The 143,722-nt window shown below is 40.0% G+C and overlaps 1 protein-coding gene and 1 long non-coding RNA gene across 2 annotated transcripts; one reads left to right on the forward strand and one right to left on the reverse strand.

Annotated features, from left to right (window-relative positions):
• Positions 1–14,263: 14,263 nt before the first annotated feature.
• Positions 14,264–106,273, reverse strand: LIN28B (lin-28 homolog B). The gene is made up of 4 exons (XM_032683622.1): positions 102,370–106,273; positions 95,599–95,783; positions 55,269–55,453; positions 14,264–19,331 (listed from the first exon to the last, which is right to left on the reverse strand). The coding sequence occupies exons 1-4, from the start codon at positions 102,401–102,403 to the stop codon at positions 18,962–18,964; spliced, it is 774 nt and encodes a 257-aa protein (XP_032539513.1). The 5' UTR covers positions 102,404–106,273; the 3' UTR covers positions 14,264–18,961.
• LOC116784735 lies at positions 100,875–104,172 on the forward strand. Its single transcript, XR_004356222.1, has 3 exons — positions 100,875–101,521; positions 102,015–102,020; positions 102,184–104,172. It is a non-coding gene; the product is annotated as an uncharacterized LOC116784735 (long non-coding RNA).
• Positions 106,274–143,722: the final 37,449 nt, after the last annotated feature.

Here is a 143,722-nt window from a genome sequence, read left to right on the forward strand (position 1 = left end):
CCTGACAGAACATCTTTGAAACAGCCTGCATCCAAGATATATAACCCACTTATTCCCTCCTTAAAAGCTCATGCAATATCAAAATGCACATTAAGCAATTGGAAGTTTGAACTATGTTGTCACCATTCCTGCTTCTGTGAATTTAAATCTAGTATTTAATATTACATCATTATGTTTTGTGGTTCTGTCAGTTTTGCGTTATTAAACGTAGCACACAGAGCTGAGACATACTTACTAATCTGTGAAAATATATGTAAAATATCTGTAGACTACACCTATGCAAAAGACAGCACATTGACTTCTGTTGGAGGTGCTGTAGTAAAGAGCATTGTTAGTTCAGTATCTCAGGGACAGTGGCCATATCTCTGAGGTTGCCTTTTGGCTACTGGGAGAGTAAGAGAGGAAATGGGAATTATTTTACTTATGAGGAGATAGAGGGAACCATGTCCTTGTCCTGATGTAATTTTCCCAAACTTCTGCTAGTTGTGACACTCCTTTAAAGAGGAAAACCAGGCTGGTAGAATAGAGCTCATGCAGTTTAGCAATAACCAGAAAACACAGACTGGCTGAAGTAAAAATAGCAGTTCCTACTTCTTCCTTCTCCACCAGAACCATTTCTCATGTATTTTTGTCAATTCAGTCAATATACAGTGCCTGGAGAGACTGCATCTCCTGAACAGAATTTGTCTTAATAATAAGGGAGGCCCTGCAGGAGCTGGGCTCTGTGTACCCATTGTGTCTCCCCAGCTCAGGACCAGGAACCTTTGTCTGCTGCCTGGGAACAAGAACAAAGTTATCTTTATGCCCTCAAAGCATCACACGTGCTAAGGATTGCTACAACAGTAACATGGCAAATTATGAGAGCTGCATTAGCTTACCAGAAGTGATACATTTTATTACCTGAAAATACATAAATGGAAATTTAAAAATTCCTGATAAACTGGTAAAATTAATAGGAAGTAATTTCACTTGATAAACACGACGTGCAGAGTCTGTTTACTTCTATCCCTGCTGTTTCAAATAGAGTTTTTCTCAGACAACAGAAGTTAAAATGGACTATAGACTGATTTTCTGTATTGAATGAGGTACCTCTTTCCATTGCTTTTGCAGAAGTTAAGGAAAACCACCCTGTAATTATTCAGATTTAAAAGATGAGTGTTTGTGTGCAGGGGTAGAGGATGGGCTGTCAACCAGCTGTTAGCTCATTTCAAGGTCTGATTAGTAAATCAGACATAAAACAACATATGTTTTTAAATCAGAACTTCATGTTCTGTTGGTCATAATTGTAACTATGCAGCAGATGTGAATTATACTAGCAAATAGTTGTTTTTGCTAACCAGAATGCCTGTGGGAAAAAAGTGGAAGGTACTTCACTAAAATGTTCTGTTTTGTTCCTAAAGAATTCTGTGATTTCAATGAATGTATATATATAAAAAAATGCATCTTGAGTACCACATTTGTCAGAGAGACTGAATTAAATGATATCAATTAGCTCTATTAAGAATTGTCTTAGAGATACACTTAAGGATCTGTCCCACTCTCACAGCAAAGCACTGTTTGCCTCACTCTTAAATTGTGTGGAATGAACCTCATGTGGAGCTGTCTGAGCTGTAACTCACACCCACAAGAGCTTGTGTGCTCCTACCCCAGGAGGTAAATCCGCTTCGAAGAAATTGGCCAAAGCTTCAAAAGATTAATCTGGGCATTTAGAGAGGATTCAGAAAATCAGCTGTGGCCCAGGGCTCAGGAAGTCATGTATGTAAAAACTGCTTCAGTGATGTAGCTGGTGAACTACTAGACCTCAATTAATGTGAAGAAACACACTAGTCATGACCCATATGATGTTTCTACAGGCCGAAAACCAGTTGTCAGGTTCTCGTCCATGAGGGATATTTGCAGTAAACAGCAAGTGTAGAACAGGTTAATTCAACAATCAAAACTGTTTCAATAATATGAATGTAGTTTAGATAACCCTGGTTTTGAAATGGTCATTTAAAAAAAAAAAGCCAAAATTACAAATTTAAAAAAAAAAAATAAAAATGTGTTGAACTGGTATGCAAATATTAAATGCCTCTTTGTTTCGGTTTGGGTTTGTTTTTTTTTTTCCCCTATGCTATTTCCCTTCAAGAAATAAGAGTAACTGAATTATAATCTCCCTATGGAAAATAGGATACTTTACTTGATATTTGCTTTAGTAAGCAAAACAAAGATCTAACAAAAGAAATGTTTCAGTAAACAAAAAAAATAAAAGAGCAGCAATACTGATACAATTATACAGTTAGAAGCCAACGACTTGGTTCTTCAGAAAATTTTTGGCATCTAGGTAGAGCCTATTGCAAATTATAGGCTTGGAAAGTATCTTCACATGTGGAAGGCAGCAATTTCTAGAGGAACATTGGGCATGACAGGCTACCACAGGTACATTCACAAATCATTTGAATGGGGTTTTGGGAAGCGAAATTGTAGCGACATATTTTAACCTTATTACTGGAATTACAGAAACAGTTACTTTAATTATTCTCTCGGAAATGCGGTAGCAAGTACTTCCCAGTAAAATGTTGGGTTTGCATCTCTGATGCCATGTTGGTCACAGCTGCTTCTGCTTAAAGGGGAATGGGTTTTCAGTACTTAGGGGATTAGTAAGAGAAGACAAACCATCGTAGCTAATTAGCCCTGGCATGTAAACTTCCGGAGACCATGCTGATGATAATATGAAAGTCATTAGTGAGTGCAGAGATGCAGTACAAAGGCAAAAGTTCTGGAATCACTTGATATTGATTGCAATATGGTCTCTGTACTCTTTTTTTTTTCAATAAGGAGAGCACTATGGAGTGGCTCAACAACACTGCAAAAGTTGATAGGCTCTTGCTGGGCCTTTTAACAGAACAAACTGCTTTTCAGTTGATGACGTTATGGCTACTGGTAAAATAAAGCATTTTCAGTGAACTTAAATATTAGTTGCATTTTAGTTCACAAGAATTTCTATTTAACACTTAATGCGCATAAAATAAGTTACAAATCTAAGATACAGCTGTGCCATACTATGCCTATGTGTTTGCTAAGTACCTCTAGAAACCTTGAGAGCTTTCTTTTCCAGGAACCTCTTTAAGACCCCTAAGTCAGAGGTAAAGTAGAAATTAGGGCTTTGCACAGGGATGAGTGTAAGCAGTATTACAATCTCCAGACACCTACTGTAGCTGAATACTGTTCAGTCACTGCAATTTACCATGCTTGAATTCCTCCTTAGCTTTCTCCTGGGAGATTAATATCTGTTACAGCCACATCCTATTTCCTGTGCAAAGTGCTTTTGGGATAACAACTCCCTGTCATCCTTCGTAGCAAAGAACAGATCAAAGGCAATGCCTCTTCATATGCATCCAGTTGTATGCTATTCCATCAATACTGTTGTGTTTGCTGTCACTCAATGTTCTATCCTTTTCCAGTAAACTAAGGCATTTGTTAATAGTATAGATGTTGTCTACCAAAATACTGTAAAAAAAATGTTAATCTTCTAAGCTTTTAAATGCTGAAGAAAGCGTGTTCTCCTGCAGTTTTTTAAAAATTACTTCCCTGATCACACAAAAACCCTCTGGAATTTGTACTTTTTTTACTTTCAGTGTACTTGGACTTCTCTCCAAATCTTTATGAAAAACTTTTTCTATAAAAACTTTTTATGGCTAAAAATTTCCAGGGTTTCATCAGTTATGTCTGCAAGTACTTAGTTAGGCTTTCAAGGAACACTTTATGAGGACTATGGTTTACTTAGAGAACCAAACAATGATCTATGTTTTTCTCTCCATTTCCGCACTGTTTAATTTTTCAAAAGCTGTCATAGGTCCACAAAGAGATAAGGGAGGAGGGAATCCCTTTCAAAAGGCTGCAAATTTGATTTTCCAGTCAAGTTCACAACCTGGTCTCTTAGGCTGCTTCTCCATGCAGGCATACTCAGGAGAGCTGGCAAGTGACGCTAGTCTTTGGCTCAGTTTCTGGCTTAAGCCTTAGAAAGGGCGCGTAGCACACCTGCTCCTGGCTAAATTGGATCTGAAGGTGGTATTATCCTGACCCCTAAGGGCCTTGGGATGAGTGTGGAGGCATGAGGCATGCAGTCACTTTCAGGGGAGGAAGATAGAAATCCTTTGTACTGCTGAGAGGCAGAACTTCAGAGACATCTTTTTAGGCATTAGTAAATGTTAAGATCACAGCATTATTGTTTTGTGGACATTTTCCCATTTTTCTGTCAGTTGGAGCTAATTACAGTTTATCCACAAGTTTTTTACATCACACACACTCAAACCAGTTTATTTTTACGTTGACTATTTTAATGGGTGGAAACTGCTTTTAAATGTTATTTCCACTCATCATAAACCTCTCAGAAAACTGATTGCTTTCTGAATGTTGCCCTAAAAATGGAAGCAACAAAGAGAACTGAATTGGAAACTTTTCTCTGCTACAGGTACCTTGTGAGAGTCAGGGAAGGTAAACCTGGGAGGTTGCACTAAGGCCAAGTCTGTCCCTAAACTGCTTCCAGAGTGCACTCAGCCAGCACAAGTGTTTCTTCCAGTGCAGCTCGATGGTATGAATATAGATGAGCTCTGATTGACTGTCAGTGAACGTAACAGAGACAAGTTATGTGAGAGAGCACCCTGGAATTTGTGCAGTTTTGCTCATCAGAGGAAAACAATCTTAAAAATTGCTCATATTAAAGAATGCAGACAAACAGCAGCCTCTGCTGGGGAGAAACCTCCCATGCTTTTTGCAAATGCTGTTGATATCAGTGGGGAAGCAAAAAAGAAAAAAAATTACAGTTGGAAAGACGTTGATATGGCAAAGACTGTGGAAGCCCATGCAAGCTTCAGGCTTGGTGATGAGCCAGATGAGCTTAGGATGTCTCCTGGTGCCCAAAGTAAGCAATTGAGACAACATTGCTCTAGGGGTGCCTAAGTATAGTTTTGATCACAGACTTTGGTGGAAAACTACTAAAGTGAACAGAACTGTGCTGTTACGTGGTAGATCTGTATGCTGCCCCTGCACAACTTCCCCAGACAGATCTTCCCATTAGAGAAGCCTATAGCTACAACAGTGTACCACAGGCAACAGCACAACTAAATCTCCCATCTCTCTTCTTGACTCTTGTCTTCTGCTTGGAGATGCTTTCTCTGCCTCTCTGAGATAGGCGCCTCCTGAGGAAAGACAAGGCAAAAAATCAATTGTGCAGTCACTTAATCATGTCATGGAAAGAATGATCACTCAGCTATTTGTGTCTTGAAGCAGCTAATCTGAGTTCTGCTCTTGTCCAGCATTGTATTTATCATGCTATACAGTGCATTTAGAAGTACTAAAAAGTGCTGACTGCTGAAATTAATGGAAATTCCCAACAGAGTCAATCTGAAAAAAAAAAGGAGACGATGTATACAAACAGTATAGGAAATGTTTTAATAGCTCTTGCAGTGAGGAAAAAAACAATTCTTCTTTTCCAAAGGGAGAAATGTTTCTGGAGAATTTACATTGTCATCTGGCACTTTCCAGCACTAAACTAAACTAAACTTCAGTTTGAAAAATCAAACCCTCTTATGCACATACCTTCTTATGTGTTTTCTCACAGTCTCTTTGTTTTTCTTACCAGCTCTGTTGACTGAATTCTATGTATATTAGCTGTAATGCACTAGTATCAAAGCCCAGCTCTGGCTTGTACTATGAAGAGGAAAAGATAGTATCTACTGAGCTGTTATTAAAGACATTTTCAGGGTCTGCAGCAGAGCTCTTGCATAGTGTTGCTCTCATGGCCAGGTAAATGGTATATTTCTCATCAAAACCTGTCTTGTTAGGATTTTGGTACACTGTGCAGCATAGCAGCGAGGCAGCAGATTCCTTTTTGGGCAGGTAATGCTGTGGCAGTCCTAAGGCATTCAAGATTCCATCTAGCTCTTCTCTTCTCCAGTGGCCCCTATCCCTTCAGAATGGGGCAGGGAAAGATGAATCCCCTTCTCCTGGGCTTCTCTGGCCCAACCTAGGAATCCCCTCTCATAAGGTCAGAGAGGTGGGTGTTCAGTGCTCACCTGCTGCTGACCTGTTTAAAAGTGCTGCTAAGGAAACTGGGGTTTGTGTTTGGTTTTTTTTTCACTCTTCTTTGGACTAGCAGAACAACTGTTGTTAGTCCCTTTGAGCCAGCCTTCCCTGCAAAAGGAAGCTGTTAAAAGAAAGACAACAACATCTGCTTTTTCAGCCTACACCCACAGCTGCATTATTTTGCATTTATTTGTTTTATCTGAGGCTGTCACCTTATGGTGTGGTACCTTCAACTAGAAAAGCTGCTCCAGCTGGGTTCTTGGCACTGATGTCAGTGCCAAGATGTCCTCTATGATGTTTTGATGTGTATCTTCTCAAACAAACTTCTTTCAGCAACAATTACGTGTTGTAGGTACACATACAGTAGCTGACCCATCGCAATTTTTCTATTTTTTTATCCCAGTGCTGCCAAATTATCTGCAGGTACACTGTGTCCTCTGGAAAGGTACTGAACCCTGCTTGCCACTATTGAAATCCACCCTGCTAAATGCCTATGTTCTTACTCTAATCCTATCTTCTAAAGTGCCTGCAGCCATCCCTTTTAGCTTCATGCCATCTGAGGGCACTTCCCATCCTCCCATCTGTACTGAGAGTGGGGAGCAGGGCTGGACCCATGACCGAGGCTTTAGACTCCCTTTCAGAGGAGGAAGGTCACTGATGTAAGTACCACAGGTGAGATTTAGCCTCATTAGGGCATTTTCATTCTGAGCTTCAACTGAAATGGAGAATATCTATCTGGATGTGGTTCAGGAGAGGAGCTGTCTGGAAGAGTGATACAAAAATACATGAGTCTTGTAATAATAACACCAGTTATCCTGTTTTATCTATTGCCAATTTCCATCAGAGATAAAGCTGACAGCATGGTAGAAAGAAGAGAAAAATAGCTTGTGTTGGAATATAAGTGAAGTGTGGAAGTAAAAAGTAAGAGCTCATCCTACAGGGACATTGGCCGTGACCCTGTGGTGCCTCAGCAAACACAGGCCTGGAGAGCAGAGTCCGATGTGTCCAAACTTGTGGGCTATTCGCAATAGTTTGTTATGAATACTTTCTATGGCTAATCTGGTTTTCCTAGTTCTTCATAGCAGGTATCGGAATACAGAGGTGGTGACTCAATGCAGGAATAATAAATCACGATTCTTTTGGCTGGCTGAGTGTAATCTGGGGATTTGGCTTCTGGTGCAGCTATTGCTATATGGGAACTCAAGATGAAGTGTTTTTATAATTGTTAAAGTTAATTGTTTCAGGAAATCCTTTCTGTGTAAAAGACTCAAAATAGAAGAACTTGTGTCATAAGAAGAGTGTCATAAGAAGAGTGGCTGTTAGACATCTGTGTACGTGTCAAGTACTAGATCTAATATTAAATGTACAGGTAAGATCTTCTCCCAGGCCTTAGAGAAAAAGGAAAAATTGCCCTTTGGCCATTAATAACAACAACAGCAAAATTAGGCATTGAATTAAAAATAAAGATACAAACGAGGCAGATGAGTACATCTGAAAATTCACATTATATATAGCCTTGCTATATAATCTGGAGAAATAAAGCAATGCGCTATGAAGAGACCTGGGGTATATTAACTGAGTCTCTGAGCAAACCAAGTGACGACCAGAGAATGAAGTGCAGGAGCAGTGATTTCCAGACCTGTGGTCTCCTCACCATGTCACTGCTGGCGTGGTTCACCAAGCCTGCTCTTTCAGAAGGAATTGGCACATTCTGGAAGCTGCTGAAGCTGTGCTTAAGACATTTCAATCCTTTTCAGGGAAGCAGGGACTTGTCCTCCACGCTGACCTGTGACCTGGCTGCCGGGGCCTTGCTGAGAGCTAGTGAATAGCAGACAGGGATGAGATGGAGTAATTACGGTGAGTGAATGGGGAAAATAAAGATGGACCTCTTTCTTTCTTTTATCTCAAATAGAAGAGCTAATTTAGGGAACCTTTCCAACAAAAGCTCACAGTGACCCAAATCCTTCCCCCTTTGACTCAGTGTGGACAAAGCCAGGCTCATAAGCAGTAGGTTAGATGGACACTTAAGAGACGCCGGGTGATGAGTGCGGGTGGATTCTGGCGGTGCTGGCACGGGCCTTGGAAGCTCTGCTGGGGGCTCCGGGTGACCCCAGGAGCCCTATGGCTCTTGGGACCTGCCAAAATCTCTCTGTAGCCAGAGGAAACCAATTGAAAGAGACTCTTGACCTTCTTTATTCTTCCATCAGCCCTTTCTTCTTGTACCCTGTCACTTCACTTATGCTTTGTGCTGGTAGTGTTCCGGGAAATGGATGATTTTGTTTTGATTTTGAGTGAGTGTAGCATGTCCCTGTGTGACTCATGAAGGTGACAAGGTTTTTCTAGCAACTGCTCATAGGTCTTAGCTGCAAGCTAATAAATGCCTCGTGCTGCTTAAGGGCTCAAGATCTGTGCCGATTGGTGTGTTTTCTTTCATTACCTTCCCTGTTCCTGTTGTGTCTATGCTTTGCTGTAGTGCTTCAAATCCATGTAACCATGAAAAAAGAGGCAGATAGGCTTTTTTCTCTGAAAAATTTTGCCTGGAAATCAGTTCTAATTCCTGCTGTGGAAAGCCCTATCAGTGATGTTGAATTGAAAAACTTCTTGTGTTTGCAGAGAAAAATACCTGTTTAAGTCTCAGAGATAGGTCAGCATATTGTCATTCCCAGCCCCAAAAACTTACCAGTTGCCAGAATGCTCAGAAAATGTGATCTTGCAGCTAAATTGCAAAGATCCCTAGGCCTACCTTTGCTACTTTGTCAACTTGCACAGCAGGAAATTGTGAGCATACAAGTAAGAGAGGTTTTACATCACTACCTGTAAGATGCTGCTATCTGGTCTAGCAGCTGGATTTTCAACCCCTCCCTTGCTGTTTTCTGGAATCTGGGTGAGGTTTTAGGAACAAGTTTTTACCTTTCTCTTTGCAGTGTATGACCTTCATCCAGCTGGGCTATGGTGAGCTCTTACGTAGAGTGCAGCACCCAGAGGAGGGGTGTTCTGTAGAGGTGGCTGTTTCTCAGTAGTACTGGCTCAAGGTGAAATGTTCTTAGCCTCTCTTGACTTTGGGCAATGTCGTGGGCTGACCCTAGCTAGATGCCCACCAAAGCTGCTCTCCCACTCCCCTCAGCTGGACAGGGGAGGGAGAATGTAATGAAAGGCTTGTGGTTCAAGGTAAGGACAGGGAGAGATCACTCACCAGTCACTGTCACAGGCAAAACAGACTAAGCTTGGGGAAAACAGTGTAATTTATTGCCAATCAAATCAGAGTAGGTTCATGAGAAATAAAACTAAATCCTAAAAACACCTTCCCCCCACTCCTTTTTCTGGGCTTAATTTTTTTCCCAAAATCTCTACCTCTTCCCCACCAGTGGTGCAGGGGGATGGGGAATGGGGATTGTGGTCAGTTCATCACAGGTTGTTTCTGCTGCTCCTTCCTCCTCAGGGGGAGGAATCCTCACACTCTTCCCCTGCTCCAGCATGGGTCTCTCCCACAGAAGAGAGTCCTTCATAAACTTCTCCAGTGAAATGAGTCATCCCCACAGGCTGCAGTTTTTCATGAACTGCTCCAGTGTGCATCCCTTCCATGGCATGCAAACTTCAGGAACAGACTGCTCCAGCCTGGGTCCCCCACGAGGTCACAATTCCTGCCAGCAAATCTGCTCCAGAGTTGGGTCCTCTCTCCACAGGGTCACAGGTCCTGCCAGAAGCCTGCTCCAGTGTGGGCTTCTCATGGGTCACAGCCTCCCTTGGGAATCCACCTGCTTTGGCATGGGGTCCTCCATGGGCTGCAGGTAGATCTCTGCACCATGGACCTCCTGCCTCACTGTGGTCTTCACCATGGGCTGCAGGTGAATCTCTGGTGCCTGGACCACCTCCTCCCCTCCTTTTCACTGAACTTGGTGTCTGCAGGGCTGCTTCTCTCTCATATTCTCCTTCTTCTCTCCAACTGTAATTGTGAAGGTATTTTTTCCCTTCTTAAATTGGTTATCCCAGAGGTACAGCCATCATTGTTGATGGTCTCAGCCTTAGCCAGTGGCAGGTCTGTCTTGGAGCTGGCTGGCATTGGCTCTGTCAGTCATGGGGGAAGCTTCTAGCAGTTCCTCACAGAAGCCACCTCTGTATACTGCTCCCTTACCACCCCCAACCTAAACCTTGCCATGCAAACCCAGCACTGGCAGGGGAAAAAGGCTGTAGCTTTTAGTATTCAGGTCAACTCAGGGCTATCACTTCTTCATGAGCCATTCGGAGAAGCAAACTGCAGTCCCTGGTCTGAAAATGGAGCATTACTGAAACAGATGGAAGGGGACTTGAGCCTATTGCTGCTCCTTGAAGCCTCCTGATAGGCTGTCCTCAAACTCCAGGAGCTGCCAGTAATCCTGTATTTTCCATATTCTTGGGTCAGAGGGGCTAGAAAACCTTGCCCTCTTTTTTCTTTCTTTACTTTTCTTTTTTCTTTTTTCTTTTTTTTTTTTAATCACCTGGTGCTGAAACCATATGTCTGTTCCTGCAGTTCTTTTTACTTTAATTCCCCTTAGCTTTCACTGACAGAGGCACAGATAGTAGGGCTCAGGGACTGCTGGAGTGGTGCTTGTGCCTGTCCCCTTCACCCTCCCACGCTGTGGCTGCCGAGCAGAGAGTCTCTGTGGGGGCAGCCTCTGCTCCTCTCTGTGCAGCTTTGTGCAAGACAGCTGCTTTTCAGAAACTCTCAGGCTTGAAACTCCAAAGAAGTTACGGTTCAGCAGGCTTGACTGTGACTTTTTGTCACAGCTGTCAGTGTAGGTCAAGGAGAGATGAAAGAAATGGGGAGTGAATGGAAAGGAACTTGCTGTGCTTCAAGCTCCCACCCTTGCTGTGCTGCCTTGGGGGAGAAACGGCATTTCGGCTTTCTTTCGTAGGTAGCTCCCAAAATACTTCCAAATTTTACTTATACATTATTCTGATATTCTATACATTTTTCTAGTTGCTGCAAATATTTTTGATGCTCGAAGTGTTTTGGTTTTCCTTTTAATTTTTTTTTTTGGTTTGGTTTGGTGGGGTGTTTTTGGCTAATTGCTTTAAAGAAGCTATGCATGATAATCCAGCACATTTCTGAAAGAGAAAGAAGACAAAAGAACTAGTTTTCTAGGATATAGGATACTGAAGACCAAGACTGTGGCAGTGCAACAAGGATTATTTTAAAGCCAGTGCTGATGTGCTATTCCAGCATAAAGAAGAATTGTAAAAGAGGCAAGTAGAGAGTTTCTCAAAATTATGATGAGGAGGTAGCTCCACATTTAGAAACAAAAACCCAAAACCTCCAGTCCCCCCTCCCCCGCTCCAAAAAAATATGTCTTGTCTATAATTCTAAAAAGTAAAAAAAAAGAGGGTTGAATTTTCTTACTGGTGCACATAGGACTTTTTACTACAGTGGACAAAGAGCTGGAAGTTGAGGCCAGTGGAACTGGAAATGAGGCACTACTTGTTAGCAGCAGGTGATTAAACCAAGCTGTCATGGAGCAGAGCATCTCTTATTTTCTCAAAAGCAGTCAGGCCTGATCTGAAGCCCAAGTGGAAAATATGCTCTAAAGCACCCAAGCAAACATGACTCCAGTTAAAGCTGAGTGCTAAAATTCAATGCCATAGTAACTGCACTGAATTTAATAGCCTGTGCCATGCAGCAGGTCAAATTAGATAAACAACTGGTACTTCCTCACTTTGAATTCTGGATTATTTGGAAATAAATGAGTTGTAAGCATCTAAACCTGGGTGGATACCTAAGCTCAGTACTTGTTATTCTTTCTGCCTAGTCCACCTTCTCCTGGCTGGTACAGCAGGAGTAACACCACCAGTCCATCTTTGTTGTTTTTTGAACTGTCTGGCTGCTCCAGCTCTGAGTATTTAGGCTAAGTGTTGTGCAGCAAGTAACGCCAGGGCCAAATATTGAACAGGCAGCAAACAAAAATCGACCAGCTGCATGTTAACTGAGCATCAGCAGCCTGAAAAAGTGCCTGGGGCTTGATGGCAACTCTTCTGCAATCATACAGTGGGCAATGCTTGTAAAAAAAATAATAACCGGTGCAGAGTAACCTGCTCTTGAGGAGACTGGTTGTCCTGGAGGTCAACAGCATTGCAGGCAGCAGATGACACTGGGAACAGCAGAGCGCTTTGATGAAAAGGTGTTTACTTTAATTAATGAGGGCATCATCTAGATTATACTAGTAAACAAGAGGAGGACATCCACAGAATGAACATCCTCTCCACCACAGAGTGTCTTCCTATGCAACTATTCAGGAAATGAGAGTGCTAATTATGTAAACAACTTGAAAGTAGCAAAATTATTTGCATCTGGGATATTTTTATTATCAGGGAAAAGTGGACTGGTGTGGAGCGAAAGAGATAGGTACGGACTCTTTCACAAATTATGAGTAATTTTGAAATGACTGGTTTGTGTAAACGGCTCCTGGTCCCAACAGATTGCAAAAACCAAACAAAAACCAATTCTTCCAAAAATGGCTGCATTTGTTTTGGCACTTAGGGTTACAGAAAGGCTGGAAACAGCTTGGAAGCATGCATCCCAAGACCCTGAAAATGAACACACTGCTTTTATTATTATTTCAAAAGGCTGCTGTGATTTTGATGTTACTCTGTTGACTCATTTGGAAGTTTCAACCCAAGGATTTTTTCTTGTTGGCGTGAATCAATGTTGTTGTTAATGCCACATGGCAGTGACAACTTCTCTGCAAGGTTAAGAGGCCTTGGCTTGTAGCAGTGGATTTAGGTACTGCTGCTGATCTGCCTTTGCCTAATGCACAGGACAATACTTCCTGGCTATAACATGAAGACAGTACTCTGAACTGTCCTGGGGGAGCTGCTGAAAGGACAAAGACTGCTGACTTCTAGCGGCTCTGGGAGGGAGGCCTGCACATGTGGGAGACGAGGTGGGAAGAACTAGGTGTTGCTGCTCTTCCAGGTGCTTTGGTTTCAGTCAGCATTAGATATTGCTGGAGAGGAAGTTTCTCCATTTCACTTGTACCAAGGGCTTCTTACATCTGAGCACGGCCAGAGCTGCTCACTGCTCCCTGAGGTGGCTTGCTCCTGCCTGTGTCATCTTGTAGGGTGCTCTAGCAGTGGGATGGTGGCATGCATAAGGAGTCCCTTCCCATTCCCTGAAGCACTGGGGTCAGGCCAGCCAGGAGCACATGTAACAACAACATGGTGTGAACTGCGTTCTTCAGAGAACACACTCATCAGATGTTTTAAAGAGAGCCTTGCTGCTCGTGACTGACCCAAGAAGTGGGACCGTGGGGATCTTAGCCAAGGGATTGAATTACCTCTTCCCACATTCAGGAAAGTGACGAAACCATTTGGCTACAGCTGGGGGGGGGAAGGTGCAGACATGACTGGATGTGATTGGACCATCCTTCACAGCTCACTCTTTTTTTTGGGGCCAGAATTACAGGGGTGAGGTGAGGGGACGTAAATGGAAGTGTTTCATGACTAGAAGAGTAGTAGATGGTAACCCTTTCATGCAGGTGTTTGCACTAATAGGAAAAAAAATATTTTCTGCCCTGTATTTAGCAGAGACTGTTAAATTTTGCTATTAATCACCTACATGTGTAGAAACAAGCACTGGAGCTGGCATACACAAGCCCTTAAATATTTTAATACAGAATGATGAGCTATTGCTATCCAACTCACTAATACACTTTATGTAATTTAGAGAAGGAATTTCCAGATAATGAAAAAATGACAGCACTTTCCTATCTAAAAAAGAAACACCAATTCATTTTAAATTAGCATGAAATAGGTATGTACAAGCTTACAGATTATGGAAGAAGTAATTAAAATGGGATGAGGCTTAAACCACCAAAAGCTTTTCATCCCAGAGAATAAGCCAAATGCCTGATAACTTTAATGACCAGTGTATTCTCACAGTACCAAAAGCTATAATTTTGCAGTTTAATTTCGATAGCTGAATGGAGTCTGGGGTGCAATTGCTGCAGCACTGTTAGTATGATCCACGTATGCATTAATCATTTATTCATCCCTCCTCCCAACAATAGCTTATATAACTAAAATTATATTTTCTGAAGGCAATATCCCAAAACTAAGTGAGCACAGGTGCAAATGAAAATTGCCCAGTGGCTGTGCAGTGCGTTTTTACCATGCAAATAAAGCAAATCTCAAAGGCTCATTGTAAATGCCAACGTTATATGTTTTATTTTTAATCAAGTAAATCTTTTAAACCTCACAATATCCATGACTGACAGGAAAAAAAAGACATTAGGCATGAAATGAGAATATAAAATACATGATATGTAGAAAGGCAATCAGTGCTTTAGTCCCTCAAGACAGTAAACAGGTGAAATGATCTTCAAAACTTCAACTCGCGGTCTTTTTCTTAAAACACAAAATTCAAGTGATTCTTCTTTTATTTCACCTTGTAAACAACATCAAGTCAAAATGGACAATGAGGTAATCTATACTACAGAAGAAATTTAAAAACACTAGATAAGACACAGTATTAAAGACATATACAAATCCGTGTTCACTTTGGTCTCTAGTATGGTTATTTTTATTATTACCACAAGCAACACATATAGTTTAAGCCAGTCTGGTGAGGTTGTCAGACAGTTGTTGCTTAACTAGTAATTCAGAGGTAGTCAAAACCATTATCCTTTGTAAAGATGGTTGCTCATGAATTTCGTTCAATGACAATTGTAGCAAATACCTTGCTACTCTTCAACATTCTCAGAAAAACACTGCCACAGCTGCTAATATACAGCTCCGGTTTATACAGGAAAAAAAGAAGCATGTGTTTCATAGATCAACCTCTACAGTTGTAACAGGGTAACACAACCACCGGATCTTAAAGAAGAGGCTGTTGACTTACTAAGCAAAATAAGACCGATGCATTAACAAGGCTCTTCTTGTTCCTAAAGCAATACTCAAATCTCATTAAGACTTCTAGAAATTAAATCAGTGCATCTGCACATGTACATATCTTCCCAATTACTTTATATCTAACACCGGGGAATACATATATATTTTTTATGATAAACATTCTTACAGATAAATTAATTAAATTAAATTTAAGACTCGATGAGATTTCCCATGTTCTTTTATAATTCTTCTTACAAAGAATGTTACAAGATCTATAAGCATTTTTTTTTTTATGGGGCTCTATTAACAAAACTAAGTATGACCAATAGGAACTCCAGGATAACACTGGTACAGAAATAAAATGGCTCGAAAAAGGTGGCCTGCAAAGGGAAGCTGTAGGATCCAAATGTGGTGTTTGGCACTCCCTGAAAGCTGGCTAAAAGCAAAATATTGCAAATGGTATTACAATGCCAGATTTACCATTATTGCAGCAAAAAGTATTTGGCTCTTTCTCCAAATATAAGTCTTCCTCATGGCCTAACTTTTGTAGCATGTAATTAAATATCATGACCTTTCCTTGGGGAAGAGTAAAAAATACCTCACAGTGTCTCTCACAATTAAATTGAGTACTCTGGGGTGGGGAAATGGGAGGGAGAGAGATTCTTGCTCCGGGTTTAACCTTATCTCCACTATTGTAGGAGAAAAACACATCTCTCTAAGCAGATATTTGAACTATTTCTACTCTAACGAGTTTTATGTGAAGCATTCTGGCAAGGACAAGCTTGGTGAATAGGGGGAAATCTAGCCTGAGCAAACGCTGCAGAACATTAATTTTGTCCTTAGACATGAAGGAAGAATCCTAAACTTAGTCTGTTCCTCCTCCTTTAAAAGGTTTTTTGCTTATTTGGATCAGCCTATTGAAGGAGTAAACTAGATTTTTTCCTACTGCAGCCAGTGCTAAGTAGTTCCCTGCTGCAGCTTACGCTGCTATATATGTTTTAATTAACGCACGTACATTTGTTGTCTCTTCTGGAGCTATATTTATTTTTGTGAACAGTGCCCATAATCCTCTAGATAGAAAAATAAAAACCGTTCAAAGAAATGTTTGGAAACGTCTCATAATTCAAATGGATGCTTCATCTTAAACAAGTATTTGCCATAATGTCTGCAGTGGTGACTAACAGTTACATATCTAGTACAGATAAAAAGTATGTACCATAGATCAACAGCACCTTTAAGGCTAGAGCAGCACAAAGGTGTGTTTATGCAGTAAATATGAGGTAGCCTTTTGCTGTAAACAGAAAAATAATTTTATTGTCCACCTATGTAAATAAGTAGGTTTGATGTTTCAGTGTTTTTATTCTTCCCCCTCCACCCCCTCCGTCCTACATCCCTCCCCTCCTAGAAAAGCTAAGCACCAGCACTCCGACTGAAAGTCAGTGGGAGCTGTGGTTGCCCAGCATATCTGAAACTCAGACCCTGTGAATGTAAAGACACAGATGCTCACATAAACAACCAGTACAGAATACCACTTTATCATTTCACAGGAACTTACAATACAAAACGCTGAGATCTGATTATCAGAAACGTAGGTCTATGTCAACTCAGAGGTAGTTACTAATATCAGTACATAATACTTATATAGAGATAAAAAAAGTACAAGACTATTTGGTTTGTTCTGAGTAAGCAGGTCTGTAGACTATTCTGTAAAGAAAAACCAATATTACATGGTATATTCCCTGAGCAAAGTTCTTTGTCCTGAGTATGTTATGTAACAGTGATAACATTCTAATATATAAAAATAAAACCTCAAGCTTTTAATAATAAGATAGGGTTGGTATGGCTCTTAGCAGTTCAGTCTGACTTGTGGTTGCACAGTGATTTTAAACAGCACCAATAACAATCTGCATGTTGAAAATATTTCCTTATCACAGCTCTGAACTTCTTACATATAAACAGGGAATGACCAGTTTTCAAATCCACAACTGCCTATTTCTATAAGGAACTTTGGTTTAGAATTTCAAAGTGACCTAAGTTTTGCATCTTTGCTGTTTAACCTGGTTTTTACACCAACTAGATAGGTTAATGGCAATGGCCACTTTGATTTGTCTACATAATTTAAATAAGTTACTATCCTTACGTAAGGCAAGGAAGTTCTCTATAGATATATCCCATTCAATATCGTCAAAGTAAGCTTTGCATTAGCATACTGAGAACTCAGTATAAACCTCAAGATTCTCACAAACACTGGCAAGGAATTCACACAAAATAATTCTCTTGAAATTGTGCCCTTCACTGAGGCGTTTGATTACTACCTCTTTACTGAAGCAGCAGCAGCACCAGTAAAAGTCTCATCTGGCAGGACAAGTGGGAAGGGGAAGGCCACGTAACGAGCCAGCTGCATACCTGTTGTAACTATCGGCTGCAAAAGAGTTACCACGGGTGGGACTTTGGCTCACTGTAGCCTTTCATGCAGGCTGTTTCTTTAGTTTGATTATCCGAGCTTAAACCTACCCGACACTTTCAAGCTTTAACAGCCTGTGTTTATTGCCAATGTTAAGGATTATACAGGTTTCTCTAATTAACTTACATCCACAATGGGATTTGTCAGAGTACGTTATCTTACGTATGACTTGGTAATTCAGAAGTTACAAATGGAAAGCGACTTGAAGTTTTGATAGGTTCCAATTCTATTAACCCCGAGCAAGGCCTGCAGCCCAGGGAGTCTCACTCTAAGGCCACCAATCTTTCTCCTCTTTAACACAGAAGTGTGTGGTCCTAGTGCACTGTGGACAAAGGCTGGTCAACAACAGCCTCCAGTTCACAAGAAGCAGATGATGCCCAGGGCTTCTGAAAAATGGGCAGGTCCCTTCACTCAGGCTGGTCTGCACACATGCTGTATCATCAGCAAGGAAGGCTGACCGAGCAATCCCAAACATCCTGATCTAAGTACCCATCAACCTTTCTTCTTAAGAAACTATTTAGCCCAGGATCTCATTAACTTTGTATTTTGTTTTGTTTAAAACTCAAACAGACAACAACAACAAAAATCCCTAGGGAGTTCTCTCCATGGCATTTCAGCAAAAAACAAGGGAGAAGACCCTTCAAGCTGAGGGGTACTAATTGGGATCAAGAGAAATTGCTGCTGCTGCTGCTACTACTGCCACCAAGGTCCCCTAAGTGTTCACAGAATACAAAGGGCTAAACAGGATAGTATCCTGATACCACTCAAAAGGGTCTGTTTGGTAACAACTTATACATTCTCCCCTACACAACAGACATCTAAATTACAGTTACAACCATATTAATTTAACAAAATGTGTTGAGAAACCAGCACAGAAACTACACATTCATTGTCTCTTCTGGAGCTTTAAACCCCTCACCAACAACGGTGGTGGCAATGAGAGCCATGTTGAGTCATGACACTGCCCTGCACCGGCATGGGGAGGGGTTTTGATGCTTTGTGGAGATAAAAAGAAAATAACTCAAATTGATGGCATGGGGGATGTCTTAGTATCTTTAGTACCATATGGCAGCTTTAAAAATATGAAAGTATCCTTTCATTTACAAGAGAAGTAACAGTCTCAGTCTCAGTTCTGGGTGTGGTTTGTCAGGTTTAGTTTATTCGTGAGTGAGATTTTTTGGGTTTTCTTGTTTGTTTTTTGAACATGTTTGGAAACAGGTTCTAGGAATGAGTTCAGGAACGTTTGTGGATACTGTGCCTACTGCTTCACAGTAATGTCTTGTGGGAGTTGGAGAATGGTCTGATGGAAAAATATATATTTATAGGTATGTACACATACATACACGCACATGCACACTCATACACACATACAGACGGTAAAACATAATGCACCCTGCTCAAATGTATTTTGCTTGGAGTGATTTGTCTATTAAAGAAAAAAAAAATATTCACAGTTACTCAACAGTAGTTAAAATTCCAGGTCAGCTACCGATAATGTAATTATTTCCCCTGTACTTGCATGAGGTAGACATCCCAAGAGGGTAAAGAAAATGGAACATTATGACAAATGCATTAAGTTTTTTTCCTTTTCTGAACAGAAGGCCCCTTTCTGTTTGGTTCTTCAGGCGATGCAGACAACTTACTTGACGAAGCTTCCTGTGGTGACCTGCCTGAGCGCTCCAAGACCTCCAACCTGCCTTCCTGAGAGTATGATGGAGACGAGTAGCCGTGCATTCCTCCCCCTTCTCTCAGGAAGGCAGAAGTGGAAGGCTGCGGTTCAGCTTCGTGTCTTCCCTGAGAACTAGTGGGCTGCTGTGAGACAGTTTTATGGGGGCAGTTAGCCACCATGTGCATGATGCTCTGACAGTAATGGCACTTCTTTGGCTGCGGAGGTAGACTACATTCTTTAGCGTGGTGGTCGAGGCCACCGCAGTTGTAGCATCTAAAATGAAAGAGAGAGAGAGAGAGAGAGAGTTATGCAATGCAGCGTCAAGCGGGAAGGTTTTCTACGGGAGTAGACTCCGGCCCCACTAGAGGGCACCAGATCTCCAGCCATCGCCGGCCCACTGTCTCTGCTCGCCGCGGTACTCGCAGCACCGAGGGGTGGCGAGTTGGGTGTTCCAGCGCTGCCGGAGCGAACCCCGCGGGGCGCGGAGCGGCGGCACCAGCGCCAGCGCCGCTCCCGGGCCGCCACAGCGAAACGCGCCGCGCGGAGATGCTCGGGCTCCCGATGGACACGGTGCTTTCGGCCAGGGAATCCCAAACTTAGAGGAGGGCCGCGGTGCCCTGCCACGAGCCCGGCTCTGGCTCTGTCCGAGGGCCCGGCACCTCACCTCCTCTGGCTCAGCCAAGGCACGGCCAGGCGAGGCTCTGGGCCAAAACTTTAGAGTCGGGGGCAGGGGGTCTGTAATGGCATTTACGGTTTCAATTCAAAACAAAATCAGTAAAGCCCTGGCAAGAGTCATAAAACAGCGTTTGTTTGTTTTCTCTCAAAACTCCCAAGCCACACGATTGTGACTCGGGGTGCCAACTTTCCAGGGGATGCACTGCCCAGGAGCCGAGGGGTGCAGAGCCTCCTTCAGCCGCACTTCTCAAACATGGCTGAAACCCACAAAGACTCTTCTATTAACCTTGTAAGCCAGGGGAGTCCTGAAGAAATCTCCAGCTATTCCTTATTGAATCCTTTGTAACACGCACCAGGAACGCCAGTTATTGGATTACATTATTCTAACACAAGATACAAAGAAATAATTACACGCCTTTGGCATGGTGACCTTATGTGCACCAGTGAGCTTTCTATTTTGGCTATTTTTGTATGGTTTCTGTTTCTTTGTTTTATAAAACTTGCACTGAATGCATAGACATTTGATTTATAATAATCTAACATGCTACTGGAAAGAACTAAACAAATAAATAATTTTTTTTGCTTTCCCTAATCAACTAATTTAAAAAAACCCGACTGCACATAGATTTAGGCTGTGGAGTCAATTTAAGGATTAAAAAAAAGTCTGTAACTATAACTAACTATATGTACAAAATAATGCAACATGTTCTGGCTCCAGCCCACATAAAAATATTTCAAATTTTCAGATTCCTGGGAAGTTACAATGCACTGTTTCACTATTTCACCTAGTATGAAGTGGTCACTACTAGTTTATCCAAAATCAAGAAGTTTAGTCCATGCAAAGCTGTATGTACAGCCAGGGTCTTACTTACTGAACTTTACCTTGCGAAGAAATGCTATTGATAAAACCTGCACGATTTTAAAAAAGACTGCAAAATGGTTGTTAACATTTGCAAATTCACTCCAAGAAACAATCCCTGGCACCTACCTCTTCTTATCTCTTCATGACTAGTAGCAAGATACTAACTGTATCTTTATTTCCACAGACAAATGAAAATACAGCACAAGTTACTCATGGCATGCTGTATGTATGCTGTCATGCCCTACAAGACTGATCTATAATTTAAACAGGTTAAATGATGAATAGAACTCCATTATCCTTTCAGAAATTATTGTAATTACATTGCTCTATCTTCCCTAAAAATGAATAAGAAACGAGAAACCAAATCCAGTACAAAGAACTCTGCACTTCTACAACATTATTTTAGGTGAACTGCTTCCATGTCACCATTGCACTGAAGTTTGATGTGATTTTTCAATGGAATTTGTCTGTCTGCATATACTACAGACTAACCCAGGAAGAGACACACAATATAAAGCTCCCCTTGAATCACAAAGAAAATAGCATGTACAAGCCCCATTATCACTTAGTATTGATTTCCCTAGCATAGGAAGGGAAATGACATGCTAAATATGTTGTAAAATACAAGCATACTGATCTAAGACCAAAACACCAAGCTTTTCTCTTTTATAGTTAAAAAAGTAATTTGCAAGTTATTAAACAATATTTATATGACTACTTTTCCCCAAATCATTGCAGATATTTTCAGTTAGGTACCCCACATTTAACAGTAGCATTCGGTCTTCTTAACTGGCATTCTGCTATGTTTTCACTACAAGCATTCTAAACACCTTCTGGATAAAATAATAAGGAAGTAAGTAAAACTTTGCAGTTAAGAGAAACAAAAGAAGACCGTCAACAAAAAAACCCTAAGTGTTTTACTTTCTCCCATTTCAATAAATACATCTAAGAACTCACAAATGTAGCATTGATTGCAATTTAGGTGATATTACAGAATGATGTTTATTATTATCTTTATCATTGGTTTCTAGCAGTGTACTTGTCCCTGGGATAAGTATAGTATAATATGGTATAACATGGGAGTGTGCAGACATTCTGGAAATCGTGTATTTTACCTTAATTCAGAATACAGAATTTTATAGCTGTGAATGCATTTTCACTTTCTTTCCCCCCTTAATATCACATGTATTTAGAATGGTTTAAAAAAGAAAAAGTTTGAAAATAGGTTAAAGGGCCTCTGTAGCAGGGTAGGCAGTAGCCATGGACAAATCAATTTAATCAGTCACTGTGTATGCACTGTGTTATCCAATTCAGTGAACCATTTCGCCTCACCAATTGACCAAGAACCCGCTGTCAAAGCCCCTGCTTTCACTCAAGAGGCCTCCATCACCTTGCATATATATCTCAACATATCCTATTTGCAAAATACTGTAATTCCCTGTATTTATTCAAATCACCACTAAAATGCTACTATAAAAGAAAACTCTTATCAGAAGAAGTTGAGACTGAACTATGATATGGCTTTTTGGGAATGTTTTTTGCTACCAAACAACTAAAGCACCTGGCTAAAGTGTCGCATTAGAATATATATGTGCCAGCCAGGGTGTGCCTGGACTTAAACAGGAGGGTGGTATTTATTCAGTTCTTTTAACTGTTTATTCATTCCTTGTCAATCACTCCTACCAGGAGAACAGATCACACCTCGTTCTGAAATGCTTTCCCTTTCAAGGGATGTACACCAAAATGGAAGTGGTCAGACACCTCAGAGCTCACAAATGCCATCATCCACATGCATTAAGGTATGGTATTAACCCTTCTGTCCCAAACACTTCAGCTCTTTGCTCCTCTCTGCTGCGTGTACTTATGTTACAACATACTGAAACCTGATACCGTATGATATGCTCATAGGAGCTTATACATTCACATCTCTACATACATAAATATATAGAACAATATACAAACTGACTCCTGCGAAGAAAACTAGTGAATTTTCATTTGACTGTGTTCTTAGAAATTCTAGACTAGTACAACCATAGCAAGTATTTCTTCACTTTAGAAGCACCATAGAAAAAAATGTATGTTAGCTTAAATACAACACAAAAGTTTATATGTAAATTACATCATGAGGTGAATAAAACACAAGAAGCTCTCAAAAGTGCAATTATAATAGAAGCAAGTCTTACAAAGAAGCAAAATCAAGAAGGATTTGTTAAAATAGGACTGTCTTTCTCACAGTAGGCTTCCATGATTTACTAGGTAGCTTCAGGCTCAAAAAAATAATGAGATGGCAATTATCCTAACGGGGAATCCTTTCTTGTCTACAGCACTGACAGGACGGTGAATCAAAATGATTTTTTTATATAAAAAAGATGAACATTTTAATAAAGGAACACATTGAGGAACCTGTCTAGCATTGTATTTCAATACTCTCAAAAAAACTACTAACAAAGAAACAAGAGAGCATGTAGCAAGATTAAAGAAACACTCCTAAATTCTCTTTCATTATGGATTTGTGATTGCTAAGAACTATACATATTAAAGGAAACATGATTGAGCAAAAAGTTTATAGATTTCAACATAAGCTATATTGTATTAATTGCAATAAGCTGATGATGGAAATTCATTAGAAGCACTCAATTTCACAACCAAATGCAAATGCAAAATAAAATACTCTCTAGTTTTCAGCTTTTTCCCTGTCCCAGCACTCAACTCCTACCTAGGAAATAAACCCCAGCCCCAGACTTTTTTAAACAACAATGCCTCCACCTTGCAGATATGTTCACCACATTAACTTATCAGCTCAACTGAGCTAAGCAGTAGGTAGGGCAAACACAACTGCTTGCTTCGTCCTGTTTTATAATGTAATTTAGATGATAATCCAATACATATGACAAGTAGAGAATAATATGTGGGGCTCCACACTATTATCTGTTGAGACAAAAAGCTTTAAAATTACCTGGATGACTCATTTTAGGGGTGGGGGAGCAGGGAATGAAGGGTTAACATCTAACAGGGATAAGAAAGGGAGTAAAGGGGGTATAGTCAGAGGAAGACTAAAATAATTCATCAGGATATACCCCACACCAATTCCTCTTCTGTTTTTCCTTTCTGAACGTTATCAGACAACAAAAAAAGTGCTTCTTGGCTAACAATACTCCATCTAGCAACATTAATGCCTCGAAAAATGGCACATGTGCATATGAGATGCTGTTACAAGACACTGAATGCCAACTATGAAGTTAAAGCATAAAGGAAATGTTTAAACTTGTACTTATATGTGCTGTCTTTTTTAGCCATTACTTTCACAACATACTTAAAGAAAGGCAGATGGAAAATGCAGCAGATCACTTCAACTCCTCTAAAGAGCTGTAGAGGGAGGTTAAAATATCCATGATCTAACAGAAATATGACTCTTAGACATAACTATTTCACTCTTCGAGAGCTTCAGTGACTTGTCTCGAAAATCAGGTCCCGAGGCAGTGTAAGGGGACGTTTCTTGCTACTGGATGTGAACACTTAGAAAAGCTTAGGGTGGAATGTGCTTGCTCGGTCACCACCTGGGATGAGTGAGAAAGACTTTCAACACCTCAGCAGGACTCAAGGGGTCTTTGAGACTCTGAGGATCTGCTAACTTCAAGTTGGCTTTGAGACAACTTGAAAGGCCAGGTCAGATGAGACCTCTGGGCAACCTGGTCTAGTGGAAGGTGTCCCTGCCCATGGCAGGGGGGTTGGAACTAGAGGGTCCTTCCAACCCAAACTATTCTATGATTCTATGACAAATACATTTTAATGGATTACTTAAATATTCCAGTAACCATATCTTGGATATCAAATCTGTCACAGCAGCACCCAAAGACTGACAGGATCACAGGTGATTGCTGCTGAACAGGCACCTCTCGTATATTACTGTATTATAAAAAGACTAAGCACTTTTACTTAATACAGGTATAATATGAAAATCCTCCTTGCTGAGAAGCCTACACTTAAAAGTGAAAAAAGCCAAACAGTTTGAATATTTTTTAGAAAAGGCCATTACCCTTAGGCCTTAAAACAGTGCACACAGACATCATCCTTTTAGAGCAAGAAATGCTGAAACTAAACATGTGGCTGCAGTCACTGCAACTTAAAATCAAGCAACAACTTCTCCTGGAAAATAAAAAAGGTTTGGTCAGTTGCTAGGGCAGTTAGCTGCAGGAGCCCCTAGCAGGGGAACAATAGGGGAGATGTTGTGACCCCTGCACTGGGCATTGCTGACACTTCACTCCTTCATCCACCACTTTTACTGGGGGATTCCCTTGCAGGTATTGTTTTGAGAGATTCACACCCTGCTTACATGCACATAGCCGGGGTTTACAGCATTCTGTTTATCAACCTTTAATTCTTAAGCTGTAGCTGAATGCAGGAGAGAATACAAGTAACTTTGAAAACACTTCAATAAGGTATTGGTATTCAAAACAGTGAATACTGAAATACTACTGAAAAAATCATTTAAGATCAAGTGAAACTATCTTGTTAAATAAATTAGAGAATGGAACATTTACTATCTTCATCAGAGCATTTATGGTGTGTCCACCAAGCAGGCTCACATCAAGGCAGAAGACTTCACTAACACCCTCACATTTACCGTTCCATGGGGGGAAAAAAAAGATCAGTTTAATTTTAAAACTGCAATTATTTTTATCCAAGAATGTTGTAAAACGGAGTATTACCAATTCAGAAAATGGCACTTCGGTGCCACATTTAGATTTGTGCTGGTCCTGTGAGTAGTTGCTACTCTTTACCCCTCCGTCATGCAAAACACTGTGCAGAGGCGACATGCTGGGAAAGTTAATTGCAGACTGGTGTTCTTCAGTAAAATTCAGTTAGAAAATTTCCTGTGCTTTACTAGCTTTTGGAGATATATAACAGAAATATAATTAAAAAAAAGTTGATCTCCTAAAGAAATAAAGATGAACTAAAATAAAAATGCTCACCTATTTATCCTGCAAATCTTACAACTCGTGATAATGTACCAGAGGTCCAAGACTCTTAATTTTGTGAGAAAAACAAGGTCCCTCCATTTTTTAAGCTTGCCTTCTTTCATCTTACAGATAGCCCCAGCACGCTGACACAAACTCACGGTCTGCAAGGCTTCCAATGACACGCGGTGGAATATTGATGATGTTTACTCTTGTTACAAATAAATAAATAAAAATGGTCAGTTGTAAACTCATCAGATCGACTAGTTTTCTGTGGATAGTTCTAAATCAATCTATTTTCCCCAGTGTATCGCAGAAGTAATATCAATAGGTTACGGTCTTTTGTTGCTTGCATTTCCCCTCCCCCTCCCCCCCAACAAAGAAGCTGACAAACAACATGGGGCATTTGCCTGATAAATCAGGCCTGTCAGGATGCAATTTAGCTTCAGTTTGTGAGGAAATAAAATTGTTTAAAATCTGCTAATACAATTTTACTGGAAGGTGGGAGGTTTTTCTTGGCTTTTTGTTTTTCTTTTTTAGAACCAAGAACAACAATGAAACAGAGAGGTGGTTCAAAATGCACAAAATGCAGTCTTTTTCTCCACAAAAATGGAAAGGAACACAACAGACAGCACCGCTTAAAAAATAACTTCAACAATGTCGTTTCCATTCTTTCTTCCTTTCCACAAAACTTACCTCTACTATCCACTCAGCCTTCTTTACAGGCAATGGAGGAAAATTATTTTTCACAAATTAGCAAATGCATCCTCACAGAGGAATGCTGTGGATGGACTTTCATTTATTACAACAAAAGGGTTTTCTTTGTATTAAGAGCTAAAAACTCCTGAATTAACAATTTACAAAGTGAAGTCTTTTTTCGTAAATAACATGAAAGATGGTTTTGCTCTAATAAAGTATAGAAAGAATGTATGTATTTTAATGGCTTTAACCCATCCAGATAAAGATCAGCAACGAGTTAAGGAAGTTATGTTTTAAACTGTCATATATCATGCATTTCCAACATGAAAGGTTATACCATGATTTCAAGTGAGTCTACTACTGTAATCTTTTTGCACAATAAAACCACACACACAAATATTCTTAACTACAAATTTCCCTTGTAAGCCTCAATTTCTGTGGGAATAATAATAGAAAATGGTTTTTAAATTAAAACAACTCTTTATGCAATAGTTTTTTTAAAAAGTAAGTATTTTCCATATTTCATGTTGGTGGAAAGGCTGCCCCAGGTCTGCTCTGGGTATCGCTCCAGTGCGTACCCACATCTGCAGCCTACTGCCAGAGTCAGCTGGGGTGCAGCGCTGGGCAGGTGTGGGAGTGGCCAGAACTAAGCAGACCTTGGCTGCCTGGGTCTGAAAGCACTGCTCGGTGCCCCTGTTTACAGAAGCATAGTTCAGTAACACTAGAAGCCTTCACAGAGGTGGCTTGAGCCTCCTGGCCATGTGGATAAGGATGCACGCTGCATAAAACCGGCTCAACTCTTTCTGGGTCAGTGAGGTGCTGTTCATGAGCTAAGAGGCATGCCTGACCTTATCTGCCTCTCAGCAGAGCTGGTTCCAGGGTTTCTACATCCACTGATCAGTTAATCCACAGATGAGATAAAAGGGCAGTAGGTAACTGGGAATCAGTTGTTAAAAACTGCCATTTCCCTTTTGGTCCTTATTTTATCACTAACATTAGCAGCAAATACAAGGAATGCCAACTCGTCTCAACAGCTGGAAACAGCAAATGGGATCCTGGCAGTAGGCTGGAGCACTGAAGCAAGCAGTGGTAAAGAAAGAAGAGGAGGAGGAAGGCTACTCTGGAAGTTCAAAACATATTCCTCTTCCCCAAATACCAGCTGAGAGTCATATGACTTTAGGTATCACATATAAATCAGTATCATTCACGAGGTCTCAGAAATATCTGGCGACAGGAGCATGGAGTGACTTAGATCATAGCCTTGAAATGGATTCTCCCATTACATTCACTGAATTAGATGACTTGCGTGAATGTAGGCTTCACAAGTGTTAAGGATTGCAGGATTTGACCAGAAGCTCACATTTTCATTTAAGTCTTCGGAAATAAAGGGATGGTTACTGTCTGACACACTCTCTATGAGGAGGCCATGCCAGCTATCTCTATAGGGGTTCCTTCCAAAGCTCATGACATTGATAAAGTCATGTCACATGAATTACACGGAGGGCTTCCTTTCCCAACTGTGTAACAAAAGGACATCAAATGTGGTGGTTGGTTTCCCGTGAAATAGCACCTATAAGTTCACACATTCAGTACCCGCAAGAACAATTAAATCATTCAGATGCTCTATAGCCACATTTTACTGGTAAGGAAAATCTGCATCACTCCGATGCACTGGCTGAGAAAGAAAGCAGTCACTTCCTAATTCAGTTTTCTGAATTGGCATCTTAAGATGCCTAAAACGGACTAGCTTCATATATTGACATTATTACTAAATGGCTGTGCTAAGCATTTTCTGTAACACATTTTTAAGAGGCTTTTGACATCTTAAAAGAAAATTATTTTGAAACTTTTCACATCAACATGCAGAAGCAACAGTAAAGCATGAAAAGAGGATTTCGGCTGCAACAGGATTAAGCCTTATATGTTAAAGCTTTTAATTCCACCTGAGGCAGGTATTTCTGTTGTCCCACACTGCCTGATCCCTGTGAATTGTAAGAGAATTAATGCCATTTTCTAGTATTCTGCCCTGTCTCACCACCAGATTTATCCACATTATTAATTCTTGCTATAATTGTGTACATAAAAATTAAAAGCACATCTGTGCATATAAAAACACTGTTAACTCAAAATTTGGCATTTTCTTTTTCTTAGTTTGGCCTCAGGATGGCAAATCTTATGCACAGGTTTAATACTTATTTCTCCGAATTCTGTTAATTCTGTGTAGAATTAAAAATAACAGAACATAACTGAAAAGGTTTCCCTATGTGTGGTTAACAAGATCACTTTAACCCTCTTGGCTGGAATTATGTAGATTAAAAGATATTACTCCAGTAAAATTATAACAATGAGGTCAATAGGAGTTTTTTAAAATATTGCATGTTCCCAGAAACAGAGCATCTGAATGGTCTTAGTTCTGATCTCATCACATGGGTATACATCCAGAGCAATTTTGATGACTTCACTGAGCTTATTTTCTGTTAACTTTAATGGCGTAACAGAGAAAAGAATTTCCCACTGTGTACGAATACAGAAAAGTCACACTGCAGTAGCCAAGGCTGGTTGCAGAGGTCAGGCTGATAACAAGCTGTGAGGCAACACAGCAATGTGGGCTGAAGCTCCTCAGTTCCACCTGTAAATCTGTGTTTGCTGGTTGATGTAACATTTGAAAGCAGAACACAGCATAAATCACAAAGTTTAAAAAAGAAAACTGAAGAATTATGCCCAGAGTAGAGGAGTGGTGAACACAGGAGCCAACCTGGTAATTCTTGAGGAGCTCAGCTGTAAGTTAGAGCACTGAGTTGCTGGCTGTCCAGTAGAAATTCCCAGCTGACACAAAACACAGACAGCAAGTAAAATTTGGGGGTTGAGGTTGTTGGCAGAACGTAAACATCAAATCTATGAACCAAATGCCTTCTGTGAGGTTGTAAATAGTCATACCTGAACAGTTTTAGCCGTAGCAGACAAGGGACTAGACTTTTAGAAGTCTATCACTTCCTAAACTATTCCTGTATACTTCCAGAAAAAAACAATTGTTTGTTTATTAAATGAACCTCTTGAAAACCTGAAAGGACAGAAAGCTTTGCTCCTAAAATCAAGATCCCTTTGGCTCTCCTCCTTACGAACCTCCTATTATAAATATCCAAAATACCTAGAAATACACGATTCCACAGAACCACAGAGTAGAGGGAGACTGTGTCCCCCACCTAGGAGACACAAATTTCCCTCACAAAAAGTTTCATCCTACCCAGGCTCAGAAGATGGTGATGCAGAGTGCGGCATTACTTTCTTTCTCTGTCACAGGCAGCCTGTGTAACTCTGTTAGGTATAATCAAAGGTTTACAGGTATTTAAATACCTAACTCCCACTGACTTCAGAGGCAAGCAAGGTCCTCATAACTTTGAGAATCCGAGTCTGTGCCCCTCGGGATTATATCTGGTAAACCAAGGAAACAAAAAACAATTTACAACAGAGTATAACCGTATGGTGATCAGGCCACAAATTGCCATTCACTGAAGCAGTGCAGGAATCAAGCACATCCTGGACAATGCATAAAATACCTGATCTTGAAACTGATTTCTTTGTTATAGCTCTTTCACTGCTATTCAACTATTGGCACGAATAGTCACAGAGAAGTTGTGAAAAGTAATTTCAATTACATCCACAATCCAAGCATTACAGAGAAAATGAGGGCTATCCTGACCTTAATTGGACTTCACATAAATGCCGAAAAGCCCTCCCCGTGTACTTTTCATTTCCTGTTGGCAGGAAGCACAAATTTGAGAATGAGATGAAGAAAACATACACCTTCTATGTGATGCAAAAATCTGAATTAGAATGTACTCAATAAACTACCGTGCTTAGCTTTCATTCCAGTTTCCTGCAGAACTTTGCACAGTGAGCATCACAGCTGCTTGCTGTCTCGGCAGCAGAGACAGCTTCTGGGGTGCCCTTCTGTTTTCATACTCCATACTGTGAAACAAAGCAACAGTATGCTGTGCCAGGTAGAATGCAGTGAACTGTCAGGGATCCTGCTCCAATGCTGCAACCCATCCAGAACCCTAAGCAGTGACCAGGACTCCAGCTCAACTATTTTACATTTCATTCATAGCTTTTCCTTGGGTAATATAAAAACAAATGGAAGATAATTATGAAGTAAACAGCCCCCTTTCCAAGGACAATACTTCAAAAGGCATATGATCTGCCTTCAGAAACTCCTAAGGATGATTCATGTGATGATCCATGCAGTAACTAAAATGCTAGCTAATTCTCAAAGGAAAATATTTCAGTTAATTAATTTACTTTTTTTTCCAATTTGTAGCATTTGTTTAGCTTGATTCATATCACGTCTCCAGTTTTGAGGCAAAATCATAAACCATTGCATTGGCACAACTGTGGGTGTGATAAACACTATCAGGAAGTGGGAGGGAGTAGATTAAGCAGTGAAATTCCCATTGTCCTCAAATGCTCTTACCAGAGGAACTACAGTGTGGAGTGGCATACTGTGTCTGGGACTTACCCCTGGTCACAGCATATACGTGGCTTTCACACAAATCTATACCAGATTTCTACCTGGTTTCATGAATTTGTCAATCATAATATTCCATTTGCCTGATCTGCACCAGTAGGTGTGTATATGTGAAGAGTGGATGAAGTCCAGGCATTCCAAGTCCAGGCACAAGATGCAGACGTTGAACTTAGTTTTGTGTAGCTTTGGCTGAATTCCCCTTCAATTAGAGACAATGAGCTGGAAAAGAACTTAACTGACAAAAAGTAGCTGAGTTGTGTGCTTTGAGTTAAATACACACTAAATATAGCACATGAGATGCATAATGTCCCTACTCTAAAGAAATATGTTTTTACACCATTCTTTTACATATTCCCCATAAATCAACCATCCCTATTTCAGGGTAACTAATGCTTTTTTTGTGAACTTTCCCTCCCTATGCTATGAACACACAGCATAGCTGGGGCATTTCTCAGTTTATGCTCATGCAAGTTGCAGTTGGACATATGTTCATACATGCAGCTGGACAATTTCCCTTCCCCCTCCTTCACGGGTTCTGCCTTGTTGCATTATTCTTCATCTTCCTGCCACTGCAATGCTTGTTGTGGAAGCATTACACCTGTCAGGGCTCAGCAAGAATAGTTCTCTGACTTATCTGAGGCTATTGTTAAGGTAGGGCTTGAGTCAAAAGCTGCTGCTCATCGAAGGAGAGCAGACTTGTAGCTAAAAATGAAGAGGAGAAGGGACTGTCAATGGTTTGTCACTAATTAGTCATGAGATGACTTCTCAGCTCCATTTATTTTGCCTGTAGTTACCTCAAATGCAGTGGGCAGGAAGTCTTTGAGAAGAACTCAGGAAATTTGACATGCCTGTCAAATGGCATCTTACAATAATCATGGTTATGATTACAAGACTGCTGCATACAGTCAGAAACTAAGGTGTCATGTTTAAGGATATTTCTGTTTTTGTCAGAGAGATGAAAAGGTAGCACCGAGGGGCCATGAGGATGTGTTAGAGAGCTGGACAACAGAGTAAGAAGAGGCATAAACAAGCACAGAGCCATCCACACCAACTCCCATATTAATGGCACATGATAGAGACCATCATCAGAGACACTGGCTCACTTGCCAGAAAATCCTGGGAGGCACAAAGCAACTGCAGGGCTGTTCAACACTGGTAAGACTGATGCTAACCTTCTGAGAGCATGCTGAAGAGGAAGTGTGTCCCATCACAGCAGTACTGCAACGCTCACCAAGGAGGAAGCTCAGCATGGCATTATGCTTGCTAAAGGCCTTCCTACACAAGACTACTGACGTTGCTAGGATAACTGTAAGTCAACAATGTCTGCCGGTTTTATGGTATGCAAGTTTAATTCTTTAACTTTAGGAGGAGTATGAAGTTCTGCTCTGCTATTGAACTTACAATTTATGGTTGAAGACAACCAGGATGGCTAGGTTTCTTGTAGGATTCATCATCCAGGGCAGCACTTGTCCTGCTCCGAGGAATGCCTTGATTACCTCTGCAGCAACAACAGGTATATCCTCTCTCTGTAAATCACTTTAGATTTTTATCACAGATTTAACTGCTCAAATGTGTGTCTTATAGATCATAAAGCAGTGTCACAATTGAATTATCAACTTTGATACTCATTCAGTAACAATTTAATTTTTCTTCTAGAATGGGACACCCTATAGGACTCTTGGGTTCCCTTGAAACATCTCAAAGCCAAGACAAAGAACGTGATTTCTGCAAAATGCTGTGATAATCCAATGCCTTGTATGAATCAATGGCACAGAAATTAACAGACCAACATACCTGTTCATATACCACTGTCTCTCTACAGCAGTGTTTTAAACATGGTTAACTATCTAAGTATCTAAGTTAGCTATCTAAGTATTTTGGTGGCTCTGAAAGCAGAATGCTTTACAACAGAATACATCTCTAGCTTAAAAGCGTATTGGAGTTTTGAGGTTACCATACCAGAAATGCTGGTGGTAACATTTCTCAGGCCTCTAATAACTTCTGCTGTTAATTGCTTCTAGCTGCTAATATTATTGTGTCCTTAGATTATTTTGAGCAAACAATACTTGACTGCAATTCTAATTTGTCATTAGGATTTTTTTTTCTAAATTATTTAGCCAAAAATATCTAAATGCTACTCCTCTGTATCTTTCAAAGAACATCAATACCAAATGTGCTTACCACAGATCTTAGGCAACCCTTGACGCATGCGTTTAGAGTGGTGCTCCCTTCAGTCTGGCTCCAAAGTTAAAGCATCTGAAGTGTAAATTGTGTGTGACACAGCCAAGGAAACCCACTTTACTTTAACCTTGTTAATGGCGAGCCAGATGGAACTGCTGAGGCCACCCATTGTTCGGGTTTGCATTTTTGTGTAATGCCATGGTGTAGGTCTGTAGGGCCTCATGAATTCCTCTCCTCTGAATATATACTGTGCCGTTGAAGGCATTGAAAGGATCAAGCTCTGCTCTGAGAGCAGCTGGCTTTGTATTTTTTAATGGTTGTTAGCAGCAGCAGCAGGTCCATTCTACTCCCCTATTCTCCCCGTGCCCTTCTTAAAATCCTGATCTGTCGGTTCTTGAGGGAAACCAAACCCTAACTCTGACCTATGTAGCAGATCATACATTACCTCAGGTTCACTGCCCCAAATATTCACCAAAAGTCTGATTCTCCCTCCCTTACAGCCTCAGACCCTGCCCCAGCAGTTCTTAGTCACACATATAATCATCACTGACTTTATCAACACTCAGGTTATAATTTCTTTCCTACCAAAGCCAGGTAATACATGACTGCATAATTTTTGTTCATGATCATCGCCTTCTGAAAATTTGATCAAATTTCCCTGTCTTGACCTCTTTAGTGCCCTTAGGATGAAAATAGAAGCAAGAGGAGTTTCAGTAAAGGCAGCCCACAGGAGAGGACTCAGACTGAGAAATAATGGGATGCTTGCAAGTTGTTACACACCAAGACCCATTTGTACTGTGCTTGTGATGTAGCAGATGATGCCTCACAATGCCTGTGCCATGATGCAGCATCGTTCCAGTTGTGGTGCAAGATATTGTAATTTTGGGAGAGGAAAGTACTGTTCTCCTGGTCTACTCCAGCTGTGGTACATGCTGCTCTGAACAGGATGAGAAAAGCACAAAGCTATCCCTCCAGCCCTTCCTCTCCAGTGGGCCTGCCATCAGGAAACCAAACCGCACCTCAAAAAAAGGAGGCTGCAGCCAGAAATTACTGAATTGTACCATCAAGCACCAAAGAGTGTGTCTCTCTCTTTGCCAGAGGACTTTGACATACTGGCTCCTGAAAACAGTGCAGTTGCATAACTTGTAATGGTATTAGAGGGGTGCTGCAAACAGTCACTTGTTGTTACTGAAACTACACAGAGGCTTTTGCAATACTGAGGCTGATCAGGCTATTAAAAGAGCTTAGAAGCCATAATCAATACTTTAGAGCAAATTCCCTGACCTGTTCAAAGTGACTTGCTTTTGCACTACACTGGCTGAGTGAGGAAGGGAAGGAAATCCCACTACCAGATCCGACATGCTACTTATTGAAATATATTATATCCCTGCCATTCCCAGCTGGTTTGTGCTCCTTTAGGAAGAGAAGTCATCAAGCATTTGAAGCTTAGCAGCACTGAGCCTGCTCTAGCACAAACTGGAGTAAGGCGTCAAGGACCTGACAGTTTCTGTTATCTTCTTTCCCCAAACTGCTCTAGATCTGTCAGGAAGAGCAGCTGCCACCATCCTACATGATCCCCAACTCAGAAAAGTGCCAGTCAAACTCCTTCCTGGGGTTCCTACAGCCTGACAGAAAAGCTTTGGGGCAACCATGGCTGGCTGCAAAAGGGGAAGACCAATCAACCCAAATGTTCCCCAATGACCAAGGGGAACCACAGCAGACATACCAGCAGGAAAGGCAGGACATGATAATCTCCGCTTTCCCCGACAAATGTCAAGTTTAAATTCTGTCCATCACCCCTTTATCTTTTACATAAATAGTAGGGTGCGACTTAGAAAAGTTATTTTTAACTTGAATATTTCTTTAATTTGGTTGTCCTTACAGACTGCCTAGATGGTATGAGGTGGTTCAGTGGGACACACTGCACAAGGCACAGCACTTTTATACTCTCTATGTTGTTTAAAACATTTCTGATTCCAAATAATAAATTATAGGCAAGCATGGGGAGGTTAAAACCAAGTGAAGCTCTTGGGCTGAGTAAACTATTTTTTACCAATTTCAGAGTTCATGTGGTAGACCTTCTTTTAACTGCTAAATTTTCCTTGCACATTATAACAGATCCTTTTTGAAGATAAGACTACTTTTAGTACATTTCCATCATCTAAGAAAATAATCTAATTAATAAAATATCAGACAAGGTACAATAATAAAAATAAAGCACAATTTGCAACTGATAAACTAACATTGCACTTCATCCACTTCTTATAATTTTCCCATGTCTTCCCAGGATACAAGGTTGTCATACATATTTTGAGATTGGACTGGATTGATTGCCATTGCCTGCAGTTCTTATGTCCTTTTTTCACGAGCATTCTTTAGTCCTAAGTCCATATCCCGAAGTAAAAGCTGTTAATAACCCTGGACTGATGTGACGCTCAGTACTTTAGCACCCTAGGATGGAGATTATACGCCCCCCTTGATTTCAGCATGTTAAGCTTCCTTGAAGCTTTGTTCTTTCAGAGACAGCTGTCGGCATTTCCATACCTTACCCTGCCTCTTGCCACCACTTTAAATCACATACATATCAGTTAGAAAAAATAGCTGCAAAATTATTTTTCCTATGAAGCCTTGTAGGATTAATGAGTTCAGCTAGTAACTTTCCTCCAATGATGATGATAAGAAGAAAACCATGAGCCATCTTATATAAAGAGAAGTCATCAATAAATCAGGACTTTAGTTGCCAGTACCACACTGTGTACAAAAGGAACGGTGAATAACATTAATATCACTGTAGAGCTTTACCATAAATTAATAACTTAAAAATGAACTGATTGTTTGTTTGTTTTTTTATGACACCTGTTTAACTTTCTTGGTAACTGAGAGTGATTGAAAGATCTGCAGTAAAACTAATTTGCTATCTCGACGTTGCAAAATAATTTTATAACTTACTTTTATACTTGATCAGCATTTATGAATGCTTTAAAAACTCACTGATTCCTAGAAAAGACTAGGAAAATATGCATATCTGGAAATATCAGGGAATATATATTTTCCTTTTTTCGGAAGCCTGGAAAACACAACACTGAGTGGTTTGTATACTGAATTTTACAAAGTTACTGACACTTAGGTCTACCTTTCAGCATTACAGTACTACTAACTTTAAGTGCCGATTTTATATAATCCATCCCATTTAGTGAGAAAATTTCCTGTGAAGAACTGTCATTAAGAAATGTGAAACAGTAACTTCTTGCGTATGACATAAAAACACTCTATAATTGATGCATGTGGTAAAATCAGATGGAAAGAATATGGTTTCTGCTACTGCATGTGAAGTTTATGTTAGTCTTTAGCTTGTCACAGAGAAAGCAGGCTATAATTTTAGTACATTTAAGTTCCAAAGTAAAACTCTGAGACTGCAACACGCTTAAGATAATATGATTGATGTGAAATAGCAAAACACTACAACAGGAAATGCTAGTTTTAGTACATATTGCCAATTGTCTTCACATCATTCACAGCACTTCAAACTAATGCAACAGAAGCAGGAAAAAAATTAAACAGATTGCTTAGCAGAAGCTGGCAGGGAAGGAAGAAAGCTGAGATGACACCACAAGCTGACTCCTCCAAGCCTATTGCTTGCATCTTGCAAGTTTTGAGGAGTAGCTGCGGAAAGGCAGGAAGGGAACTGAGAAATGACCACTGCATACGTGCTGCTCTGCCATACTAAAACTAGAAGTTAACACTGAATTGAGCCTAATCACTGCATCTTTGAAAGGCTGCTCTCCAACCCCACAGGGATGTCAGGCACAGAGCTGAGGAATGCTGCTTACCTTCCCAGTCAGTCACCAACTTTCTGATACTGTACAGTTTCATAGACAAGTTAATGGTGTTGTGGCACCAAAGCATCTAAAATAGGTATGATTGCTTTTCGCATCCTGTTTTCTTTCCCTGGCCAGGAAAACCACAAGCTGCAGCCCTGTGAAAACCACAGACTCTCGTTCTTCTGGGGAACTGTGTGCAGCGGGATCTGATACTTCAGATCTGCCTGGCAGTCCGACAGCAGAAGCTCAAATAGAAAAGACATTGCCTGGCACATTCCCCAAACTCTCTGCGAGGTCTCGCTGATGCCTAATTACACCTCTGGCCTTTTGGAGGCCAAACCCAACTCCCTGCTGGGTTTTGTGTTCCTGACACTTTCCTCCCGTGAACCCTGCTGGCTCTTAAATCACCACCTGCCACCAGTGAGGGCAGACTTTGTATCACGCTTACTACAAGGTCCAAAAAGCTGCCGCCACGTTGCAGGGAATGTCTCTGCCACATTGAGCAGAGAGCACAACATGTTTCATGCAGAGCTGCCAGTAGGGTTTCTTACTCTAGATTAACCCACCGAATGCAGAGCTGTTACCAAGAGTCATCCCCCACTCTGTCACCTCTCTATCCATTAGCTTCTCAGTACCTTTTTTTGCTGCAGGAGTAGTTTTTTCTCAGTTAAAACTCCCTGAACTGATTCTCTGTGGAATTAGATCAGCACCAGTGACCCTGTGGGGAGAGGACCACAATGCTGGTTGGGGGTGTAGGGGGGCCACAGCCTCCCATATTTTGAAGCTGTACCCTGACAGAGACCTGATTTCAGAGTCAGGTAGCAGCATCCATTTCTTTTAAAGTCACACTTTCCCTGCAGGAAAAAATAGTAAATAGGGACTCAGTCTGTTAATGCTGTCCAGAACCTAGAAGATTCCCATTTCTTCAGCTTGTATAGCACACTGCAGAAAAATCAACAACAGCTAAAAAAACCTCATATGCTTTATACTTCAACCTAGAGCAGCACTGCTTTCTGAAATTTAAATTCTTTTCAACGGTACCTCTCTAACACACTGAAAGGCATTATTTGTCAGTCATACACACAAAAAATATCTGTTAGATTGTGAAACACAGTTCTGGCTCCAGAATTTTGCTGCAACTGGTGGGGAGAGTTTTGTTAACCAGACATAGTTAAACACCAGCTGTGTGTCCCCAGGGAGTTTCAGCATGTAACAAGGAAAGCCCCAAAACCCATCTATGTATTTAGGGACACAGGCAGGAGATACAGAACCAGTTGCTGGAAGTTTATACTCTAGATATTCTGTATCTATGATTTACAAGCACATACAAAGGAAAAAGAAATCTCAGGATGTTCAATGCCTACAATAACCTAGATGTACTCATTTACTGCACATTTACAAACACTTATGGATGCAAAAAAATTTTAAGTTAACTCGCAAATATGAAGGAATCTGTCTTGAATCCCCCTTGAGAATGAGTATGGCCTGGGGTTGGGCCAAGACCATATCTGTAGCTTCTCCGTTTTTGACTTTCTTCCAGAGAGGCTTTTTTCCCTTGAAGAAAGAGACTGCAGTATATGCAGAATTAACTTACTGGCACATTCTGCCAAACAGGTCTCTAGGGCTGTCTATTCCAGCATCCTCAGGAGAATACTCCTGCCCATGTTGCTTGATCTCAGCAGTCTCAGCCTGTGGGTGTGTTTAGCAGTGTCATGAGTGCTGCTTGTCTGAAAACCAAGCGGGGAAATTTTACAAGTGTCTGTCTTTTTTCAGAGAGCACCGTGCAGCCCATCCACTCCCAGGAGGGGCCACCCTGGACTCCAGCCACAGCACACCCACAGGGAGCCTGGCTGTCAGTGCTAAGCCACTGCCCCACCAGATTCCAGTGCAGCTGGAATGAAGCTGTGGCGCATGCCTTCATTTGTGCTGGCTTTCACAGATAATACACATCCCAGGAACAGAGTGTCTGGGGCCCCTGGGCAGGTACAACGGGGTGAACACCCCACCTGCCCCGGCAAAGAGCTGTACCCCAGCCAAGCAGAGTCCTGCCGAGCCACGCACCCTGGACCACAAGTGCAAAGCACTCAGCTACAATCTATGCTGTTCTCTGTCTCTTGATCAGCTTGCAGTTGATCCATATTTGGTATTCCACTTCCTCTGAATCACGTGATATATGCACTTTAAAGCTTCTCTATTACTCATCTTTTCCTGGGCGGAAAATAGGCTCAAAAGGAAAGTGAGCACTACAGCCTGTCTGATTCGGGGCAAAAGTATGCTGAAAGATCTGTCTGCAGGCACTGGTAACTATCAGTCCACAGAAAGCATCAGGTCAGAAGCAGCCCTGCCTCCATCTGCCACGAAGAGGTGAATGCTGCTCACCTGCCTCTTCTGTCAGCCCCAGTTCCACAAACTACCTAGTTCATAACCAGCAATCCCTTTCACCAAATTTCCTTCCCATCTCACGTTTATCTCACCCCCACCTTCACTTAAGTCCCGATTCTGCTTCTATTTGCCACTTTTAGCTTTTACATACTGGTAGGAATGAACCATTTCAGAGGTCATAGCTGGCTACTTCAAAGAAATAAGGATTTTTAAACTGACAAACTATTGTTTAATAAACCAGTGCCTTTTTTAAAAAAAACTCCATCATATTTTTTTTAAATAATAGTAATAAAAAAGACACATAAGCCTGTCTCTGTGGAATGTTTGGTTTTTTTAACTGAGAATCCGCTTTAAGAAAACATTTCCAAGTTAAATGAAAATGGATTTATATGCCACGTACAAACTGCAGTGCTCTACAACGTAACAAAATATGCAAGCTTAAGCAAATTTAGCACCTGCTACCATAGAAGGGGAACATGGTGGTATCCCATTCACAACACAGTATCTCATTATAGCAGTCAGATGTTTCACTACAGTGATTAGTGTGCATATGCATATAGTGTCACAATTAATTTCCAGTACTAATACCACCTTCCCATACTTATTCACTTACGGTCTCAAAAAGAATCTGTAATGCAGGAATTTTTTGCAGGTTTATGAAAACTCTCAACTGACCTTCTTACATGGGCAAACTGTAGATGATAAAAGGGCACGTCATGACTTTGTTATTCTGTTGTTATTTGGCCTAATGAGAACAAGCTAACACAGCTACATTGGTACAGCTTCATTTTGTCTAATACCTCATACTGCAAAAGGGGAATAAAACAATGCACTCTAGGATGTGCCATCAAAGACAAGCAGGTGAAAGGAGCACATGTGGTGGCCACACTGACTACACAGACACAGATAGGGGACTGTTGGTTGGTTAGAGGAAGATATCCTACCAAAGTAGAGCATGAAGCATCTTTTAGGAGAAGCCAGTCAACACAGCATCTTAGCTACCAGCAACTGCAACAAACTAAACTGAGGTACAAAGCCAGGATTCTTCCCATTCCACAGTGTCACTTCATTACATAACTACTTGGCCATATTGATCAACATAACTGGTCTACTCTGGCCTCCATTCGGAAGGTCTGGAGACACACCATCTATAACACTGCTGCTTCCTTTGAGAATGCACACAGGATCACTCTTGAGGAGAAAAGACAACGCAGAAAGAATCGTGTCTTGCCGATACCACCTAAGGAGTCTTTCTGCTGTGCCTTTTGCAACTGGACTTGTCTATCTCGTTTTGGCCTTTTTAGTTACCAGCCTGCTTGTAGCAAATGTGGGTAGAGCCCTTCCCAAATCTTCGTTCCCAAAGCCTAGCTATAATGACTTGTACCAAGCTCACCTGGCTGAAGCTGGGCACAGAGAGAGAGGATCACTGTCACCATAAGAAAGAAGCACTAATAGTTCCTGTTAATTTTACCCCGCAATTCTAAATGATGTTTGGTGGGGGAGTTTTTGTAATTGAGGAGGTCACCAACATGTACTGAACCGATCTCTTATTAAGTCATCTTCCTTCTGGTACTCACTTTCTTCAAGGCAGCTGAGGCGACCTTTCATAAATCTACTGTATACACATTTATGCATATACTATATATGTATATAAAATACATGTATACAACAATTTAATATATTTTTTTCTCCTGACAATTAAGGTCAATCTTCTATAAAATCATCTTAGCATTATACTAGTGTAAAGACTTATTATTAGGACAAATTCAAAAGCTTTCAAATTTGACTCATTCATGTTTTATGCAAGAATTAGGCAAGAAATATGGGTCATTAAGAAAAATTACACAGAACAGCTTAGATATATCACTATATACTTCTAAAGATTTTATGGATAGCTATCACCTGAAGGATCTCATAGACATTCACATTCAGCTGGCAGTTGGAAACAACTACAGCCACTACTTACAGAGAAAATCAACATGCTTTTTTTGCTGGCTTCTCATTCAAATCGGCAGCTAGAAACACGTGAGGAACACATACCCCAATAGTCCCTTAAACAAAAAAGGCTACCAATAATCAAGATTTCTGAAACTCTCTGAACTCAACTGCATTACTACAAAAGGTATTTTCTGATGAGTTCTTATTTTGAAAAGGAGGGGGGCAGTGCAGGCTAAACCCTAGAAAGCAAAGCAGAAGTAATAATCTCTTTATGGCGGTTCACAGTAAGGAAGTGACTCAGCTGAGGCAAATTAGAGCACATTTGGAGACACTGATTCCAAGAGCATTGGGGGCTTGCAGTCAGGAATCTGGTGCAGCTGCACTGCCAGAAATTTTAACCTTCACAAACACATAAGCCTGAAAATATTATCTGCAGTAATTCTAATCAGTTTTGTCTAGCTCTGCAATGTTTTTTGTTGTGAAAAGAACATGTGAGGGAACTGAGGAAATACTCTCTAGCTATTTCTCACAAAGATCAAGCAAAAATAAAGCAGGTTTCATCATAAGAATTCAAATGTAATTTTTAAGTAACTCAAAAATTGCATTATAATTCTTTGAGTTTTGAATTACCCCTCCTGCAAACTCAGCAAGCAGTCTACTCTGCCCTGCAAGCTACTGCACATAAAACTTAGAGGCAGTTCTTAGTACATTTAGAACTGATGTAACAATAACTAAAGGATGAAAAACCTCCAGCACCCTGCTCTCCACTAGACCTACCTGTAGATCTCAGGTATCTCTAGACTACTTTGAAAGGGTAAGCAAAAGATATTAAGAAAAGCAGGCTTGTGGACAGGATGCTTGAATCATCAAACATCACAAAACAAGAGGATACACACATCCAACAAAAATCCTGGATTTAAAAATTTGTGTGTACCACTGCTCTCTAATAATTCAAATATCCAAGAATTACAATGACTATTGTAATTAAAAATGGCAGTGATTTTAAGTATTATATGCATTAAGAAGGACTGCACTGAAGAATTTACTATCTAAACACACAGAACAGAGGAAAGGTATAGAAATGGCTTAGGCAAACAAGAAAGTTGTCTTAAGTCATGTCAGGCACACAGTCTTGGTAGTTGCTTAACTTTTTTTCTGTATTAATTAACACATTCTCTGTTTCTTCAAAAGGATTCATGTGTTCTCAAAAGTGGGTAACCAAAAACATTCTGTAAAGCAGAACTAGCTCTCTGTCCATCAAATTATTTAACCACAGAGAGCGCTGACAAGCAAGAATCCCAGAATGGCTGATCAGAAGCTACCCCATTTTAACCCAAAAATTAAAACAGGGAACAGATTTCCAAGATACAATAGCTGTCAGGGTTGGTTCTACCCCTGTAAATGCTGTTTCCCTATGCCTGTGGTACTCCCAGGGACGCAGAGCTAGTTGTGCTAGCTAGTTGTGCCAGTACCACCGAGGATGCAGGACACATCCAGCAGCAGTAGTACCACCAGGATCATGAAGCACAGCCAGCCATGGCCACTCCTGCAGCTGGCAGAGCTTCTCCAGCCAACCCAGTGAAATGGCAGGAAGGAAACAAAGCAGTGGCTGCATCCGTGGGAACAGTCCATGGGCTGCTGCAGTTCACAACAGCTCCTCCTGCTTTCCCTTCTTTTCCTTCCATGAAAGAGAAAGAAATTATGATGATAATTTTGCTCAATTTTCCCTCTGGTGCAAATCAGGGCTAAAAGTTGCAAAAATAAGGTTTTAACCTTCAGAGGAATAGTTTGGAAATTTATAAGCTTGCAAAAGGGTTTAAATCTCATATCCTTCACTATCAAAAGAACAATAATAACGTGTGGAGGTTAGACTGAGGGTTACAGATGGCTGTCTGCTTGAGTTTAGCTGTGTTATAGTACTGTAATTTAATTAGTAGCCATACCTATAGAAGTACCATAATCCATACACTGTTAATGAGAACCTGAGCTGAGAGGTATCTGCAACTTTCCCTTTCTCTCCTGCTAGGTGGGTTTGCACGCTGAAACACTAGTTTGGCTTTTGCCAATGATAGCGATTTGCACTTTAAACGACCAAGACAAAGACGTGATTGTTTACACAGATCCTTGAACTTGCATAATTGTTCAGATGTGGGAAGGTGTCTTTTTCTAGATAATAACGTCTTTGAAATCAATATACAGATGAAAGATGAAGTTGTCACTCTTCTAAAAACACACGCTAATGAATTTTGAACTATGTCAGACAAGAACAAACAGACAATGCTGTCTTTTCTTCTAAGTCAATTTATAATCTATAAAAGAACATTTATTGGTCAAAAATTTGTATTGGAAAGGAATTTACATTTGAAAAGCTGAAACAAAAAGAGGTGCTTACACATGATTTTAAGCATTGGAATTGGAAAATTTTAATATGGGAATAAGTCTTCTGTTGTACTGAGAGCACCTGTATGACAGCAAGGGGTCTTCAGCGGACCACAACCAAGATTCAGGTTCCACAGCACTTACTATTGCTGCTTGTAAGAAATACAGCTAATTAAGTGCATACAGATTGTATGATCAGATTCTGAGTTATCTTTAAAATGTTGCCAAAAAGCATTTAGTAAACAAAATACATGGTGCATCTATACTGAAGAGTCATTATGTTTCTCCAATAAAAAAAATTCTTCAGTGTTAATGTTCTCAAATAATATAAATTGCTTGCGTCAACAAACACAGTACAATTAGCTTGTTACCCTTAAACTGAGTTTAAAATAAGCAAATTGTTTGATGACTTTGATGTTTTCCACCCAAAATGTGCTGGCTAATTTTTCCATTCCAGTTCCCATTCCAATCTTTTAACTGCCTTAATCTCCTGCCCTCAGATGTTGACCTCCTAAGAACAGAGGTCATAGGTTAGCACAGGCAGACCTCAAAAGATCTGGACTATCAATTCATGCCTGAAAGATTTCTCTTCCACAAAAGAACCACTAAAAAAGCAAATTCCAAAATCTAGCTCCACTGGCTGCATAAAATGTAAACTTGTTGATAAGTTACATTCATAAATGTTCTAAAAAGACTGGATCTAAACAGTCTGAATTAATTTCTACTGGATACAAAAATAAACCAATGGCATTGACATGGAATAATGACTGAACTTCAAAGATAAAAAAGGAAAGCTCTACACAGGGGAGAATTAAGAGTCGGCATCTTTAACCACAGATATGTATGTTTTAAATGTTTCTAATCTCTAAATTTGAAAGTACCATTTTTCCACACTAGGCATTTTTAAACACAATTTGTTTTCTTATGAGGGTGAAAGTATGAGATTAACTAACTCAGAAAATGAAACAGCACCAGTTTGTACAAATTTTACTGATTATTAGTGAGACTACTACCTCATTTTCTTGCAATAATCAGCTATACAACAGATTCCTTGCTGCTTGTTTGGTCAATGAGCATACAGCTCTCATTAAAAAAATGCCAGCTGTTTCTTTTCTATGTATAAAAGAAATATATAAAATTGTAAAGGAGAAAGATAACTTCAGGAGGCTCCAGGGAGTTAGAAATACCGGGATAACAAGAACAAAAACATTTGATAAAATTATTTCTGAGCTCCAAATAAAACTTGTATGTTACACAATGCACACAAGGGCAAAAATTCTAGAAGTGAAGTGATACTCCCACATTTCATAACATAAAATCACATTGAACTAGTTAATAACAAGTAAATTAAAACACTCTGAGAATTCTTTTTTGACTTAGAAAATAAAGTGCTTATACATTTTAAGTAATTATTAGAAGGAGATGTAGGCACATATTTCTAGCAGCTATTATTTGAGCAGCTAGCCGTGATTCTCCAAAAAATATACTGAAGCACGAAAATTTGAAAAAATTAGTCTGATCAACAGGAAATTAAAGATTTTTCATGTACTTCCTAGAATGAAGTGATTTATAAAAACTAACTCGAGAAAAGAGTGTAAATAAAATGAAACCTTTAAAAAGGTAAATTAATAGGCTTACATCTGAGCTACACACAACTTCTAATCCTATTGCAACTATTGATGATCCCTTCTCATTGATGGAAGAAGTAACACTGCATAATTCCCTAGTACAACTCATTATGCAGACACAGACTTACACACAGTCTCTGTTGTTTTACGTTATTAGTTTAGCACATCAAAAAGGCAGAGAAACTAATTTTAAACACTAGCAAATCTGAAACTCAATTTGAAGCACAACTATTTCAGCTTTCTATATTGGTGAAAATATATCCATTTATCATTGAAAAAAATCAAAGCATTCTGGTTAAACTTTGATGCAAAGGCTGTTGCAACATTAATTGAGCAGTCTGTAGTTTACTATTGTTTTCAGAGCTGACTGAAGTAAATTAAATGTTTAGCATTTAAATTGTCCAACACTTAAAAGAGTAAAATTCCAAGTGACTTCTAGGCTAAAGAAAGCCATTCAACATAAGACCAGTGCAATTTAAATCAGTTTTTGTACTTTCACCTATTCATTGTAAAAGCTCTAGTGCCAGGAGACTCAACACCCAATAAGATTATAAATGAATGGAGATCAAAGAAAAGAAATTGTTTAGGTCACTCCCATATTTCATAGTGAACCTTCACAACTCTTCCTTCCTTAACCATTCCATGAGTCTGTTACTGAGCAAACCCAGCTCCCTCTTCTCAAATGCCAAGCTCAGCTTGCTATTCCTCCAGCTCAGCTACAATCACCTTTGCTCTTTCTTGCGCACATACATGCAACTTCTTCCTTGAAACCAGTCTATTCATCCTTGTCCTACAGTATCACATTACAGTTTCAAACAAAAATTAGTCCAAATCCCCTAGCTAGTGAGAGGAGCATGCATGCTAATTTCTAGAAATCCCGTTATCTACAAATTCAGCATTCAAAAGAGAAGGAAACTATTTACACTGTAGTAACAGCCTGTGAACTAACATTTGAGTTCTATATGATCTTTTCTCATTTGCTGTACAAAATGTAAGTTATTGTATTATTCTTCTGGCTTACTCAATTCAACGCTTGAACACACCACTAAATCCAGCTAAATCTTGAACACAAGAAGTATTGACTTGGGGGCTTTCACTAAGCTCTCTTAACACATTACAAATATTAATTACTTTGAGATATCTCTATGAAATTGTGTGGTTTCATTGTCTCAATGAAATGCACAGTATTCTAGAGCATAAGAAAAAAAGCCAAAATAATTTTCCAAGGGAGCCTTATTCTAGGTGCCCAATTTGAAATACTAGAGCCCACAGACCACTTACTATTTTATAGCACCTGATACATTTAGGGCAAAGCTCAAACTCACCAACTCCAGATATGTCATGTTCGTCACCTGGTAAATGAGGAACATGCAATAAGCAACTACTGGAAAAAGTCCCTCCCAGATCCCCTGGAATCACCACAGTCATCACAAGATTGCAGAGCAGGATCCTGCATCCCACCTATGCCTCAGCTCCCTATGCATTGGCTCTTGACTTGCAGCAATCTTTCAAAATGAAGGAAAATTCAGTTCAATCCCTGATTGTGTCTAAGGGGATTCAGGCTTCTCTGCAGTCCCTGAAGACTGCCTGAACTCCCAATTTGAGGTAACCATTTGGAGCCTGAAAAAACTCTTGAGCTTCTCATATTGACACCATTTGCAATGGTCTGTCCTCCCTTACCCACGTCCTTTCTCATTCATCTCCTTCCTCATATCCCCTGTGTTTGTGTTTTCATATTCCTGCTCCTTCCTAATCTTCTCCCTACCTTTTGTTCTTGAAGCATTTCTATTTGAGCTGCACTGTCTCTTCACTGAACAGCTTGCCATAACCACAAGAAGCAACTGCAAAGTCCCACTCAGTCTTGCTACTTCTGGATGGAGGATGCCACATCACTGTGCAGGGGTGGCTTAAACTCGTACTTTTCCCCTGAAATAAATCTACCTTTCCTGGTGTAAATATTCCCTTAAACCCATGATTTCTTTCAGGACATAGTCTATGTCTTATTACCTGCTTGAAAAGTGCTCTAGCACGTTGTAGGTGCACCTTTGGGAATGGGGGGGGTGCACAGTGGGAACAGCATTGGCGTGCCTGCACCACCACTATGGAGATGACTGCCTCTGTGACACATTTCTCTTATATAATGAGCTGGTAAGCTTCTTGACAAAATAAGATATTGAAGTAAATTCATATTTTAAATGATTCATATTTAAGTAGGTTTGATCTTTAAGTGTTAAGGACAGAAACATGAAGCCACAGCTAATAAAAGAAACAGCTGTAGTGATCTGGAATTATATTACTGCACAGACTTTATTAATTTGAAATTAAAGGGCTCCAGAACTTTTATTCCTTCTGAAGAGCTTCAGATTCATCAACAGCATTAAATCAAAGGCAACATTTCAGGAATATCTGATTTAGGAGATATGCTACAATTCATTTTTCTCCAGCCTTTGAGTTTTTGGTATCTTTTTCAACAGGCCAAACTACATGGCAAATTTTTCCATCATCTGGAATCACCATTATAATCTTTCCTCAGTGTTATATATTTATTACACGTTTTGAGTATGTTTGTTAGGTGATGCTGGAGTGTAACACATCAAAAAAAGCAAAAAAAAAAGCAACTGCTTTTCTAAAATAGAAGATTTGGGATTTAACTTTTTACATTAAATATATTTGTAGTAAAATACAGCATAGACAGTGGGCATCTTTTGAAAGATAGTTTGTCCTGCGAGCAGGTCTGTTCCCAGTTCATTGATAGCTATAGCATGTCACGTGATCAGAAATCAGCACAGCCTGTAGTCAGGATCAGTATCAACTTACACAGAAATTTCCACAATAGGGGAAATCTTTTCAAATAATGCTCTCTTCCCTACTACTTTCAAAGCACGAGGTTAGGTATTTACTGAGTTGGACCCTGAAAATGTATGCATAAACAGTGAGAAAGAAATTTGAATTAAGGAAGATGATGCCAGTTATATTAAGAAGATTTTTTAGAAACAGAAATGATGTTTTGAAAATTATTTACTGAAATACTTCTAACATATACTCTATTGACTTTGTGTATAATCTCTGTTAAATTGAGTAAAGTTCTCAATTCTTTCATGCTTCTAAATTCCTTCAGATATGGGAATCATTACTATAGGTAAGAATGAAGTGAGATCATTAGGTATATCATTACAGGCAAAAGTTTGAATATATGCTGATACTTTACTCTAAATGATAGAGAGCTCATCCCTTGACGAAAGAGAGTAGAAGAGTCAGAAAACACAAGGCCTAAAAGAGACATCCAATTAAAGAAAAATATTCTGCATTCCAGAACAGAGCATGTACTTAAGAAACCCATCTGCTGTGCAGGGACAGCTTTACTCTACATGAGCCTGCATAAAAATGACACCTTCCTACTCACTTCATCTGTTCCTTGTATGTTTTCAGAATTGTATCTACTTACTTTAGCATCAGATTTGGATTTCTTATTATAAACACTATGAAAAATTTGGGGCCCGTCTCTTCTTAACTGTACATGCATACAAACAGATATTGAAGACAACTTTCTTCAGGCTCTACTCTGTTCTTAATACAAGATTCCAGTGATATTATATTGTTACACACAACTGTAACCATTTCTACACTTTGCCTAAACGTGCAAGCATTGATCTTTCAGCTCCACCTCCTGGCTCCCCACTGTTTGAGCTCTAGAATTAGGCAGGAAGAGAAATCCATTATCTTTTGAGGAAGGCAGCTCCCAATGCTGTATGCTGGATCTGGGGGTAGAAGCTAGTACTGGTTTGCTGTTTTCTGCCAAATAGTGTATGGTCCATAGATACCGGGCGCTGTACATACCAGGCAGTGGCAGTTGCTTTCTCTTTCATCCCTTAAGCCACCTTCCTTTCATTTTTTCATGCAGAAAATACATGGTCTTGGAGATCTGATTCTATTCTCATCAGACTAGACAGACTGAGTCCTGGAAGCACACTGTGTGTTTGTTATGCAGGAGGGCTGTGAAGCTCTCCTGAGCTCCCTTTAAACATGGATGATGCAGATTTTAACAAGGGCTGTCTAATGAATATATGCAGTAACACTTTTCAGAGGCTTCTAACTTAAGACTTGGATGGGTCTGCACAAAGACGAGCAAAGATTAACCTCCTGCCCTAGACTCTGATCCATCTCCAAGTCAGCTTTCAAACCTCCAATCCACAGCACCAAGTGACAGCTATTTTTAAAAGTTACCTACTTTTTAACATTATTAACAAGGCTCTCTGTTTTTTGTGGTTTTATCTCACTCTGGGAAAAACACAAAATGTTGCTAAGCCTTCCAAAAAGTTGTCAGCCTGAGAAAAAGAGCAAGGATGAAAAACTTTGTCCCTAATGATTGCAGTCCAGCAAAGATATAACCTTCTTAAAGTACTGGAGTAGTACAAAGCTCTCAGGCTCTTTTATTTGTTTGTTTGGTTTTGCTTGTGGGAGTTTTGTTTGCTTGTTTTGTTCATCTAGCAGTGTTCTGCTGTTCCTGTTACAAGCAGTTCATACCAGCTTAGTGGTTTATGTGGCACAGTCAGCAAATATAAATCCTAGCATTATGTAAGAAAGCACATCTCAGATTGGTGTTTATCCCCATTCTAGCCTATTGTCTAAATGTGCAAATTGTTAACTGTCTAAAATTCTGCACAAATAATATCAAGCTTTGCTTGAGGATCCAAAAGGAAGTTGCATTCAGCAAACTGAGGTACTTAACATTTCATCTAGTTGTCCTTTGCAGATTAGTTGTTGATATTGAAGAAATGGTTAAACCAGCAATTGCCAGAGATAGAAGCCAATACCTCCCTATTTTTATGGTCTCTCCTTAAATATATGCCCTTGTTGGAAAAAAGATAGCAGGCCACAGGGACCTCATTTCACGTGACAATTTCCTGAAACAGAACAAAATGATGGCAGTCTTTGCATTCTAAGCCTAAGAGGGTGTCTCAGACATCACTGGAAAGAGGAACTAGATACCCAACAAAATTACTATGAAGCAGGAAAAGAGCAAACAATCAAGAAAATGCCCTATGCTTGAAAAATGGAAAAGGAAGAATTAAAACTGGAACGAAGAAAGGCTTGCCATCTAACACTAGATGAAGGAGAGTCAGGGAGGAGGTGTTCATGTTCTAACTGCTGAAACACCATCCTTGAGTAAGCTCCTTTTGCAAGGCTGTATTTCTAAGAAACTAGTGTAAAAGCCATGCACCTTTTGCATTACTTCTGTGTCAGCTTCCTCTTCAGAAAAACAGCAGAACTGTGAACGCAATCTACCTTGAAGAGGAACAGGAAGATTCCACCCTTTGACAGTGACATGCTGACACCATTTTGTGCCAAAGGCTACAACTCCCTGAAGTTTTCATCTGTTTCTCTGGTTGGCTGACTCGCTTTGTCTGCTCCCCATTTCACCCTGGTGCTGTTCAGGACCTGCCCAAAGCGGGTCCCTGGGGCTGGTCAAGGGAATAGTGGATGTGCCTCCCTTTGTCATAGTAATGTGCAGTGACCACAAGCCTGGCCTTGCTTCCTAGCTCCCAGGAGAAGGGACTGACCCTTTACTCATCCACATTGGCCCCATCCATCTGATAAGCATGGGTTTTATACGCTTCTCCTATTTTGGTACTAGTTCAGGTCTCTCCTTCCCAGTCCATACCACTGCCATTATTCACATCTCCTTCACAAAAATCTGCTTGGTTCAAGGCATAGGAGGCTTTTCTATGAAAATTAGGTAATACGCTTGAGTGTGATTCAGTCAGTAGAGATGGAATTGATATATTATCAAGTTCAAAGTAACTTAGTATCATGTAACTTTGCTGTCCTAAACTAGCTCTCCTAGTCCTGCTAACTTTAATTCAAATGTCCCCCACAGCACTTGACCACGCTATCATCTCTGCCTGCATCATACCACTTTAGTGGTTGTTTGTGGAGATCAAAAGCTGTTTAAGAATTAAGATTTTCTTATTATAGTCTGACTTCAGATCATCCACAGAATGTCTGCAGATATTAAAACCATTTTCTGACTAACTCAGACACAAACAAATTTTAAGTGACAGTTCATCAGGGAAGAAATATACTATTTAATTATAGACACCCCCCTTCCCTAAGTGGCTGTATTTTCCCCCCAATCAGTGGTTTAGAACTATGTTTTTCTTCATTTGAAAATTATGCTTTTGGTCGTGCTCAAGAGTTACTGGCAAACAAAAAATCACTTATTTTCTTGTTGTTCCTCCTTCGTAGATATCTGCATTGGAAAAAGGCTTTTGAGGTGTTACATCGATGCTGCAGTGCTCGTTACTGTTTAGCCAACTGAGCTAGAAATACACAGTTATTTCACAAGCCACATTCCCACAAAATAATTTGGCATCATTGTTTATCCAGTGGCAATGGCTCACTGAGCTCCCAAATCCCTCCCTCACTGTTTACCTGCAAGGCTGCACTATAAACCAAAACAGTGAAATCAAACCCAAATCTCACAATGTACTGCTTATTTATTACATGTTCAAATCTAAATCACTTTTGATACAGGTCACTCATGCTAGAAAGTTTCCCTGCCATGAGTGTGATGTTAGCAAAGGGTAACAGAGGACTGAAATGTCATAAATTAAAACTGTGAGATGGAGCTATACCCTTAATTATTTCTTTCTTGTCCCTCCCTTCTTGTTTTACTTTATTGCTTCCATTTTGGTGTAAAGACTTCAAAATCAAAAAAGAGATAAAAGTCATCCTTCTTGTCTCCCCCAGAATATTCCACATGGAGCAACAGCATTACAGACACTCTGCTGAAGAAGTATCCAACTTCAAGCTCCTACTAGGACTGTTTACAGATCCTGGATAATACCTTTAGGTCCCAAAGATAACTGTAGCTTCTAGTCTCGTGAGCATCATGCACCTTTGTTAATACTGAGCCAAAAGTCTGTGAGTCAAATTTATTTAAATGTACACTGCACTAAAGAATAAATAATTACAACCCATAAAATGGTTGTTTATCCAGTTTCATTTTAGCTGACATAGAAACACTAGGAATGCTTGTTGAAAAAAAAAAAAAAAAGAAAAAAAAAAGCATAATTTTTTCTTTCTTTTCCCTCCTCAAAACTTTACTCTGAGATGGTGGGCTAGGTTCTGATTTCATTTATTCTACTCTAAATCACAGGTTAAAGTGTGAATTCAGAGTACTTTATCTTTCCTACATTAGATGGTCATTCCTAGAGAGCAGCATAGCATGCTTTTGTGTCAGCTCACTGCCAAAACTAAGCAAAACACACTATGTTTGGCATTGTTAAAAAGAAGCCTCAACCTGTCACAATGTAACTTGTTGCACATTCAATCCCTCGATTACTCAGGTAGGAAGAGACCAGGCTCTCCACTGTGCATCTCTGCCGTAAGACACCACTTCCGAACCCAGAACTTGTCAGATGCAAATCCCAGCTCAGTTTCATTTAGAAACCTCCCCTCTAGCTCAGATTACTCTAGATACTATGAAAAAGTATATATGTAAGACACGTGTGCATCACAATAGCTTAGAGTAAGGTCTGGGAACTTAAAGCCTCAGGCTGCTCACAGCCACAGTTTCATTCCACATGGACCACAAAAACTTTCCCTTCCTCATACTGAGAAAGAATGACCAAGTGGCTGATACCACTGGTGACAACTAGAAAGACTTCTCACCTATGTTACACAATTATTGTGGCCCACAGTAATGCCAAAGGGGAAATACTATCACAGGTCCCCACAGGAAGAACATTGCAAATTACAGAGACTCTGAGTCTGTCATGAAGCCCCACAAAATCCACCAACATTGGTAGCCTCAGTGTCATGACTTTTTTCTTCCCTGTCTGCACATATTGCTGCCTTTCCCTTCCCTCCCCCCATCTTTTCTATCTCTAACTCCTCTCAGTAAGTAGAGTAACAGAATCCATTCAAAATAGGATCCATTGTGGCTGGGCCCTCACACTATTACATTGATAAGGGAGATGAACACAGGAAGTTGGAATTAGCTTTCATAAATGGAGGCAGTTCTCACAGTACAACAGCCATCATCAAGAAACTTTTCACTATACATGCTGGAGATGCAACTTTTTTATTGGCTAGGCATTCAAAACTACATTTCCTTTGAGCAAAGACTGCTTCTCACTGAGCAATAATGTTAACGCTACTTCAAATATTTCAAATTTCAGACTTTTTTGGTGTCTTATGACTTAACTGTAAGAATTCTGAGACAGAAGTGGGTAGATGTTTTTGCTCACATTTTCACATTCAAATTAATTCAAATTAGAGTTTTTCCTTTTTTAAAGGCAAGTGAAGAGTAGAGAGTACACTGTCTCATAGATCACCCCTTCACACTGTTTTTCAGGTTCAATTTTTTCTATGCTTCAGATATGAAAAAACATGACTGAAAGTGGAATTCATCTCACTTCACTTTAGAGACTTATATGGGAAGCATCTACAGCACTGGAATTAGAGTCCCGTTTTAGCCCCTGAAGAAGAATAGCAATAAGGCAAGATTCAACATTTTAGATGCTTCCCTAGGATGAGATGAATTGCACTTGGAAAGTACTGATTCCTCTGCATTAACTACACTGTGTAGTATAAATATCTACATTTGTACAAATCCCTGTCTCTTTCAATATGTAGTTTTTCCTGTCTACATACAATCTGTCCATTTAAATTTCACAGTTTTTGAGACAAGGACTGTCTTCCTTCATATACATGGGCAACAAACAGGTCAACAGTATCACGACTGCATGATTGTGGCTTTTATTTGCTGCTAAAATATGAAACATCAAGAATAATGGCAATGCTAATACCCTAAACACATAAATAATTACGGCCCATGGAAAAACCAATGGTTTAAATAAGAACAATACTGGAAGCCTCGCTCAAAATAAAAAAATTCACAGCCATTGCATGCAACACAACTCTGAAAGGCCAGATATGGGGAGCAACCAAAAAGAAAGCTTTGTCCTGCTTACAAAGTCTCTCCTTGTTGTGGTTATGGACTCTGATCTGTTCCAGCAGCAATAAATTTTATGGTCTTTAGCTTTTACAAAGAGGGTGAAAGAGGGCCAAATCTCATGTTGTCTCCAGTCTTTAACTAAAAGGAAAAAAAAAAAGAAAAAAAAAAGAGGAGCAAGAAAAAAGTGCCTCTGAACAGAGGTGAGGACAAGTGGAGCTCATCTGTAGCTACTAAAGGTTCCTGATCTAAAATTTCTCAAAGCTGGGCTACACTGCCTTTCCAGGTGACCCCATCTTTCCTAAGCTACTCTTTGCTTCATAATTTGCAATGGAAGAGAGCCATCACCTCTCAGTCATTCCGTCCATTAAATACTGCAGGCAAAACTTGGCTGTTTGGATGTTTTTACTAGGATCCTTCACAAACTATATATCCTCTTGGTCTCAGTCATTACAGCTACTGGGCTGGGCAATAGCATGAGGAAAAAGGGGAGAATTCACCTAAATAAAGAGCTTTTGGGCACAAAAGCCATCCTTGATGAATTAGGTAGAGACGGTTTTGTAGTGAAGAGGATTGCAGAACTTCTTCAGGCCATCAGAGGCAGGAAGAAAAGTGTAATCGTGCAGTGCAAGTCAGACTGCTGCACATATTTAGAAAGAAATGCAACAATCAAAATTAACCGGAAATTTGTAAAATTTTACAACAGTTCTTCAGACCACCAGGCATTAAAACCTTTGGAAACACCTTACACTCTGTTAACTAAGTAAAAATATAATAAATTATATACATCTCAACCCTTACTGCACCACCTACACTTTTTTCTGTATAAAACTACTGATGCATAGTTTAAAACCCCACTGCACACAATAGCCTCTTTAGCATGACATCTCACCTAAACATGACATTATTTCACCTGTATTCAGGATGACCTCTCTTTTCAGTCTAACAGCAATATTTTCAAAACAATATTACATTCCTTTGCAGGTTCCCTCTAATTTAATAGAACCTTCTCAAGTAAAACTAAGCAGTGGGTGATTTATGTAGTTTTAGATAGATATAGCTTTAATCAAATTACTGAGCTACATGTAAAAGCCAAATTTACATAGAAGAGTTTCCTTTCATGAACAAATAAATGCTGAAAACATAATTTCAAGAAAAACTTGCAAAGAAAAAAAAGGGGGAATAGCAAAGTAAGGTAATTACCTATCTCCCTTTGGTTTTCTTTTTTGTACTGTCTTCCCTTTGGGTCGTCTTTCACTTCCTAAACAGGGGCTCCCACCAGGGCCTGTTACCCGTATTGATTCAAGGCCTTTGGAAGATTTCTTAAAAGTAAATTCCACTGGTTCTCCTTCTTTTAGGCTTCTAAATCCTTCCATGTAAAGCTTGCTCTGTAAATAGGAAAAATACTCTTGGTTATCGTTGTCTTAAAAACAGTATTTACATTTATAATCAACAGGACAAATTAACCCACCTACCATCCTACAAGACATATAAGCTGAGTAACAGCTTCCTCTGTGTGACCTATAGCAGACAATACTATAAATAATAGTCCTGGATATGCTGAAAACACTATTCAACACTAAACAAGTAACAAGAACCTATTTTCAGTAGCAGCAAAACTTAACATTTTCCTTTTCTGTGATGAGTGCTATAGATGTAAGAATCAGAGAAAATGCTGTAATCTTAAAACACCTAATAGGTGTTGGGAACTGAAAAGGCCTGGAAGGAGAGCAAATATTCACTTTAGAGCTAATTCATTTATGATCAAAATTTTAATTATTTTTATTCTTTATATCTGGGACATGGTTCTGCTGCTCTGAAAATGAATCAAAGATAGAGCAAGCACGAGAAGCAGGAGGAAGGCACTCTGAACAAAGTCCGCCGAGATGGGCAATTCAGATATCCCTAGTAAGCTGCTAAATTTCTGTTCACTACAGCAAAAATGTTATCTACTTAGCATCATTTATGTACAGATTTGTATTTTCATTCACAGAAAAGGAAATTATCAGCATCAGGGCAAGTGAAATAAATAGTGATAGATCTTTTGCTATTACACTGCAGCAGCAAAATCTTGGACAAACTGAAGTCAACAGGAGCTCACCACTGATTCTAATACAATGAAAATTTTCAACACAACTCCAAATAAATTATGTACAATAGTAAGTAGACTTACAATAGTAAGTCTACATTCCAGGACAAATCTGATGAATCAAACTCTTAAATAAAATGATCATCAAGTTAAATGAGACAGCCTTGGAGTTTTTTTGGGTGGGGGTGTTGGAGATAAAGTGATAGACTCTGGTTACACTACACTTTTATTTTAGAAGTTACACAGTACATGAATGAGATCAGTTGGACTCATGGATAATCAAAATCCATTAATTTCCACTCAGAGGTTTTCCAGGAGAGTTATAAAACATGTCAAGAAGGGAATCTTCTCTGCAGGTGCCATCCAACTCAGTCACATGTCAAAAAAGCCAAGTGACACTTGACTCTAAATTGCATCTGTTACCTGACAAGTGCAACTAGGGAACATGTACGAATCGAATGGCAATCCCTGACATGGACTTCCTGTAATGATATTATGGGAGGTCTACAGCACCAACACACTACTTTAGCAGAGCACAAAACCTGACACAGTTCATAGTTCACATACAAAGAGGGAGGTGGTCTCTTCACAAGGATGCACAGAGAACAGGACAAAAGGCAACAGAGCTCCCTTTGAGCTTCTTCAGAGGAAACTCCATCCAGACACAAGGAGAAGTTGCTCACTATAGAAAGAATTAAACAGAGAAGCTCAAAGTAGTAGTATAGTTCGCTTTGCTGGAAATAGTTAAGACTCAGTTTACCAGGGCAATGAATAACCTAATCCAAGGCCCTGCTTTCAGCAAAAGGTTGAATCAGATGAGATCAAGAGGTGCCTTCCAACTTAGGCTTTTCTGTGACTGAGATATCCTAACCAGTGCTGAATCACACCCAATGAGACTGAAATATAGGATTCCAGTTCCTGGTTCTGCAGCAGTTACCTTGGGGAACCTGTGTCACTTAACTTCTCCCTGTCTTTCTGAAGAGCGACACCCTTGCAAAGTCTATTTCCCACAGCACTAACAGCTAAGTTACAAATGAAACCATGTGTGAAAGCACACATGCCTTAGCTTCCCAAAAACCCAAGGACCAGACCAGCTGAGTTCTCAGAGTCTACCCAGCACAACAAGACGCTACCAACACTGGTCTGACCAAGCAGCTCAGGTGCTTATAATCTTCCAGCAGAAAGTAAGAAAGAACACAGCTCCATTGCTTAGAACTAAGTCTTATTTTGCTTATCCAGTTGTGCAGTTGTAGTACTCATGGCTCTTCCACCACATGTTGTAAGTGTGAAGCATGAGACAAATAGTTGATTTTACAGGCCAGAGGTTGAGCACTATTTAAAAAGGGGGGGCAGGAGGGGGGAACAGCATGAAGGAGTTGCAGGACACATGAAAGAAGAAATAAATAATATCTGTTCTCTTAATCATAAGCTTGGCTTTTAAAAAAAAATGAATACATAAGATACAAAAAAAGAAATATTCAAGTATTCTTACTAATGCAACTAGAAGACAGTAATTCTACATAAACCAATGAAACAAACCACCCAGAAAGGCAGTATTACTTCAAGCAACCCTCCACTCTGAAATGTCTGTATAGCAATAAAGAGATCTTTGTCACATAATGAAGAAATATCCAAGTTCAGCATATGCCCAAAGAAGACATCACCACTCATCAACTGAAAAAGCAGATACTGCCTGTGGCATGAATCCATCTCTAGGTCCCTCCACACCACAGAAAATCTTTTTAAAAGGAAAGAACAGAACACTGTGTATTCTGTCCCAAACTAAGCATAGAGTGGAATGTTCCAAAACTAGACAATCATGGCAACACATATGGGTGCTAATCACAAGGGAACCTCACAGGCATAAGCCCTTATTTTCCTGTAATACTGAACACAGCATGGATGCTTTTGTCTTTTTGTTTAATTATAATTTAATGAAGATACAGTTAAGTCTCAGGAAGAGTTACATGCGGTTTTCCTTCGTGAGTTTCACTGTTATTAAAAAAATGCCAAATGACTGACATTGGATATGCACGTAACATTCTCTACTACTTCAAAATAAGTAAGTACTTGCTTAAAGTGGAACTTATACCAGGGCATTATTAGTATTCTAAAATGATTTCGCTTTTAGCAACAGAGCTTCTATTTCCAAATGAAGCACCCTATCTTGTAAGAGAGATTTTTAAACATATTTAAAAGCCTAAGTAAAGGAACAGTTACACTTTCATGAATCACATGTTACGTGGGTGTATATTTTTTGCATGTTTGTTTTTTTTCCAAGCACTTTTAACAACAAAAAACGTTGTTAAAAACGTTGAAAAAACCCACTTCAAATTACTTGCACAGTACTTTCCTTGAATACACCTCAACAGCTTTTCAATGTTAGACATGAATTTGGTACTGCCTGACTTACTGTGCAAATGTATAGTTCCTGGTGAGATTCTCTGAGGGTGCAATAACAATTCAAAGCCATTGTGAAAAATGGCATTTGGAAACCAGTAAAACAAATCTAAAACCTGAATTGCTCTTAACTTGTCTAAAGAGTTGGACAAAAAATGTCTGTAAAGTTGATAATTTAATGTTGAAAGATCTAGCTCAGTATTTTCCTCACATTACTCAAACAAAACCAACACAATTAAAACCAGCCAGAGTTTCAAGTCAGTGAACCATTTCTAGAGCCCTGAATGGGGTGTATGGGCACGCCGCCAACGAACAAAGGGAAAAACTTAAAAGCAACACGCTTTTCCTCGCTTCTCCCTCTTTCGGCTGTCAGAGACTTTACTGTTATTTTTACTAGCAGTCAATACAGTGATTTCAGACTAGAGCTTTTTTCTTTCTCTTTTTTAATTTGACAGGGCCATTTCTGGTGGGGTTTTGTGTGTTGTTTTTTTTTTCTTCTTCTTTCTTTTTAATAGATATCCTATTTTTTTTTTGTATTTTAGCCTATAATGTAAAATATCACACATCTCTGTCACAAGCAATGGCTTGGTCCAAAATGCTGGCAACTTTGTAGTAGTATTAGCAACAACAAATAGGAATGGAAAAATCCATGACTGCAAGTTTACAGAAAGCATTTCCTACTACAAGACAAAAATCAAAACTTAACAAATATAAATATGATTAGCAAGATGGTCCCCAAGAAAAGTACCACTTCCCGGGCAGTATCAGGGAGTGCTCAGGGAGCTCTCACCAGGGTCTACAAAAGAAAGGGAGTTTGGAATTAAGGATCATTATAGGGGCCCGATTGCATCAGATATTTGTGCATTACTTTTAATAATGTGTGGGGAGTAAGTGCCTACTCACAGCTTTGCCATTTCTAGTCAGGGCTGTGAACAACTGCTGTTGCAGACATTAAATCCTTTAGAGGAGAGAGGAGAAAGTTATTTGGTGGCATTCTGCTTACATCATTTATTTTCTGTATCTCTCATTTCTGCCCCTTTTTATCTAGTGATTGATCGATTGCTTAGTACAATGACCAGACGCCACTAGTATGCCAGGTCTCCAAAAGTAAGAAAACTGTTTTCCCTCCAAAATTATCTACAATTAAATCCAGACATGAAGGAAAGCATACCCTGAAGCCCAGCCAGGGCTCTCCAAAACAACTTCATACAGTTCCATCAAGAGCCAGCAACCTTTCAGTAAAGCAAGAGTACACAGTAAGAAGACACAGAAGTAAACCAATTTACACTGGATGCATACTAATGCTCTTACCTGCAATGGGTCAAAACCACTGCGAAACAGTATTAATTACATGATACAACTTCTGCTACAAGGACTTTTGCTGTCCACCAAAATTCTATTTTAGCAGGTTTGTGAAGACCATGTATTTTTGCAGGCAGAATGCTGAAACAAACAAACAAACAAATCTACCACTCTGAACAACAACCCCTCTGAGAGCAATATGCAGCTCTGCTGCATTAACACAGAAATTGAAGACTGGGCACTTGCAAAACACCTCACCAATGCTCCTACTGACCTTAAGGGCTTGTTCCTGCTCCTAGAGGCTTATCTTGCACCAAATCTGGCACTTCTTTCAGTCCTCCTCATAAGCCAATTTAACTCACTAATCTGACAGGAAACAAACTCAGTTTAAAAAGAAGGGGGGAAGATAAGAGGAAGAGGAAATAGAGATAGATTTTTGTTTTTCCAGTGAGCTAAATCTATTCACAGAAAGGTTCAGTGAGCTCCAGGGCATGCACAGTGGAAACGGTAACTTTTGAGATGAGAGTGTGTTCCTTAATATTTTAGGTAAAAAAGAAAACTCTATCAAATTACAATTTTTTTTTGAGGTTCAGCATAACACAAATTAACTTTAAAATCAAGCTACAAAACACAACTTCTCAAAGATTTGCACTTCAGCTGTTAGACAATGAAGAGCCACGTACACTACATGTATACAACATTTATGAGAAAGGGTGAGCTACTGCAAGTAACTTTACAGTAGAGAAAGAACGGGTACATCGGCAGTAACCACAATGCAGCTGCTACACTGCAATTTCACATCTTTATTTCTTGGAATTTGTTTCTGTCTTGAATTTCCACCATGACCGAAGTCATGTTCATAACCTTGTTTCCATTCATCATCCTGTCGCTGTTGCCACACTGTTATTCTTCTTACTGAGAAGTGTGCAGAGGTATTTCGTTAGCTTTTGAACAAAAAGGATCTCTAATTCAAAACCACCCTCCCTACATAACAGGAGGATTTCTTCTTTCGCAATTTATGTATCTAAAGGAACTTTTACTAACTGCTTTAACTCTTAAGAAGTTTAAATGAATTCTACCTCAGGTTAATCCTTTCAGTTCTTGTTTCACCACAACTTCGAAGAAATTACTGTCTTTGATAATTTACTCCTTCTTTTTGCATTAACTTTTCTCTGCTGATATCCCTCCCAGGAAAAGGTTCTCTTCTAGAAGGATAAGGTAACTTCCCATAATTCTCCTATTCCTTTACCTGGGATTCAAATTGAACCTTTTCTCTATTTAAGCCTCCAGTACTTCAGCTCACCTACATTCACCTAATTTAACACGTTCGCCTTAAACAGTTACTGACTTTTTGTTATTCCATTTAAACCAAATAAACACAGTTCATGTCTTATCTTCAGTTTTTTAAACAATCATATTTTCTGTAAGGTCAGCAATTCCTTCCAAGTCCAAAATAACACAACTTCTATTCTGAATTACTCTTTTGAAAACTATTGATTGTTGTGTACAGAAATATCACATCATTATATCATCACTGGTGCTTAGATATAGCTCTGGCCTACTACATAGCCTATCTATAATGTTACTATACCTACTAGTATTCCTCTCTCATAATATTGTTATTACACTGTCTGTATATAAATTTAAGTTCAAGATCTACAACGGGTGCTTCATAATTCCTTCCCAAAGTGATTTTGGCCAAACAGAGTCTATTGTGTCCATGCTGCTGTTTGTTTTTTTTACACAGTGCCAACTTCATTCATGACACCTTCCTAATTTTCTGCACAATTTTCAATATTTGCATTCAGGCCATGAATGTTATTTGATCATGTTTCTGCTGCCTCTATATCTGGTTACACATTCAGCACCAGCTGTTCTAATTTTGTATACTAATAAAAAGAGCCTGGACAATAAGCATATCTTTTCCTTTTTCTCCCTGACATCACCCCTCTTTTCTTGCTGTACTAAGTATATTTTTTTGCTAGTGTAGCACCTACATAACTAGTGTTCTGCTACTTTCACTCTTTTCTCCTTTGCATAAATTTTTCTCCTTTGCACATGTTTTTTACTGCATGTGCAATTCTCACTTACCCAATTTTCCTTTTTCTGTGCTTTAATATTAGGCATGAAAATCAAACCAGTCTCTTCTCTCATTTCTTAGTTTGTATTTTCTCATCAGTCACATTGGGCACAAAGTAAGAGAGAATTGACTCACTTTAGTCAGTTTAAAGGCCTCACCAAAGTCTCACACTAATTCAAGAAGAAAACCGTTTACCTCTTCTTGGTAATATCGGATTTCTGCTATGTTTCTGCTCCCTGAATCAGTTCTATGCAGTCAAAAAAAACACCAGCACACCTCAAAAGAAGCCTTGTGAGTGTGCAGCCATGGCATGTAAGGCTGTCCTGTGCAGCACCTTGCCAATTTACCACTTACAATGCCTCACTGATCTCCTGAAACCACACCACTAATCCCAGACAGATTATACCCTCTGAAGTTCACCCACTGGGAAGCATCTTCTTCTCTTAATGTCTCCCAGTGGTCAAATACCTCCAAGTTCCCTCCTCAAAAGTGTTCCCTTGCTACCAGTTGACCACACCACCTTTTGGAGCCTCACAGATCCCCCAGGATGGGGGCCCTTCCCTTCCTTTGCTAGCCACTTGAGCTATTCTGCCCTCAGGCAAGTGCAGTCACTTCATGCAACTGAAACCACCTCATTCTCTGTTCCAAATACTCATGTGATGTAAGGCAGTTTTGCAGAAACCAGAAGGTTCTTTCTACAAAGATTAGGAAAGGACAAACACGACCTTTTATGCAATCAATAAATAAGGCAGATTATCCCCTTTCTGTTTTCATTAGGAGGACGCACTTTTTCCCCCCATTTTTTCTTCTTTTATGATACAAGGGCCTGATGTCGAGATGAACAGACTCTCCAAGACATCCTGATATTCAATCCATTTTAGTGAAGCTTAAAGTGGAAAACTTCCCAAGGGGGAAGAAAACCAGCATAACTGTTACGTGTACCTCCTCCCCTAACAACATGACATACATTGAAAAATTCATGGCAACAATGAGTTACTTTCATAGTGTCCAATTAGGCCTAGTATTTTTCAAACCTCCTCTCTGTTAAGAACACAAATTTCCAAGGCAGAGGCCAAACCAAGCCATTCCTGCAGCTCACCTTCTATTAAGTGAAGAAAGGAGGTACCAGACTAGACCTTTTTTCCTCCCTTTACGGGGGAAAAAGAACCACAAACCCCAAAAAACCAAAAACCAAAACCCACAAAGAAAAATGGAGTGGGCCACCAGAAAATTATTCAACCAAGTCCGGTTCTCTCATTTCTTCCACAGGGGATACAAATACAACAAAATCTGCAAGATGGATTTGGCCAAGATGTCTCCTGTCAGGCATCTCTCCTGCAAGTTTAATGGTCAGGACAGAACACAGCATAGCTATAATTCACTCATTTTAAAAAACACACTGAATATACTGAAACACAGTTCTCCTCTAGCAGATCTAAAAATTAGCTGATTTCAATGTAGATCATCCCATAAACAGAGGGGGAAATGCAAAAGCACAGGAAAGAGTAATGTACAACCCACAGTTTGCTGCGTTTCTCAAGTACTGAAAGTGTACTCCGGTAGAAAGCACAGACTCAATGGTAGAGTTATCTCACCTAAACCACAGTTTCCTCCAGATTTACTACACCTTTCTGGTGTCGTTAACCATGTTTTCGGAAAAAACTGCAGCACCTCTATTTTCCACACCTGCCCTACAACGTCTGTGAGCTTCATTTCTGTGCTCCTCTATATACCCTCATGCATGGGAAAGACCATCCCCTGTGCCAGAAGATGTTTAAGCTATATAAAGGTTTCTTATCCACCTCCCTCATCACCTCCCACTATCCCAAGAGACTGCATATAATTAAAAATAAATTAGGCCCAGATTGTGATCAGCTAATTCAGATGTAGCAGGATCTCTCTCTGCACATGCAACTTTGCCTTCCTCTACATAAAAGTGCCCCGAGAGTCATGTTTTCTTACTTCAAACCCTTAATATCCATTTCTGGGGAAGCTGTTCTTAAACTTTAAATTGTATACCAGTAGCAGAATAGTACCAGCAAAACACTGACAAAGCAGTTCATCCACCTTTTTGCAACCCTTTACAGGAGAAAATTAAGCAGTTCACATCTCACTGGTAAACAGAAAAATGGCTAACACTGTGGGCAGCTACAGAAGCCACAGGCTGACACTAAAAGAACCACAGTTCAAACATAAGAGCCAGCAAATTAGCAATACGTAAGGAGTCCTGAACTTGTTATCTCGCCCTATTCTCACAGCAAAATATATCCTGACTATACCTGCTTGCCTCTTTCTTCCTGAATGGCAGTGCAACAGGTAGCCACCAATAATTCTGCAGTCCAAAAGTGGAACAAAAGGTTGGGGTGAGTGCAGCTGGGTTATGTTGGTAGATACAGTCTAATATATAACCAGGACAAAAAGAATTTTACTTGTGAGCTGTAATGAGTTAGGACTGGGGGGTGGGAAGGATGGAGGTAAGAGGATGGTTGTTGGATTGTGCTGGAACTCAGCAACTTGACTTTCTCAAGGGAGAGGGGTCAAGGTGGTAGAAGGGCTGGGTCTTGCCAAAAGACCAGGGGTGATAGCCTATGAGGAACAGGCTGGGGCAAAGGCCTGGCTGATGATTTGATGATTGAAGCTAAAACCGATCTGTGAAAAAGAAGTGGCCTACAGTTACAGCAGCTACAGGTTCTCAAAACTGCAGACGAGCCAACTCTCCCCTCTTCCCAGGCTGTGTAGGTACGAGGGACTCAAGAAGCGGAAACAGAATGAGGGTTTCAGAATAGCCAGCAGTCCACTCTTGCCCCTACCTCCTTTTTTTCTGCTTCTCCTCTGGTTGGTCCCAGCTACCTATAGGCTGAAGTCTGAAGGACTGTCCTTATATCACCACCGCCCTCTCCCAGGCCCCGGGCTGAGAACTGGAGCCTACCAGCCCAGCACAGTGTCACAACTGCAACCTCCCAGGTCTTCACCTCAGAAACTCGAGATCATGCTGCAGAGAATGCTTTCTGAAAAGTACTATCAGCTGCATTAGTGCAAAGCCCCTCCATGCTTCAATGACCTCTTCTAATTCTTCAGAGAAGAACGCCGTCTGCTTGATAGCTACTGCGAGCTGGGGAGCGAGGGAGTAAGTGAACATGGACAGTATTTTAGCCAGCTGAGAGTAACTATGCCCTAAGCAATCTCAATCCATTATCTTGTAAACAGACACCTCTCTTGAACTATTCTCCAGCTTTTGCACAAATAATGTTTTATGGTACAGGTGTTCTTGGTTCCCACCGAGGACTCGCGTTGCACCGTGCAAGGTCCTACACAAATGACACAAAAAGTGTATTTGCCATCAACAGGCAATACAGCAATGCTACTAAATCATTTGGAGATCAGAAACTATATTTACCATTTACTTTTAAATTCTATTTATTTAATATGCCAATATATACGTGAAACAAAAATATAAAATACTGGTTAGAATATCTGTTTGCTAAAATCAGTCACCATGCACACAAAAATAAAACAAGAATATCTGTCGAAATTGGTGTTGTTCAAAAAGCAAAGAAGCAATAAACAGGCTGAAATTTTTATTGGGACTAGTTAGTTCTCACAACATTACCTATACTTTTTCCTTTACCATAAAAGCAAAATTAACAGCACCATTTACACTGTATTAACAATTCCTGACTTACGATTCAAGGTCTCTATGCTTTTTTAATTGTGGTTACTCTTCCTTAGCTGTGCTTGTACAGCAGATTATACACATTTACTAATTTTGAACTTTGTTTTAGTAACAGATAACCTGTATGCCATCAGTACTACCAACTTATAGGCAGCTATATTTTCATTTTATACAATTTTATCAAAATTATGGATATCTATTAGGTAATCAGATATTTGAATAAAAGAACACATTTGTTTTGGATGAATAGTGAGCACAAGGTTATTTTATACTTCAAACCTTAATTTTTATTTTTTTTTTGAGGGACAAATGAAGTGGTAGATGATCTAAATACATGACAGTTAAGGTACTAGAGAGCAGTGAAGCTAGTAATAAATGTCTAACTAACTGGACGTAATGGAAAATGAGTGGGTGACTTCAAATTAAACTATTTTTTAGAAATACAGAGCGGCAGAAGGAGATGCCATTGATGATTCAAAAAGTAACTTGGACTTAGCAGCACTTTTAAACTACTATTTGAGAGAGTATTTAATTTGCAACTTTACAGTGAAGTAGTTCTCTAAAAAGCTGCATTTTAAAACCTGACAGAAATGGTTGGTTCAGAGCCACTTCTGTTATCAAAGCATAAGCTATATTCTATTACAAAAGGCACAACCTCTGTTTCAGTCAAACACCTCTGAATTCACAGTGATAAAAATGAGAAAACAGCACTTAAGGTAAAACCCTTCTCAAGTAAATGGGAGGCAGATAACAGTAATTTTTATGGAAGAGGACAAAAGATTTTAATTATAAAAGATAAACTATTTAAAGTTATTTGCATAGGTACTGGAGAGGTACTCAAACACTTGAAAACTTTACTTCTAAAATAGTGCTTTATTACTATGGTTATGATTCTATTTATTTGGGAAGTAATTGTGAAATCAGAACATCATGCATGCAACTGTATTAATCAAATGACAGTAACACTGGCTTCTGCTCAGATTACACAACATAAGACTACTTAAATATTATTTAAGACTCCAATATTGAATCTGTCGTTTTTATGTCCTCATTTTAGCATGCTCTGCCAAAGAACATAAATGTTTTTCAAGGCCTCATGAAAGAGGGTCATACCAGCTGCAGCAGGAAGACACAAAGGGGTTCCTTAAGGACAAGTCCTTCCTCTTGCAGTCTGCCGACACAGCTCCCATCAACACTTTGGGAAGAGCACACCCAGAAGTATCACCCTGCTAATTCTGAATGTGTTTGCTTTTGTGGGTTGACTACACCTCAGATATGCCAGACACATCTTATTATGAAACCCGGGCAGGTGACTAGTTCTGATGCAGTTGTGTAAGGCAAACAATCCATAGGAGAAATCCTTCCAAATACACATTTGTGGTTTATTTGCCTCACCTAGTAACCTCCTTTTAACATAATAATTTGAGCTGTAGATTCTCCCATCCTTCTTTCAATACTAAAAGCCCATTGTTTCACAGGGCACTGGTGGCATATATGGCAATCTCAGGTTTCCCCTGCCTGTTGGGGGCACAGATCCTGGCTGACAAAGGGAGCAGAAACAATGACTGAGGATATCCTCTTCCGAATACCCTTTCCAGGCCAAGGAGTCACAAGACCAGGGACACTTGCTTTGCAGTAGTTACGTTTTCTTTACTTCCAAGAAGTTTATTTCTGTTGTACTCATCTGTAATAACATTAAATCAGTCCTTTACATAATGATACTACTTCTCTTAGTGCTGGCTGAAGATTTTTCTTCCTCATAACATTACACTTCACATGGGAGAAAAAACTAGAACTATATAAAAATTGCATTTTTTTCATTACAACATATGTATGTTTCCACTCAGTCTTTTTGCTGCATTAATGTAACGGTCTGGTCTCACGGACAGCCGTAACACCACTGAAAGCTGCCAACCCTCCACTTCCCTCCCCACACCAACAGCTCAGTATCCCCCAAAAACTGAAATCCACGACAGACAAAATACAGCCTGAAATCTCTACCATCTATATTACTCCTTTAAAAGTCCAATAAAAGTGGCCTGCTTTCTGAGCTGTTTGCTTTTAATACCAGAAGTAAACAAACCCCAGGCTCCATTTTTATTGGATTGTTTCAAAGAGAAAGCTCCAAAGGCTAAAATCAGAGCTACATCATATGGTAACTATAATGCAAGAAATACAGCTGAGTTGTGGGAAACAATAAATTCTATGCATTAATTCTTTTTCTAAACTCCTTTCAGTAACATATGACCATATTCACAGCATTTATTTTCTGGCTATTATGCAAGATGCAGCCATTTGTAGCTGAAAGCACAACATATTAAGAGAGGGAGGGAGGAGGGCAGGTAGTAGGTGATCATAAAATCAAGTAAGTACAAATTAAAGTTAGACTTGCAGCTGTAAGTGTGACTTCACCATCAGTATTGTCTATGTATTCTTCCTTGACTGTACAAACTCAGTATTCCCTTATCACAGTTTGTATACATGTGTATGTGCATGTGAAAACACACATGTAATTTAAAGCCAACTCCATAACCCATCTTGATCAAATTGATAAATCAAACAGTGGCCAAATTAAACACTAGGCCACGCAAAGTGTCCATTACAAAGTATAATAAAAGGTTAGCTAGAAAGCCCTTGCTGGCAGAAAATGTTACTTGCCAGTAACCTAAGCTCTGCAAATGTCTCTTGTACATATGGCAGAACAGGTATGTTAGAGCATTTAATCACAAAGGTTTTTTTTAATCCAGGCAGTACCTAGAGTGGATGCATATGTCCAGCAGTTCCTGCACCAGCAGGTTCCAAGAGACATCTCATTGGGAGAGGAAGTGAGCAGGATCAGGAGGAGAGGCACAGAAGGAAGACTTCTGAGCAATGGCTCAAGTGCTGGCCAAATTAATGATTCTCAGTAGATTCACCTGAGCATTGGTCAGTCTTAGAGCAGTCTTTGACTCTCAGTTATAACTACAAATAGCTGTGGAGATGCAGTGAAGTAAACTTATCAGGAAAAGCTATCTATGTGTGAGAATGACTCAGGTTTTGGTAAAAGTATTTTTGGAAAATAGTAGATGAAATTGTTATGTGAAATAACTTGAAAACACTGAGTAGGAACACTGTGAATCCTAAGGGAAGATCTGTTATTATTGTACCCTGCAATCCCAAAAATAAATATAGCACTTGCCAAAAATACAGTTGTAGCAAGCAGACTATCATCAACATGAGTGGTGGACCCCTCTGAAAAGGCCATTCATGTTCCACCTTAATTAGATCCCTGAAAGTACAGCAACATAGAATTAGAGAAGATATAAGGACCAGTGCTGAAAACACAGAGTAGGCACTGTGCTCTAATTCCATCAGGTTTGGATACCTGGAGAACATGCTCACTTTTTAATCAGTCAGATTTTGCTCACTCAGACAAAAACTATCCCCCCACCTTCAGGCAGGGACTCAAAACTGCTACAGATCAGAAAGGGGACGATCAGGATCTAACAGTTGTTGAGTCATCCAGGCTCCATATAACGAGAGGGAGGAAATACAGATTTGGTCTGCAAGTCCAGGGACTGGACTGCCCTTCCTGCCATGCAAGAGGAGGCCTGAGAGCCATGGGGTTGTACAGGGGGTGCACAAGGATGAGCTGGTGAGCAGACCTGCCTGCCTCGGCCAGATAGGAACACAAACGATGGAGAGTCTCATTTTCTCGTACAAAACACATGCAGAATAAAAGGCATAAGTAGATGAATAGACAAGAATTTCACTGACAGAAGGACAACAAAGATATCAATAGTCAAGTGAGGCTATCACATCCTCCAGAAAAAATTCCAGCAATTTTGGATAATGCAATAAATATGTCTAATTAGACAGGCACAGTCTTAAGAAAATATTCTGTGGTAGAGCTCTTGCATTTCTATTCACTCTGCTGACAAATTTAATCTGATAAATCTGCTTTTTTGGCGTTTCAAAGGTTAAAAAAGTACACTACTACTGTCTGTATCCACAAAGAAGTAGTGTACTAATTCCAGAAGCTGACCACGAGGAAGTAGGAAGAAGATGATAAAGTTTTTGCACTACCTTTTCAGTATCAGAGAACACAATGGTTACCCAAGAGCGGATATGAAGCTCCACGAAGCCCTGCACAAAGACCTGGCAGGCTGTGCAGCAACGTACCCAGCAGGCACCGTAACACATGCGCAGCAGGTCGGGACACTGGACACTGTGGTCTTAAAGTGTACTCAAGAGTATGCACTTCCACACCCTGGGGAAAAACTTGCACAGAAAAGTTACCTCAGACAAACAACCACCTTTTCCAAGATACAAGTAAGTAATGCAGTCTATGGGACTGTGTAGGCTTGGTAAACATTCTGCTCATGAGCAAAATGTGCTCCGGCACAGAGACACAGGAGAAAAAAACAAACCAAACAAACAAACCAATGCAAAACTTAGGACAGTGAATAATTTTGAGACAAATCCAACATAATTTATCTCACTTTCTTAAACACATAACCCTTCAATTCAATGAATCTTAAGGACAAATTAGTAAACCAGCCTTTTTCTTTATAGCTGCACAATACTTTTGCACCTCCAAGACCACTTAGACGTGACCACTTTGTCAAGCGAATAGTTATTTTAAGAATGCAAGGAAATCATAAGATTATGTTCATGATTAGTCACCTGTCAAGTTTCTGCAGTTCATATACCACGTGGGATTTCTTACCGCTGGCTTTGTTCTGTAAACACGTAAATATTCTTCAGAGTAACCAGGTGCATAAACGCCTGTTATGTAGACAGGCAAAATATTTTTGAGATAAATTGCAAAAAAAACATTGACAAGAAAATAGAAAGTCAAGACTACAAAAAATTAAAGGCTTGATTGTTGCTGTTTGGTTTTTTTAAAGTTAACACATATTAACTTGATTAACTGCACTCAAGTGTTTCCAGAAAATTAAGCTCCTGAAGCTAATAAACGAGCACGAGAAACTTAAAAGTGAGAGAGGCTCTTGGCAATCAGGACATTTAAACACAGACAGAAGAGACACCATAAAAACAGATGTAGAGCTAGGAGATACATGATTCTCCACAGACTCAAGACCTCAGGTTTCTCTCCTGTAAGCAACTAAAACTAGGAATAGCTGAAGATGCAAGAATTAGTCTTGTATCAGTAAAATCTTTGTATTTTAAATTCAGCTGTTGATTTAGAACAGAGTCAAAGAAATATTAACCATCAAATAGATACCACAGCATAGCTTAAGACCTGTTTTTTTTTAACAAACAACATAACCTAAAGTGAATGAAAAACTTTCTTAAAGAATAAAAATGGGGATTAAGCTGCTTTCCTGTTGATGCAGCTTTTAAAAACTAACAGTCTTTCTGTTCTGTCTTCCAAAGGGTGCAGAAAAAAAAGGGCATGTAAAAACTTTTCTTTCTCATCAAAGAAAACATATTGTGAACATACTCACAGATAACTTAAGTCATAGGTGTCTCTCCTGGGAAATAATACTCTTATCTAATCCATTTTTCATTGCCTAATATGGTATAGAATGAAGGTCTATCACATATAAAATCAAAACAAGTAACAAAGTCATTTGTTGTCTGGTGAAAGGGACACAGAACTGGTTACTTATGATCAGTCAAGGCCAGGACAGTGACAGAAAGCTCTCCAGCAGTGTTCCCATAAGAACAGCCCAGCAAAGCAACACACAACAACTTGCAAAATGCTAGGATCCGGGATGAAGTAACATGGATATTCTACTTGGAAATTAAAAACTATCACTGAAAAGTTAGAAAGGCCCATCTCAACGGAAAGACTAGGGTTGCTGTTCAGAAACTACAAAGGTGGACTCGCCAAAGAGACTCTACCACAGCCATCTAGAGAAACTGGGAGTTACTCAGTCCAGGAAATTACATAGCATAGCCCTTCAGTCACACACTCTCTGGCTTGTGGATTTTAAGATCCTTTTCTCTCTGTTGTTTTTAGTTCTACAAAAATTATACTTCTGTTTGAAGGTCATTTCTGGTCACTGATTACCACATCACTGCTCTTAAGAGAATAAAATGGCAGCTTATGAGCCCAGTTGCACTTGATGGGATTCACACTGACCAGGAACATCGCAGGATCCTTTTACAAGAGACAGAATGATTCAGGAAGCTGCCAGAAGTAGCTGGGTCATGGATTCAGCCTGGGAGAGGCTTGCCCAGGTTACTGAGGCAACCTGCCTCAGTGCATGTTAACATATGATGCTTCCCTCTTTTGGGAGCCAAAATTTTGATAAGGGGACAGGCTTTTGAATATTGTTAAAAGTTTCTGTAAATACAGAGCCCAGAGCTTGCCTGCTGAAGGTCTGGATTACTTTCACTAAAAATGTCACTAGTTTAGTTTCAACACACAAAGTCCCTCTCCTTGCACTGCTGCCTTTGGTTTTCTGCCACCCTGCCCCAAGTAACACATAAAGGCAGAAATACTGGCTTTGTTTATACAAAGATTCACGCAAGGCTTGGTCTCGGTTACAGCTGGTGATATTTAAACAATTGTCTGAGCCCTTGACTTCTTAGAAAAAGCTATTTTTTTCGCTGGTCAAAGTGCCTCAATGCTTCAAATCAGGATAAAAGAAGAGCCAACAGGACTTTACTCACCAACTTCACTCAGTTTAAACTATCACTACTAGATGGCCATCAATGGTGTTTTACTGAAATCTGAAAAATCTCACCCACCACGATGCGTTATTAATGACCTGTTATATATAAAAACATTTGCTCCATCTGTTTTGTGTTCCTTTTTCTAAGTCAGATAGTAACACCACACCATTTCTGGTACAGCCTACTCCCAAGTCTTGAAAATGTTCTGACTCAGTCATGCTATCTAAACATCAGGACTATTTTTAGCTTCCTTAACATGCTTCAACTTCAGGGCTTAACTCAAATTTCTAATAAAGAAATGATAATATGCTTAATAATGTGCTTAGATTTATAACACATACTAACTGTATTTTATGCCATTAAAACTTTTAATTACAACTGCATGGAATATTTTGGTTTTGTCTCTGATACTTTCTGCTCCATTAGAGTTAATATGAGAAGCTATCCTGTCAAATTTTTTGGCCAAATATGAAATTTGGTTCTTAAAAATGAAGTAAACCAACTAATCCATTGTAAATTAACTGTTCATAAAATAAAAATACCTGGCTCTTTAAACAGCAGCTTGAATCTACAATATCTTACTCAATTCCTATGAGTATGTATGGACAAAGACAGGGATATGGATATCTCTATGTAGATACATACAGAGTATCCTATTTTCAGAACTGAATATTTCTGAAATGACAACACTACTAAAATGTTAGAATTACTCATATAAACTCATTAACATAATTTTTAATTTAAGTGATGGCCTTCTCAGGAAAAGGGAGTGGCTCCCTGCTGCTCTTCCCAGCTGCAGATTCTTTCCCCCATCCAGAGTATCAGGTTTTGCATTTCTGTGAGTCATCACTAATTGAGGTAGCAATGTCCACATAAATTTAATTCTTAAAAAAAAAAAAAAAAAAAAAAGACAGTGGGGTTGTGTGTGTTTTGTTTTTAAAACAGGTTTAGCTTGCTGAACTGCCTGATGCTGTAGCCTGTGCCAGCACAGAAAAAGCAAAGCAGGTAAGACCGCTCCTTCTGATGCAGCTAATCTAAATGTGCTAAATTATGTCAAATCAGACCCTAAGAGTGCCAGTTAAATAAACCTTTAGAAGATAACTAAAGTTTAGTAATTAATAGCAATTTCAAAACATTTTTCTTTATGGAATGTTTCATTAAAGTAGTCATACACCATGGTTAGAACTGAGAGGGACACAGACGAACTCTTCATGGAAAATTCGGAATTTGTCACAAAGCTTTTCTATTAACAACTACAAAGACCAGTACAGACCTCACAAATTTTTTTTTTCAAAGTTTACTTCCCACTTCAGTGGGAAGGAAGTCTGTTTCCATTAACATAATATACCCAATCTATACAAATTCATATCTCATAAGCTCATTAGCTGATGAGCCAATCAAGACACTAATTTTTTTCAACTCCTTCCTCCTGTCATCTTAATACTTCCACTGCCTCCTAAATCACAGATTAGTAAATGCTAACATACTGAATTAGAGATGGCAATTATTGCTGGAGTAGGTCTGAGCTTCTTTTTAACTGGGAACTAATATAAAGCAGGAATGAAAAATATTTCTGAGAAAAGATCAAGCTTGAGGAGCAGTGAACCAGAGAGTTTTAAAAATTATTGCCATGAGATCCCCCCAAAAGCAATTAAGTGGCAAGAAAAGATATTTCTATCTCAGTATCAGAACTCAGACTACAGAAGACTTGATCAAATAAAATGGTGCTGTGCACAACAAAAAGGTTGTGCACAACAAAGGGCTCTGCAAAAGGTGTATTATCGAGAGCTTAAACGGTATTTGGAAAATATATGCAGGGAAACAAAAACTACCATTCTAACTTCCACTCAGACTGTGGGTGGTGCTAAAGTTACGCACATTCTTTGTTCACTGTATTGTGAAGAAAAATTCCAGCCTCCTGCAAGAAACAGTAACCCTGACAATCAAATACGTACTCATATATTAGACTGTAACTGTGGGCTCATCTTCACTACTGTTAAATCAATTGTACTTAACTCAATTACAGTGAGGTAATTACATTAACATGAGTCAGTGCATCCACACATGGCATTTGCACGTGTGCTGAGCGAATTGCTGTTACCTCCCACATGGCACAAGTACTTCTCTCAATCACATTAAACAATATGTAGCTCAGGACACTTTCACCTGCAGTTCAAGCCAACATACTGCTGTCAAATGCCTCTATCCCACTTGCACAGGGGACATCTACTACAAAGTTGCCCTTAACCAGGTACAAACTAACTCCTGTGTGAGTTTACCTACCCACTGTAGGGTCTCTCATCTTCTAAAATTTACTATGTCCTAATCCTTTTGGAAATGGAACAAATATACCCATCTTTGCAGTCTGTTATTATTAAATGTAAAGGTGAGGAGAAAATGAACAGCAATAAATAGTTTTTTTAAAAAAATCAACAAAACTGTGTGAGTTACAAAAATTTTACTGTTACCACAAACATCATGATCCATTGGCTCTTAACCACATCTGCTGGCAGACACATGCATCCATATGAAGTCTCTGCTGTCTCCTTCTATGTCTCAGGCTACATATATGCTGCTAATTAAACAGCCTGGGCATAATTCCCTGTCTCTGAAGCAAGGTGGCACAGCATAAGTTAACATTCATCTGGTAAAATTCTTTCCTTCTCCACTTCCACTCCATTCCCAAAAGACAGGGTAGCTGTGCTCTGACTGCTGACCGGAGTGATGCCACCAGGCACGCACTCTTCTGCCAAATGTGCCAAATGCTGTAGCAGTTGCTGTGAGGAGGGAAAAAAAGCAGGGAACAACATGCAACCTCTTGGATCATGGAGGATCAAACTCCACTGCCACAGCCTGCTCCTGACCTGTAGTTATTTATCACTAGTTGCAGTCTTAAAGCCCACGAAGTGAGCAACACTGGTTCGGTAACTGGCAGAGTTTCTGCTACTAGTCAGGCAGGTGTTTGTGGAAATTATGTACAGCTTGCCCATGCCTTAATTTAAGCAAGAATCCGTACCCTGGTACCTGTGAGCACAGCTCAGCAGCACTCCCTCTCTCATCTCTGGATCCTCAGAGAAACCTCAGCACTACTTTAATACAATCAACAATCAGTTGCCAAGAAACTGAATTCATAGTCAGATGTGTAAAAATCAGACCCATGGGTACAGCAAAATAAACTAATGCAAAAGGTATTTTCTCTTAAAAGACTTGTCTGAAGTCACTGAACACTGCATTCAGGAGATTCTGTCATCAGATAGTGTACCTAATTCACAAAACTTGTGACTCCCCTTGTTGTATGTGGGAACCATGACTGATAAACACGGAAATGAAATACCAACACCAGAAGACACTCCCTGGTGTTCACGTGTATGACAAGGTTAAAAAATGGTAGTTTTAAAATCCTATCAAAGGAAAGATGAAAATCAAACTAAGGATGGGTATGACTTTGGAGGCATAAGGACGAGGAATGTGTGTTTCTTACACTTGTCTAAAGAAACACTTTCTAAAACACTTACAAAGAGCTTAATCATGTACTTTATCATAAAAATACAAGTATTTTCTGCTTACGTTCTGTATTTGAAGACACTATTATACAAAACATGGAACTTAGAACACTAATGCCAAGAAACAGGTTAAATATGTCAACATAAAGTTTTAAAATATCATTATTACAAAACACTAAGCTAAGGTCAACTCCTGAATAAAAAAAGTACATTTATGCACAGATCAGAGATGTAATTTCTTAGGAATAAATAAAAGGCACTAATTTGCGAGGACAAATTAATATTTAAATTGTGTCACATGGTTTTCAAGGGTTTATATAAGGGAAATTTATTTGAAATGCAGAAAACCAGAAAGGAAATAATCATTCTATTTGGTGTTTGCTTGCCTTTTTAGATTGAGAGTGCTTATTCTTATTTCTCTATTCTTTACTGAATTGTAATAACAAATCACAGTACAAAAACCAGATCATAACGAAATCTATTTAGGGATTTTTTACAAATAGCTGTGCTATCTTTCAATATTAAATGTCAAGCAATCTGTACAGAACCTCAAGCTCTGGTTTAAGACTACCGCATTATTTTATAGAAAAAACCCAGACTTTCACTTTCCTTTTGCTGCCTCTGCCGGTTTTTTCCTGACTTGTGCACTCTTGTTTTAATCCAACAAGACTGTTTCCTGATCTTGCCAGTGTCCTGTGTGGCTACAAGCTCACACAGTGAGGTCAAGAGAGAGCACAAGCAGAAAACTTGTGAAAAAGAAAAACAAAATGGAGGAGGGGCACCCGCAGAAGACGAAGGAAAGCCAGCAGAAATGCCTACAGTGTACAACTACATTTTTTCAGCTCTCATGAAATAGGTTTCCTTACCACTACCCGAGAAGTTAAAAAAAAAATGATATTAAAGAAAAACTCTTCCTTGGCCAGTCTCTCCAATTTCCACGCGCAATTCTGAAATTACTTATTTGCTGTGAGTTATATCCTATTTCTAAAAAAATCTAGAGTTTATTGTAAAATGCTGACTCAAATGCCAAGCTAATGGGATAGAAAAGAAGTTTCTAAGGTTCCCTCTTGAAATTAGTGATTTATATATTTTTGCTCAGAAAAGGTAAACATTGTTTCATTTCGTAAAATAAAGAAAACTCTGTGCTATGCAAATATCTTTAAATGGAAATTAAATTTACATTTTATAATAGTTTTTCAAACATTACTTTTACAACTGATACTCCCTTTAAAAATGTTTTCTCACATGCAGCTTATTCTTTCTTACATTAAATTTTCCATTTCTTTGCAACATACCCTTCCCTGAGCCCTGAAAAAAAAAAGACAAATTGCTTGCTGTTCATGTCACCGTGGTAACTTACTATAACTATCTGAAATTTGGAAATCAATAATGATCCAAAGAATCACCTACAAATAAAGATAAATGGTATCTTGTTCATTTAACTGAGTCTTTGCTAGAATAATGTACGAAAAAATTCAATTTGTTACAATATATCCAATATTGATAACCTCCTAATTCTTATCTGTGTGCCAGAAACATCCATACCTACTTTGGTCAGCCTTATATTAAGGCAGCTGTGTACAGTTGTGATCTACTTAGACTGTGTATATATTATCAGTGCACAAGGCACACAAATTATTGTCTGCAAGAAAAAGTGCCAAATTAATTAACCATTAATCTATGCAAAAAAATGGTTACTGAAAAGTGTAATGAACTTCTCAGTTACATGTTGCACTTGGACAGATTTTTCTTAGTTTAGCAATGTTTCTTTCTAAAATAAATACCTAGATGCATTTACAAGAAAAGTAGCTACAAATTCAAACCAGCTATAATTTTATGTATGAACGACAACCTCAGTGTGAAGATCTTGATCAAATGCTATTACACACAGAGATTTGCTGCTGGACAAGCCCCAATCATCAGTGGCAATCTCTCTGTATAAGAGAAATATTTCCCAACATTTCAGGGCATACATTTTGCTCAATCAAAAACAGCACTCCTACTCTGCCCATCCCAGCTGCCTGAGGCCACTCAGCCCGACAGAAATTCTATGTATTTACACATATATAATAGGAAATATATGTATATAAATAAAGGCTGCTTTGATTTTTTTACATCTGTATTACCTCCTCACTGAACAGCCCTCGGGGAGAGGGGTGAACACTAACATACAATAAGTAGCACTGCACCGTATCTGTACTATAGTGCACCTCAGCTGGTCAAAGCACAACTTGCGTCAATAAAGGATCTGAAGATAATCACTCTTGCTATTTATTAAAAACAGCATCCTTCTGACTTCATGCTAAATTAGCAGCAACCAGACCTCAACATTTTAATGCATCTACTAAATTTGCCCAGATTATGTGTATACAGCATTCGGCATAATTTCATCGTCGCTGCACAGACAGAATTCAGTCCTACTTGCTCCCAGACAAAATGAGAGCCCGTCCTGCAATTTGCCTCACAAGGGAGTCCTGCACAGAGCTCACTTCCAGACTTCACACATCATCAGCCAAATCCAATGAAATCCAAGTGACTTTGTAGGTATAGCAGAGGTAACCAGCGCTTTGCAGCACTGAACTCATACCATGAATGACAAACATGTGCCTGCTCACAGGAAGTATTTCTTTAAAAACGTTTTAAATTTCATTCAGGACAATTCAGTGGCTTATTTCTGTGAAAATATTTTTCAAACATCCTTCAAAAGAAAAATAAAAATTACCACTACAGCATGCTTTGAAGCAGTTTGGGCACTTGGAGAGAAGCTGTTTATGGTTTATTTGGTGTAGCATTGGTTGACCCTGAACCTTAGTTGAAGTAGCCACTGTGATCAGCTAACAGACATTACGTTGAGTCTATTAAAAAAGTTCAAATCATGGAGACTTTTCCAGGGAGCTGAACTTGATTCTCTTGTACTATTAAGGAAAAAGTGTGCCCGGTAAAGGAGACAGCACAGTTATACCTGCTGGTTACACACTGGAAGGGCAGTCACAAATTAAATGTTGCCAACGGGAAACTCACCCCACTGTTTAACTGCTAACATCTCTTTCTAAGGAATTGAATGCCAGACCAAGCCCAGCACTGATACAAGCTGCAGTCATGATGAGCATATGCCAACGAAGATGGGAGGTTCTGTGAGATGCAGTTAAAAAAGTGTCGCTCTGCCATTTTTTCCCTAGCTAAATCAGTGAGAGCAATCAGAAGTTCAGGGAATAAGACCTCCCATTTTATTTTGGCTCAGTTCCTCAAAAAACACACTACACCACTGTCTTGACACCAGGACATTTCCTCGGGCTGCACACTTCTACTGCTTTCCTCAAGCTAGCTCAATTTTTCATGTAAGAAAACCAAAGTCCTATGAGTTTGATGATACAAATGAAACTCAGACACGCAAAATAAATTACTACTTTTCAACTCAACCAGTGAAGTATTATAACACCTTCTGCAGCTACAAAGCAGTGGAACTGACATGGGAGACTGGGTAGGAACATGAGGCCAGGGTGGAGGAAGGAGTAGGAAGGACTGCCTCTTCTAGCAGAAGGCTACAGTCAGGTGGCATAAGGCAATAAGGAAACTGCTAAAATAACAAGCAGGCACTTATCCAGGAGAAGAAAACAAAACCAAAAAACAAACAAGCCAACAGAAAACCAAAAACAACAACAAAAAAGATACCGAACCAACTCCAAAAGCCATGGATCACATCTTCAGCAAACAGTTTTTTCTTCAAGATTAACAGAGATGCTTACTTAATTTAAAAATAACTATGCAGAATAATTCTCATTCTCAGAAAAACAGCAATGAAAAGTTTAATGTATATCAACAAAATGTAACTGCACTGGTGTATGGAATGACAATTATTGGGCTCTCCAAGACTTGAGATTTGTGAAAAGCATTTCTCCCATTTGGGATTGTAAAAGCAACATTTAACATTAACCTTAAAAACAGGCAAAGAATTTTACATAGAAAGGTTAAAATAAGTAGCCAACCCAAAAGGAAACATTACCTAAATATTCCAATTATCTGGCACGTGTAGTAAAAAACCTGTGCATTTTGTAAAACAACCCTGTTTAACTAAGAAGTATGTGAATACATGGCACATATTAATTAATTAAAGCTACAGAAAAACATTGTTCTCTGTAGTTAAAATGTGAAATACTTCTGCTTGAAAAAAACTTCCAAAAAGCACGTGCCACCTATTTGAAGCTAGCAATAGAAGTAAAGCAGCCTTTAATCGCCGCATTATTTTGAAACCACCAAAGTAATCTTAAGGTTCTGTCTGTACAAATTCCTTTCGTAACATATGCATCTAAAAAAACAGTTTGCAAGTAAAAATGCTATCAGAGAAAACCATGAGATCCCAGCAAGCTGTACGCTGATGGGGGAGGAAGGAGCAACTGAAGCAAATGTATCATGGTTAATGGCATTACACCAAACACATCCCACAGGAGATACTGTCCCAGAAGGATGAATCATTACACACCGTTCACAGTCTAGGACTGTATTTTACATTTAGAAATGTAAAAAGCACCGGTTTTAATTACACTATTATAAACCACAGCCAGAAAACTTGAAAAGTTTTACACAACTCATCCAGAGAGATGGAAAAATCAACATATTGCGACCTGCGTTGGGAAAGATTGCTCGATTTTATTTCTTTTACAGCAGAACTGTTGTGAAGAAAATATATATATTCCATCTATAGTATATAAAATGTATATATATGCATTACTTTTTGTGTTTTTATAAAGAAAAAAATTCTAATAGACCATGAATCCTTTTCTCAAGGAAGCATTTTAAGTACTAAAGCTATAGTTCTAACATAAGTTAAAAAAAATCCCATCAAGTCCATGTGGAACTTTGCCCAAGGACAGACAAAAGCAGAAGACTCATTTTTAAGAGGCGAATAGTTATAAAAGCAGAATGTTTAAGGTCCTAATTTTGAAACCTTTATTTACATGAACAGGTCTTACTTTAAAGAACAAGTGTTTGGAAGATTGGAATCCTACAGCCATTTATCTTTCTGAAAGACTTTTTAGCATGAAAGACTATCCTGTCCTCGCAAATAAACAAAAGCAGATAATTCTGCTGAATATTTTTCAAAAGTTGTGTGTTGTCACATTACAGCACTCAAAAGTTAAAAAGAAATTCTAAGCTATGAGGTAAAACACCACTGAAAAGAAGTTCAAGAAAAATAATTTGTTGTTAGTAAAAATGTATTCCCTTTGAAATTTCTAATATTTCTGTAAATATGACTGCTCCAACATGGTGTGTTATTTAGTAACATGATTATCTTGATCATTAGAGGGCAAGCCTAGATATTGAGCCAAGAGGTCTACAAAAACCACTAAATGCCCAACTTCCCATCATACCCACATTTAATTCTCCATCCACTATTCTTCTTCCTCCAAGCATCAGCAAAGCAAAGAAATGGCTTAGCTTAGGATTCACATGCATTTCTTTTCAAGGTTGTTTTAATACGGGGGGCCACCCCGCTGCTATCTTGATAGGCAGTGCCTCCTGCAAGCCAGGGAGAGAAGCACAAGGCATAGGGGGAACCCCCGCTCGGCCTCTTCACCACCTCCACACAGATGGGTGCTGCCACGGCATAAACAGCAGCAAAACTTCAGGGAAGAGTGTCTGCTTCCCAGTTCTTTAATTCACATTACTGTATATCAGTGTGCCCTGTGGCTGATGGTAAATTGGTGGCTGATGTAATATCCACCTCTGATCCAGAGATCAGTGTCTGCCATCTGTGGGTGATGGCAGGCACTGGTCTCTTCTCTTTATTGACCAATGACAGGATCCAAGGGAATAGCATGAAGCTGTGTCAGGAGAGGTTTAGGCTGGATATTAGAAAAAAGTTCTTCACACAGAGGGTGGTTGGGCACTTGAACAGGTTCCCCAGGAAAGTGGTCACCAAGCCTAACAGAGCTCAAAGAAGCATTCGGACAATGCTCTTGGGCGCATGGTGTGTCTCTTGGGGATGTCCTGTGCAAGACTAAGAGTTGGATCTGATGATCCTTGTGAGTCCCTTCCAGCTCAGAATACTCTGTGATTCTGGTTCCCCAGGCCAGGGAGTGGGGATCGTCCCTGCTGTCCCACACCAGCGCCCCAGCAGAGAGCACAGATGCGCATTAGTGCGGGGGACATGGGACGCATGCAGCACTAAACGCATCAGTTCCAGCAGTGCTGCCCCTCAGATGGCTGGTTTTGATCTATCATTATTTCGATCCTCAAAGATACTAAGATACCAGCATTTCCAGTTCTGCACTGTGTGCCAAATTAGCTTTTTCTTTGGAAAAAAACCCCAAAACATTTAAACTGTATTGAGAGTAATAAAAAGAAAATCTTTGAATCTCTCATATCAATCACTTCCTTGGGCCACAGTCAGCTGCCCGGGGAGGACCGGGTTATAAATGGCCTAAGGAAGTGATAGGCAATGAATAGCCCTGACCCTCGCTTCCCTGGTTCGGTCGAGGACTGCAACCTGAGCCGGGAGGGGGCAAATTCCTCCAGCCGGGTAGGGGCGGGGAGCGGAGGGCGCCGCTCAGGAGGCCCCGGACCCTTCTCAGCGTGGCTGTGGCACCCGCGCTCCTGCCAGTGGAAAACACCCCGCACTGCCCACCCAAAGCCTCAGCAGCATCCTGCAGTCCCTCCATCACCAGAACACTCCTAGACAGCTTCTGTTCCAGAAGCAACCTGCCCTGCTTCAGTATTACCAACTGAACGCACAATAAACGCAACATCTGTGCAAGAAAAAAAGCATAGCTCATTCCTCGCCAGACCAGAGGTTTTCCTCCAACCGTGCCAGTGGTAGAAGCAGAGAAGACAACAGCCAACTGGCAAATCTCATTAGTAAGCAGAAAAATTAAGGCCCAGAATCTTTACTTTTGGCACATTCTAGATTACAGTTATATGGGCTGGTTTGCACTGCGCTGATCCAGAAGGGGACCGGCAAATATAAAAACACCAGTTCCAGTCAGCATCACTCTCTGCCATTCCTTTATGCAGCAGGATCCAAACTGACCTACACCGTTGAATCTGTTTCCTGAAACATGCATGAATGCTGTAGAAGGCTTGTATGCAAATATTTGAAATATCTTGTATTTCCTATACTACCACATATTCATAATGAATATTTCATTGTGGGGTCTTTTGCACAATATCTAAATTAATTTTTCTAATTTAATTTTCTTAATGCTTGAATGTGGCCTTTTAACAGTAACATTTTAATGGCAACATTGTTACCATAAAGCTTTTTATAAAATTTGTCAAATTCTTGGAAACCTGACATTTCAAAATCTGAACATCTGCTTTTGACACAAAAGTATTTTGTTTACTAAATGTTTAAAAATTATTTTACAATAACGTAACCAGTATTTTTCAACAAACCAATTTTTAAAGGACGCAAGGATTAATGTCTTTTTTCTGTATTTAGCAAGTCCCTTATTCTTTGATAATTTACTTCCATACAAATTTAATAAAAGGAAACAATTTGGTTTTTTGTCCATCGTCTTTAAAAATTTGGCAATGAGATGTGAGTGTGCCCAGAAGAACAACGTTCTCGTAAGACGTAAATTCAGATTAACTTTATTAAACAGTTGGATTCAAATAGTAAAAAAAAAAACCCCAAACTAAACTTTTTACATGTTCATTTAAATGGAGAAAGTCATAGATCAGCACACATTTTTATTTTCTTACATACTACCAATAAATAATTATCTGCCAAGTCCTCTTTTTGACCTGAAATGCCAGGAATTTCAAACTTGTCCACAAAATGGCAAAGCTATGCTTAAACTAATGAAGATGCTGCTGAATGTGCTGCAAGAAATTTAGATGAACCTTCATGTATGATAAGTTCATACAAATAATACTGTTATATAATTTGTTTTGGGGGCATTTTTAAAGATTGCAAAGCACTCACAAAGATAGTAAAAACAAATACATCGAATGATAGTCTATACACACAACCCCCCCTTTCATTTACTTAATTAAGATTTTCTAGTTTAAGTATCTAAGCTCCCAACTGAAACGATCAGAAAAAAAATCCTTGAGAGAAACTGGGCATACATATCGAAACTTCTTGAAACTATTTCACTGATTTCACCTGGCTCAACATTTCAGTAATAGCTAAACATACTGTACCTTGAAAATGCACATCAGATGGAGGGAGAAAACAGAAACTAAGCTAAGGTTTACCAGTTTTTAAGAATTTAACTATTAGATTATATTCATCATCCTAAAACCAAAAATACTACAACAAAAATCAATCATTTTTATGATATTACCTCACTCAAGAGAATATAATATACTATAGGTGCATTTCATGACACCTGTTGTGGTCAATGCCAGTTTAGATCCCTTGTAATGAACATATGGATAAAAGGACATCAAACTATAACTATAAAAATATAGCATTGTTTTATATACAATTTTAAAAAATATACTGATTCCCATATGAAAAAAATATTAATATGTACAAGACCACAGAAAATCTTAAACATTGATTTTACTATAAAATAATGAATACTAAAAATAATTAATCTTTGGCCAAATGCTTCAACTGTAGCCACTGCAACAGTCTAATCTTGGTCCATTTACAGCTGTCACCAGTTAAACAATGATCATCCAAGGAAGAAGTACTATCTGTGTGAAGCTTAACACTAAACCCACATAAGCATGGAATGTGCTATCATTTTCCAATAAACTGCTGATGATTATTGTCAGTAAAAAAGAAAATATATTACAAAAATAATTAATCTGCCATTAAAAATATGTAATTGCTTAATTAAAAAATAATGAAGATTAATGTAAAAATTCTTTGGGGAAACTGAATCTATCACATTATTAAACATGAAGAGATTTTGTTGCTCAAAGCAGACTGCAGATTAAATTTTAAAAGCATTTGCGTTCCTGAAAAATGTTCGGTAGTCACTAAATGCAAAGACCTATAAAGTGAAATATGCATTTTTATTTTTTACAAAAGTCTTTGATAATTTCTACTAAAGGCAGTGTAGGTATAGATTATATTTAAAGGAAGCTTTTCAATCAGTATTTTGAATTTACATAATTTTAAACATTTTCAAATCTGATTGATCCTATTTTGGAATGTGTAGTAGATTTTTTAATTTTTTTTTTTAATTATTGATGAAGAGAAGGTATTGCTAAGAAGAGAATCTGATAGCCTACTTTCTTAGTGTAGGTAATGGACTATAATCCAGGAGAATTAAGCACTACTTCAGTGAAAGATGTGGTATTTACTGTTCCATTAAGTGTTCACTAAAGCATGAATTAACACTAACAAAATCCAATTCCAGTAGGTCTAAGCAAAAATTCTATATTCATATGTACTATACTACTTGAAAATCTTTAATATTCATTTCATCTTAACCATGTGCGTTTAAAATCTTTTGCTCTCTTATCATCTACAGTTCAATCCTACAGTCCTCTCTTTGTGACTAGTCCTGTAAAGTCAATGGTGACATGTGAAGATCTCTACAGTATCAAAAATTAAGTTTCTTTGTTTCATTTTAATGCATCTCCTTCACATCCAGAGCAATCACCCTCAAGTAATGTCTATCTTTAACATCTATCTTTAATATTTCTTGAAACCAATTAAAAACACTTCTAAAAATTATTTTATCTTTTTTTTTCCAGGTTGCAATAGTTTCTAAATCAGAATCACACACTACGAACAGGATGCCCTGTTAGTTAAAATCAGCCTGCATGCTAGAGCCACCCAGACCCCTATACAAGAAACCATGCATTCCTTACAGAGTTAACTTCTACCTACATTTCCCACCCATTAAACAAGTTTCTGCAAAACATGCTACATGAAAACATTAAACAAATGTGATTTTGACTGGTATAAAACAGCTATTACAAATGTAATGTGCTTTCTTTAATTCACACACACCACACAGACACACAAACGTGAAGCAGGCAAACAAAGCAGATTTGGCACAGCCAAATAAGAATTTTATTCACTGTAGTGGAGAGCTGTTAAGCACTGTGGTGAAATGGATATTTTTTGGCTAACTGCATTCACAAATATTTGAGGACTATATTATGGCTGTAAATCTCTGAACTGTTCACCCTCTCCTGCCTGAGCAGAAGGTTCAGCTACTTCCTCCTCCCCACCAGTCAGTGATCTCCCTTGCATCTGACTAGTATCTCTACATCCCTAATATAAAGGCCTGGGAAGAAGACAGATCCTGAAGGATCCTGCCAGGGAGATTTCCATCCTTCCCCTTGTGAACACAGATATGCAATACTGCAGTTACAAAGTTTTAAAAAAAATTTTTTTTAATTATTATTATTTTAATTTTATTTTTTAAAAAAATACCTACTGCATCCCATCACCCCTGCCAGAAATCAAAGGCCCTGCACAGAGCTGAACAGCTGCTCAAGATGTCAAGGTGCTTCGACCACAAAGGTGAACTTCATTCACCTTCAACAGAACCTGCCTGCACGCACAGTGAGGGGTGTTCTCCACACTGGGAGCAATTCACATATTTCTTCTACCATTCCTTCCTATGTGAGGAAATTATTTGGGACTGAGCAATTTTTCAACAAGAAGATGAAAAAACCCAGAACATTATCAGTCTGAGACCTTTGGATCAAAGCATTCTGGCAGATGAGCGGTCAGTTGAATTTAGGTAAGATATTAAATATTAGACATTCACAGTACAAAAAAAGTAGCACATTATGAAAAATATATCCAAGTTGCATATATAACATAATGCATATACATGAACTTGTCAAGCTGTACCACTTTTAGCCAACTTTTAATTAAGCAGCAGGGACCCAAACCCTGTTTACTACTCTACATTTTAGGCACTGTACAGGGAACAGCTCAGATCACAATGTAGCATGCATGGTTTTGAGCATAAAATGCACAGAGAGCCTTACGAAAACAAAAGGCTATAAACTACATACTTCCAGTAAAAGCATTCATACAGGAGACTTAAAATCCACCTCTAATACTGCCCATTTTATTGAACAAGTTTCACAGGTCAGTGAGATCACTTCACAGAAGACTGAGTAGAATTTGGCCCATCGGGTCTGTAATATCCACAAGAAGAGAAGGGATGTAATAGTTTCATTACATTCAGGATGAGGTTTTGTTCGCTGTTGAATCAATTCTCAAATTTCCATTCACCTGATACACTACTGAATTTAATATCTGGGTAAGAGGGTAGCAAACAGGTTTTTGAATAATTCTTGGATCTTATTCCACTTTAGTGTTCAACATGGCTAATCCTCAAGATGTGTAATCTGCATGTTTTAGGCCAGGTAATTAAACAGGGAGAGATAACAATATATATTCGTTAAATACCGGAAGTAGTTGGGGATCTAATCCAGAGTTTACAGAAGCCAGCCTGGGTCTATTAGGTACATTCTGTACTACTACTTTTCTGTATTTCTAGTATTTCCAATATAATTAGTCTAAGAAGATTCAGAAATTACTATACGTCATCAGCAGAGGCTTTTTAAAACCCCGTATTTCCCCTACAATAGTATTATTACAAATAGCCCATAAAACCAATGATGATTTTGATTATTACCTTGCAAAACACAGTTGTAAAATGAAATAAAACATTTTTTAAATTATAGCACATGTGCACTATTAAGAGATTTTAAAGACATCTGTACTTTGAAAAAAATACACATTGATGTTATTCTAGTCTCCTTAAAGTACACAATGGCTATCACTTTTACTCTGAATTTCAGCCCAGGGAATATTTTGGTGCATATATTTATATGACCGTAAACAGAGAAAATTATAACACAAATGTTAAAGTAGCCTCAAGTGGCACTAAAATAGAAGCAATCAAGGAAAAAAAAAAATCCCTCAACGCTGCATGCCTATAAATTATCATGACTAATTAAAAGAGGGCCTCTCTGGGAACAGATTATCTTTGACGGGAAAGCCAGTATCAGCTAAATTCATGAAAATTACACATTTATGAACGTAATAACATCATTAGTGTTTTCTAACAGAGTGTAAGATCTATAGCAGTCATGGAATATTATTTTGATTTTGTAGATAAATTCATACACTCCAAATACTGATTAAATATGCATTCACTCAAATTTTACCTGTTAAACAATTTTAAGAGGTGAAAATACTAACCTATCGTGCTAACAGGATGAACCCAAACATTTCAGCCTCCCTCCTTCCAAAAAATGTAATTCTAGCACCAGATCAAAACTTCGAATAGAAATTATTTGTGTGTTTTTCTTGGCTCCTGCACCGATAATAGAACAAGAATATTCTACACACTCTCAGACAAATCACCTCAATGTTGATGTATTTAATTTTCAAAGTTGAAATTTCCTACATATGGACTAATTAAGGAGCTATACTTCTCAGAGTATCAACTAATTTCACTAAGCTCTCACCTATCTACTAAAAAGATATATTCAAATTATTATGAACATACCCTGTAAATACACTTATTTCTCTTCTGTGGAAGAAACCACAGAACCAGAAACACGAACCAAAAATTCCCCAATTTTTTTGATTTACAAATAATGCCTTTTAAAAACTGCAATCAATGTATTTCAGTGCCACCACTGAACTGTAACCACTAAACAACAAAAAGAGAAAGCTATAATACTGAAGTGTGACCCAAAGGTTCCTGAAACATTCCACTTCCAAGGAGAGCTCAGATGCTTGTACTCTTCCCAATACCCTCAAGTGCCCTTTTTCTTGAAAATCATTATCACTTTCATTGTCTCTCCATCCCCAGCTGAAGGTGGGAACACCAGTATTCTTCTGTTTTGCACCAGAGGAGACTGTAGTTTCATTCACATTTCTGTGACAGTAGCTTCCACCTCTTTCCTCCAATACCTTCACCTCACCCTGGCAGCTGCTTGCTTACATCCTTGGCCACCCTTCCATGGTGCCAACACTGCTCACCCGTATTTGTGGGGATCATGGAGTTTGTCTGATATGAAAAATGATAAAAATCAGACACAAACCTAAATATTTTCCCAGCTGAGTTTGCCATGCAGCTCCACAAGCGCTCATGCTAGCCCAACAGGAAGAGTGATATCAAAGCTGTTGAAGCTTACTGAGGCAGCAGCACTGCTGCTAAATGTAAAAGTAAAGTCATGGCCATAGGATTCCCACCAAGAAGGGTGACTGTGGGACTTTCAACCTCCACCTATTCACCCACACTGCTACTGCAAAGCCTTACTCAGCTGCTTGCAGAGCAGCTGCTGACCTGCTCTCTGTTACAGCTTTGCATGTTATGAAAAAATCAAATTCAGTGCCAGTTTTCCATAATACAGCAGACTGTGAAACTTGCAGCAAGTTCCGCAGCTGCTCTGCAAGCAGCTGAGACATCTCTGGAGTAAGGATCTGGAATTCCCTCCTAGCCATCTCCCAAGGAGTTAACTCCCCCTCCATTTTAAGTCAGGAACAGCCAGAATAATCTGAGGAAAAGCCTGGACATCAGTTTCTCCAACTAAATGGGCTCAAGCAATCAGAAGCACTTGCCGACCTTCCACACAGAGGTGTTTACTGATACTCTGCTGATGTACTAGCAATTTAAGGATTCACTGCTTTCATCAGTGACATCCAGCAAGCAAAAGCCAGTCCAAACCTGTCCTGAGTAATGTCCCTTAAAAAAGCCAAGTATCACATAATAGCTTTCTAACAGTCCTGGTAACTTTCAGCTGATTTAACAAAAGGTGAAAAAAAGGCACCCTTACATACAGGGAATTAAAAATGTAAACATCATGTCCTTATTTATTTGTGTTCGTTTTTAGAAACATCATAAACAGTCTTTACCCTCTGGCTTCTATGTTCCTAGGATCTTTCTTAAATTATACCTTTACAGTCACTTTTATACAATTCTGTAGAAACTGATGGGCCTAATTTTGCTTCTGTTGATAATTAGTGGCAAAAAATGACAGGCCTTTACTGTGATAGGTTACATAAGGAAGATAAATTAAACAATATTTACATGGGAGTATACTTTTTAAAGAGTCTGAAACAAAACTCTGGGTGGCTCTAGATATACTTATACCTCAGTAATGTAGTTGCAAACCAGGACAAGCAACAATAACAACATTTTCCCCAATCTGACAATTCATTTCCTTTTAGCTTCAGTTCATGTATCTGCTTTGATATCTTATGTTTGTGCCTCAGACAAAATATCCTCTTCCTTCCAGTATCCCAACCCCTGTGCACAACTTCCTCAGTCTTGGAGAAAAGGAGGACAGCATGCTCTGGAAAGGGTGTACTTACTGCTCTGCCAAAGAGGTAATATCCCTTAAGACAAAGTAGTCTCACTGCAGGCCTTTGGGCTACTTGTGATTTTTGCTTGTCAACATGCAATGTTTAAAATCCTTCAGCAAAACCTGATCTGATTTAACACCACTTAGGTTTTGCTGTTGCTATTCACTCAAATGCTACATAGTTCTATCAATAACAGTGTAATGTAATGTTGGGTTTAGATCTGGAAGGTTCAGAAGATGGCGGCTCCGTAACTTAAATGACCAAATTACAAGTTTCTTCAGACAACCATCTTAAATTATCAAGCTGTCAGTGAAGTATATTTTGCCATCTATGTGTCCATAGGCAGGATTTGAAATCTAGGAATGGCAAAATTAGTAGCCAAAATAAATAATAATAAAAAAAAAATCCCAATGCTGTACTGCTCCACACTGCAAATCCAGGGTCCCCATAATTTAAAGTCAGTTTTCTCTGTATGCTGCAACACAGCTCGGTGAGTGCCAAAGCTTTGCTCTGGGTCCCCAGCAGGTACCCATCACAGATGCTACCTACACACGCTGAGGCTGCTGAGCAGACTTTGACACCCACACGTTTGATCTCTGCCGGATCTCTCATACACATGCTCACTGCAGACACACGTTTACTCCCATTCGCTTCCTTCCTCAGCTTCCCTCTCTAGATCCTGCTAGCCACTTTTGTTTTGATTAGGATCGGGCTTGCCTGGTCCCCAGCAGAAGTAAAAGATGGCAAGGCTTTAATAGCATATTCTGCATAAAGACTTCTATATTCCAAAACAGTTACTGCTATGTCACATTTAACAATAAGGAGCAATGCAATACTGATCCCTCCTGCTTGCCTAGAACTTTCAGCTATCCTGAACAATTAAATACCTTTTTACATGCTCCCAATAATAAAGAAATGGAAAAGGTACGCTAGATGGATGAATGCATCCTTGCAAAAGCATGGGATTACATGTGCTCACAATTCAACATTGAGTGTAACATGCCATGCCCAACTGTGTCCTAGAAAAAGTAGTTCAACTGTGCCTAAAGTACTAGGGGTTCAAAGAACAGGCATCTGATTCATCATCAAAAAGGATGGTTGGTCAAACAAGGGAGAAGACTTTTCAGATGCTGCTTATATGTCTCATTTTCCATTTATTCCTCTGTTTACAGCCATACTAGTCTCACTACTTTTTCCTTTCTTTTGTTGCTTGAAATAATAAGAGCAAAATTTATAATATACAATGATAGTACAGTGCAGAAGAACTCAATGAAATTAAAAAGACTTCCATTTTTATCAAATCTCATAGTAACAGTAACTTGTAGCAACAGTAAGAAAGTTCAGATGAAAGTGAAAAATTTCAAGCCAACTATGTTCCTTTTAATGAGAAAACAAAATACACCAGCTCCTAAATGCTGCTCCTCCCTTCCTTCCTCTCCCCATCTCATAAAAGAGGATCCCAAAGAAGGATTGTGTTTAAGGTTCCAGTTCAGAAATCCCTTAATGTGGTAAACATTTTGAACTACAGAGCCAGGTCCCAACAAACATCATCTAAACTGAACAATCCATCCCATCCTGAAAGACCACATTATTGAGAAAGAGAAATTTACAACCATTGATATTCACATACATGTATTTAATTGTATCTGTTTACACCCAGCATCCTACCCTTCATTATCATATCTAACATCTGGGCTTCACGCTAAGCAAAGGAAAAGGGACACGTTTCTAACTCAGTCTGTAAAAAATGTGTGCAAAAAAGAATACACAGCATTTTTGCCTTACTGCCAGCATCCAAAGAAGTTGTAAGTATCCAAGTTGTGTATACAATTTTGAAAATGCAAAAAAATTATAACAAACATCGTCCTTTTCTGATTTTATAAGAGCTTCAGCTCTTCTTAGTTCTTTGCATTGAAGACGTCTTTTCACGTGCACCACAAAATGTTTCACTCACTTCACCTTTCCAGTGTGTTTTACGCTTTGAGAAATAGATTTTTTTCTGTAAAATTTAACAAGACCCGCTCACAAATAACTATGTCCAGAATTCACATCAAAAAGAGAAGCAAGCTGTATTATTCATTCCATGGTAACCTACTAAGAGTACAAATGACAATACTGAGCCAAATTCAGTAAGGTGCACATTCCTTGGATTTAACAGTGTTACAAAAGACAAACATTGCTACTCTTCTTTTTTTTTTTTTTTTTTGCAAAAGAAACAGAGGACCAGAAAGTTACAGAAAAAGACAGAGAAAGACAGAAAAATAAAAAGACAGGAACAATGGACTAGGTACATTGCTGCATTGGTCGTGGCTTGTGTTTGAAAAATTAAATGTTTTTTAGGACTTGTAATTTTTATATGACCCTAAATGACTCAAACACATGACTTAAAGATATAAGCTGTATCAGAATAAAGCTAAAAAGGACAAGAATGTAGACGTTTGTAAGTGTATGCAATTACACTGTAGACACACAGATGCACATATATAATGGCTGACGTGTTTCTACCTTAAATAACATATCTAGCTCTAGGTACCTCATTACCAGAAGGGTAACAACAATCTGAAGGTAGTTCAGAAAAGATCAATCCAAATGATTAACGCTATAGGAGGAACTTAAAAGGTAGAGTTAAAAATTCAATACTGCAGCTGTTTCACAAACGGTACTTTTGCTGAGTGAAAGGGGAGAGAAGTCCGAACAAAAGCACTGTTCTCTAAATATATATATACAATTAGCAAAGCACTGACTTTAGAAAAACATGACTATAATCTGCTCACAACCAAGAAGGAACTACAAGAAGAGAGCAAAACTATTTATTACAAGCTCAAAAGTCTAGGTATAGTGAGCTTAAACTATTACAGGAATTTTGACTTAAAATACAGTAAGTTTTTGCTCATAGCAAGATCTCATAAACTGGGCATAACCTCACCAAGAAAAGGTAAGATAAGAAAGTAAAAATACTGCAGCAGGGCTCAAGCTAGCTTTGACAGGACTTTGACGAAGTAAACTAGAAGCTTCTTTCCCCTGCTTAGACAGCCTGATTCTATAAAATGATACTAGCAGCTACAAACACTGTAGGATGAGTGAATGCATGCAACACTGGAAGCACACAAATAAATGATGAAGTGTTTTCAAAGCAGTTTTGAACAGCAATATTTTGTTTCAACAGATTAATAAACTAACGTCTTTGCCTTAAAAAGGACCTTTCACATGATTAAATTTTTCAAAATAATGAAACTAGTAGGAATAGGGTCCAATCACTGTTCAGGCAACAGACTGTCCTGTACAACCAGCACTGTTAAATAACATTACAGATTTAAAGACATTTTTATGCTCAGGTTGCTACTGTTATCATTAGTCAGCTAACACAAAGCATTCTATATAGCAATATCACTTATCTAAAATGTACTTTGAAACACAATAGACGGCACTTCTTCCCATTACATTAAACAGAAAACTTCTGCTTTTGACTGATGGAAAGAAGATTCATGCCACCATTAAGTTTATATATATATATATTAGATTTAATCAGAAAGAAAAAGGTGAGAAATGTATTTTCTTTGTTGTTAGGGCAATCCACTGTAGAATACTAATAACTTCACTCAGTAAGACATATCTGTAAGTAAACTCAAAATGACTGAAGCACACAGTTTATGTGCAATGAAACATGATAGTTTTCACTGCATTTTACACTGTGATATGTCTTAGAAAACCAGGGGTTTGGATAAATTGTAAATTATTAAACTGTAATAAACCAACTTGTCTAACATTTCCTTCTTGTCCCCTCCTTTAGGAGACACAACTGAATAGCAACTTCCAAATTTACTACTACTTTGTTATTTTCTACGACTATTTTCCATTATGAAACTGCACACCTTGTCTAGTATTACTTAAATGTATCAGGTTATCATGCAGTTCAACACTTCTCTATTTTCACAGCTCTAAGAATATCTTTGTTTCCAAACGTGTTTTTTATTAACAACACTACTGTGCTTCAAATGTTTTTCTACTATTTGAGAACCAAAAAAATTACATACATTAACATAAAATTACATTAAGAAAACGAGAGGTTATCTTGAAAGTAAATTTATAAAACTCTAAAGAGCAATTTCACAACTTAAAAAGATACAAACAAGGGAAGAAAGGGGGAAAGGAAAAAGACTGCTCTTTCTTTGAGAAGTACTTCATGCATTCGGTTCTAAAGAGAAAAAGCAGCAGCAAACAGGGGGCACCTCATATGCCAGTACAAAGCAGGAAGTATAGGAATTCAGTAAGTTCACTATTGGTTTCTACACTTTGTACATAATTCCAAATGCAAGCAGCTATATAGAAGTGCAGGCCCTTAGGTGCAGGGCACATGTAAGGCAAGATCAGTTCACTCCACCACCCACCACAAGGAAACATGCCCCAGCAATAGTTTCTTTAGAAGATTCAGCCACCCTTTTACTAACCTAATCAAATGTATATGCTTTAAAAAACCCTGGTGGAAAGTTACCACAAAATAAAGCCGGGCCACTAAATGCAACATAAAAAGGGAATCACTACATAATCATTGAACACTGCCCTGCCCTGTCATTGCAAACGTCATAGAAAATGGACAACCACGTAAAAAGATGCATTTTTGCCTCCCTAACATGGCCCTAGCCAAACCCAAAATGGTCTCTTTACCTGATACCTCTCTTCTGTTCTCTGATCACAGAGAAGACGGGTGAAATTCAAAATAACATTATTCCAACTGGACTTACAGAAGGACCAGGGAAGGTCTACACATGCTCCTTCTTCACACGCCATGGTACAGACCTCAGGAAAAGTTCCTTTATCATTTTGTACCTATTTTGCATTTGAAACTCCTTTGTGTGAAGACATTCATACCAGTTTCCACGTTCTAAACACAAAACCATCCACGCTGTTGAGCTTAAAACCAAGGACCACCCCTTCTTTCCTCTTCAGCCTTACAGAGACGCTGCTTTTGGTCTGAATCCTTAATCGCTACTTTTTTTTTTTCCCCAGAAAGGAATAATTAAAAATCAACCAACCAAACCACATACATGCTTCAGAGTATCACCACAGGGACGCTCTCAGGTCTGAATTACTACAAAATAACGCTATAATTATGTCTTAATTTCACTAACTAATCTCAGATGAGCTTTTAAAAAGTAATTCGAGGTTTACAAGTAAACCGTTTAAAACTACTCATATGTTATTTGAATGAATCCCGACATTTATTTATCCTTTTCCCAGCTTAATTTTAAACAGTTTCAAGGAAAGGCTTATCTGCTTCTGATCAGTCTGGTGACAAATGATAAACCTTAAAAAGTGTGACATTTGAAAATAAATAAAAACCACAGGAGACGTTTCTAACCAAGGAGAAAGATACGAAGAAACATTATCTCTTTAGACAAATCTCCAGCCACAGAGACTAAGCACAATCTAACGACCTTATTTACTCAAATTGTAACGCTGCCAACAAAAACCACTACCTAAGGTAACTTTTTAATTACAGGTGTTCCTAAATACCTAGAAAAAACCAGGTTACTTCACATGAAAGCAGAGTCCCACTGAATTCAACCAAATGTGGCAGGCTGAGATGGAAGACAAAATTGGGTCTTACTTGGTGTACAAAGACATCAACTGGAGACTCCAAGGGGCTTCCCTCTCGGTTGCTCATGGAGATGAACCCGAATCCCATTCTCACATTGAACCATTTGCAATGGCCGGTTCCGTGCAAAACCTGGGATTCCTCCTCTTCTTCCTGCTCCGGCAACTTCCCGGGCTCGTCTCCACCTTTACTCGCCCCTGCTGAGGAAGAGGGAAAGGCGGAGGGGGGGGTGTGTAAGGGGTGGGGGGAAAGGGGGGGGAAAGAAGGAAGAATGGGACAAGATGCAAAGCAAAGAGTTAAATTCTGGTAACATCCTTTTGCCGCTGTATAAAGGAGTTACTACAAACGGAACAGGGAAAAACAAAACAGGAAAACAAAGCAAAATCAAAAAGCCGCCGACGAAAAGTGCATATATTTTCCTAAATCCTAAAATAAAACACCTTCTCCCCAAAATACGTAAAAAAATAAAATCACCGGAGGTTACAGAGAGGAAACACTGCGCACGGAGGCTCTCCCTCTCTCTGTGCCCAAGGCAGCCCACGTTTCTGTACATACGTGTATTTTTCCATTTAACTCCATCTTTCAGCCACATTACAGCGCGGAACGCGATACTTTACTTGAATATTGCTGGTTTAAGACCGATCCCATTTCTCAACAGAAATTCTCAGCCCAATTAGTCTCTCCTCGAAAGGCGCAGGACCGGGGGGGCGAGGGGGGAGGCCGGCCGAGGAGGGGTGGAGGAGAGAGAATAAGCAAAATTGGGTAGATTGCACAATTCGTTATTGCACATGCAGCGCCGAAACCACTATTTTCCAACGTGTATCCATCCCTCCTTGGAATAAACTTTCGATTAAATTTGGGACAGGTGTACAGCCGTTTTCTCATCCCACCACTGCAACTGTGCTTAATCAAACAGGAACAATTCAAACAATAGCCCCCTGAAAGCTTTTCAAGTTGTGAATCGGTGTGGGCGGTACGGAACAGTTTTGAGCTGGGTAACAATGGGTTTGGAGAAAGCCCCCTTGCGCGAGCTGCTAAAAAAGGGTAATGCATAGTTGGGTTAAAAGCGGGTGGGGGAGGAGAGGGGGGAGAGGGGGAGAGAGCGAGCGAGCAAAATTCATAGTAAAACAATAGAAAAAGAAAATTAACCTTCGGCCATGTTGCCCCACGGGCCCTCTGCTCCAAACTCGTGAGATGAAAACTTTCCCTGTGGATCGAAGTGGTCTTCTGCATTAATCTAACATCCTGATTTTGAACGATCGCAAATTTAGCTCGCATGGTCTAATGTGCTTTCCCTCTTTGATTTTTCCCCGTCTCTCTCGCTCCGTTTCTGGCCCCCTGCGCACACGTGACTCGGTCAATTACATGCTTTCTTGCTACTAATTTCACATCGGATCCTTAAGGGGTTGGCAGGAGGCAGGAACAGCCAATCGCCATTTCAACTAGCTTGACACACCAAAATAATTTATGAATGAACAAGAAGTTTTCAACACGGCGCTTTTTTTTTTTTTCTCCTTCCTTTTCGGACAGCTAATCTGCACGCTTCTTTACGGGAAATAGAGATGACGTATTATTCTGGGGTTTCTGCCCCCCCCCGTTCATGCACAAATCCATAGGAAGATCCGTGTGTTTCTAGATACAGCCCACGGAACAGCAGCTACATGTAGGGGCGGCCGTGCAGAGGAGATTATGGGGGTATCTGTGCCCACTGCGGGCGGGGTCCGCGTACGCACACGAAGGCGAGATGCTCACGGATGAGGGACACACGTGTGTACAGACACGGACGGGGGACGCCGGGAGGCATCTGTGTCACCCTCTACGCAAAACGTGGGCAGATGTATAACCGGATCGTTACTAATTTCGCATTCAAATTAAAAGCGCGCCGGAAACGCGATATCACCTTTAATATGGCCCAGAATGTGCGGAGGTTTAGCGTTTCAAAACATTTCTGAAGGGGGGATGGGGCGAGGAATTGTACTTCACAGGTTTCTCCGCCATCTCTTTCCGGGGGAGGGGATGTGATTAATGACTTCCTAAATAAGAGACTAGTTTTCAAGCCGAGAATTGGACTGAACCTCAATCAGCAGTTGGGAGAGGACTGTCAGAGAAAAGGATTTACTGGAGAAGAGGAGGGCGGAAAAAACAAACAAACAAACAAAACCCTTGGAGAAAGAAGACAAAGAGGGGAGGAATAACGCTGACCGGGGACTGCTGTTTTAAGTCTTCACTGCCAGCGGGAGAGGGGATCCAATTCGGAAAAGAAATGTGTGATGTATGAAGGGTTTGGTCACAGCCCCTTTGCAAAGGCACTCCCCTTCCGCGCTCACAGGTACACAGCTATCGCCCTGCCCTCTAGCCTTTCCGTTGCTGTACTCACCCCCAAATGCTCTTAAAATATTTTTACAGACGTCAGAATAAACAAACAGACTAATTAGGTGAGAATTCGTTTTATTTTCCATCTGTTCATCTCCGTTAATGTAAAGGTACAGATGACAGTATTCTGTCCTCATCACCACGTCCTCACATATAACCTCGCTTTACATCCAGTATTATATATATCTTAACATTGCCCATACCTATTTAAAACCTGGGCTCAATGACTTTCTTATTAGCCCACTCCGTCCCGCCCGGCATTCTGTCTTATCCCAAGGACACACAAACAAAAGCCAAAGCAACAAACCGATCCGTTCAGAACCTGAATGCAAGGGACTTATGCATTTGCAAAGCACTTGCTGTTGTTTGGGAAGTGGCGTCGATCAGTCTGCCCAATTAAGGGGAACGCCTTTGCCCCCGTGGGCCTGTTTACTCCTTTTGTTGCCTTTCAGGAAAGCGTCAATTCCCCCCCTAGCGCCTCATTTCTGTGTGAAACACCAAGTTGCAGGCTCCGGGTGATCGTTTGCAAGAAAGAACTGAGGGTGGGCAAGAGTGTACAAATACAAGCAGCCTGGCAAGTGGAGCAGAAGCTTTAAATCCCGAAATTCCTTTGCAGTCGTCAACCGTAAATTTCCTATAGGTTATTTCAACAGTGAGGTCGACTTCCTACACTGACCTGCCTTACGCATTCGTGCAACATACCGCTGCTTTTGGCTCATAACCTCCCTTCCCCCCTTAAAATAGCGATTATGTTAAAATATTAAATCAGTAATTTTATATGCTTGGATCTTATGACCGGGACGGTATCTAATATATAAATGTACGAGATTTTAAGCCACGTGAAACCCCAGCTATAAACATGAAATTAAAGTTACCGGAAGAAAACAATGTTTACACCACTTATTTGAAATGCCCCAGAGTACATATCTTGTGGCACAAGGACACGTTTATAAAATACGAGATCTCTCTACCCTTCCCTTCGAAAAGACAGAAAATATCCTCTTTAATGCCATTTTAAAGGTATTTATTTTTAAAGATTGATTTATTTTAACGACATTTGGTATAAAAAATCCTTAGAGGCTAGAATATTGGTTAAACAGACACAAACGAGTGGATGGAGTTCATTAAATGGACAAAATGTCTTATTAGCAAATTTCAGTGAAAAAAATCAGTATAATGTGTTCTTCGATGAATAAAGACTACAAAACGACATAAATAAAAGACTGTAAATATATTGGTTGCAAATTATTTCTTACGTTGCAAAATAAGTGCAGATTTTGTAAAATGGAGGAGGGTGGGATCTGCAATGGGTCTTTACTGAGATTTTCAGGCCTCCAGTATTAGTGGAATTAAGGTTGGGGTCACTGGACTGGTCACTGGTGTCAGATGTTATCGACTCATTCATTTCCTGCAAGGGACATCAGCCTTTCAAGTTTTGTGGAAGGTAGAGAGCTGTTGCCAGCTGAGAACTCTCCGGGAAAGATAGGGGGGAAAAAAAAGGGAAAACTTAAAAAAAAAAACCCAACCCACGAACACCCTTCCAAAATTCAATCCCAAAGAAGAGGAGGAAATAGGGAAAAAACCCTACAGAACAAGCCAGTTCGTGGAAAAATTAGTCTAATGGTAACAGTTTATCTATTAAAAAATATTTCTATCCTTAAATTTCGCTAAATGGATGCTAATTTTGGTAAAAACAATTATAGGAAGCTGGAATAATTGTCTTTCTAACCCTAACCGCCACTCCCCCCCCCCCAAGAAAAAAAGACCTTTACCTCAAAAAAAACCTAACAAACAAACAAGAAACACAAAACCCCCCCAAAAAAACCCCAAAAAAATAGGAAAAAGAAAAAAAACCCACAAAATCCAAACAAATGATGGAGCTGCGTGCATTTGAAACGAAACGCGTTTTACACTTGAAAGCAGAACTCGGGATGCTGCCACCACTTCCCATTTCAAAGCGCAGCCAGCGCTCCTCGCCGACGGGCACGCAGGAGGGGCAGGGACGGCGCCGGGGCGCCCCTGCCCCCTCTCCTCCACTGCCCGGGCTTGGCTGCTCGGCGCCGCCCCGCCGATGTTGGACGGAATGAGATGCCCGTCGTGTTTCTTACACGGTTTCTATCGAAACCGGCTCTTCCTGGCGCGGGGGCCGAGGGGGGCCTTTCCCGCCGCTCCCTACGGCCAGGACTCCGTTGCGGTGCTGAGCTGTTCCCGCCAAAACCCTCTCACCTACAGTGTGGGCGCCAAAGCCGCCTTCCCTTTCCGCCGACGTGCAGCGCCCGGGCGAGGGCGGGGGTTGCCAGGGGCCCGGCGGGCTTCCCTGCCGGCAGCGGTTGTGCCGCTCGGGGGGAGGGCAGGGAGAGGAAGCCGCTTCCTCCGCTCCTCGCCCGCCGGGGCGCCCTGGAGGGTGAAAGTCGGGCGCCCACCGGGCGCGGGGGCTCGGGTGTCCAGCGGCCGCGCTCCGTCAGCTCCCCAGAGGCGGCGGTTTCTCCCCTTAAACCCCCCATAGCGCCGGGCTTTGTCCCTGGGCTTTTGTTTCACACTTGCAGAAAATGCGGCTCTTTCCCGCCGGGGACGTGGTGGTGTGCCTTCCCGCGCCTTTGGGAGAGCAGGGTCGGACGTGCTATAGACACTGCCAACTTCCCGCTTTGCCCTGGCCGGGTTTATTACCCTCCGTATTAATGCCGCGGATTATTATTAGAAAAACACGTGTGCGTTTTGGGTTTTTTTTGTTGTTGTTTTTTGTGGGGGTTTTTTTGGTTGTTTTTTTTTTTGTTGTTGTTTTTAAACAAAGTACAGCGCCGATTCAACTGCGCGTTGCCCACGGCTCAGGTCTATCAGTGACGGGATTTGCTCGACGTGCGACTGCGGGATGTGAAGTTACCGGTTTTATAGTGGCGCCCTTCGCACCACTCAGCTCTTTTCGGGAAATGCCGTTTCAGAGCGCAGCAGGGGCTTCTCTCCCATCGCCCCCGCCCGCCGCTGGAGCACAGTTTTTTGGCTGTCCCGGCGCTCTTCTCCCGTCACACCTAAGGTGGGCGCGCACGGCTGCCCGGAGCCCCCCTCAGCTCCTTTACGGGAACCGGGCGGCCCTCGCCGAGGGATCGCGCCGCCGTTTGCAGGCGGCGCTGCTGGAACTGACGGCTGGAGCGAGGTTTCAAACACGAGTTTTACGAGCATTTTTTGTTGAAACGAAACGCGGCGGCTGTGAGTGTCTCGCAGGTCCGCCCTGCCGTCCGTGGATCTCTGCTGGCAATGCTGGCGGTTTGCTGGGGAGACTTACAAAATATTGGGAATTGCTGTGATCCCGCGCATGATCCGCGGGCAGGAGGACGCGGTAGGGACTCACTCGGAGCGCTCGGATACAGGATGTGGTCTCACGTACATTACCGTCTCTCAGCTGCGGATTTGCAACTGATAGTGGCCGCTTCCCCGACGGATTTAAGGAGGCTCTGGCCAGTCGTCGCGGTAGACCGTCTGACAGGGCTAACGCCCCCCAGGGAGGACCGGCCCTGGCGGAGGCACCGGCCGCACGGCCCGCTCTCCCCGCTTCGCCTCCCGCGAGGTAGGCGCAGGGCCATAAGCGGGCGGGTTTGTGGCTCGGGCGCTGTCGCTCCAGCCCCTCTCCTCACCTGTGACAGCCGCACCGGCGCTTTGTGTGCGTACCCCACTGGGGACCGCATCCTCCCCGACGGGCAACTGCTCAGACGTTCTCGCCTGCGCCAGCCCGGCGGTGACAGGGGCAGCTCTTCCCGCCGCAGCACACGGGCAACACCCGGCCCCCGCCATCGCCCGCCCCAGGCTGTCTGTCTCCCGGCGCCGTGCGGGAGCCGGGGACGCGCGTATCCCTTGGGCGCGCAGCGCCCTCCGCGGGGAGCCCCCGCTCGAGCATGCGGCGGCCCGGGCGGCCACGGAGGGTGCCAGGGCTGAGGGGTGGACGGGCTGGGGCCTGGAAAGGCAGTGGGACTGAAAGGGCAGATGGGCGGCACTACTGAGGCGTCGCGATGGGAGGGGGGGTGCGTGGCGGTAACGTGACAGCGGCACGATAGTAACTCGAGAAGTAGGTATGTTAGCGACTGAGATGTGTGCGCCCACTGGTGCGTCTGTTGCGGTGGTGGTCGTGCAGCGCTCATAAAAACCCGTGGGCTCCCACAGCTTGCGACAGGTATCTGAGGTGGGGTTACTGTAAATAAACTTTCCTTACGTAATTGTTTATTTGTCTTGCAGAACACTCAAACTGCATCAAAGAACAACTCTGGAGCCTGTGCACGAAGTTAACGAGTCTTTCCCCTCCCACCCAATACTTATGTTCATCAAAGTTAGCGGGACAGAAGTGCTGCAACTGACAGGGCTAACGCCCCCCCCAGGGAGGATACACAGTCAGCCATGTAAGATGCTACAGAGAAGACTGACCTGAGCATGAGGAGACCTTCTTGAATGACCTCATCGTCTTCTGAGGAACCTAAAATCAGAGAGCTGGAGTCAGTACCGTGTACATTGTACCAGAGTACCATATTTAATTACTACTTCTCCAGTTTAACAGCTCATTAGGAGGCCAAGAATGCCAGGGCAGTGACTCTATGAAGTGACCTATAAACTTACTCTTTGAGACTTACCTAGCTCATCAGAATCACAATGAGATAACCAAGGCGTAAGATAAAAAGTCAGCCACTTCTTTTTGTTTTTCCCTAGCACCAGTAAATACCCTTTCATTGGTCTCTTATGAAAAGTATGCAGTTGATAACAACAGAGGGAAAAGACACAGATTTGCAGAATATTTGAAAGTGTTTGTTTCCTTTATCAATAATTAATTGCAATAGGTAACCTAAGAACTAGTGACTTGTCTTTACTATGCTTAAATTGTACGTATTAAGCAATCAAGTCATACCTTGTGTATGATTAAGGGAAAAAGCCCCAATAAAATAATTGTACAGGATTCTTTCATGGTCTAAATTGTAACTCAATGCCAATTTATAAATACCAAAAGAAAAATGCTTTCAGTTATGTCAGTGATAAAACTGCATAGTAATGGTATTAAATTCTAGGTCTCAATCTGAACAAAACCAGTCCATCATACAAATACAGATGTGCGACTCGACTGAAACTTCATGGAAGGTGTACCTTTGGTCTAGTTGAGAAAGGCCTGGCTAATTTCATAGAATGCTAATAAAAATATAATGCAGAAAAAAGCACTGCAGATGGCAGAAAGCATGAAGAAAAATACCTTGGTTTTGCAGTAAGTTTGTTACTTACGCTGCTGGTTTTTTACCAAATGAAAGATGGATAAGAGCATGCACAAACTCACCTGCCACAAGCCTGTCCTCTTGTCACCCTCTACTGTCTTTTTGAATAATCTATCTTAACTAAACCCCACCCAAAACGGTGGGGTTTTGATATATGATATTTTGTTTAGATATAAGCCCAGATCTCTACTCTTTCTGAGAAATCTGAGTTTTGTCTTCTTTCCAATTTAAAAGCACATCTGGACAGTTATCTTGCTCTCTTATTAAAAAAAAAAAATTAGATATCTTACTAGGAGTGAGCAAAGTAAGAACAAGAATGACCAAAGTCCAATGAAAACCAAATTTCTCTCTAACTTCTTTTCCCCTACAGTCAGTTATCCTCAATCCTTTCCAACAACAGAAATCAGAAGACAGGGTAGCAGAATCTTTCTTTTCAGTGCAACAACACTGGCAAGCTGATTCAGTTCCTCTTCTTTTGTAGTAACTTATTTTTCCAGTGGAATTGTGCGGACTTTTGCCATGTATTAAACCTAGCTCTGCTTTTACACCTTCAAGCACTGAAGCCCAATCTCTTGTATCTGTTTCTTTGTTCTGCCAACCTGTGGCTATGTGGCTTTTGTGTCTTTCAGATTTACTTGCATTATTTATGCAACATAATGAAATATGCAAGCATAGAGTAAAGGATCCGTTCTTGGCTTTGGCATGTAGCCTGCTTCAGTTTATGAAGGGATTGAAAATAAGTATTTGGGGAGTGGTACAGGAACTAAAAGCAGGGAAGTACAGTTCTTAAAAACTGTAGCGGAAAACACCACAAGTTCAAGTAATTTTTGTTTCCAGTACTGCCATTTCGTAACACATTTGTAAGCATCACATGTTTTAGAGGGTCAAAAACATATAACAGATTATTAAGCAGAAAAAAGATGTAATTTTTTTATAGTTATTACTAAAAGCTTCCTGATACGATGCCCAAAACTTGACTTAAAGGATATTAGTGTAGAAAAGCCTGGGCATTTCAATTCTGTAAACTCATTTAAACAGATAATTTAAACGAGAAACTATTTTGGCATGTGTTGTGCTGCATCCTACTGAAAGAGGTAAATTCCATTTAAATGGAATCAGGTTTGGGCTCTGAAATGGCTCATGGTGAACTCTCTCCTGTGCCTCCTTATGCTGTACAAACCACAAGAATATTTTGGCATTTTAGTTCTGAAACTATCTCAGCATTTACATGAACTTTGTAACTTTGCAAATAAGTGAATAAACGCTGCTTAGGAATTTTGTACTAGATAGCAATGTGTTTTTAGAGAAAAAGTCCCTTCCTTTGAAAACAACCCTTAGTTTAACTAGGCATTCATACCATGTGGAAGGATACTATAACAGTAGGCACAAAAATAATGCAACAGAACACCATACGGAAATATTGTTGGATAGGAAATGCAATGAAAAGTGCAGTATGGGTTAAAGGCACACTGACAAACACCCAGCAAAGGTAATCACCTTCCCTTACAGGTAGCACACTCTGTAATTCAGCTTACTGAACAACTTATGTAGTGTATTTTTTGACAACTTATTGGTCAGTAAAAAATAACAGCAAGTTTATATATATAAAAAAAGAATTCTCTTAGCTATGGATAGTTTTGAATTCATTAGCTTAAGTAAGTTTGCTGCCAAAGGATTTAGAAATACAATTTGCTTGGAAGAAAGTAAAGCAGGCATATATAGTTACTCCATTTAAGTAAGTTATATGCTTTTCTCTAAAAGTAAGTTGAAAAAAAAATTCAGATGTTAAACCTGTTTCTTTCACAGTCAGGGGTAGCCAGGGGAGTGATTTCTTCCACAGAGTAAAGCCAGCAGTATTTTTTTAAGGAATGCTGGATAATGGAAGTATGATCAGAGCACAGGAAAACTAGAAAACAAAACCACCAATACTATATTTTATATCAAACAAGTAAGATAGTGATGTAAAGGAATAGGGGAAAACATTCCAATGTTAAAAGGATCTCTTTTAGTTAAATCATCAGGAGTGAAGACTTAAATGGATGAATGCTGCAAAGCGTATACACAAAATTTAAAAACTCTTTGTACAGACCCCAAGCATGGAGCATAAAACATCAGCTTTTAAAATACATACACACACATACTAGTCAGATAAAATTAATCTTACTCTGATTTACAGTTCTTGACTGCTAGTAGAAGCACTATGCACACAGTATTTTGATTTCAAACACCACAACTGAGTGTAGTCTTACACTCTGAATTAGCTTGTTTTACATGGATTCCTCAGTGTGCAGTTCTAAATAATGGATGTCTTCCTGAGATGGTTTTATTGTATAGACTCTTTTTCCCCCTTTTCATTTAATTCAGTAAAATATAGTTAGTTTGAAATGCACAAATAAGAAAAATTAAGATTTCCTGAAAATGTATACTCAAGTATCAATGTCCTTATATAATTACAGGGGGGAGAAAGTTGAAAGCTCTCACAATTTTCTTCTTAGTCTGGCCATAATTTACTTTGCTGTTCTTCCATACTTCTGTATGGAAAATACATTCCTGTATTTTTCTAGCAAGTGAAGATGAAAGCAAGTGTCTACAAGATGACAAAATATTTAAATGATGCTGACTTAAGAACATTAATTGAACAACTAGCAAATTAAAATTTAGTCTTTCTTTGCTAAGTTTACCCACTTTTGTCACTGGATTGAAGGAAGATAATTACAGCTTCAAGTAAATAAAACAGCTAGGCAATAGCCCAGGTGTGATTTTTTTTCCCTATATAGTCTATGCATATCTTAGCTTTTAAGAAATGAAGTACACATTTTTGTAGACCAAACATCCAGTTATGCACCTTCTGACTATGTGTAAGAACATCATTTGACTGAGAACAGGAATGAAGAAAGGTAAAATGTGCTTCCAGCACTGTTACGAATCTGATTCTTTTGGGCATTAAAAAGGAGTTATAAACTCCACCATGTGTGAATGTGAGCCAATGAAAGCCTGACAACTATAGGGTCAGAGCTTCTCCTCAAAATTAAATGCTATTATTATATTGACAATTGCTTTAGCATTAAAAACTATTTAGGATCTATTTACTTTAAAACTTTAATAATACATAATAAAGGAAAATGCTGAAGAAGAATACTTTTGTTTTAAGGATGGAAATTACTTATGTATAATTCTCATATTTAGTGTATTTGATTTAGTAAAATTGGCAATTTCTTATAGTCTGCATTTGAATATACATATATTAAACTATCATAACTATTTAGTTAAAAACAATGAAAAGCAAATGTCTCAAACAATATTTTGTGATTCAAAAATGAATTTTTTAAATACACAATTTAAAAATTAAACGTTATCCTTGACTACTGTTTTTCTACTTCCTTCATATTAAAAATAATTTGTTCTCAGTTTACTGTTAGCAGGTGCTTGTTGAAATTGCCACACACTGAATTGCTATACAGCAAAGGAAACAAAAAACTACCTTGCGATTTTATGTTTTCAGATGGATTTTTCTTTGTATTTTTATATAAATTAGTATCAGTACCTTGTGATGAAGAAAACTTTAAAAGCCACAATTCTCAAATCATAGATAGATCAAAATATTTTTCAGAACTTGATCACTGATTTATTTTGTAATTGCTTATTCCTGTGAGAAACTAGATATAGAGAATAAGATTTTATTTCCCCCCTTGATAACTATTTGCAAACAAAACAATGCCAAATGAAGTGTTGAAAAGATACATGTCAAAGGCCAAATTAAGAAACAGACATTATGACAAGTTGAATTAAATACTTAAAATCTTCAAAGAAAAATGTGTATTTTTTTCCAATTATCCTGGTTACACTAAATCAAATGCATATTGTTCACATTCAATATAGAGATGTTACATAATCCTCTCAAAAGTGATGGCACTACAAGTTTTATTTTTAAAAATATATTATTATATAATTTTTATTTGCTTTTATAACAACTGAACTGGTTTGTTCACACCTCTTTTCTGAGATGTTTTACATTAATACTTGTTTTGACGGAATTTACACACCTTTCACATATCTTTTCCTTTGCACAGAATTTTTGTTTTATTTGCATGGGCTATTTACCTACAAAACACAGAATCTTCTTTCTTCGTTTTGGTTGGGGGTTTTTTGTCACTGAATTATTACTTGGAGCACTACTGAAGATGGAGGTTTTTTATCATTTGTAGTTTATAACATGCTTATCAAATACTGATATGGATATTGTCTATTAAAACAATCAAATCAAACATTATAGAAGTTAAACAGCAGATAAGTGTCTATATTTTAAACACCAATATTCACTTTCTTAGAAGTATGGATAGTATGGGGCACATCAGTCCTGAATATCATGCCTTCTGATAGTCACTGTTTAAAACAACCAAACAAATAAAGTAACGCAATGGTCATTTTTTCAGATAGGTCATTAATTTAAATCAGGAAAAAAAAAGTAAACAGCAACATCAGTGATACATAACTAAAATTTCACAGTCTCTAAAATAAAAGATGAAAACCTTTAAAATCAATGTAACATCAGTAGCTGAAGTAGGTACAGGAGATACAGAATCTGAAAGCAAAGCAGAAACTTAATATGTGATACAAAATTATTAGTGAGTTTACAAATTTTAACAGTTGAATTTCTGGGAGGTAGCCTTGGGTGTTGCATTACATGTGGTCTAAATATGTATCAAACGTTACCTATAGAATTTTTATTACATACCTTTAGCATATTTATGAAAGCTTCGTTTAGTCTAAATGTGATATTATTAACATTGAATGAATCTCTTCAAATTGTTAAAAACCCCTGATTCTTAGACATTGCATATAATAAAATGATAATCACATACATATACGAACTCAACAGTCAGGTTTTAGGTCTGTATAATTACTGCACACTGACACATATAATGCTGCAGTCTGGAAACAGGACTTGGGGGAAGTAAAGGGGTTTGCTAGAAATTATAAGTATGTGCACAAAGCCAAAATGAATGGACCTGCAGTTTAACTTTATTAACAGTATGGATGATCAGGATAGATTTATTTTTTTTTGCTAAAATCACTGACAAAGCAGAAAACGGTTACACACTCCTCTTATTTCTCAAGTACTGACACTAAATACAGATTGCAGATTTTTAGATGTTAACCTAAGAAATGTACTTAAATGTTTAAATTTAAGACAGACCCATTTTTGTATAAGTAACAGTAGCACAAATAATTCCATAATAAAGCTACATTCAAGAAAATAGGGATTTTTGTAAAACTACCTCTCTTTCTCTTTTAAAATTGACTAGTTAAATATTACAGTCCTCACTTTTCTATATAATTAAGCTTTTGTTCAAGCATGAAAAAACTAGAAACTGATTGCTTGAAAATGAGCTGCGTGACCTTTGTCCCGGTTTGTCACCTCTGACCTTTAATTTGAAGACCCTGCATATCAATTCATTCTATTTTTAGAAGCAGAATGTATATTTTTAAAATTGTTATCCTCCCATACAAAACACATCATGTTGGGTTTGCCTTTTTTTTTTTTAGCCTCTACTCATCACAGCAGAGGAGCATATTTGCTTTTTATTGTGCATTCAAAACACCCAGTGTGCAATTACAGAAAATGAACATTTTGTCTCTGCAATGAAAAAAAGCCTTTTTATTTTTATCATATACTAGAGAGGCTGAAGCACATTAATGTGAATTTAGAAAAAATAATCTACTAGATTGCACACCTTTCTAAATTTAACTGTTTACTCTTAAAGAGAGGAAGAAAGGAGAAAACCTCATGCCTGTGTTTGCATTGCTGCTAAGGGATATCCACTTTTTTCCTGAACTTTCCCTGTATTATTTCATTCTCACTGATGACATGCTGTTTTGGTTCGCTTTCAGAATGTCCTTTCGTAAACTGAACCTGTGGTTAAAAATAGCAAATGCCAAGTTCCTGTCTAGTTGCTGGTTTCAGCTGCACTTCCATTTCATATAGGTAACGTTACACTTCCCAAGTTGGCTGCAAAAAAAATCTGTGTTGGTGAAAGGGCTCGTGTTCTGAAGGAGAAAGCACTGTAATATTTGTCATTGATTTTGCTGCCAGCATTCGATACCAGAGCGATACAGTGTATTACATAAAGGCTGCGGGTGAGAGCAGTACCCTGCCGTGACCTCCCTGCGCCGAAGCACCCGGAGCCGCCCAGGCGGACACAGGACGGGACGGGACGGCAGTCGGGACTCCGCCGGGAATAACATGGCCGCGAGGTTCAGCACCGCGGACAGCGCCGCGCCGCCGGAGAAGGGGCCGCGCCCGCCGGCCCCGGGCGCCCCGCAGGTCACGGCGCTGCACGGCCGGGACCCCTCGGGCCGCACGACGACCCCGCCGAGATTCGCCCGGCGACGCGGGGTGCTCGGCTCCCCGCCGAGGGGAAAATGGTTCCTTTGGAAACTGCCTCTCGCCCCAGCCCCTGCTCGGAGCGACGCGTGCTGCCTCGCCCGTCCGCCCCAGGATTGCGCTGCACACCGCGGGATTCGGCTGCAAGTCAAACAAAACGCTGCCACGGAGTTACAAAACAGGGAAAGAGGAACATATGGTTTAATGGCTTGGGCTTCAAAATTCGCTTCTGCGCCTGGGGATGCAACGTGAAACGCTGTGTGTGACCTACAACTGCATCCTGCGAGTGGCCTAGACTGCAGCTGTTCAGGCCTATGAGGGAGAGCATTTGGGGTTTCCTTCTTCATTTACTTATCACCATTTTCCCTCTCAAGAAATTCTCAGCACACAACAGCTAAAGCATTTTGAGATTAAAAAAATAAAGTTTTGATAAAACTGAGACAGCAGCACATGCCCTTTACAGAATATATTTTAAAATAATCAGAGTAGAAGATAGTTATTTTTGTCACAAACATACAGGCAGAGTTTCTAGTACAGCTGCATTTTTTTTGTAACTACTGCATGGGACAAACATCATCCATAATCGCTATTTCTGCCATTACATACATGATTCATTTGACTACAGCATAGGAAACTTGACTTCCTGGCATATTAATAATTAAGGTCATGATTTAATTCAATATTGATTCTTACTACTCTGTACCAAGGAGAAAAAAGAAATCATAATCCTCTAAACAACCATAGCTTAGCTGCATATCTTATAAATAATTTTCCAAACAATTTTTTCAGTTATTATCTCCTCTGAAGCATTATTTTTTTTAGTGTGTTTTAAAAAATAAATAATCTGTAGTTTTGTAAAGCAAAGCATACAAGTATCAACCTAACAGTAAACATGCACTATTGCATTTCAGTACGTTATATCCAGACACCACTAAAACTATACACAACTATATTTAAATGAACTATGACCAAATTTAGCTGTAATTATTTTCTTAGTATCTGATGAAATACTCATGACAGGACACTCCTCTGTACTTGCGATTATTAATAGTGTTTCCATGCAAAATGTGAAATTCTAAAACAGGTTATTAGATGGGGGAAAAAACCCCAGCCTTGTGTATGGCCTATTTAAAAAGAACACCAATACCAGTTACATAAGGAAAAAGTGTCAAGTCTGTAAACAAATTGGTGTAGCGTGCACTACTGGTTTGTCCCACCACTGCAAGACCGTCATACATCATTTACTCATCATCACTAACAAGCTAACAATTTCTAAGAGAGAAACAAGTAAATGAATCAATTCTCTTTAGGTAATATGTCTATCAGATTATAATGGATGATTCCCTCGTGTTAAAGCTAAAGAATACTGAAAATTAACACACAGTTTTCAAATTTATTTAGATACGCCAGATTGATATTTTTGTGCCAGCTTGGGCAAAACATTTGCGTGCATTACTGCTGTTTGCTTATTTTTAGATTAATTTAGTCATTTGCTAGGTGGTTATCTGACCCGCTCTATGGTTTGCTCAGTAATACCACAGCCGCATGGAGCTGCCGGCGGTCGGATATGGTCGCTCCCCTTGGAGCGCGGAGCCGGAGGATGCCGCTGCCGTGCCCCAACCGGGGCGGCGAGGGCCCAAACGGACCCTGCCGCCGCTCCCCCCGGGCGCGCAACCGGACACGGAGGAACGAAGCGTGTTGGAGGCACGTCGGCACTTTATTTGTTCTCCCCCGCGCTGCGTCCCGCACCGTGCCCGGCACCTCAGAACCAGCCGCGGGGCTCCGTGTCACAGTCTCCCGGAGAGCCCGCCTGCCCTCGGCCCGGCGGGGCCGCGCTCCCACGCAGGTCCCCGGCGCTGTCCTCGCAGCCCCGGCGGGGGCGGGCAGCGCCCGGCCGCGACCCCGCGCTCCCCGCGGCGCGGCGGGAGCCATCCAAGATGGCGGCATCGCCGCCACTCGCGTTAAACACCCCGCATCGCGCACACGGCGCTGCGCGTGACAAGCGGCCCCCGCCCGCCCCACCAGTGTTACCGCCGGGCGGCCGAACCCCGCGCCCTCCGGGGCGCGCCGTCGCCGCCCCATCCTCCGCTCCCCGGCCGCCTCGGGGCGGACGCGCCGCCCGGCGGCTCCTGTCCCACCGTCCGTCCGCTCTCCTCGCCCGGCCTTCCCTTCCGCCGGGCCGCGGGCGCCCCGCGCCGCTCCTCGCCCGCCCCGCCCGGCCGCGGCGGCTCGCCGGGCGGTCACCGCCATCCGGCGGTGGCTGTCGGCGGGGCGCGGGCCGCCCCCTGGCGTCGGGCTGCCGTAGCGTCCCCGCGGCGGGTCCCTCGGCCCCAGCCGCCGCCGGCTCTCGGCGGGGCGCTACGCCCCGCGCCCCGCTGGGCGTGGGGGGCGGCTTCGTCCCTTCACCATTCCTCTACCGCGGTTGCCGTCGTCGTTCGCGTCTGAGGCGCGGCGCGGCCCGACACCCCCTTCCCCAGTCCCGGCAGCTCGGGCGCTGACGGCCGGGGGCGGGCCGGGCGGGCTCGGGGGCAGCGCGGCCGGCGGAGGAGGGGGCGCGGCGGCGAAGGGAGAAAGGTGCGAACCCGGAAGTACACCCGCCCCGCCGCCGCCCGCAGGGAACACCCGCGCCCGCACACACAACAATGCGGCGCCGCTCCGCCTCCGCCCAGCCCAACTTTTCCTCCGGCACCGGAGAAACCTGCCGGCCGCCCCCTCCCCGCGGGCGCCTGCCGGCGCCTTGGCAGGTGCGGCGGGGATAGGAGGGCGAGACCCGCGAAGGGGGAGGTGAAGGGAGCTCGCTTACCTCCCGCACGCCATGGTGGCCGGGCTGAGCGGGGCTGCGCCGGCGGCTGCCGCGATGGGGAGGCGAGCGCGGGGGCTGTGGGGACACGCACCCACCGACGGGCGCCCCCGGCGGGGGGCTTTGCCTTCCCGAGCCACTGGGAGGACTGAACGGAGGAGGAGAAAGCGAGCTGAGGCGGCAGAGGCAAACGGTGCTCCCGGCGGGAAGGCGGCGGCGGCAGCAGCAGCCAGCGAGGAGGGGCGGCGGCGGGCAGACACGGCCCCGGCGCTGGCTCACGCCGCCGCAGCCGCCGCGCACCTGCCCCGCCGCCCTCCCCGCGGGCGGGCGGGCGGCACCGGCGGCTGCGCGCGGGGGCGCTCCAGGGCAGCGGGAGCCGGCGGGCGGGGCGGGGCGGGGCGGCCGCGCCCCCGGGACCCGCCCGACTGCCCCACCGGGACCGACACCCGCGGGGGTCGAGGGCTTGTTCCTCTGGGAGCCAGCCCCGGGGGCCCCGCTCAACACATCCAGCCAACCACCTTCTCCCTCAGGCAGCTCCGTGGCTGCGGATCGCGGAGGCCATTTGGCACCTGTGATTGCACCCGGCTCCGCCGCCCCGAGGACTGCACTCCCCAGCTATAGCTGCAGGTGTGTCGCTGCTCACTCCAAATCTGCCGCTGGAGGTGGGGCGTCAGTCCATGGTGTGGAGGATCTTGTACATCTTCCATGACCTGCTTGTGGTGGGTCTCACAAAGTGCAGTCCACGTCCACAAATCAGGTAGGATTCTAGCTGTGAAACTGTCTCATCCAGAGCTTGGTGGTTCCCAGTTGTCTTGCACCATGATTGATTTCCTTTTGCGGCATATGAGACCTTATTAATCCCAAAGTTTCATTTTTCCAGCTTATTCTGAGTTACCCACAGAATACCCCAATGGTGGTTTACATACTGTCATGAACACGGTTCACCCAAGTGTATATAGGTAATGGTTCTAAAAATAGCAGGGTTAACAAAGGTTGGCTACTTATGGGTCAGTGTTCCACATCATTTTTCCCTATCCACTCTACATAGGCTTCAGTAGTCACCGCTTCCTACATGCAGTAGCAAAAATGGAGGTGGTTTCTAGCGGTGTGGTTCCTCACCCAGGACCATGTGCTGAGGATTAGCCAACTGGTAAGTCAAGCAGTAGGTAACCAGTGAAGTCACATGTTCTTCCATCTGGTGGGGACACTGATTAGCAGCCTTATTTTCCTGACTTCTGATTCTCATGATGTAGTATATTTGGGTCCTTTATGTTGAATCTGGCTGAAATTGTAAAAAGGGTTCAAAAGTTATTTGCGAGTAGAGAGATGGATAACAAACAGAATTGCATTTTCTGAAGAGAACAAGATAAAAATGCATCATGTGGTAAGGATGGCTTTTGAAGTGCTCATTTCCTACACTCTGTTGTGCCCAGTTCACATGCAGTTTTCTATCATTAGGCGTTACTGTGCTTGCCTTGAACTTGCCATTCTTGGGCTTTTCTTTGTGGATTTAATTTTTGAGGGTACAGAAAGACTTTAAAGAATTTATCAGCACTTTTTGAGTCTCAGGGCCAAGTCAATGCTAAAATACCTAGTGTACATAGCTTTCTAATTTCTTTTTCACAAAAAAAGCTTTACACAGAATTTTGCTGTGTGATGTTAGCCTGTGATTAAAGCAGCTATGGAGCCTCTCATGCTTTCAAATACTGTGCCTTACTTAGCTCAGAAAGGCTTTGTGTTGGACAGAGACATATTTCCAAGCTCATGAGAGAAGCCTTCCAATGACTAAATGACACTGTTCCACTTAGACTTCTTTAGGCATAGTCCTAGAAAGCTACTTCATTCATGTTTCACAGATGAGATTTAAGTACCCACATTTATCTGGAGCTCCTAATGCTTAACTCTGTTACCTAAAATGTAGTGCACACTCTGTGTTTATATATAAATTTACTCCAATATGTAATTATATTACCTTAACAAAGCTCAAGGTGTATTTTGCTAATAGTTTGAGACTGCATGAGATTTTTCTGGAAAACAAACAAACAAACCCAAACCATGTTCAGAACTTGATTTCTCACTTAATTTTTATTTATTTCTAATAGATGAAGAAGAGTTCCTTCCTGGTCCCTGCTATTTCTGCTGAGGTATTTATTTTTGCAGAAAAAGAAACTTCCCCACCTGCTTTGTTTTTGTGCCCTCAGCACATAATATAACCTAATTTTGTAAAAAGTTTATATGAAATGAGTTATATACAGAACATAAGCAGAATTGAACTCTTTCAATAAATAACTAAACTGCATACAGGCTGTGAAAACACTGCACATTTTTTTCTATTACTTTAATTTTCTCAGCTTTTTTCCACTGGTCTGTTTATAGGGTTTCCCCTGAGAACTTGGGGAAATATTTTTTTTTTTCCTATGCAGATTATAGAGTTTTAAGAAGTTTAATGAGTTATGGGATTTTTTTCTTAAGGTGACCTGTTAAAGTGACCTGCCATCCCCAGTGAAAAATTAAAACCACTGAAGATGTTTTGCAAAAAAAATTAGTTCTTGAAAAAGCACTTTTAATTTTTCATGCTATATGTTTCTCTCAAAGCAAAACAAAACATTTAGTCTATTTGTGTTGTGCCACTATAAAAATAATTTCTGGAATAGCTCATGATAATATGTCATAAAATAATTGTCTATAGTATTTTTCTAGTGAGGTCTACTAAAGATTTTTCACTTTAGTAAAAAAAAAATAAAACAATCAATAAATAGTACTATTTTCCATTCTGTAATGATGACTCCAACTGTGGAAAATATTCATCGAACATTTGAAAAGAAGGAGCTGAGACATCGATCTCGGGGGGAGAATTTCTCAGGCTCCAGGTAACATCTGCAGCATATTCCCAGGTTTTGAACATCAGTTTAAAGCCAGATGTGTTAGATTGAGAGCAGTTTCTCCTATTCCACCTGCACTGCTACTCAGAGCAGAGAGTACGTTTACTCATTTTGTCCCGCAGAGAGTCTTCTGTTCCTTCCGTTTTCCTGTCCTTCCGCATTTATCCTCTTTGTGTTCTGCTTTGATTATGCTATGTTTTCTTTCCTGATGGGATCATTTGCCAGTTGCCAGACCCTTCATTACTCCTGCTTTATGCTAGCTTCATCAGGGTCTGAGTAGGCACTTCTTAGAGACTGTGTATAGATTTCTCTGCAATAATTCTATGAACTGCTGTTTGTTATAGGTGGGTGTGGTTTTTATAACTAAAATTGTTTAAAAGTTTCCCACTATAAGACAGCCTTCCAGTTGCTTGTATCTTTGGCAAGCTAGCGCTTTGTTATGAAATTTTTCATGTCTCCTCTTATAGCCTGTTTACATTTTTCCCCAGTCATTTCCAATAAGAAGATTAAAAAATATGTATTCGGTCCATGTTTAGATATTATTTTCAAAATGATTTAATGGTCTGAACATTTAGAGCAGGCATTTCAAATCTGGTGTAATGGCAGGAGAATATATGGTGTAATGGCAGGAGAATGGCTGAGCTATAACCCCTTGCCAAATCACAGTTTGAATGACTTTCCTAACTGCTAAAATCTAAAAAGCCTTGGATCCAATGAAAACTCAAGTCACTTCCAATACTGAACACCAACCAGCCGATGTGCTCGGGGTCTTCTACAGTATGCGTAGTTCACATCCTCCTCCTTGTCCAGGATACATAATCTGAGGGAAAACTTTCCCTGGATGCTTTTAGCTGCACCTTTTCCCCAAATGGTTTTTGTATGAGAACTAAGAACAAGGAATTTCTCTCTCTTATCCTTTTAGTGATGCTACTGCTAACACTCTGGAAGCATGAAGGAAGATACTGTATGAGTCAAATGGAAAAAGACAAATGCAAGATGAGGATGAGGAAAAGAATTAGATTAAGTGGAAGAGTCTTCTGAGATCAGGACTGTTGAAGGGGCAAAAAGCTAAGTCTAGAAACTGGGGAGCAGAGGCAGAGACTCACTGCCAAAAGCATTTTACCTTGTATCAGCGTGTCTGTTTGCCAGCATAGTGAAATCCACAATATGTAAAGATGAATTAATGAAGACTAGTGTTACTGTTGGCTGGAAGAGCTGTCATACATATCTGCAGGAAGTAGCAGCATCTCTGCTAGTAGTTGTGCGGGGCAGGGACCAGGGAGACTGATTAGAAAACCATGAGGGAAGCGTGGGAAGTTAGTGGGTGAACAGAATACACTAAAAGAAGAAAGAGGTAAAAGGGTCTGGGAATGCAGTGGAGAAGGAAAAAAGTATTTAGAGGCTTGTCTGTAAAATGGGGATTACAAGAGTATTGAAATAGATTTGATAAGGAACTGTTGCATATGAATGCCAGACAAAAACTTGGGAAAAACCTGAGAGTGGAAACAGTATGCACAGCTGGTGTGGAGGTCCTGTGTGCATCCCCCCTTTTGGGTGTGCAGCTGCCTGGGCTCAGGGCCAGCATAGAGATGGTATACCTTGAAGCCTTGAAACAAAATGCTAGAAGAAACCCCAGTGAGAGCCTATTGTTCCTTCACCCAGGAGCTGGTTTTAAGATGAGGCTGTCACCGTTGTGGCTCAAGCTGCATCGCAGCTGCGCTACAGCCATGGCCATGCCTGTTGATCTGGACCCTGACAGGTGACAGGCTTGACCTCAGACCTGCCTCATTCCTATGGACTTGTATGGCTATCTGGACTCTTGTCTGACCTTGGTTGCCACCAAGAGAACTGCTCTGCAACATTGTCAGGCAGGCTCCAGTCTGTTACGACCCGCCCCAGAAAAAAGGGAGGGGGTAACCCAGGTTCTTATCAATAATTCCTTTGGGGTGGATTAGAGTGAAACGACACTGAATAATTGTTGTCTGAAAACATATATAGGTAGGGTTTATTTTAACAATTTTGTTTCAACAGGTATGTTAGCATTTTGGGTGTTATCATCTATATCATCTATAGCAATATGGCACAGGGATAACCTCTGGGGAGGAAAATGCATAAGGGAGAGAAAGGAAAGACAGGATAAGGGTAAGGGAGAGTAAGGGAAAGAACAGAGTGAAAAGACGTATATAGTCACCGCCCATGGGGTCCAGTGATGACACTTGGTAGTTGCTGCTTCCATGTCTGTCAGTTGAAGTGGTGGCCTTGATCTGTTGGGGGTGAAGGAGGGAAGCCCCCACACTCCAAGAAGTTATGAGTTATTATATCCATGGTTAGTGTCACGGGCTATGCCTCAAGCCTCCAATCTCTCCTGGGCCTGCGCAGAGTTTCTGTGTGTGGCCTGGTTCCCGCCTTTCAAGATTGGCAGAGGGGGGGATGGGCTTTGATGGGCTATCAGAGGTATAATGCAAAAGTCCTGCAGAAGCCTGCAAAAGTCCCTTGGCAATCCTAGAATGCATAAATCATCAACCATTTCAGTCTGACACAGTCCCAGAGGCTCTGCTGTCACCTGTGGCTCCTGGCTCCCCTTCCCCAGTAAAGCAGCCTCCTCTCACTGCCCTCAGCACTGTAGACTCACAGTAGACCTTTTCCTAAGGCTTCACCCGGGTTCGCGTCCCGGTCAGAGAAGTCCCCCGGGTAGATGGAGCTCGTTAGCCCTGTAAGGCCATCCATCTAAGAGAAGGTCACTCTAAACAAACCTACGTCCTGAGGACCTCACTGCCACCGTCCGAGCTTGCTCGGCCCCGGCAGATGAACCTTAGGATTAAAGGGTGGGCTCAGCTCAGCGCACACTGTGTCTCACCTAAAAAATCCACTGCGCAGGCTCGAAGGGCAAAGACCCTTCCCAAATCTTCGTTCGCGAAGACTGGCCATACGCTACGCTACATGTTCCACCAGTGGTCTCAGGGGTAGTAACACAGTAAGACTGCAGTAAAATTGCTCCTTTAGCTTTGGAAGGTGTATACCAGGTATATACCCCAATAGTCTTAACCCTGGTGATAACAATATGACTACTGTGAATCCCATTTAACCCCCTTTTCCTTTCTTTTTTAAAAACACATCAAGTCTACTATAAAACTCAATCAAAAGAAATTACCGTAGTTGTAAAGCTAAGTGTTCCCTGTATACTGGCAGCAAAACTTATATGAAATGTGCTATAGGAAGATCCTGGTGAGGATCTTGTTTTCTCTTCCTGTTTTCTTTTCCCCAGAAATGCTCATGCATCCTGATGGCCCAAATTGTGCTCTTGTTTCTTAGCTGGCAATGGCAATGGCTGTATGCAGAACATTCTCTTTTCTCCTTTTAGCCATTAGTCTCCTTCTTTGCCTTTGGGATTGTTCTAATTTTTTAGTAAGTAAGGTAAGTAACAGAGAAGTTTCCTATTTTTCATATGTCTTCCTCCTATTTTATTTGCTTTTGCCAGGGGGGCCAAAGAAAGGAAGTGACTTTTTTAGGAGTTTGTTTGGAAAAGCTGTGCCAAAATATGCTGTTCCGCTTTATTTTGTCGGCTTGTGAAAATCATGCAGCATTTTATGAAGCTTTAAATTTTAATGTAAGATTCTCAAGAATGTTCTATTTGCAAATCTAGACATATCTAAGTGCATGAACATTCAGTGTGGTAATCAGAGAAAATTATTTTATCACAAATGGCTTTTTAGACATTTATTTAGTTGCAGCAAAGGTACACTCGGAGCACTCTGGCAAACCTCAATGGTTACTTCTCCACACCTTTTCTAAACCAGTATTTACCATCTTTACAAGATTACACTTAATTTCAAACCAGCAGATATTTTGCCTTCTTCAAGTTCTTGATAATTTCTGTCCTTGTTTAGGGGCTCAGATGCACTAATTTGACAGTTGTTGTTATGCTTCTTATTTAAACTGGTGCAGACACTGAGCTGTGTCTGTCCAAAAATTTGCCACAACATTAACTAGTGATGGGTTGATTAGGAAGACCAAACCAAAGAGGAAACTGTGAACCCCCTCCCAGTTAATGCAGATCCTGCTTTCTGCTTTTTAGACCAAGGCTACACATGCAACTCCAGTAGAATGTTGGCTTGGGCTTTCCTATTAATGAGAATGAATATGCCATATATATGTCTCATAGGTATTGGTTTTACATCAAGGAAGAAGACAAATTTTTGCTCCTGCCAAAACAGAGTATACAGGACTATTGTTCTTGATTTGTCTGATCCCCCCATCATGTTTTGTTTCGTGGACAGGAAATCCTGTGACCAGGTCCTCACTGCTGGTTTGCTTGTTCAGGGATATGGAGACTCCCTGGCCACACCTGAATTAGCAAAATGAACAGGGCCAGGGCAAATGCCAGAGCACTGGTTGTGCACAGTCCTTGAAATGGTTTAGTGCCAACCAGGCAACAATAGGTGTCGGGCTATGGCTGAGGAACTAGCATGGGCAACAGCAAAGCCCCAGTGTGCAGATTGCTATTGGCCTGGTTGCAGGAATAACTGGTTTAAACCTTTGTGTGGTTGTGAGATGTGCCAGGCTAGTTAGTGACAGGGTAACAGAAAATGAGCCCTGTACTGTTTTATTCAGCAGAGTAGACATCACCTTTGGGTGTTGACCCCATGATGAGGTTGGTGGGAGGAGGGAAAAGGAAGAAGGGGGAGAGCAAGAGAGTCTCTACTTTGAGGACCCCTTTTTTAAGGACCATCTCTAAAAATTAGATGAATAATTGTTTGTTTGCTGCTCTGAATTGCTTCTATATTTTACATTATACCACCATTAAAGAAGAAAGATAGTAGGGAGGGAATAAGGGCTCAAGTCTCCTTATGTCCAACTGATTACCCAAAGTGGTAGTTTGTGGCCAAATTTTTAAATGTTTGTTCTATTTCTGATCCCAGGATTCTGACTCCTGTTTGGTCCAGTTCAAATAGAAAGGTTTCAGCATGCTCCTCTACAGATTAATTAACAGAGTGGTGGTTATGGCACTTTTTAAAAAGGAGAAATAATATGGTGCTTTTCATCTAATGCTCATCAAAAGCAAGAGCAACAGCAGTCTAGTGCAGGATGAGGGATTTATTTTAAAGCTGAATTAGTGCACAAGATCTTTATACTTAAACAATTACTTCAAAAGGACCACAGTCATGTTCAAATACTTTTTTAGGAATTCAATGACATATATTTGGTTAACCATTAACATTTAATGTTTTTTAAATCAATATGTGTAGCCTTTAAGAGTAACAACCATAAGAAAATGTTAGCTTAACATTAGGAATAAATTTTATGTTGTTATGACCGAGACTGGTCTGTGGGTTTTATTGCATTACAGTGCATGTGGTTTCATCAGCTGAAACTGGCTCCTTATAGCAGCTTGATTTAAGGAGTTTGAACTAGTTTCCTTGGGGAACTACAGGCTCAAAAAAAAAAAAATTGCTAGCTGGTAGAAAAAATTACAGAACATTTTTCAAAGTGTACAGTGGTGAAGAAAGGAAATGATTACTTGGAGTTGGGGGCGTTGAGTGAGAAAGTGCCTGCCTCATGCATCTGTGGGTGGAAAGCCACAGTTGGCTTATACATTTGTTTTGTTTCTTCATCTACCATTACTCCAATCACAAGAACTAATTACAGTCATTTAGGTCAGCACTTCCCTGTTCTACTGAATATTGAAAAACCAAGCAGAGAAGTTAACATGATTTAGAAGGAGCTTCTCTGCATCTCCACTGGACTAGAATAATATGCAACTAGAATAATAATTCCCAAGCATTCATTTTCAGCATCACTTTTATTGTTAATCAAGAATTTTAAGAATGAAACCTTAATTGATAAGCAAGGCTTAAAATACTCACAAATATTGCCTCAAAAGATTTTGTTTCACTCCTGGCTTACCTCTGCCACTTCAGTTTGAGTCAATCAGAATTCACTCATAGGGTAATTGCAGAAGTAAACTACATTGCTAAAAGGTGAACTGATTGAAAGTGACAGTGATTCAAATGGAGACTGCTTTCATACAGGAGAGTCTCCCTTCATATTTCCCATACCATTTAAAATAAATAAATAAAGACAACAGAAACTTGGCATTTTAATAAATTTTGAGTTGTTTTCTGACTCAAAGTCAGTATAGTTTAAGTCCCGTTGTACTTGCTATTGGAACAAATGTGGAAAACAATTAGGCAGAGAGAGTCCAAATTAAAATGTGAATAGGGAAGGAAAGATCTCCATGGAATGGAGATCTTCACAAATCCTACTTATATAATCTTATAGATATGCAAAAAAAAAAGTGACAGATAACAGACAGAGATAAAAACCACTGAGTGAAAGGAGAAAAAGAGGTGCTCCTTGGCCAAAGTAAAAGCTGAGCTAAGAAGTGGAGAATCAGTTTGCTGTGGGTACAGAAAGGTCTCGTGACTTTTTCCAACGGATTCTGGAGTATAAATAACAAGGGCATGTCTGAGACTCAAAGGGAATAAATTGGTTAGCTACAGAATGGCAATGGAGGCAAAGATGCAATCAAGGAAGAAATACTGGTAGTGAAAAGGAGGGTAGAGAAACTGGAGCATCAAAAATCTGACAATCACTGAAGGACCAAGTAGTGTGATTGCAGAAATATTTGGCTGGTTAATGAAGCCACTGAAGAGAAGACTCCATGCCAGAGCCAAGTGGACATGGGGGAAGAAGGGAGGCAGGGCTGACACTCAGCAGTTGGAGAGCTCAGTGATGAATTGTAAATATATAAAAAAACATGTAGGTGTTTGGCATTTTTTCTCTCTCAGGAAGAGAACATTGACATAACCTGACTAAGACTGAAGTTATCAGGCTTAGTAATATAGGCTACTAAGATGTAGAACTAAATCCATTGGTTGAAAAACTCCACTGCAGGCAATGGAATTATCAAAGAAATTTTTCTGGACCTCCAATACTGAAATTTATATAGACCAATGCATGATTAAGTAGCCAAGCCTGTAGCTTTAAACACTGTCGTTTCCCAAAAGCAGTTTATCTGTACTTCAGCAACATATCCTTAATCTAGGAAGATGAAAGCTGCCATTTTTGTGTATTTCTTCAAGTACCACGCTTCAGTTTTCATGTGATAAAGTATCCCTTCCTAATCCTGGCTCTATTTCAATTTAGCAAAACACATGGACCTGGGTGTCCTTTTCCTCTCTTATTACCAAGAGATGAAAATGGAAGAGACACAAATCAGTGGAGAAAATTTTCCACCCTTACACATAAGATTGATTATTCATACTGGGAAATTTTACCCAATGAGTAAGTATGTAAGAATCAAAATGTTCGTGAATCACTTTGATGAAAGCACATTCTTATATAATTTCCAGGCTATTTGTTAGCGGTGGCTGCTTGTGACCCTAATTAAAGTAATAGTTGCAGGTGACCCAACAGAAACGGAAGAATGATAATTTCCTGTGGCCCAGTTTAATGAATGCATTATCTTCCTTTAAACCTAGATTTCTGCATTGGGAACAATAACATACCGATGCTGTCTAATGAAATCAGCCTCAATTGTCATGACCTTTCGTTTACTTAACCTTTTGCTTCCATCGTTAATTATACGTGTGTTATAGTTAGTGTAGAGGGCATGATCATTAGCAAAAACCTATCAAGCTTGCTTTCTTCAGAAGAAAGAGGAAAAGCTAACAAACAAGCCTGGAAAGAAGCAAAGGGATAAAGCAGTCATGAAAGAGATGAAAACTGAACTCTCTTGAGACTTGAACAGTGATGACATACAAAGCAAATTGTGGGTAAGACATTCTTGGGAAAAGCAGAAGATATTTGCTGATATACACATGGTTTGTACTTGCTTTCTTTTTTTCCCTTGCATAATCAAGGGTTACACCAATAAAAGACTATAAACTGACAGTCCTCTGAAATTAAGAATCAGTCGAACAATAGTTGCAAAATGGGAAGTAGATGGGTTCTTGCAAGACGCCAACCTCTCTTGGTCCCGACCTAGAGAATCTGTTTTCACAAAAAAGAGTACAGTTTGGAAGAGGGTGCAGTCTAGATGACACAATGCCTGTCTCAGAGGTAGGTGTTTGGTTTTTTTCCCCATGTCTGGTCTCTTTTCATAGGGACAGTTTCTCATTCATCAAAATTTGAGCCATTCAGTGAGCTGGAAGGGCTACTGAAAAAAAGTATTCTGCCTCAAGCCAATTCTGGGACAAATGGTGCCTTCCCTCACTGGGAACTGGCCTGGGGAATGGGCATGGCAGAAGTACATTTTTTTAGCTAGATGCTTTTTACAGAGAAATGAGGGTTTTTTCCGCTAGATAATCTGTGGTTCACTGTGCAAGTGAATGAGAGTGAGTTGGGTGGGAAGAGGGAAAAAACACCCCCACCTGTCAAGTCCTATTTAGTCCCTGACTTTCTGTGTTGAAGGCTGCTGTGGACATAGCAGACTCTAAGTCATGGCAATGGCATGATGAGACAAAGACTTGGGTGAGAGAGCGTCAAAAATCTGTTACTTCATTCTGTTGTGGTGCAGCTGCCACTCAGTTTCCCAGGGAAGTAAGACAGTGTAGCTGAGTAGCTTAAACAGGTCTTTAGGATACCTTAAAAAACTGTTCTTCAGTTCTCATTCAACAAAACAGTTCCCGAACAAGTTTACAGAATGGTTGAGTTTGGAAGTGACCTCTGGAGATCACCTAATTCAGCTCCTTTGATCAAAGCAGTGTCACTTACAGCAGAGTGCTGAGGGCTATGTCCAGTCGGGTTTTGATATCTCCAAGAACGAAAACTCCACAAACTCACCAGGCAATCTGTGTCAGCATTCAACCACCCTCACAGTAAGATAATTTTTATGTCCAAATGTAATTTGCTATATTTCAATCTGTGCTCGTTGCTTCTTGTCCTGTCACTGAATACCACTGAGAAGGGTCTTCTCCAAGCTAAACAATCTCAGCTCTCAGCCTCTCTTGCTTCAGAACCTACCATATATAGAAGTTAAGGATATTGCCTTTAACAGCTTCTGTTCAAAGCTCAGTTCTTTCTAGAAGAACCTAAAAAACACTGCAAATACCTCTTCCAAAATCTTGATCTCTCCCAAGTTCTTTGGAACCTGCAGGATTTTATTAAAGATTCAGTTTTACTTTTGAAATGAGAGTTTCCTTCCATCAGTTAGCTCCCCTGGGCAACAAAAGACCCTTGAAGGCAGATATATAGCTTTCAACAATCTTGTTTGAAGAACAGGTCATTCTAGGATTGTATCCCAGGGTTGATGGGAGTTGTAAACTTGAGATGAATTCTAAAAGAGGAGAGTGACGTAAAGAAAAAAACAACACAAATATCTATCCCTTTTCTCCTTAAAAGTCATGGTAGCTTTGATGAGGGGTTTTGCAGGGAGAGAGCTGGGTTGCTCTATACTTTCTATAAGACAAACCCCAGAAAGAGCCTGCACAAAGACTATAAAGTGTCTGAGAGAAATGAGAGGCTTTGTAAGACTAATTTCAGAGAAGAAAGTGTTATAAAAGCATTTTCTTTGCTCAAGTGCAAAACTGTGAGAAGTGATTTATAGATCAGATAGTTACACCACCATTCAGTGGGACCTGGATGTGCTGGAGCAATGAGCTGAGACGCATACTCTAAGTTCAACAAAGGGAAGCAACGAGTTCTGCACTTGGGAAGGAACAATTCCATGCACCAGCACATGCTGGGGGCTGCCTACCTGGAAAGCACCTTGGCAGTGAATGAGATGAGAGTCCTGGTGGACATCAAACTGAGCATCAGTCAATATGCCCTTGTGACAAAGAGGGGCAATAGTATCTTGATCTGCACTGGGAAGAGGTTCTGGAGTAACAGATTCACTTTTGAGGTTTCCAGTACAACAGGGACATGCTGGAGTGAGTTCAGCAATGGGCTACATAGATGATTAAGGGATTAGAGCATCTGCCATGTAGGAAGAGGCTGAGAGAGCTGGAACTGTTTAGCCTGAAGAAGAGAAGGGTCAGGGGGAATCTGACCAATGAGTATAATAAATACCTGATGGGGAGGAGACAAGAGAGAGCCACGCTCTTCTCAGTGGTGCTCAGCAAAAGCATGGGAAGCAATGGGCACAAGTGGAAATATTGGAAATTCCATTTACACACACTTTGAAGATGATCAAATGCTCACAGAGATTGCCCAGAGAGGTTGGGTAGTCTCTGTCCTTAAAGATCATCAAACTTTGACTGGACTCAGCTCTGAACACCCTGCTGTAGGTAACATTATTTTGAGCAGAAGAGGATTGGGTGATCCTTTGTCAGTAACTCTGTGATTCTGTGATCTGTGAAGTGAGGCAAGATGTGTAAAAGATATTACAGTAGTTACAGTAAAAAATGCTCACCTAAGTGAAAGACAAGATATTGAAAGAAATTTTTTGTCCCTGAAAGATTCACACATTAATTTAACATTAAAGAGAAAGGAAAGGAAAATGTTAACAAATAGAGGGAAAAAAGGAAATGTATCAAGGTAGAAATATCCAGCAAGGCAATGTATTAGAAACCAGACTATTCTGTAATAAACATGGGGTGTAATGAACACTGAATAAAGGAGCCCTGCAGAGGATGGACAGCAGGAGAACATATGTTACAAAACCAGAAATATATAGTCATCAATGAAAGAGTTTAATAATAATGAAATTATTACTTAACTCAGATGGTGCCTGTCTTCCACAGACCTCTAGGCCCTTTCACAGAAACAAAACCAAAGCATAAGCACACAGTTGGAAGGGAAGAAGTTTGATACAGAAACAGAGCATTTTGCCAAAGGAAGCTCTATCACAGACTGGTTTTAGCTCTGGAAATAATGCATAAGCAAAAAGTGAATTGCAACCTAGAAAGTGGAGTTAGGCAGAAACATAATCAGAGCCAGCATAAACAGTACAAATCTTTCAAAATTGAAAATTAAACATAAACCCAAATTTTGCTGTGGGGGCAGCTAACTGCAGCTCAGGTGGAGCTGTATGTAGCTGCGTGGGCTGACTTGGGTGGAACAGCTTGCAAGATCAGTGCTCAGGTAAGGCCATGACAAAATTAAGAAAACTGAAAAAATTTTAGTTCTTCTTAACTTAGGATAAGAACTCATCTGGCCAAGTACTTGGGTAACTCCATTCTGTCCAAGCAGAGTTTGTTATAGTGAAATATGATATAGAGGTAGTGCAATTAAAGTGCATTGTGCTAGCAGGAGCTGATAAACTTAGATATAATTTGCCTGCTGAATTCAGACAATGGTTTTAAGTGGGTCTCTCAAACACAGTTCTGAGAACAGAGGTAGTCAGTATGGCATCTTGTTCTTTATCTTTCAGTTGAAAAATAAAGGAAAATTGGAAAGTCCTTTGTTTTCTGCACATCTGCACAGAGAGCTTTCCAAAAAATTATTATCATGGAGTGGGAACTGTTTCCTTCCTCAAATCTGCTCACATAAAACAGTGATGCACTATATATTGTGGTATGCAAACCTGATTTTATCACTGGGAAATATACTCATCTGCTAAATCCTACTGGCACAGAGAAAACAGTGCATCTCAGGACTAATAGGCTTCACGTCTTTCTCTGCCTCTTGTCCATTTGACTTCAGGTAGCCAAGCCAAGGTCTGTATTATTAAACTCTCTAAATTTCAAATAGTGACAAGGTACAACCTCATAATTGGAAATGGTACTCCCCTCTTTCTAACTTGTGAGCTGTGCCGTAAATTAATGAGAAAAGAATTAATTGGTTCAGTGTTCATGCAGATGAGTAAGCTCCTGTGTTCAGACGCATCCTCTGTCACTGTTTCGTTTACTACTTCATGGGCATCCTTATGTTTCTCATCCTGGTATCTGAATGCCTAATTAATCTTATTTCTTATGACAGCCATGAAAGAAAGAGTAGTATTCTTCTAATTTTACAGACAGGCAACATAGACTAAAAAACTGTATTTTCCTGTTATTGCTGACGGCTATATGCCTGAGCTAAAAAGCGAACTGCTATCGCTTTAGTTTTAGCTTAGTAGCCTATTCATTAGACTACTTTTCCTATAAAGAAAAATCTTAAAAAGTTAAGTAAATTAAACTTGATTATATAAATATAGAGGTTAATTAGGTCATTATCAAAGCCATAACAATTGAAGTTTTAAAGATTTACTATAGATCATAGAGATCTGACTAAATAAAGCATCATCTTTGAATGCTGCTCTGAGAAAACTTCTGAGCACATCACGTGTAGAATTTTACATTTAAGGAAGAAGTGTTCAGCTTTGCATTAAGTCAAAGGGAATCACAGATCTGACCTGATAAAATAAGCACAAGTTTCTGCAGCTTTCATCACCTTTCAGTTAAAAAAATATGTCTACATGTGTTTACATATTTTGTTGTAACTTCTTCACAACTAATTTACTAAGTCACCACATGGTAGCTATTTGAAGTTCTCTATAGGGATATAGATGTAGAGATAGATCAGATTATGATCTGATTTGAGGTAAACCCCCTAACAGTATGATATAAATTTGAAAGAATTGTAAAGTTTACAATGCACTAAACACAAACCTGTCAGACACAAGATGTCTTAACTGAAGAGGAGTGAACACCACTGTAATTGCAAGAAATAAATATCCTACATCAAGGAAATTGCTGTAAATATTCAACCAGGTTTTAAGAAAAATGTCAATTTTACAAAAGGAAGGTATTCCAAAGATATAGATTAGGTGGAATATAATAGATACATAAAGGTTTACTTACTAAAAGTAAGTAAATTCACTGCCCTAAGTTCATCACAAATAAGCATTCGTTTGGAGTGTTTCAAGTGTCTTTGAATGACTGAACAATTTTTTGATGGCATAAGAAGTTCTTTTCTATTCGTTGGCTACTGCTCTAATATGATAATTGGATAAGATCAGTGTTCTCCTAATTGTACATGCTATACTATGTAGCAGTGCTACTTGTCACTTAGCATCCTTCCTAAAGTGAGTTACTTTTGGTACTTACAAAAATATTAACAACACTTTAGGGATACAGAAATTAAGAGTAAAATGTACAATGAAATTTGGGGAATCTATTCTGCCTGTTAAAAATTCTCTCCCTGGTGGGAATAGGATTCCCTCATTTTTCCCTTTTACAGAACAGGAATAAAACCATTTCTTAATCAAAGACTTTAGAGAAAAGAATTTTTCACAAAGTTTGTTAACCACAACTCTCACTGCCTTTCTAAAAAAATAACTTGCAATCTGAGGAAGAGTCAGAAAAGCTAGAGAACTGTCTCCCTCAGCATGCCATTTTCTTAGTATAAGTGACAAATACAGGAATTCACACACTTTATCTTGGTGACATGCTGTATATACTACTTAACAGTTAATAGTGGAACCCTCAGAGGAAACTTAAATGGAAACCAAATTACAACAAGGAGTTTTCTGTAACTCCTTAATAGATATATAGATAGATAGAGATGATATAGCTATAGCTATAGATGATATAGATAGATGATAGATGATAGATTAGATATAGATGATATAGATATAGATGATATAGATATAGATTAGATATAGAACACTCCCTACCCTTCATTATAACCCTTCCCGGGTCTGGGTGTCCAACTCTGCTTATAAATTCCTCTGCCATTCAACCATAAACTGACATTTAATAAGGGGAGACAACTCTCATTCAGCTCTTTAGAGCCATCCTATTGTGCTTCACCAGACCTGGGAACGTGTAAATAAACAGATATGCTAACACAGCTGGAAGTCTGAAAAAAAAAAAGGATTCCTTTTTTTCTTTTCTTTTGTTTAAATAACCAGTCAGCAACTATGAAGGGGCAAATAGCAAAAGTAAGGAAAGGAGGAGATAAGGCTTTATCTCTTCATTATCTCTATGGTCAGAAAAAAAAGAGTCTGTTAAAAATAGAAGAGCTTTTCAACTGAACCTGCATCCTGCTGCACTGATTCACCCTTCAGGCTCTGCTTGTGAAAGCTGAACTGTAGCCATGTGAGTCTTCTACAACTTTTGTTGATTGAAAGGGACCTAGAGCAGGCAGAGAATAGGTGAATTAGATTATGTGGGGTGGATTCTTTTTCTTACTTGCTTTTTTTCCTACCTGACAAATATTTGTACAAAGTTTCATGCAAATAGAGAGGGGGAAAAAGTATCTTCAGTAAAGAATTTCCAATTCAAAATAAGAATGAAGATTGATAAGAATGTATCAGGAATCAGTGAATTAACAGTGATTACAGCATACTGGTAATCTAACTGTTGTCATATTTTCTGCAGGCATTATGGAATAAATATAAAGGACCTATCTGAAAAAGGATAATGAAATAGCCTGGCACTTGAGAGCTCCTAATAAATGCAGGAAACAGCACAGGAAGAATCACAAAGTTTGGTGGTTTGGTTTTGTTTTAATTATTTTAACAAACAGGCAATGTAGAGCCTGATTGGAGACAGGAACTGACATCTTACTAACAAATGACTTCATCACCACAAATTGAGGTCAGTGAGGAGTGGTATATGGAATGGTGGTCAGGGATGTGACAGCACTGCCCCCTCACAGAGCTGGCTGTCCTGTCACCTGCTCTCTCCTGCATGAATGCTCCTGCTGAATTCCTGTTGACACAGAAGAAAGTAGACTGGGAGCAAATCAAAATCTTGGAAACAAAGCTGCTCTCTCATTACCCCTTTCTCCTCCATTCCAAGGCACTCCTGACATCCTCCAAATTTTGTGTAAAGCTCATTGTCCCTTCTGTCCAGAGACTCCATTGAACAATGCTGCTATTCTCTCTGCCTTCCAATATGTCTACCCCAGGACTTAGCAAGGCAAGTGAAGAGCCTTCCTTCAATATACTTTGAAGAAACTAAATAATCTTTTATCCATTTCCTTCTTACATTTTGTGTTCAATGAAGTTGGACACTCTTTCTACGAGCTTCACTAGTACTAACAGACTTATCTGTCTGTTCTTTGAAAAAACATGTAAGTGATGTGCAAACTATGTAGAGGCTGCTAATTAATTATTTTTTGTCCAAAAAACTCTACTTAACCATGAGGGATCTAGCAGCAGACCAACTTTTCTGTCCTTTTTGAACCTCAAACAAAACCACGACAGAGCACGAAGTAAATGAAAGTTGGGACAAACACATTTACTATGTGTATGAAAGACAACAGAGGAGTTAGATGCAAACTTTCATGGACTACCATTGTTCTGCTGACTTCTGAACCAACTCATGTGTCAAATGTGACCTACATTGCAGATTATGTCCTAACCTTTGAAGTACCACCACAGCTGCACTCCTTTTGGACAATTCAGAGCTCTGACTGAAGAAAGGAAGGGCTGGAGACAAAACTTTCTCAGTCAAGGAAAGACAGAGAAAGAGCAAACATCCAGAGAAGAGGATGAGTAGGAGTACAAAATGCCACCAGCCCTTCTCTCTAAAGGCATCTTTCCATCATTTATGACACTGATCAATGTGAACTTCAATTATTTTTTTCTTCAAAGGGAGCATTAAAGAATTTTTTTGTACTGCTGTTGCCTGATAACTGTTTTACCTATCCATACAGGAAGTAGGTTTCTCAATTACCAAATTGTTATTTTCAACAGAAATGGAATTTGTGATCAGTAATCTGTTTCATAACTGTGAAATTGCTTTCTTGTCCTTTCTGTAGTGTCAGATTTTTGCATACTCTTGAAGCTGGTCGTCAACTCTCCTTCATAAAAAACAAACTGGAAACCCTTCCTCAAAATTTTTTTGAACTTTAGCAGAGAAGGTTGGAGATTTGGTGAAATTTACTGATTTTTTTTTTTTTCATTTGGTGTGGAAGGTCACTTTCAAATTCACACCATCAAAACTCCCAAGTTTTCTGCTTACATCTTTCCTCACATTACACCAGAATCTATGCTTGTGCAGTTGGTCAGTGAAACTTTCATTAAAAGACCTGGCTGAAAAGTAAAAAACGAAACATCAGGCAGAAAAGAAAAAAGAATTTACCTGTATTATTATCTCTGCACTTAAACCTGTCAATTAGCTGGACTTATATGGGAAAGCGTTGAAAAACATGTAATTTATACACCAAGTATAGGATGAGTTTTCTTCCTCAGCTGAATTGTGTCTCACCTCAATCTGCCTCCAAGAAACTCATGTATCCACAAGACACCACTTGGAAGGCTTCTTACTTTGGTCTTTGAGGTACAAAAAGGATGTGAAAAACTATTCACAGGCAGCTCTTCCCTGACCACATGTTTGAGATGAGTCAGTTGTGCTCTTGAGCTCACCACCAGCAAATGTGCACACAAGCACGTATCAATGGCTAGTGATTTACATATCATGGACCATGAAGGGAGGAGAAAACAGCATGTGCTTGAGGGAGATGCAAGGGAATTGAAAGTTTAATGCCTTTAGGATGTCAAGGCAATATGCTTGGAGGTCTCCATATGTTTGCAAGACAGTGCTCGTTTACTGCCCTCTTGTAACTCTGTTACTTGACTTCTCTCAGGTAGAGATGCCAGTTGCGCTGTCTTTCCCTGATCTCTGAATTAGCCAGCATTTTCACCTCACTGATGGTAAATTGCATTGCCCTCAGCACCAGTGGGTGCATAACTTGGCACATACATATTTTTCTAATATGATTCTTTAAGGTATTAATATGCAAATGAGCTCAAGGATGGAATAAACTGCAGGACTAACTTCTAGCATTACTAAGGACAGGCTTAGTGCCCTATTTGGAACCCCAAATTTCATAGGACTACATTTAAGATGCTCTTTTTTCCCTTTAATAAGATTAATTTTTCCACCAAGGTATCTTCCACTAATATACATTGTGTATCCCAGAGTATTGTGTTTTGGGCTGAGGGCTCAGTAATTGCGTGGATTTGTTCAAAAGAAAGTTGAGACCATAAATCCTAGCTGACTGAGAGCTAGTGTAGACCTTTGACTATGATTGTGCTGATAGCAATATTACTTTAAACTTTCATCCTACAGAGGAGAAAATACTTAAAAAGTACAGATCTGCACAAGCTCATTGGCCAAATTCTCAGGAGGTTAAGTTAAAAACCACTCCTTTGCCATGTATAGTTTAACGAAGTGTAGTGTTTTTCTTGTCAGGCTCAGAAACATATATGCTTTGCCAGGGTTTGAAGGAAGGAAGGAAAAATATGAAAAAAAAATGCAATGGTGAACAGATGTAAAGAAACAAAGCAAATTCTTTTCTCACAGCTCAGCTTAAAGCTGATATTACCAAGATATTACATTAACTTTGTGTGACTCTGTGTACCCAGAACTTGCTATATTGATGCCCATTCTTTTGTTATTTACTTATTGTCTCATTTAGCAGAGCTAAATTATGTCCAGAAATACATAATGTCAAGTTTTTCAAGTTGGTACTGAAGTGAATCATGATCTTAGTTGGCCTGACTTCATTACTTCCTGAGATGTGGTTGTGAGCAGAGACTTTGTTAGAGTATCTCTTCTTCCTGTGAGACACTAATCTCTAGAGTCAAAACTCACCTTGCACAGATGCTCAAGCTATTTTTGTATATCCAAAGTTAATCCAGCTCTGAGCTACAGTAATGATAATATATCCCTTTAACAACAGGCGTGGAAACTTTACTCTGTTCTATCCATAGCATGTATTCAATTGCACATCTTGGATATCTGGCAGACCAGTATCTGATGAAGTGCTATCATTCTTCCTCAAAGTTATTTCACTTTAAATAAGACAAAGATCCAAATCAAAGATTTTTTTGGATAAGGCCAATTTGAGTTTTCATTAGTGCTTAAGCTCTAGTTAATGAACATTAATTAACAAGGATGATTATATTATAGACTGGACACATCCATTTTTAATTAGTCATGTTTAAGGAGCAAATATTTGAGTCATGGGACAAATATGTAAATAGTATTTGCACTATAATTTGTAACTGCATTAAAAATTTAAATTTAGATGTGAAGCCCAATATTCTAATCTCAAGCAATGATCAGCATTATTCACTAATGTAAAACATATAGTAATGCTTAGAATATTCTCCTAATCTTGTTCACTGGCATTTTAGAGACAGAGTTGTATCCAGGACTTTGTGTTTAAGAGTCTTTGATGAACTTTTTTTTCTAGGAACTTCTCTAGCTGCTTTTTGAACCCATCTTTACTTTGGGCCATCACAATGTCCTGTGGCAATGAGTTCCAATTTCCTATGTGCTGTCTGAAATGATTCTTCCTTTTGTTCATATTCAGAATGCTGCCTGGATTTTCACTTGATGCTCCATAATCACTTGGTGTGCACCATTTCTGTGCTATTCCTGATGTTACAGAGATCTGTTTTTCCTCCTCACCCCCAGCTCTGTCTCCGAGTATTTAGAAACTTCTCAGATGGGAGCAGTTTCATAACTTCGACTATCCCTGATGTACTTTTTCACTCTTTCTGAGCTGGGTGAGGAGGCAGAACCGCCAAAAGGGTTCAGTACAATGACATTTTCTATTTGCTCTTTCTTCTCCATTGATTTACCCAGGAAAAAGGGTCATTCTCCCATGTGAATACCACGGTGTGCCTCCATACCCTGTGGGAGGCTTGGCATTCCTTCTACCATACCTAGCATGGGACATTTGTTTTGAGCCATCATCAGCTCTTCAAAATCAAATGAAGTCACATTTAATCCATTAAAAGATGGGCTTACTAGTCAATTAATTCACAAACTAGTAGTTCTCTGGGACTGACCCAACAGCCAGTACAGGCCCTTGTTTCTAAATGAGGGTGGCCATATGCATGCCCTGCTGGAAACGGTTCCTGGTCTCAGACAGTTCCTTAGCTATGACTGGGAATTGCTTGGGAGAGGCGTGCCTGTGCAAAACTTTTCCAAGGACTCCTTCAACAATTTAGCAATACAGAAACTTCAGTTCCAATGCCCAGCAACATTTCTAGGCATGGATTTACTTGTACAGAGAGAAGCTCAAGGGCAGTTAAGATCGGCACTGCGGTGTACATGCTCAGTGGGTGCAAGTCCTCTCAAATCTCTGACGTTGCCTCCATGTGTATTTGCTCTGTATTTGGAGTGGAAGAAAAATGTTCAGAAATTAGATGAGTCCACCTCTTTTCTTCTATACCTAAAACACTTAGGAGATAACATAGCATAAGAGAGCAATGCTTAGGAGTGAGAAAGTGAAACCCACGTCCTATTTATGTAAAATATATATTTTAAAAAGGAGATGATTCATGTTAATAAGCAATTAAGTATTTATAAGGTAATCCAGGAATCAAGATCAGGTGTTGCAGAGGGGAGCAGAGGATTTTCTCTGATTTAAGATTAGGAATAATCAGGATTAGATACAGACATTAAACCTTTGGAGGACACAAGTTCTGCAGAGTTAGCATAACCAGAAATCAGATTTGCTTAGTAACATGTTAAAGAATTTTTAATATACATACTCATATACACGAGTATGCATAGGGATAGATACCTCTTCAAAGCTCTATGTAAATATTTATGTAATGGCATAATTTGTAAGTAAATAGATCAATATTAATTCCTTCGTGGCTGGATTCACAAGGAATCTGATACCCTTGCTATAAATGGAAAACTGACCAAAATTATTATTCAATATCCATTTCAGTTTTATCAAGGAGATTGCTTTTAAGGACAGGGACAAAAAAATAACATATTTCTCTCATATAAATATGGCTGCATGTAACTTTGTAGATTAATATGTTTAGATGATAACTGTTGTTTCTTGATTAATTATTTAGGTGCAGTATGAAAATCAAAGTTTCTGATTAAAGTAGCTATTGTCTGTTTTTATGAATAGTCAAAAACTAGGTCACTGCAAGAACTGGAAACATCTCAGTGGTGTGTCATAGGTCTGTCATATTCTATATTTTTATGTGTAGATAATACAGTATATTGTTAATGTGAGATCTGGCATGTCTTATTCTAGCACACTCCAATTTAAGTTGTGTCAGCTGTGAAACTTGCCAAGGGAAGTAAAAGCCAAGCACAGTCTGTGGGTGCTAGGCTGCCTTAGCAATTTTTATGTGGCAGCTCAGAAGTCTCCTGCCCTCATGCCCTAAACCTCCTTGCATATGAACATGAAAGTTTTAAAACTCTAGGTTTCTGCTTTGTACCTCTGGGTGAGCTTCACAGAGCATGGTCCTGGTGCTCCGTGGAGCCCTGCAATTCAGACAGGATGTGTGGCCTGAGAATGAGGCTGTTCTGGTAGTGTATTGTTCATGGGAAATTCATTCCAGTCCCTGGAAGACAGTGGTAGGCAATAAAGTAAAACTCCTTTGTAGTACTTATCTCCCTGTAGCCTTCTGCTGCTGCAGTTGCCTGTGCTGCAGTTGCCTGTTTGTCCCACAGGGCCACCTACCACCATGGGCGTACCATGCCCTTGCTCTGTGCTGTCAGGTGCCTCCTCTGGCACCCCATGCATATTACAGGCAGCAGCTCACTGGAGAGTGTCACTTTTCCTCATTTCTGTAACTCAAGTTACAAATAACCAATGTACCAGAAAACTTGGCCAAATGGTCAGTGGCTGTGTGCCGCTCTTTGGCTGTGGCTACATTTTCTGGCACTTTACAAAAGCTGTTTTTATCATGCCTTCATCTTCCAAGAGTTAAATCTTTTTATATCTATGTTGTCTTCAGAAAAGCTGAGCTATAAATAGGGAGGGTTTGTCCAAAGCATACGAAACAGACCATTCATCTCACTGATTTCTCTTAGATGGACCCAAAGAGCTCAGAGAGGAAATTGAGAAAGAGCGTAAAATAATAGCTCAGAGTGATGTAAATAATTCTGCTTCTTGTCCTGCACATCCCCTCCTTTCTTTCCAGGATTTACACCCTCTCCTTGCTCTGAGGAAGTTATTGAGATGATGACATAAGCAAGTGTGACAAGACTATGCAGTTATTTTTCCCAACCATATATAGGTTTTAGATGATTAATTCTTCATTTACAAAGTTGCTTTCACTCATAGAGCTGAATTTTTGGCAATAGGCACAACCCAACAACAAACTTCTCTGAAAGATAATAGCTATTATAAGAAAGAAAAAAATACTATAAAAGTAAAAAATAATAATGTTACCATTTATTATCATTATATACTTGTGTTCTAGTGCTCAGGGTTTGTCAGGTGTTTTGAAAGTAACAGAGCAGGAATGATCTTTCCTTCCAAATTTAGATACATCAAATCAACCTTGAAAACTGATGCTTGTTCAACTATGCCTTGGCCCACGATCCCAAGCCATGGTACCAAACAAACAGCTACCTACAGGTTGTATCCCCGAACTAACCTGCATGTGTTTAGTGGCTCCAGAATCCCACAGACCAGGTGTAGTTGAAAACCCAACTAATCAGCTACACGGAGAAGGGAGGACAAGGGTGGCCACAAACATGAGGAGCATCCAGCAATATATGCTGTAAACAGACTCCTGAGCTATTGTTTTGCCCCTCACCAGGTCCCTTGTTGCACAGGAACCCTGACATGTGTCCAAATTCAGGGAGGAAAAAAAGTGACTGATGAAGATGTTGAGAGGTCTGAAAATTTCAAAATCCAAGTATAGGTTTCATGCAGTACGGAAAACATATAAAAAAAAAGAAATCTGGAAAACCAGCTTTTTTATGGTTTCTTTTGGAAGCTAAAACCAGGATAACACCCAGAATCCTATCCTTCCAATGTCTTGTGTGTTAAAAAGAAACCTTTTCTTAAAGTACACAACATCCCCATTTGCATGGCTAGCTCTTCAGGCACACTGCTAAGCCATATCCTGCCTGCTGGGAAACACGCTGGTGCAAGGAGGAAAACTGATAACACTGCATTTAGCTCATCAGGTTTGAGTTGTTTGTTTTCTGTCTCTAAGTGTGTGTTTGGAAGGACCCAAGAGATACTGGAAACTGATGCAGAGTAGAAGGATGAGGGTAGTGGTTATGGGTGGGCAAGTTTTTAAAATAAAAGTGGCAGAATAGGAAGATAAGGAACGTGATGGGTAATCTTAGGAATGCAGGGCAGGAAATGCATTGTGAATTAATGTCTTGCCATGGGGGAAGGTATACATCATCTATCATCTTCACTGTCAATGGTTAAAACTGATGTTGAAAGAATCATTGGTCTATAACTTTGTCTTAAAATAGTAAAACTAGAAAATCATTCTGAGAACGGATGAGCAAGTGAATAACATTTAAGAAGCTGATTAAGCATCAGGCAAGGAAACAATACTCTTTTAATGCAATACAGTAACTCTATTAGCTGTCTTCAATGAAACTTGAACTTGGATTGTATTGGCTAATGTAACGATACCCACAAAACCAAGTGTTTCAGGAGCTTCTAGTGTAAGAGTTGGGGTGCAACACTACTTGATTTTGTGACATGAACAAGCTCTTTAAATGACAAATTCTAATAGACTGTGCTTATAAATGCTGAAAATATAAATATAATTGACTAGTCTGAAAATTTGATTTTTTTTAATATTGGAGCATTGGACTTTCTGCAGAAAGTATCTATGTCAGATATATTTTTAGATAAGTTCTAGTATTTCATTGTCTTTCTGACATTTTGCATTGCTCCAGTGGTACTCATTATAAAATAATTGATGAGTATTAAATCAATGTACCTTAACTCCTGAGACTGTGATTCTATATCCCTCATGACTGTGGTAGTGGCCAATGTCTAGTTGCTTTCCAGAGTAGAAAGTACACCTGAATGAACTGATTATGTACCAAAAACCCAGATAGATTCCAGGTAAATTACAAGATAGAAGTTGAGAGAAACAAGAAAAAACAGGTTTTCATCCTTTACCTTTTTACTTTTAATATTTGCAAAGGATTATTGTAAGTAAAGGATACTGTTATAATAAACGTATCAGGAAAAAGCTTTAACATCCCCAAACATTTTCCCTCCTAAATTTTGAAACATCCTGACACAACACATTCATTTTGTAAAGCGTAGAACATAGCAGAACATGAGTCATCTTTCAGTGAGGCACACAAATAACTTACATTTGCAGCCACGCTTGTCCCAGATGGCCGGTGATGCAGATTCAGGATACCGGAGGTTCCACATGAGTGCATAATCTCCTTCTTGCCCTGTATGGGTGCATTTTGTGTGTCCCTGTTTTAGAATTAGTATTAGGCAGTTGCAGGGTGGTCTCTCTGCTCTCTGTCCTCTTCTTACCACTGGAGAGACCAGAGCCAAGCCCAACAGCACCTTTAATCTGCATATTAGGATGCCTGCTCTCTTCAGAGAGCAGAAGCAAATGCCCCAAGGGAGACTGCCAACCATGAAACAGTGCATTATGAAACCTGAAGACACAGAGGGTGAATTAAATTTTAACAAAGTAACTTTAGTAAAAGTGCTTTCACTTAATAGCTGAATGCCAAGAGTCAGTCAACTTCAGTTAAATTGTTTTGTAAGGCTGGAGGTGTGAGGTGCAGGGGAGGCTGACAGCCTGTGTGAGAACCCTGTAAGATGGCCTGTCTGCAGCAAGCCAGTGAAGGAACCAACGACTTAGGGTTTAGTTTCCTGGTAAGTGTTGTGGTGCCTTGGGATATTTCAGCTACCAGATGATTTCTAAGGGTTTTAATTGTGTTTTGGGCAACCTACCTGTGATTGCCAAGGAAGCAAATGCTGCAACTTGCCATTGCATCTCACAGTAAAAGAACCAAAAGCAATTCTGGGTCAAAGCATCTTTTGGTGTTTTGTCTGTTTCTTTTTCAGAGCATGGCTAGGATCCTGCTGGGAAATTGCCCATTTTGGCAAGGTCTCTGTGCAGATCCTTGGTATCACTTCAACGTTCTTAAGCACAACTGAAAGACTGTACGGACTGCAGAAATAAAGGGTTCAGCAGAGGCACAGAAGCAGTCAGCAATGTTGCTGCAGAACAGAGCAGAGCAAAGCAGCACAGCATGAGCAACCAGCAGAAAGAAGAACGGGAGGTTGTGACTTGATAGCAGTAGCTAATGGTAAACCTGGTGAGCAAACTGGTAAGAAACACAAAAACAGGGCTGGTGTGAGTAGCTAGAGGTAAATAGAGCATCCCTCAAAAAAAAAAAAAAAGCAATGGAGAGCACAACTCTGTTGTCAGGTCTCAAATGGTGAACTATGAGGAAATGGATTGCAAAGTGTTCCAGGAACAGTGATCAATATCTGTCACTCGGATGTCTTCAAATCTGGACTGGAGATGGAAACTGGACTTTCTTACTATCTTACAAGCATGAGAACATGGTCAAGAATATCAGGAAAATAAAAATAACTTTACAGAAAAAAAGCACAAAGTCCACGTAGTCTGATATTGCAGCTCTGACAGACGATGCTCAGAGAAATAGTGTGACAAAAGGGCAAGTGTGGAGTGACAAATCCCTGCTATGTCCTTCCTTCTAGTCTCTAGCAGAAGGGTTAAATTTTCAGCTTTTTTTCTAGCAAAAACAAATATTCATGGGGGCTGTATTTGGATGTGATCGTTCATATTTCCGAGTATGTTTATGACTGGGAATATTATTCTTAGATTACTTTCTCTACAAATACTTCAACACGATGAATAGTCTTCCCCTACCTAGTTACTTATCAGAAAGGAGCCAATCAGAATAATCTACTGTAATTCATTAAGACTGACATCTTGTGGTTGCTTTTTGTATGCCGCCTTCTGCCCGAGTTTCTTAGGAAAGACTGAACTTCTCTCTTTTCTTAAACAGCTACTGTACATCCTCTTTATGTTACTGAAGGCGCATTAGCTACATGATTCTGCAAATTTTTCAGTAACCCCAACAGGGAGCTGAGAAAAGAATTAATGATGAAATCAAAATTTAATTCTCCTTTCTTTTTTCTCTTTTCCTCCGGAGCTTTATGGTGTTGAATGTACAAAAGCACTTTACCACTGCAATCACAGCCCTCTTAATTGTGTCTCTGTTTACATGCTAATATTTTTCAGCTTAAATATTTTTAAAACTGTTAGCGGTCTTATCCTAGAACACTAAACAAACTTTAAAGCATTGGTTAGAGTAACAAGGGAGACTAGTTTGAAAATCTCTCTAATAATGTTTTGTCTTTTGTGAGTTAAAAGTTACAGCATCCAGCAGAATGTGTGTAGTGACACCTGCCTTTGCATGTATTTAATCAAGACAGTTACTGGGCACATAGTTGTGCTCCTCAAAGTTTCATCATGTATTTTAATGTGGTGCAAGTGTAAAAGACACACCTCCTATGTCTGCAAAATAGAGAATACTATTATTGCCAGTCCAAAGAGTATAGCAATTTCCACATCATTTTTTTAATCTCAGGGATGGTGTTATGAGACTATATATGCACATTCTTCTGAATTTAGAAGTAGAATTTTCTTTCTTAGACAGCAATTTGCAACGGGCAATGTGATGATATAAAGCTGGAAAGTAATTTGGGCATTTATCTGAAACTTTTCAATCTTCTATTACTACTTGATTAGCTTTTCACAGGCGTCAACAACTCCTGCAGCAATGCTTTACACAAGGTCTGGGCTATCAAGGGGAGTCCACCTGTGTAGCATCAGCAGCAAGTAGCAGAGAAAAGGTAGAAAAAATATCTCCAATTATTTTATCAAGTAAGTATAGAACAACCCCATATTTTCTCATGTATATGTAATTAATTCATTTATTTATTTCCTTGAGAAAAGAAAGGAAGTTGCTTTCCTTTGAAGTTTTCTGAGTGACAGAATGCTTCCTTGTCTCCCAACAATTAAAAATAGCCCAGTTTTAATACACTTCCAAGATGGACATTAGTTGCTCAGGACCAAATGAATAGATTTTGCTTGTCCTTCAAAGGAGAATCAGTTATAGAATGAGAGCAAATAGTGTCAGCCTGAATGCAATTTTTACAGAGTTAACAAGGACCTGAAACAGGCAGAGAGAATGAAAATCTCAGAATATCACAAACTCTAAATTTGCAGCAAATGCAACAAAATAACTGGTTCTACTGTTCATTCAACAGGTTCAGGTTGTTGTTCAGGATGTAACATAGTATTTCAGCATTTTTGACCTTCCAGGTTTCCTCACTGTGATCTCTGCATGAGGGTAGGGTTGGTGACTTACAGGACCTTAAGTCATGATTACTGTGGCAGAACTGTAAATTTGCATGTTCTAGAAACATGAGAGAATATAAAGAAATTGCCATAATGATCTGGAGAAAAAAGACCCCTAACATCTGTAGAGAACAGTTGCTGCACAGAAAAAAAGTTGCAAACACAACTAAACAGAGAAGTGGTAGGGAAAACATGACAGTCAGAAAGAATCTTGCAAGAATGGCATCACCAACATTAGACAGACAAGGACAGAATGATTATTGACTTCTTACTGGCCAAGCATGCGTTTAAATAGTTGGCTCTTCCCTGACTCCACCTAAACTAATACTGAGATGAGCACAATGATTAGCGGAACAAAGGCTTGTTTTTAGGTCTTACACAACCGTTGGTATTTTTTCCCTTAAAAATGCTTTGTGCAGAAGATAGATTTTATTAAAAGAAGAGTGATGATGTTTTTTAAATATGAGACATAGCTGTAAGCTTTTCAAGCTCCAGTAAAGACAATGCAAACTTAGGGGCTATGACATTATGAAAATAGTTCAAAGTATCTTCACTCTAATCCTTGAGCCCTGTGGATTTGTTTTGAGACACAGTAAAGCTTCCTTTTGAAAAATTAATATGAGAGAAATGTAGCACAAATATAGCAGAAATATAACGGAATTGGCAAGAGCTGCTTCAGACCAGGAGCATGGATGAATTAGACAAAGTTTAAAAATACATCTTTAAGCCTAGACACATTATTTTTGAGACATTTCAGCAATTCAGCTTTAAGGAAATATAGGTAGGCGTCAAGCAGCACTAGCTGCTCCACAGAGAATAGAAATGGATGCTGCACAAAGTTGTAATTGATGGTCCTGTAGTTTAGAAATGTTGAGAGTCAGTGTATGTCATGTGGTGGTGAGGCACTGGCACAAGTTGCCCAGCCCCATCCCTGGAGGTGTTCAAGAGCAGGCTGGATGGAGCTCTGAGTAACCTGGTCTAGTGGAAGGTGTCCCTGTCCATGGCAGGGGGGGTGGGGGGGTGGAGCTAGATCATCTTTATGATCCCTTCCTACCCAAACCATTCTATGATTCTATGAAGAATAGTCCCCTCAAGAACTGAGGGAAAGCAGTTGTTTTCTGTGAATGTCTTATGTTCTTTGATGGTAACATGGGGAGGAAGAAGGCAGCTGAAGTAGGTCTCTGTGAATTAAGTTGATCTCTACTATAATTCTGCAAAGGTACTCTTTTATGTAAAATCATCTTCATCACAGGCAAGTCCCTGCACAGAATATGTAGGCAGTTTCCAACCTTAGTCTGCTGGCATGTCCAGAAGAAGCTGATTCAGCCCACAAGGAGCACATGGCTATTGGAATTAATGGCTCTAAGCCATATTCTGAAGATATACTGACTCTCAGCACTGCAATGCAGTGGAGAAGAAAATCTCTCTTGGCAGAGCTGCTTCCAGGAAGAACTCAAATTGCACTTTGAATTCACTGCTAAGGAAGGGAATCAAGGCAAATGGAATTGCAAGGCGAAGCACATTGGATCATGCCTACCTGTCTGGAGTATCCCATAAAAATGTCATACTTTTTTCATATTTTTAGTTCATTTCTTGATAAAAAGTGGACTACCATACTATCTTGGCTTGTGTCAGAAACAGTGGGGCCAGCAGGACTAGGGAAATGAACATCCCTCTGTACTCAGCACTGGTGAGGCTGCACTTCGAATCCTTTGTTTAGTTTTGGGCCCCTCACTACAAGAAGGACATTGAGGTACTGAAGTGTGTCCAGAGAAGGGCACTGAAGCTGGTGAAGGGTCTGGAGCACAGCTCTTACAAGGAATGGCTGAGGGAGCTGGGGCTGTTTAGCCTGGAGAAAAGGAGGCTTGGGGTGACCTTACTCCTTTCTACAACTACTTGAAAGGAGATTGTATTGAGGTGGGAGTTGGTCTCATCTCCCAAGGGACATCGTTTAGTGGTGGACTAAGCAGTGCTGGGTTAATGGTTGGACTTGATGATCTTAGAATTCTTTGCAGACAAAAAAAAAAGATAGTCTTTTACCTATTTGTAAATATTTAATGATATTTTTCTTTTCTGCAGTGATTCGATCTTTTCTTAAAGGAGTCCTCATAGTTTTCCTGTAACTGAATAGGGTGTGTTAAACTGAATCTGAACTTAAGCAGAACCTCAATTTTTTTTTTTTTTTAGGTGAAAGAAGACAACAGACTTTAGATGAAATGCACTTTCCTACATGTTGAATTTGTTCCTACATTTTGGTGTCCAGTGATGACCAAAGGTCCTATTTAGGACTGGATCCTTGGACTCAGCACTGGTCAAAGAATATTTTTGTGAGTACCTACCAATCTAATGATAGACAAAATACAAGAAAAAACAAGATCCAAAGTTTACTGAAGTCTTTATGCCACAAATTTCTCTGGAGATTTAAAAGTGGGAAAATCAATATCAATTTCTCTCTTTCTT

Source organism: Chiroxiphia lanceolata, chromosome 3 (assembly GCF_009829145.1).
Source record: "Chiroxiphia lanceolata isolate bChiLan1 chromosome 3, bChiLan1.pri, whole genome shotgun sequence".
In the NCBI taxonomy this organism is placed as follows: domain Eukaryota; kingdom Metazoa; phylum Chordata; class Aves; order Passeriformes; family Pipridae; genus Chiroxiphia; species Chiroxiphia lanceolata.

Coding starts and splice junctions, on each gene's coding strand:
- LIN28B (XM_032683622.1), bottom strand. CDS start 102,403: ATGAGGTCATTCAAGAAGGTCTCCTCATGCTCAG. Junction 55,454..95,598: donor TTGATGTCTTTGTACACCAA/GTAAGACCCAAT, acceptor TCCTATTTACAG/AGCAAGCTTTACATGGAAGG. Junction 19,332..55,268: donor AGAAAACCAAAGGGAGATAG/GTAATTACCTTA, acceptor CTTTCATTTTAG/ATGCTACAACTGCGGTGGCC.